Source organism: Arvicola amphibius, chromosome 5 (genome assembly GCF_903992535.2).
Source record: "Arvicola amphibius chromosome 5, mArvAmp1.2, whole genome shotgun sequence".
NCBI lineage: Eukaryota > Metazoa > Chordata > Mammalia > Rodentia > Cricetidae > Arvicola > Arvicola amphibius.
The window spans coordinates 147,541,278-147,683,874 of NC_052051.1; the positions used below are offsets into that span (position 1 = coordinate 147,541,278).

A 142,597-nucleotide genomic window follows, 5' to 3' on the forward strand; every position below is an offset into this window, starting at 1 on the left:
TATTGCTTCTTCCCATCTAATGTCTTGACTTTCCCTGGGCTCAGGGCCTCAGGCGTGGTGGAAGAGTATGGTCCAGACTCAAGTTTGTTAAACAAAGACCCTCATGTTTTTCCATAAGAAACTGGTTCTGTGAATTCATTTGGGGTTCGGTAACATGGGCATAACACAGGCTTTTGTGGCAAGTATTTTACCCACAGAAACATTTAGCCATGCCCAACTTTTTGTGAACCAACTTAGGTTCATATGCTTGAAGACAAGTATTTTTGAATGGCCAGAGGGTCTTTGAAGAAATCAAAGAGGCTCTCTTGAGTCAACCCCGTGCAGCTTAGACTTGGCATGCGAGTCGGACATGCTCCATGCTCACCCTGCTCTGTGCTACTACTTGGTTTTCCTGTCAAGATGCCTGAGGAAGTGCACCATGAAGAAGAAGAGGTGGAGACCTTTGCCTTTCAGGCAGAAATCACTCAGCTCATGTCCTTCATCATCAATACTTTCTATTCAAACAAGGAAATTTTCCTTCGAGAGCTGGTCTCCAACGCTTCTGAGGCCTTGGACAAGATTCGCTATGAGAGCCTGGCAGACCCTTCCAACTTGGACAGTGGTAACGAGCTGAAAATTGACATTGTCCCCAACCCTCAGGAGCGCACGCTGACTTTGGTGGACACAGGCATTGGCATGACCAAGGCTGACCTCATAAATAACCTGGGAACCATTGTTAAGGCTAAAGGCTTTCATGGGGTCTCTGCAGGCTGGTGCAGACATCTCCATGACTGGGCAGTTTGGAGTTGGGTTCTACTCAGCCTATCTGGTGGTAGAAAGTGATCGTGATCACAAACCACAATGACGACGAGCAGTATTCCTGGGAGTAAGCACCACTTTGTGTGTGGCTTGCTTTAGTCATAAAAATGAGAAGTGCTGTTTGCACTGCTCTCGCGCTCAAATTCTTCCTGCCCCATTACTCTGATCAGAACTTCCAGCATTTTCTTTATCTGTTGGGGCTTAGTCTTACTGTATGGGATGAGTTGATGCTCCTTTTCTCATTAACTGTCACATACATACATGCATGTACATATATACATATATATATATATACATACATATATATTACTATATATGTGCTCTTGATATCTTGACTATTTTGTGAAGACCTTCTTCTCTGGTTGCATCTATTCGGGCTTTACTACCACTTGTATTTGAATATTTATTCATTTTTTAGATTTGAGGATTTTTCTGCTGTAATTTCATTGAATAAATTTCCTTTGCCTTTAGTATTTATTTAAGTTCCTCTTCTACACCATGGATTCTTAGGCTTGTTCTCTTTATATCCTAGGATTTAATGTCCTAGAGTTTCTTAGATATTGATATGTCCAATATTATTGGATGATAATAACAAAAAATAGTTTGTGTTTTCTATTTGTTAAGATATGGTCTGTGGCCCTGGATATGGTCTCTCTTGTTGACTGAGGTTTCTGTCCTGCCCAGTTCCCACAGTCATTAAGTCTCAAAGAAATCACACAAAGGTCTACATTAGTTATAAACTGATAGGCTCAGTATCTCAGGCTCTTTTTATTAACTAATTCTTCTAACTTATATTAGCCCATAATTCTTGTCTATCTTGGCCACATGACTTGGTACCTTTTTCAGCAAGGCAGTCACATCTTGCTTCCTCTGCAGCTGGGTCACGACTGCAGAATGCACTTTCCTCTTCCCAGAATTCTCGTTGCCCTGCCTCTACTTCCTGCTTGGTCACCCCGCCTATACTTTCTGCCTGGCTACTGGCCAATCAGCATTTATTTAAAATATAAGTGACAGGGTATAGACTGTTGTCTCACAGCAGTCTCTTGGTTAGTATTCCATGTGTGTGTGAGAAGAATTTGTATGCTTTGCTGTTGAATAGGGTATTCGGTAAGTGACAGCTAAATCCAGTTGATTGGCAGTGCCGTTCAGTGCAACTCTGTCACATTGATTCTTCTGCTTGTGTATTGTCAATTACTGACTGAGGGCTGATGAAGTTGCTACAGTTATCAGTGAATGTGTTGATAGTTTATTGCAGTATTTTACCAGCCTTGATCTTCATACCTTCTAGTCTTTTGCTTGGTCACATGTGTGGGTCATAGAAACCCATTTCTTAAATGAAGACAAACAGACTAAGAGGAAGGAGCAAAAGCATCATATACACCTTGCAAACACTAATCAGGAAAGAGAGCTGGAGGGATCACTCCTAAGTTGGGAAATGCGCTGCTGTTGACTGCGCTGCTGTTGACTACAGCTCAGTCCCAGGCACATCTGCCCCTTTATTCCTGCCTACCTCACCCTCTGCTTTAACTGATGTGATGCTCCCTAAATGAGTAAATTGTAAAATATTTAATCAGGCTCTCAAATTTGATTTATAAAACTGCTAACCTTGAATATGAGCAGGCTTGAAAAAAATGCCTTTGTATTCTGCCTTTGCAGTCTGCCAACTGGTGTTTCTCAATAAATAATAAGTAAGCTGAAATAATTAAATGACATTTAAACAAAGTAAACTTCAGAACAAGCAAAATTATCAAGAAGGCATTAGGGATAAAAGTGCCAATTCTCCAAGAAGACTCAAAAATCTTTAAGGTGTATATGCCTTGTGACAGAAGATCCAGACACACAAGGCAAAAAAAAAAAAAATGATCTCCAGAAACAGATAAACACACTCATACCATAGCCAACAGCACTCAGTCCGTAATCAACAGATGGAGAAAACTCAGTGTGGAGAGAGTTGAGCTGAACAAAACCATCAATCAATTGGATTTAAGTGGCATTTACAGGATACATCATCTAACAACAGGAGAATACAAATTCTTCTCAAGCACACATGGACTGCTAACCAAGAGACCATAACCAGGGTCATAAATCATATGTTGATAAATATAAAGCAGAAACCAAAGAACACTCTTAGGTCAACAAAGTATTAAACAGAAAAATCAACAACAGAATTATAGCTACAAACCTCAAACATTTGGAGACTAAATAACATGCTTCTCAATAACACATGTGTAAAAGAAAATCAAAGAGGGCTAGAGAGACGGCTCAGTGAATTGCTTCCAAGCAGGCCTAACAATCTGAATTTGACCCCCCAGAAAGGAAAAGAGGAAAAAGGGGAGAACTGACTCCCCTTCTAGTTGTTCCCTACATCCACATGCACAGAATAGGACATGCACCATGCACCTGCCCTGCACATACCTCTCTCTCTCTCTCTCTCTCTCTCTCTCTCTCTCTCTCTCTCTCTCTCTCATATATGTATACACACACAAATAAAGTTTAAAATCAAAAAGAAAATTAAAAATATTTCAAGGAAATGAATATAAAAACTTAACCTAACTAAACATATAGTTTATAACTCAACAGGAAATTTAAAATAACAAAGCTATGGGAAGTTAAAATTACCTGGTGTGAGTGAGAAGGAAACATGCAATAAACCTGCTTAGGAGTTTATTAGAGGCATGTACTGTACAGGCCTGGGGAAGTCAGTGTGGAGAGAGAGAGAGAGAGAGAGAGAGAGGAAGATGGCGTGTCCAGCTTTTAAAAGCTGCCTAGCTGGGGGATTGAGGTGGCAGATGACAGGGCTCACACAAGCGTCCAAGGGCTTAGCTGAGTCATACATGGATGATAAAATCCACACGTGGGTCATGCGGGGCCCTTTAACATCCCCAGGGCCATTAGGCACTTCTGCCTGAGGGCTTGTCTGCACACGCATGGCCCCTAGAACCCGGAACTTTATTGTGGCTGAAATCTTTACAGAAGTAATTTGGCAATTAAAAAACAAACAACAAACAAACAAAACCACATACAACTATGACAGTCCTCAAGAATAGCTCTCCTGAGAACTGCATGACCAGATAAGTGAAGGTTTATGTCCATGCAAAACCTGAACTTGAATGGAGCTTAATTCATAATAGATACAAACTGGACATCAAGATTTACTTTACTAGAGGGAATGATTAATGACTGGGGACACATGTGGTATGATGGAAGACTAGTCATCACTGAAAAGAAAAAGCTCACAGATGTATATACATTGTTATGGGTCTGGGGTTATTCTGAGGTTCACCAGTCTGATGATGAATAAATTTCAAACAAAGGTTTTATTCAGATAAGTGCCAGATCTACACCTGAGAGTCAAGATTCCCAAGGTGTAGCACCAAGTTACACTGGTGGGGGCGTAGAAAGGCAGCGCTCACAAAGCTGCGTACCTCCTTCCTATGTGCACTTAGAGGCAAGCAAGCTTGTGTACAGAAGTGAAAACACAGGGCTTGTCATCTCACCCAAACAATTACAAGAACAGCCCTCAGCATTCCCGGAAGCTGTCTGTCCTTGGGCAAGTGGTGCTGACAGGTTAGAGGCACTTTGCTTTATAGAGCTCTTAAGCACAGTAATTTAAACTTAAAACAGAATGTCAGTCATCAAAATAGCAACCAAATGAATCTGCAGAGTTGTAGTTGAGTGGAAAATGTCAATCTCAAAAGGCTTCATTGCAGCCAAGCATCATGACCACACCCTTAACCCCAGCACTCTCAAGAAGTAGACAGGCCATTATGTGCTCAAGGCCAGCCTGATGATATAGTGAGTTCCGGGAGACCCTAATCTTCAAAAAATAATAAGCAAGATAGATTAGAAAACTACAGACATCGCAGAAGGGCCCTTAGCCAATGAAACTTTGTTATAGCTGAATAACAACTTAGAATGTCAGTATTTCTTGAAACAATAGTTTAGATTCTTTGCTTAAAGGATGAATTTACATGTAATAATGAGATTTTAAAAACATTTTCATGATCTAATTGGAATATTCTTTAATTTTACAAATGCATCAAGTAAAGGAAAATAGTATCATAACACAATATTCAAAGTAGAGGATCCTTAAAAAATTTGTGCACATCCATTTCAACAAATAGAAGAGGAAACAGAGGCACAAAAAGGTGAGATCATTTGCCTCCATATCTATGAACTGGCTTAGTTACTGTGTTTCAATAAATACCCAGCGCCCTCTGCTGTGCAGACTGTTGCAGAGACTGTAAACAAAAGCACAAACCCACTGTTTGTATTTCCTAGGAGAGAGAAAGGTAAAGAAATTAAGTAAAAACCTATTGAGAGTCACTGATGCAGAAATACAGGGCCAGGGCCTACAGCCTCGTCTTGGTGTGTGGTACGCAGAAGGAAGGCAGACACTTTCTCTGGGGAAGGAAAGAGAAGTAAGAGGGAAGATGGGGGAGAAAACACAAAGTGACAAACACCTAGTCTGGCTGGGGCCCCACAAAACAGAGAGAGATAGCGGGCACTCAGCCACAGCGGGTGTTCCCAGGGAGATTAGAAAACAGACTCAAGTGGAGACAGGAGTTTATCTGCGGGCTCCATCTGCTCTCTCACTGGGGAGGGTACACCTGGTGGCCAAACCCTCCCAACGACTGGGAAAGACCAAGCCTTGTGACAGCTGCTTCTGTTAAGTTTGGAAGTGAACCACACTGCTATAGGTCCCCTGAATCGGGCCTGGGAACGGGCACCCCGTCCTGGGATAGAGGCAAGCCTGACACTCCCTCAGGAGAGAAGACAGACCTGTACCTCTCTAGGGGTAGATGTAAAGGTCTCCTTTACAATTCCCGAGTAGACCCTCAGACTCTGATCTCATCTAGTTGGGGAGGAAAGCGTTTACTTGGCTCACACTTCAGCATTGCTGTTTATCACTAAAGGAAGTCAGGACAAGAACTCACACAGGGCAGGATCCTGGAGGCAGGAGAAGGAGCGCTGCTTACTGACGTGCTCAATCCACCTTCTTATAGAACCCAGGACCCCCAGCCCAGGGATAGCGCCACCCACCCTGGGCTGGACCCTCCCCCATTGATCACTAGATGAGAAAAGGCCACATAGCTGGATCTCAAGAAGGCATTTCCTAAGCTGAGGCTCCTTCCTCTGGTGACTCTAGCTTGTGTCAAATTGACACGCAAAACCAACCAGTACAAGCAGGATAGCAGCTCCTTACGTTACCCTGCTCTAGTACAGCAGCATACCGGTTCTGACTCGTTACCCTGCTCTAGTACAGCGGCAGGCTGGTTCCGACTCCAGGAAGACAACCTTGGCGGAAGCCCTTACCTGAGTATAACGAGAGCAGTGGCCAGTCAAGGACCTGTATTTACCCCGTGCGCTGATGGAGTTGCGACAGCCACTTTACTGCAGCCCCCTTCCTGGTGGCTGCTGCTGTTTCCTGTTTTAATCAACAAGAGCAGGCCTCTGGACGCCATCTCACCGCTCTTGTTTCGGGTAAATAGAATACATGTCTCCCCAGGAGGTCATTCTCCTGTTGGCGCAAATCAATTTAAGAGATATTTATTAAAACAATCTTTCCTCATTTTACATACCAATCAATCCTAGTTCCTACTCCCTCCTCTCCTCCTGCCCCCCCCTTCCCCTGACCCCATTCCCTTCCACTCCTCAGAGAGGATAAGGCTTCCTATGGGGAGTTAGAGTCTAGTACTCCATCACTTTGATGCAGGACTGCGGCCCTCCCTCCCAAATCTAGGCTCACTGTTGTGTGTGTACACAGGTGTGGCCAAGCATGTGTGTGCAGTCAGAGGACAACCTGTGCGAGTCGGTTCTCCCCTCCCATTTTGTGAATGCCTAGGATGGCAGTCCAAATTCAGGCTTGGCAGCAAGCACCTTTACCCACTGAGCCGTCCTCTGCTCAAACTTTGTGTGACTCCCCCTTGCCTTTTAGGTTAACATCCCATAAATATTAATACCTCATAACTGAGAAGTTCTGGAAGCCCACCACCCATCCTGCCGGTGGTGGGGGTGAGATGAGTAAACCAGGCCCCGGGCTCTGCAGTGGGCTGCCAGAGATGCATAAACGCTGCAGGACTCGGCTCTCCAGCTGTGATACAGCTGTTAGCATCCTAATCAGAACAGCTGTGCTTACCGCAAGATCAGGCCAGCTGCCACTCCCTCCTAGGCACGGGGCTGGGTCACCAGACCCTCACCTAAGATGACAACCACTTACCCCTCCTGGCCCTGGCCCCAGTTGCATGTGGAGGTGCTGGGGACACAAGAGATGGATGGTCACTGCATTGATGCAGCCATTAAGTTAGCACTCAGGCCATGCTGGACACCCACGCTCCCGAAATAAAGCCCAGTAAACCACTGGTTCACCAAGCTGGACGTGGATGGAATGGTTACTCTGGTCCATTGTTGGTGCCCTATGGTGTCAAGAGACTATACACGTCTCCTCAAGAAAGGTTTACAGAATGCCATGAGCAAACAGGAAAAAAGGGCAAGAAATGAACTTGAAGGCAGAGCCAGGACAAAAATTTCTCTTAAAATTATAAAAAAAAAAAAAATGAGTAAGTAGTGTGCTGTTTTGCTTGACAATGAAGGCCGAGTGATGTTTTTCTCTCATCTTAGCAACTGCACGTGAATCTACTGATATTTTAATTATCATCTGTGACCTGCGGCCCCGGCTCTGCCACAGCCAGAATATGTAGGTTCAAATTAAGACTCTATTGTTCTATTTACCAGTAACACTCAGGAGTCAAACCTGCTAGCTCAGAGAGGTTGAGCAGCAACTAGCTGTCCTTGCTTTTTGGCAGGAGACGCTGCAAGAGACAAACTCTCCCCGTGTCCCAGAACCAAAAGGAAGCTCCAAACTCAAGTTCCTGCCCTTTCCTTCCTGTGAATCTTCTCTGTCCAAATTGCTGGCTTCTCTATGGCCAATCCCATTCAGCTGGTTGCTGGTTCTGTTCCCTGATTCAAGGCTTAGCTTTAGGGCAATCTCCGGATTGTCAGAGTACAATCAAAAGTGCCAAGATCGGTGGTTTTAAAATTAATACCTTCATTATTCTCTTTATCTGCTGCATACCTAAATGAACATCATTGGTAAAATAAATATAAAAATGAATAATGGCCCAAGGGTTTCTTGAAGTTGGCAGAGTGCCTGCTTCTCAAGTGTAAGGCCCTGGGGTTTGAAAAGGCTGGGGTGGGGGTGGGGGGCAGCAGAGCAGAACCCGACAGAGACCACACCTTAGTCTCACTTCACCAGAGTGGGACAGAGCTGAGCAAACAGGTCTCATGAAAACCACAATTTATGGGTGACCATCAGCAAGCACCCCCCAAAACTAAAGCCCTTCTGCTAGCTCAGCAGATGCCCCCCAGACTTCTGCAGGCTAAAAATAGCACCAATCAGCTCCCAAATTAATCTTTCCTCCACCCATCAACCCCAGATTAATCCCTCCTCTCTGGAATTCCCCTAATTCTGTTTAAAAGGAGCTTGTGACCTTCTTTGGAGCTCGCTATTTTGCCCTGCCAACGCTGGAATCAATAAAGCGCTCTTGTTGCATACGTGGTTGTTGGTTTTCTTTGGGGGCTTTTCTCAGACTTTTTAACAATTGGGGTGTGTTGTCCCGGAGGCCCTCCAGAGAGACACTCTCCCACCCCATGCTGAGCGTCTGATAACCTGGCTGGCCGGTAAGTGCAGTGAGCGCTCTTTCTTGTCTTGATCTGTCACCCTTCTCTGATTGTCACTATGCAGTGGGCTTTACCTGTTCTCTTTCTCTGGGAAGCTTGAGCTAACTGAATCTGGAGGCTGAGGTTTGCCTGGCAGACTCGCTAGAGGCACCTCCACCACGTGAGCTGGGACACCTGGGTCCCTTTGGTTGAATGGAGAACAGGTTGCGCCTGTTGCAAAACAGCTCCCCAAGGATACCTTCTCTCAGCCTGTGCTGATTCCTGGTTTCTTTCTCACGCGCCAAAACGGTACATTTCTGTCAATGCTATTTTTGTGTCTTATTGTCTGTAATGTTATCTCATTCCTTCTCTTAGGAGTGGGTCAGTCAAACTCAGCTTCCTACCTTGAGTCTTAGTTTGAACAGTTCCAAGGTCTTTCAAACCCAAGCCGCTGACTTGGAGCTCATAGCCTGGAGGGGGGGAGGTGTGTTTCTTGATAGGGACCTGGCAGGACTTCGGGAGCCTGACAGAGAATCTGCAATTGATCATGTGGTGGCCTGCACACAGGGAAGCTGACAATTTTTTTTTTTTTTTTTGCAGAATACTGACTGCCAGGCAGACACTGTGCCTGTAAGCCCACAGCGCTGCTGCACTCCTCTCTTCCTTCACTGTGGACCAAGGTCCTTGCAGCCAGTTACTTCCCCTTAACCCTTCTCTCTCTCTCTCTCTCTCTCTCTCTCTCTCTCTCTCTCTCTCTCTCTCACACACACACACACACTTGTGGTTTTGTTCATTCAGATAGAATGGGTTATAAATATCTGCCATCATTTAGAGGGGTGGGTTACAAATTATCACTGGTTAGAGTAAGAGGAAATAAAAACTCCTGCTAGCCTCAGATGTTTCTTGTTGGTGCAGGTTTTTATGTGATTTGTTATGGTATATGTATGTTTCTGTTCTTGTTGAAAGTATTATAGGTATACAATATTCTAGAGTACTAAAGGAAACCACCAGAAGGACTTTGATAAAAGTTTTCATGGTGTCTGAAAAAAAGGCAGAGACTAAAATAATAAAGAGAAGAGAGAAAAGAGAAGGCTGTCTGAAGTGAGAATGACTGGCTGGACCAGAGGGGCAGAGATAGGAACTGAGAAGTATAGCAAGTTGTAGAAGGACGGAGGAGACACAAGATTTGAGCATGTTATGTTAATTCTGGTGTGTTTTTTTCATTAAAAATAAAATAAAACAAAGCTGATTCACTACAAACACTGTTTGCGCTGGGAACGTGGTTATACTCTTTAAAGGAGAGGGGGAGAACAGACCACTGCCTACTGCACCCCTGTACCCTATCTTTCCTTCTCCAGGAGACTTGGAGGAGGAGTTCTTTTCTATCCCGCCACCTTACCCCCAGGCACCCCAGGATGAGAGGTCCTGGAGGGCAGAAGGGGGGATGGAGGAGCCCCCCAATACGTTTCTAACTGTTCCAATCCTCTTCACCACTGAGGAGGGGAACCGGATTATAACAGAGGCTCAGAAATTGGTTCCAGGCCCAGATGGAAGGCCTGCCACCAATGCAGACCTCATAAATGTTGGGTTTCCTGTGATGTGACCCAATTGGGATTTCAACACGGACAAAGGTAGGGAGAGGCTCAAACTCTACCTCCAGACTACAATGGAGGTGTGTCCGGGCAGCTGTGAGGTGGCCCACAAATTTGCCCAAAGTTAGTCAGGTACTCCAAGGGCCTGAAAGAAACACCAGGAACATTCCTAGAGAAGCTTGTAAGACCTATACACTCATGGATCCAGAAGCACCAGAGAATCGTCTCAGTCAGCCTGGCTTTTGTCAACCAGTCAGCACCAGATACCCACTGTAAATTGCAGAGACTTGAAGATTTTGAAGAGGTTGGCTGAACTTATCTCAGTTGCTGAGAAAGAATTCAGTAATAGGGAAACCCCAGAAGAAAGACAAAAGGGTTCACAAAAGCTTTAGAAAGACAGATGCAGGGGCTCACCAAGATCCTTCTAGCTGCATCAAGCAGCCCAGCGGTTAGGAGACAGACAAGGGCCATGGGAGACTCACTGCATAAAGGAAAGGGCCAGAAGCAGGGGCTGCACAATAGGCCTAGTCTGCAGAAAGACCGATCTGCCTACTGCAGGAAGCTGGGTCACTGGAGGAATGAACGCCTGGAATGACAGGGCTCAAGCGAAGGTATTGGAACTGGAAGAAATGAGAGACTGAAGGAGACAGGGCTTGGAGCCCCTCTCCAGGAGCCTTGGGTAGCCCTAAAGGTGGAGAAACCCATAGATTTTCTGATAGATACCAGAGCACAACACTCCATTCTAAAACAACCCCTAGGCAAAATATCACCAGAACAATCCTGGGTGCAAGGGGCTACAGAGATGAACCAGCACTCATGCACTACTTGAAGCTCAATAGACACAGAAAAAGGGCCGAGTGACCCACTCTTTTATGGTCATCCCTGAGTGCCCATACCCACTACTGGGAAGAGACAATAGAGACCTGCTCCAGAACTGACCCAAACAGAAACTGGGGGACCTGGGCTGGCAGCCCACCGCATCCCCTCAGCCCCCCCCCCCAATAAAACAGCTGAAAGCTGGGGCAATGCCAATGTGTGTCAAACAATACCCAATGCCCAGAGAGACCAAGCAGGGGATCACTCCCCATATTAGGTGCCTCAGAGGTCCCTTGCCAGTTAGCCTGGAATACACTCCTACTGCCAGTTAAAAAGCCCAATTCCAATTACTACAGACCAGTGCAACACCTGCCACTGGGTCCAGCCAGTCAGCCTAGGTCTGCTTTCCAATGGGCGGATCCAGAGGATTCAATAGACAGCTGGCCTGTGCAGCACACAACGCCCGTCTGCGCTCTAGCTCTATGCGCTACCATACAGCTCGTGAGCTTTGGGCAAGGGGCTGGAGGTTGAAACACACAAAGACTCTCACAGAGACAGAGAGACAGGGACATGGACCTCTAGTCACTGCTAAGAAGCCCCTTATTCAACAGCACCACAGAGGCTTATATACCCAACACAGTCAGATGGACCAACAGGTGAAAACCTTATCCTCTAATCCTCAAGGCCAAGGCAACATGTGCTCGAGAAGCAGAGCTGGTAAACAACTTTGACACAGCCTTCAGTAACTCAAATCAGAAGGAAAGTAAAGATCTCTAGCAGGGAAGAGCAGCTGGAGGCCAGGACTCCAAATGGTCCCAACAGACCTGGACACGGCTACCCCAAGGGTTCAAGAACTCTCCTACCATTTGATGAAGCACTTCACGAGGACTTGGTAAATACCAACAAGCCCACCCCAACATCAGTATGTGGATGACCTCCTGATGGCAGCGGACACCTTACAAGCCTGCAAAGCTGCCACTGATTAATCCCTCCTCTCTGGAATCCCCCTTACTTTGCTTGAAAGACGCTTGTAACCTTCTTGGGGGGACGTTCTTTTGCCACCCCAACACTGGAATCAATAAAGTGCTCTTGTTATTGCATTCGTGGTTGTTGATCTTCTTTGGGGTTTTTTCGAACCCTAAAAGTTTGACCTCTAGAACCACAAAACAAAAAATAAAAACATGACTGCATTTGAATTAAAGAAGACAGCTAATAATGAATATGCAGGGCCTGCAATTCACTGTGGCAATTGCAGTATGATACACATTTTTTCTCTACTACAGGGATGAGCCTGGCAAGCAGATGGCACAGCTATTAATAGATCAGACAGTCTCCCCAGGTGCAGAAGAGGAACATGGCAAAGTTCTTAGAATCCAATTACCATTTTCTCCTGACCCCTTTCAACTTGTTCACAGCTCATCATATGCATCTCGCTAGGAAAAAAAAAAAAAAAAAAAAAAAGCTGTTTCTTCTATTATATCCCCACATACTGATCCCAAAGTGCAGGGCTTTCCCCCCAACAGCTATCCACTCTTCAAGAATCTGGATAGCGATAGCAATGCTAACACTAGAGTTAGTGTAGCCTACTGGTTAAGGGAAAAGTCCCACAAGACCACCCACTTCAGATTACATCACAACCAGTGGGTCCCCAGACTACCCACACTTGCAGCCTTCTTGGCTACAAATCAAAGTTTCTATAACCTATCAAGGTTGGCTTTAATAGCCAGTTGCCAGACTAGAATCACCTTTAAAACTGTCCTGATCGCCTTGGCTGATGTGGGAAGGCCCATCCTGACTGTAGGCTGCACCTTCTGCGGGCAGCCCAGGTATAAAGTGGATGTCAGCAGCAAGACCACCTTGCCTCCTGCTCAGTTGGCCTTCCCAACAGATTTGCTCTGCTGCTGCTGCTGCTGCTGGTCACCAGCCATTTCCAAGCTGTCATCATGGACTAGGAACCAGTTCTCCACAGATCGGACTACTGAGGCCCCCTACCTTGTGGACTAAGTAACTGTTGCCCCTCCAGTTAGAATTACCATAGGACCACTGGGATTATTGCAGCATCTAGTCTCAAGAACAAAGTAACTACTGGGTTCACAGATTCTCCAGTGTGATCTTGTTGTTCTTCCTATTCTAAAGCCTACTTAAACTCATAAATGTATTTTTTTATCCCACTGAATCTGCCCTTTTAGAGAATTCTGACTAATACAAGCCCATTATTAGGAGTTTGGTAATTTTGCTAGGACAACTTAAAAAAATGCAGGAAAGCACTGGATTTGGCTTTAAGAGTGTATACAAATCAGCAGCTGGATAAAGATGTTACCTCAAAGGTCTCAGGCACAGGAACGTCTGTCTACATAGAATTGGGGTGCATCACTTTCCTAGCATATCAATGTTTTCCAACCAGGAAGCTCTCCAAACTTCACAGGTAAAGGATATAACACAGACGCAGCCCATCAGTGTGATCAACAATCTCCAGCCCCAAGCCAATCCCTGGGATCAGCTGGAAATTGCAACTTTCTAGTCATGGCTTTGTCTTCCTGGCAACCAGCTCTCACCTTGAAGACATCCAAGAATCACCTCACTATAATCAGAACAAAAGATGTTCTGATCGAGAGGAAATTCAAAGGCACTTGAGAACTACAGTCAGGAGCCAGGTCCAACACAAGATGCACCTATCACTTAGGACACTACAAGGGTCTTAGAAACTCAATGGAGAACTGGGAGGGAAGATAAGGCAGACAGGCTGGCTGTTGCCGAATGCGTTTTCGGCAAGCTGTTCCCTAAGGACACATGGAATATGAGTAGGCAGATGTTACATCCCAGAGGGCTTGGGTTTCCTCATCTTTCCCAACATCAAATCTGTGCACACGGAACCTGCTGTCCACCCCACACAACTAGACGTACTTTTCATTGCACACCCCATACAGAGGCTGGACATGGCAGGGTTTTTTTTAAATTAATTTTTAAGTTAGCACACGAAGAGATGAGTCCCATGACTACATCTTCACACCCTGTGTGACATTATACTTTATTCCCACCCTTTCCTGTGCTTGCTGCCCGCTCCCCTTGGGGGTTCCCAGATAACCCTCCCTTCTGGTCTCCTATCCCACCATCCCATTATCTTCTGTTTCTCCCTCCCCTCACTTCTCAAGATCTCCTTTCTGTCATGATCTGCACTTCACACATGTAATTTCAACCTAGGTTCCACATATGAGATCAGATATATTGTTCTGATCTTTGGCTTAGGCACTTGCTGTGAGTCCCAGCTTTATCCCCGTCCTTACAGGCAGCAGACTTCGAAAATACATAAGCTTTATTCAAATAAATTTTTGTTTCTGTAACAGAAACAAGACCAGAAAATGGAAGCTTAAAGACATTACACATGAAATGTCAAGACTATTCTCTATACCCTACTGCCACTCAGTCCCGAGCTTGCAAACGCCTCAGGTTAGGACATAGCGGGTGAGTCCCCCTCCTCGAACCTCTGATAGTCTCTGGCAATGCCGCAAGATGTTCAAGATCGCGTACAGCCTCTTGTCGGTTTTCAAATTCGTGAAGTCCTTTAAGTCAGCTTCCACGAAGAAAAAACGACCTGGAAAGAGAAACACCGGGTTCTAACTTCCACGAGTCCCATTCTCACAGACGTTTGTATGGAAGCACCTTGGGAATGGCTGAGTCCTTCTTACTGTCCCTATCCAAATGCTAAATAGCGGAAAAGGGTATTCCTGCTAAAACAATGCCCCAGCGACTTTTCTTTAGGGGAGCCCTGCTGTCAAGGGCAGTGCTGGTGAGCCTTAACAGCTCCAGAGACAGTCTGTGGAGATGGTAAGCAGAAAGGAGCCCACAGCAAGTCCATCATTTTACTAGAAGACCTTGGGTGAGCTGAGAACTCTTTGTCTAGTCTGCAAAACGGGTCAAGAAGACTAAAGAGGACTAAAGCTAAGAGCTGTCCAGCACCAGTGATGTGTCAGCATGGCTGGGGACGAACAACTCTCTAGATGCATCACTTCCTAGAATCCCAGGCTTGTCCTCCTCCAAGCGCTGACATGCCCTCCCTCATAGATTCCACTTTACCTTTTGTGTCCTTCGTTTCTTCATTAATAAATCTTTGGTAGTGATTTCTCTTCACGGAAGTCATAGATGCTTTTGGTTGATGTATAATCTTGTATTTACTAACCACTGCCTTATTAATTTCTTTAATAACATCATTAATTTGACAATATGTCAAACGGGATTTCATGTACCTGGTTTTTTAAAAAAGTATATGATTATTCTTTTTATATTTTATATTTATATTTTCTTTATCATATATTTAAATATTTCTACTTTTTTAAAAAATAAAATAAGGTAAAACAAAAACTTAGCACATTGGAATTGGACAGAAACAGGAGGAAAAGAAAAGGCACAAGAATCAGAGATCTACTCGTTCGCACACTCAGGGATCCCATAAAACACTAAACTGGATAATTTATACACAGAGGACCTGGTGAAGACCCATGCAGGCCCTGTGCGTGCTGCTTCAGTTTGTGAGTTCAATGTGCTTTCAGCATGCTGATTTAGAGGCCTTGATTCCTTTAGAGCCATCCCCTCTGGCTCTCACACTCTTTCTACCTCCTCTTCAGTAAGGTTCCCTGAGCCCCCAGGAGAGGGATCTGACTGAGATATCCTGTTGGAGGCTGAGTGTTCCCATGTATGCAGTTATTCTTTAGAACTCATCACTCACACTTTTCCTTTGAGATGATAATGTGATTACATTTCTCCCTCCCCCCCCCCCCCCGATGATAGTATTCCTGCAGACAGTGAATGGTCCTAAAATGCTGGACTCTCTGCAAGAAAAGTGGCACAGTACAAGGGCGTAGTGGCACATGCCCTTAACCTCAGTGCTTAGGAGGAGAGGCGGTAGATCTCTGTGAGTTCAAGGCCAGCTTGGTCTATATAATGTGTTCTAAACCAGCCAGGGCTACACAGTAAGACCCTGTCACAAGCAAACACTTCCTGGCCCTTTTGTTGCAACATTACATGTTACAATTCATACAATCAAGCTTTATGACTTAAACAATCATGTATGTTGATTAATAGTAGTTGAACATTAGAATTTATGCTCAGTACTTACGCAGGAACACCACTGAATTCATCAGTCGTTACAAATTGCATTTCCTTAATTACTCTCTGTTCTTTGGGAGGCTTCTTTGCCGGGACAGGTTCCTCAACGTTGACTGGCTCTGTAGGATCCGGATCAGCTCTGTTAACCCTACATAGCACAGATGAAATAGATGACTATTTTCATTTATATACTCAAAACATGTCGTGCACAGAATAGACACACCAGTAGTCCCGTTTGCTTCTCACAGTCAGCATACGTAAAGCTGAGCTAACTCCCAACAGCTTCTCTCCCACCTCCCTAGCTGTGCACCGGGAAGCAGCAGCATCTCCCGTCCATCCCAGTGTCTTCTGTTAGTTCCATTAGTCACCACCACTGCAGCCCCGTTCTGGCAAATGGAGTCTAGAAATCGGCTGGGGTCAACTGCCAAGACGGAAGAGACAGCTGCTCCCACAATGGCCAAAATGTTCCAAGAAAGACACCAGATCAGAAATCTGTAGATCCAACACAGAAACAAGAAAAGGAATGCCCCAGAAAGACCACAGCCGGGGACCAGACCCAGAGCAAAAAAGCATGACTGGTTGTTGTGGGCTGTTCAAACTCTGAAATACCACCTTAGCTGTGTAGTAGAATTATGGTAGGAATTACAATAAATCCAACAGTGATGGCGCATTCTTTGGTAAATGCTAACATGACCTCCACCATTAAACTGGCTGACCTGTCCCTGTACCTGATTCTTTCCTTGACTTTCTCCTCCTGATCATGTGCTAAGAATGTGTCTGATGACTCCTGCAGGCCCAGCTCACCGTATCCACTGAAAACATCTTCAACCTTTCAAAACTGCTTTGACCTGACCTGGGTAGCAGAAGTTGGGCTACAGTTCTGTTCTGCTAGCCACATTCCTCTGGATAGCCAGTGTCCAGCCCACTCTACATCCCTGACAAATAACCACGAGGCCTCTTTTCCCTAATATTCACTCATGACTTTCCCAGGCAGTCTCCTCTTCTTGCAGGGAAATCCTAAGCATTTTCAAGGCTAGAATAGCCATTACCTCTACAGAGGGAGAGTCTGCATTGGAGGTGTTTTGCAGTATTGGTAATATACTGTTCTGAATTTAGCTCGCACATACATGGATACTGACTATTCTTCAATTTTTACATATACTATTATAATCACTTTTCTATATATGATACACTTCAAAAATTAAATTAACCATAGAATGTTTGCACACATTGAAAGCACCTTTTAGAAACACAATTTTGGTGTCAGGCTTGGAGAGATGGGGGTCAGCCATGACACAGAAACTCTTACATACAAAGACAAAAAAATGACAGAGGATCTTATTCAGAGCCAGGCAATAGGAACAAGGAAGACACAAAAACCTGAGACATACTGGACAGCTGGGAGCTAAGAGAACAAGAAACAGTGAAGACAGAAGGCCCTGCTGAGGCCAAAAAAGCAAAGGGTTGGATACATGGGTAACAAAAGAATCACTGAGTTCAGCCTTGGATGCACAAAGTCTGAGAGAGCAGATGTCCAGCAGGCCACTAGAGCAGCAGAACTAGGCATCAACAGCACTGACAGCTGGAGTCAGGCAAGCACACAGGAGCTACCGCTTATGGAAGGGAGGAGGGAAAGGAGACAGTCACAGCTGAGGATGCCAGCCAAGGATGCACAGGGCAGCAGGGACACAGCACCTAGAAACAGACTGGGTGAGTGAGGAACAGACACGGAGCTGAAGACAAACTTATCTCCCTGCAACCTTCAAGCCGTTGTTTTCATGAGAACAGGGCAGTGGTAGCTAAAAGCCAGGCATGAGGGCCTCTGGGAAAATGGCAGTGTAAAGCTGACAGCTTCTCCAGGTGTTTTTCAGGATTCCCTGAGCTTAGCTTACCTTAAAGGTAGAGGTTTCCCTGGTTATAAGGGTCAATGGAGATACTACACAGAGGTCAAAACCTGTCCACCTGGTCAGAGGCGTGAGACTGGTATCTGGTAGAAGGAGATAGTGATGCTACTAATCACCCTACTCTCACAGCAAAGAACATTCTGGTCAAAGCTTAAAAGTCTAAGAATGGGGGAGGGAGGTGGAAGAGTATACAAGGGAGCCTTGCCTTGGGAAAGGGGCCGTTTCCTCAGAGGTGCAGAATGAGGAAACTGGAGGAGACAGGAGAAGTGTATGGTTTCTATTGCCAGAGACAAGAAACTGAATGAGCACTGACAAAATATTCAAGTATGTGGCAGAAAAAAACTGAGGTATTTGTTTCCATGAATACCTCAAGACAGCAAGAGTCAGAATATACTTACAAGCTCTCGGCGGCTGTCACTTGTGGCAGATAGGAAGGAATGTGTTCTCTGAGATGCTCCACAGCTTTGAAATCGCTTTCAAGAGATTCACAGAGCTCCTAAGTGTTAAAAACACTTGTGAACAAGACTTCCTCCTCTACATGTGTGATGTGTGTACAGTCAGAAGACTGTGATACTCACAGTCCTGGTAAGGGCTGAAGACACAGAATGCAATGAGAAAGCACAAATCCAGCAACTCAGACGAACAACAAAATAACAATGATGAGCTCAAGGGCCGGGTGTAGCTAGTGCACTTGCCTACCCAGTACAAGGCCCTGGGCTGGATCCCAACACAGGAAAAAAGGGGGGGGGGGGGTGGGAGAGGGGAAACCTGTAACTTTTAGTGCTGTTTCTAGATGATAGTTTTCCCTATTGGATTTTTTTTCTTTTTTCAGAGAACAAGAACTGTAATCAATCACATTATAATCATAAGATCGAGTTGAAGTTTGTCTTTCCCAAACACTTTAACCTTGGGAAGCAACCAAGAAATAGATGAAATATTGATGTTTCTCAACCTAGCAAATTGCTCTTATTGAGTTAGCACACGTTCCCAGTGCTGCCTATGAAACAGCACCAGAGGGACCACGGTCAACACAGATGGGAGGCGTTCATGTGCTTTTAGTTTCTGAGTTTTAAGTTTAGGGTTTTTGTTTGGTGTGAGTGTTTCAGCGTGTATGTGTAAGTGTGTGTATAGTATGTGGGAATATATACACACACACTGTACACACACACAAATAGTATACACTCGGCATGCTCCTGGACAGGTGGACACTGACAGACCAACACTGTTTTCCATGTTGAGTCTATGGCATTTTCTTTCCAAGAACTAAATTATGCTCACGGCCATGTTTTACTTTCGACTGGGGATTAGCAGAAGCATAAGTGTGCCCATGCCTGGAGCTGACGAGTCTTCTCAGACCACGAAGACTGCAGGCTCACGCTCCCTGGCACTACAGTAGTGCCAGCACAACACGGTGAGGGCGCCGGCTGTTTTCCTCATCAGGAAAGTCCACAAACACTCTGCGCGGCTGAAGTCAGCTAGAAGTCTCACTTATCACAAAAGTGCACGTGAGGTCAAGCTTTCCTTTAATGAGCAGACCTTGTACTTTATAGAAACCAACATCAGAAAGCAGCTAAGAACCAGTCTTCCTTTATCCTTTAAATGAGGATACTGAGACCTCAACAGGTGCAGTGGTTTTCCAGCGTGGCAGAGTACCAAGGTAAGGACCTTTCTCTCTCCGGGCAGGTCTTCTCCGCTCAGCATTCTAGGGCATCATCTGTCTACATTAAACCTACCTACAAATATTCTTCAGAAACATTTTTTTAGTAAGTTTATGCTATTGGCCATAAAGAAAGAGTTTCCACTCTGAAACTCCTTTATACTGAGAACACAAATGTTACTTTATAGACTAATTTACAAAGCCAAGAACTTTACAAACAAAGGATCCTTAAAAATGACCTGGTCAGGCGGAGGTGGTGCACCCCTTTAATTCCAGCACTCAAGAGACAGACAGGCAGGTCTCTGTGAGTTCGAGGACAGTCTGCAGCTATGGGGAAACTCTGACTCAAACAAACAAACAAACAAACAAACACCCAAAAAAAACAACAACAAACAAAAACACTGGTGACTAAGCAGTTTGTGTCTATGCTTTCTGTTTTCCAGTTAGGAAGGCATTACCTTAAGTGACCTGTTGGTTTGTTCTTGATACTGAATTTCCAATTCAAATTTATTTAGAAGTTCATTTATTGTAATGATCTCATCTCCTATTTTACCTAAGGTGGTCTTCAAGGCAGGTTCTTGGCCTGTTATAAAGAAAGAGAAAATGGAAAACAAAGTGTATATAAAACCAAAACAGGCAAGTACCAAGTAAACTTGGAATCGACAGCTATGCTTTAGAAGAACATTTGCATTGGGAAGGACAAGTTCTTCATCCTGAGACCTGTCTCCATAGATAACTTTTGGGGGGGGGGGGGGGGGAGGGTTCAAGATAGGGTTTCTCTGTGTTGCTTTGGAGCCTGTCCTGGAACTAGCTATTGTAGACCAGGCTGGCCTCAAACTCAAAGATCCGCCTGCCTCTGCCTCCCAAGTGCTGGGATTAAGGCATGCGCCACCACCGCCCAGCTCTCCATAGATAACTTTAAACCTCCTCTGTCTTGTTTTGTTGTTAAATGACAGGTTCTTGCTATGCAGTAACCCAGTCTGACCTCAAACTTAAATCCTCCTGCCTCAGCTTGTTCAGTGCAGGGCTTACAGGTGTATGCCACCAGGCCTGGTCTAACTTTATTTCAAAGTAGTAAGGAAGAGGAGGAGGAGAGAGGCAAGTACAACGTGCTTCCTGCTGCTTTTATTTCTGGCTAATCCGCTCAATATAACAAAACATCTGGAAATAATGAACACCTGTATATAAGCATTCACGAGGGAGAGGTCATTCTTCCTGGGCTGACATGAGGTAGGACTCACAGACACCAAGTAGGGTGTGTGAGCAGAGGGGATAACAATCCCAGTCATTACATGTGGAGGAATGTTAGAGAGGAGGCTTCTGGTCTCAGTGACCACCCACCCTTGACTTTACTATGGATAAGAGCCAATGACTCAAACCACAGGGTGTTAGAAATGAAAAATCTCAAGTGAGGCAGTCACCCTGCTTCAGAGGACATATGATTAAAGTGTAACCCGAAAAACTTAAAGTGACAGGAAGAAAAACTGGCCTTCCAGTGCGTTTATTATATAAAGGGGCAGAGTCTCTGGGAATCTGTTATATAAGTTTGGAATTCATATTCACACCATCCCCGGGACTCAAAACCTTCAATCAGAGATAGAAACAACAACAAAAGCACAGACTGGGTGCCTGGGAGAAACAAAGACAAGACATTCTTATAAACAGGGTGTTTACACTTCGTGTACCTAGCACCTCTCTGGACTCGGATTTGAAAGGGATTGAAAAACCTGAAGTTCCTTCTTCCCTACAATTGGAAGTGATGTAGAATAAGCAAGATTACTCAGCCGGTAACGTAATCTACTGCCAAGCCTAACTAACAACCTGGTTTTGATCACAGTGGAAGCAGAAAAGCAACTCCTGCAAACAAAGACAAAATGTTATTTTAAGAGTAACTAAAAGCTGTAATGCCAGTCTGGTATGATTGGGCACTCCTTTACTCCCAGCACTCAGGAGGCAGAGGCAGAGGCAGAGGCAGGAGGATGACTGTGAATTCAAGGCCAGCCTGGTCTAGAGTTCCTGGACTACATAGACACTATCACAAAAAAAAAAAAAAAAAAAGGAATTTTTATATGTGCTTCAAACAACCAGATGCTCCTGGCCTGAAGCCCGAGAGAGCAACAACTGTTGCGGAGTTGCTGCAAAGACAACGACATGAGAGGACAAGGAAGACTTAACACTGCGTCTGGGAATTAGCAAAACTCTTGTCAAATGCCACCTACTAATCTCTGCGGACCAGCGCCATTCTAGCTTTGCAGTGCAGACACTATCTGGCACTCACTTCATAACCACCAAAATAAGCTAAGTTAACTTCAGGGTTTTTTTTTTTTTTTTTTTTTTTTTTTTTTTTTTTTTTTTTTGAGACGAGGCCTCACTACACAGCCTTGGCTGTCCTGAAATTCGGTCTGTAGACCAGGTTGGCCTTGAACTCAGAGATCTGCCTGCCTCTGCCTCTCAAGGGCTGTGATTGACGACCTGGGTCTGATAAGTTAATGTTAAAAGGATACTGATGTTTGTACTAAGAATAATTTTAGAAAGATGAGTTAACCAGCTGGATATAGTATCTGTCCTGACCACCGCTATCTCAAAGGAAAAAAAAAAAATTAGACATTTACACTTTAGTAACACAAGCAGCTCAGCAAGTTCATACTTGATGTTAGGTATCTGCTAAGTTATGGCAGTCAGTGGGAGGAGCTACTAGACTTTATTAAACAGGCGGTGGAAACAAATATTCTTCTCATTTACTAATGACAACGGTCTAGTAGTCTCCCCTACTCCAGCCAGACTTTGGTGGGGTTGTTTGAATCCAACTTTAGACCCCCAAATTATGTTTATCCAACCATAATCCAGCCCTCATAAAGAGAACCTAAAGAAAGCTAACCTTAAAAATCCAATTTCTTTCTTTTCTTTTTGTTTTGAGCAATGTTTCACTGTGTAGCGCTGGCTGTCCTGGAGCTCATTAGATAGACCAAGCTGGCCTCAAATTCACAGACATCACCTGTGCTTGTCTCTGACTCCCAAGTGTTGGAATCAAAGGTGTGTGCTGCAATGACTGACCAAATTTTTTTCAATAAATGTGGAAAAGAGGTTATACAGGTGGAAAGACATACAGTGGGAATTCAGACTGAGAACCATCATTCCCCCTCCCCCGAGTGTTCAGAAAATAAATGACTTGGGCAAGCCTCTTCTGAGTCTTGGTCTCCTTGAGTATAAAATGAGGACTTGCTTTGTTGAGTTCAGATGTTTTTGATTTAACTTTCTATAGAATGTAAACCATGAACCACAAAATAAACTGGTTCCTTTGTTAGAAGTTCTCAAATAAGTACTGAAAACACCAAATATCTAGGAGGGATATTCAAAAGAATTTCATTATTTCAAAGAAAATTAAAACCTTAAACTATCAATCCACATCACAAACTACAGCAGAAGCTCCAGAGTCTTTCCAGAAGACAGAGCACTAATTTGGTTGGTTGGTTTGTTTTATTTTTGTCTCTCTCTTGGGGTAGTAGGTAGGTCCTTTCAGCTCTAGAACCAAAGATGCTTCAAATCTTATTATTGGACCTATATTTAAGAAAAACGTTAGTAAAGTTAAATATTCCCCATTACTTAATGTCGCCTCTGCATTATTTGGCATTTTGAAAAATCACTATTGGAAATCTAAAATTACCTTACTAAGAGACACTCATGACAGGACAATAATCAAGATGCACTGTGTGTTCCCCAAAGCAGTGAGCTGATTTTGCTTACCAAGATTTCTTATCAACAGAATTTTCTTAATATTGTCAATCTTCTCATTAACGTAAGAGCATAGCTGTTCTAGATCTGAGGCCATCCTCCAAGCAGCTGAATAAAACATACAGAAACGTTTTTTAGAAGAAAGTTACGTAAAGCCAAATTTCCGTTCACTTTTAAAACCTAAAATTAGTAAACATTGCTTTGAAAGCTCACAATTTGAGGGCTTTTTTCCCCCTCAATTCTACAAACATTCAGTGTCTAACACACAATGGTAACATGTCTTGAAGGCTCCTGCTGGATATCTAGACACATTAAACCAGAGCTACCATCTTTTTCGGGGAATCGAGGCCTCATATTTTGGGTGTAAGATGGAGCGAAAAGTCCTTGCAAGGATAGGTGAAAAGATGCCGGTCTGAGCAGGCGTGTCCAGTCTTTGAACACACGACACGACATCGTCAAGTTTATGTTGGAGAACCGTGCAAGGCAGTTACCACGCACAAAATCCTAAGAGAAATCTCATACCGTTTACGATTTTGCGCAGATCCCGGATGGCCGCGCCTGGCTGGAAACCGAAGTCGGAGAAGCGGAAAGCCTTCTCTCCGCGCCGTCCGGTCCCCGCACCTGCTAAGCGATGCCTTCGGCGGCTTCGAAGCCAGGGACCTCGCGGGGTCTGGAACCAAAGACGCTTCGCGGCGGCTGGGGCGTGAATGCACCGGACTACTGACAAAACGCCGAACCCTGAACTCTGATTACAGAACTAAAATTCAAACTGTCTTTGCCTTGGCGCCCCGCAAGAGCGCAAGCGCGTTCCTCAACTGCGCAGACTCTGTTAGCAAACGAGTTTCCGCCCAACACCGCAGCGTCAGGGCCTGGAGGCGGGGTCAAGAGGCGGGGTCCGGGGCGGGGTTGGGAGGGAGGCGGGGCTCGGAGGCGGAGCTGGGATTGGATTGGCTCACTTCTAGCGCGGAAAGGTCGCTTTTTGAGCCTTGGCGCTCACAGGTGAATTTATTCATCATCCTCCACGACCACAGCACAGCCAATTGCCTAGCGCTTGGTATAAAACGAGTAGCTAAGTGGGTCTCGGAAATCTGCTGCAGAGTTCGTTAGGGGACGCTTCTACTAACACCAGTGACCGTACGGAAATTCTGAGTTCAGGCACTTAGAGCATGTTTTTAAAATATTCCTGTATGATTCCAAAAAGCAGCCAGGTTGGTGAACTAAAAGATTCTGCCTTTATGGGGATTAGCTACTCTATAAAGGGGAATGCAAACGCCGTATTAAAAATTGCATTTATGATATGAAAGTGAAAAGGGTTGAGTTGGGGGTGGGGAGTGAGAAGGGTCAATGGAAACCCAGTAAGCATACATGAAACGGCATAAGGAACTGTGCTACTTCATATTTTAAAAGTTTCTTCTTCCCTGATGAGAAAAGGAAGAAAGCGTCCCAGGGCCGGGATACTAGCGCCACAGTCATCAAATGCCCAAGTTCTTACCACCCTTGCAAGACAACCGCTTGTCTGTCATCAAGCCTTTGTCCCACGCAATGGGAAGGAGGATGAGTCGAGGGTGAGAGACTCGCCTCAAGCACCTTTAAGGAACTTTCCTGGAAGCTGCAGCTGGAAGAAAGGATGGGGATCTTGAAAACGGCAATGAGTATACTATCCAACAGTCAAATGTATACCATGTGGGAGTCAGGAGAACGGGGACATCAGGCTGGCTGGACAGTCACCCAAAGTTACTCTGTAATGTTGGGGCATCCAACTCTGGCCTACAAGCCTAGCATATCTGACAGACATTCCTGTGAAGCAGAGAGAACAACAGCCCAGAAGAGGGAAAACAAGTGGGTTTTATAGTGTCTCTTATAACTGAAGAGCAGGTCCCTCCTCTCAGGAGATTTTTCCTGTCTTGGTTAGATCAGGGTCCCTGAGCTGAGCCTGCTGGGTCTCTGCCTGACCCAACCAAGCCAGGTTATGGGTAGTAGATATCCTTTGGCCTGTGGCAGAATGCCCTTTAGGGAGGAATGAGAAAACATCAGTTATCCAATAAATAAGATCCCTGAGACCCAGGGTGTCCTGAGAAGTTTTATGACAACTTGACACAAGGTATAGTCATCTGATAGAAGGGGAACTTAATTGAGAAAATGCCTCTCTAAGACCCAGCTGTACAGCATTGTTGAGGATATTCAGTCACACCATGAACTCTGTTTTTGCATTTGTGTTAATTAAATAAAATTAACATTTGGTCAGGAGGCTGAGTTAGCAACTAGTTGGCAGAAAGTAATCATAGAGCATCAGAGGGCATCCATGAGATAGACACAGGAAGTAGTAGGGAAGGATTTGTAGAGGCATGACTTTTTTGTTTGGCAGATCAGAAGGACACTTTCTTTTGGAGACACCAGCAAGGAGACAAAGTTAGTTAGTTGCTACTCAAACTCTCTGGAGCTAACAGGTTGTCACACCAGCCTTTGAATATCAAGTCTTATTTATAAATATAATGATCTAAGTTTAGTTAAAGTTATGTTTAGCAGAAGTAGCAGAACCGGTGCCTGCAGCAACAGGAGTCCCACCAGACTGCGACCCGAGTGGCCAGGCTGCTGTCAAAGAAGCAGGCCGGTAACTGCAGAGTTACAATTGTTGGCTGAAATAGCAGTAGGTTAAGGTGCAGCCACTGAGCCAAAGATAAAACAACGAGGCAGTTTCTTAATTAATGATTGATGGGAGAGGACCCATTCCGTGGTAGGTGGTGCTGCCCTGGGCTGGTGGTCTGGAGTTCTATAAAAAGTGGCTGAGTAAGCCATGAGGACAGTGCCAGTAGGCAGCATTCTTCCATGACCTCTACATGAGCTCCTGCCTCCAGGCTCCTGCCCTGAATTCCTTTAGTGATGGACTACAGTATGGAAGTGAAAGCCCAATAAACCCTTTCCTCCCCAACTTGCTTTTTGACTGTGGTATTATGTTGCAGCAATAAAAACCCTAACTAAATAAGACTTGGGGTTTCCAAGGAATGCTGGGTGTTAGGTTTCTGTTTCCTCATGGCCATCAGCCCTGGCTAAGGCTGGGTAGCCATTCTAGGGTGCCATCTTAGGGCTGGCTTTGTGACCTACGGGGTGCTGGAAGTACAACTGGAGTCCTCTGTAAGAACAAGAAGCCGTCATGACTGCTGACCCAGCTCTCCCACAATTAAACGTGTGAAAGAGAATCTCGGAAGGAAGGAAGGAAAGAAAGAAAGAAAGCAGGAAAGCTGGGATGCTTCAGAGGTAATCCAGCATTTTACTTGCCATTAGAATAGTCCTTCAGGGGGCTGGAGAGATGGCTCAGCCGTTAAGAGCATTGCCTGCTCCTCCAAAGGTCCTGAGTTCAATTCCCAGCAACCACATGGTGGCTCACAACCACCTGTAATGAGGTCTGGTGCCCTCTTCTGGCCTTCAGGCATACATGCAGAGAGAATATTGTATACATAATAAATAAATAAATATTAAAAAAAAAAAAAAGAATAGTCCTTCAGGGAATGTTTTCTTACTTGGAGTTAAACATCTTTAAATACCTTCTCAACTTTCAACATATTTAAAACTAATTTAAAGGATGTTAATTTCTATAGTTTTCTTTACTTATCTTTTGGGATTTGTCTTTGAATTACTGGACAAGGAAGATGAGTCTGGACAACTTGCAATTCTCAAGATTGAAATAAATGTTTATAGTGGAAAACAAATAGAGCTCACAAATTGCATTGAATTTATAGTTATAGAAGCATTTTGATTTGCCCTTTTTCGTGTTTTGTTTCAAAATGGTGTATTTCAATAAAATTGGGACTACTACTATTTTGATCTGACCTGGATACAGACTTGAAGTATTTAGCAGAACAGCTGAAATCTTACTAGGTCTTATGTGGGGTAGCCCTCATGTAGGCTGCATTAAAATCTCATACTGCTAAAGTGGCATTTAAAACAAAACAATAATAACAACAATACCATTGGAGTGGAGTTGAATTATCTAGCCCATTAGTGTTTCAAATAAATGTTTCATAACCTTTCCACAGAAGAAAAGAGCACTTATCTTTTTATATTTCTGTCAAAGATTGCCTTTCCTTTTAGAAAATGACCCTGCTTTCTGCTTTCATACTTCACTTAATCTTGAGTTAAAGATAGCAAATGTTCAATAGAGTCCCCTGTTGTGGGATATTTCTACACTGTGTGAAGGTGTAATGTTGTGGAATCATTCTTCTGTATACTGTGAAGTGTTGCTCTCACAGTTAGTAAAAAGCTGATTGGCCGATGGCTAGGCAGGATAAGGTTAAGTGGGAGAATCAGACTAGAAGTGCTGGGGAGAAGAAGAGCGGAGTCCCTGGAGACGCCATGACATAGAGTGCGCAGCTTAGGAAGTTTGTACAGGAGGTAAACAAGTCTCAGGGCAGCACACAGATTAATAGAAATGGATTAATTTAAGTTATAAGAGATAGCTAAAAACAAGCCTTAAAAACAAGCCTAAGCTATTGGCTAAGCATTTATAATTAATATTAAGTCTCTGCATGGTTATTTGGGGGAGTGGATGGTAGGGCAGAGCTGATCTGCAGTCTTAGACAGAAAAGTTCACCAACAGCATATTGCTGTGATTGGTGTGATAAAAAGCTAAATGGCCAACAGCCAGGTCGCAGGTATAGGCAGGACTGCTAGGTAGAGAGAGGAAGTAGGAGGAGGAATCTAGGCATGTGGGAGAGACTAGAGGAGACACGGAGGAAACAGGATGGGTGGTGTGTGAGAGAACATAGATTAATATAAATGGGTTAATTTGTTATAAGAGCTACTTAAAAACAAGCCTAAGCATTAGGCCTAGCTTTCATAATTAATAATTCTTCATGTCATATTTGTAAGCTGGCAGCTGAAAGAAAAATCAGACTACAATCGTCAGTGATACTACCCACAGAATAAATGTGGAAACATCTTTACTGACAGATTTAATTTAGTTGTAATTGTAGGGTAACACCCACAACAGTTGTCATAGCTGTAAGGGAGGGCACAGTGAAGCTCCCTTACTCAACCACTCCATGGGTCAGTCAGGAATAAGCATGAACCCATGCTAACATTTGTTGCGGTTCTATTTAGAATATCATTTGAAAATTTTCTGTCACCTTAAAACTCAGAGTCTCACACGATGGTGTGCATAAAAGAGTTTATTCAAGCCCACATGTTGTGAGATGTTTGATTACACTGTGTAAAGACATGTCACTGTGATTGATTTAATAAAAAGCTGAAAAGCCAATAGCTAGGCAGGATTTCCAGGCAGAGAGGAGACTGGGAAGAAGAAGAACAAAGATACCATAAGACACAGACCAAGCAAGATGGGAAGTACGTAGATGAGGTAAACAAGCCTTGGGGCAGCACATGAATTAATAAAAATGGGCAAATTTAAGTTGTAAGAGCTAATTAGTAATAGGCCTGAGCTATCAGCCAATCTTTCACAATCGATAAGAAGCCCCGGTGTAGTGATTTGGGACTGGTATGATGAACAGAAAAATCCACCTATGCACAGTAAGGAGAGTGACCCAGAAAACATCAATTTAATTGACCAGATTGTTGGGGGCCAGCTGACATGTGGTATAATACCTGAATAGGGAAGGGAGGATTAAGAAAGGAAGAGACAGAAGACAGAATTAGGAGGGCTCTCAGTGAATACTGCCACAGCCCCGAGCTTATTTCTCATACCCAAAGCAGAAAGGGGAGGGCAAATAACGTCTTTACAACGGTTTGAGGTGATTACATGCACAATCACCTCCTTAGTTCTCAGAACCTCTTGTCACCATGTCTTTGGCCTAACATCCTGCTATTTGGCCTTGAAGAACAAGATATCTAGAGATCATACCTTTGGCCAAACATCCAGTCAATTGGCCTTGAGGAGCAAAAACAAGCTTAGACTTTCTGACTTTAAGTCAAGTTGGAATTGAGTCAGTGTGAGGCACCCACACTAGATTAAGTACTGAAAAATAGCCACAAAGATTCTAGTTTTACACACACACACACACACACACATGCATGACGCAGGCACAGCAAATTTGTTGTTCCAATTTGACTGGTCATCAAGAACAGACTGGGTTTTTTTGTTTTTTCCTTTTTTTTTCTTTCTTTTTTTTTTTTTTTCGAGACAGGGTTTCTCTGTAGTTTCTAGAGTCTGTCCTGGAACTAGCTCTTGTAGACCAGGCTGGCCTCGAACTCAGCAGACTGGGTTCTTAACTGGTCCTTGTTCAATAAACATTCTATGATCAGCAAGAAGGAGACATTCTCTGGGTTATTGATTAATAGTTTCAAAGCTATTCAAAATTAAAATTAACTAGCCGGTAAGTGTAGAATTCCAAAGGACCTGAATTTGCCCAACAACCAACGTAGTCCAGATCTGATGGGAAGTTACAGATGGTTTTCCTCTAGTTTTATCTAGTTCTAAATGTTCAACAGAAAAGATATAAAGGAGCTGAGGACACAGTTCAGTTGGTAGGCTGCTGTCTGGAATGTGAAGCCAAAACCCTAGTTCCAGTTCTCAGTTCCCCAGCACACGCTTCTTATTCTAGAACTCTGGGGGTGTAACAAGCCCCAGACCTTAGTACAACTGACACCAAGGTAAAAGCACCATTCAGGCCTTGGAACTCAGCTTGCCTATGGTAGGCAATGCTTTACCAAAACAGAAACAAAGGCAAAGTCAGTGGTTCCAGGATGTGGCTGGGAAAGTCCGTGAATGGACTGACCTTGCTTTTGGCCTCTGTAGTTGTGCTTCTTGCTATCTGGGTGTGATGGTGTATGACTTTAATCCCAGCACCTGAGAGACAACGGCAGGTGGTTATCTTTGAGTTCGAGGCCAGCCGGGTCTACACAGCGAGTTGAAGGAACTGCCAGGGTTAGAGAGACCCTGTCTCAAAAGTAAGTAAAATAAAATAAAAATAAAAACAAAAGGATATTTTCCTTCAGATCTGACTGAAAAACATGAGGGGCAAGACGGGTAAAAAGTGGATAAGCAACTGGGCAGGTACGATACGACTCTTATTTCTTCTGTGGAGCTCTGGGTGGAGCCCTGGCATCCCATTGATAAACGTCGAAGGGTAAAATGATTGGATGGAGGAATGAATGAGACAGATCTAGGCAGTGACAGAATCATCCAGTCTGCGGCAGCAGGCTTGTACGGAGTCAACGATCAAGATGGCCACGCCCTTTGGCAGGCGTGATCCGGAAGCTACTGCCCGTTACCTAGGAACGCACGGAGTCCGCCTGCGGAGGCGCAAACAGCTGACGACGTGTGCGTCGCAAACTCGAAGCAGGCGCGGCCATATTGCCCTCTGGCGGCCACCGTACGGACTCGACTGACAAGGTGGCGGCGCACTCGGAGGCGCCGCGTTCTAGGCGCGGCCATCGCTCCCGGAACGTACGGTGGCCGCTACCTTACGGACTCGATGGTTAAGATGGCGGCGCCTGGGCGACAGCGGCGGATCTAGGTGGGCGACCCTATTTGTTCCCTGCTCAGCGGTCTTCCCGGGCGTGAGGAACCAGAGTGCGGTGCCGCGGAGGCGGGCCCGGGAGCGGAAGTGGTTGTGGGCGCCTCTGCCACCGCCGCGGACGCTGCCCGGGGGCTCGCTCGGGTCCGCGGGTCGCTGCCCGGGGTCCGGAGCGGGTACGCCGTGAGCGCAGACATGGTGAGTCTCCGGTCGGGACGCGGATCCCAGGCGGAGGTCGCTGGGGGTGGCGGCGGCTGCCTGGTGGCAGGCGTCCGGGGCTGCTGGGGAGCTCTATGCCGAGTCTGGGGGCCGACGGGCGAAGGTGTGCCGTGGGATTTGGGGTGAAGCGGCTTCGGGTTCCGGGATGAACCGTTGTGGGGGGTCCGTAGTGGAACTTGAGCAGAGACTCCTCCAGATGGCAGCTTTGTGGGAAACCTTCTCGTGAGGTTCCTTGGCCAGAGAGATAAGCACTTGGCCATGAGTATTTCTCTGGAGAACCGTCAGGCGGGGTTGGGGTCCAGGAGCTAAGTTGTAGCTACTTGTGGGAAGCCTGTTTGGGGCGACGGCAGAATAAATTAAGTGGTACCCGAGTAGAACTCTCGAAGGGGACAGTGTGATAAGTGTCTGTGACGAGCGGTGAGAGTGACAGACAGGATGCTGCTTGTCAGCGGGGTGCGCGATGGGAGGGCTGGAGCAGAGTGATGGAGAGAACTAAGCAAAGTCGTGAGGCCCAGGGTTGAGTGATGAGGGGTGGGCGAGCTATGAGGGGAAGCCGCGAGGGGCAGGAAGGCCAAAGACCCGGTGTGGGAGTTTGCCGGGAGCCGTGGTGGAGTTGTAAGGAGTGACTAAGGAGTCATCGTTGTGGGGTGGGTCTCACAGGAAGGAGATGGTTCCGACCTGGAGCCCCCAGATGCTGGGGAGGACAGCAAGTCTGAGAATGGGGAGAACGCTCCCATCTACTGCATCTGCCGCAAACCGGACATCAACTGCTTCATGATGTGAGCGAGGGAGCAGCGGGTGGGCCGATGCCCGGCAGGGTTGGGGGACACTGAGGAAGCACACCCCTCACGTCTCTACCACTTGCTTCGTTACATGCAGTGGCTGTGATAACTGCAATGAGTGGTTCCATGGGGACTGCATCCGGATCACTGAGAAAATGGCCAAGGCCATCCGCGAATGGTACTGTAGGGAGTGCCGAGGTGAGGCCTGGGTGTGGGCAGGGGAGGCAGGTGGGTTCCAAGAGATGAAGAAGAGCCGGAATAGGAGGGATCGTGGGTAGGCATGGTGTCCTCTGTGGACAGAGTGATTGCGTTGTTCGCTGGTGGATTGGAACGCCAGCTCCAATGCGAGCAATAATGAATGATCCTAAAGGAAGGGGCAGCTCTCTCCTATAGCTTGAGCCAGACAAGTAGGTGGGAGCAGAGAAAGAGGTTCTGGGATCCTTGAGATCCCTCCTGCAAAGCCACTTTGGTCCCACTCCTTGCCACACAGAGAAGGACCCGAAGTTGGAGATTCGTTATCGGCACAAAAAGTCCCGGGAGCGTGATGGCAGTGAGCGGGACGGCAGTGAGCCCCGGGATGAGGGAGGAGGGCGCAAGAGGCCTGCTTCAGATCCAGACCTGCAGCGCCGGGCAGGGTCAGGGACAGGGGTTGGGACCATGCTTGCTCGGGGCTCTGCTTCGCCCCACAAATCTTCTCCACAGCCCTTGGTGGCCACACCTAGCCAGGTAAGTGGCTGCAGTGGTTGGGGTGGGTAAAGTGGGTAAAGGACCATTCGTGGTCCTGAGCTCTACCCCGGGCATTGTCTCCTACCATCACCATCACCAGCAACAGCAGCAACAGATCAAACGGTCAGCCCGAATGTGTGGTGAGTGTGAGGCATGCCGGCGCACCGAGGACTGTGGCCACTGCGACTTCTGCCGTGACATGAAGAAGTTTGGGGGCCCCAACAAGATCCGGCAGAAGTGCCGGCTTCGCCAGTGTCAGCTGCGGGCACGGGTGAGCATGGACAGAGCTGGGCAGGATGCAGTGGGAGAGCATGGCTGGGAGGCCCAAGTAGGGCTGTGTTAGCTACAAATGAGCAAGTGTAGGTGGGATGGAGCCTGATTGTGTCCAGTCGAGTGGGAGGGCCCAGCATGTTCAGGTGACCTAAGTAGCTGACAGGGCCCATATATTTTTAGGTGGTCAGGCATGGCAGGGCACAAGGAGTAGGCCTGAGCGCATCTTTGCGGTGAGGGGAGGGCTAAAACTGCATTTGGTGAGACCAGGCCAGGATGAATAGCTGGGGCTAGGACCGGGTGACCCTCCATTTTCCTGGGGCTGACCTAGGCCTTCCTCCTGCGCACAGGAATCGTACAAGTACTTCCCTTCCTCGGTGAGTCCAGCCCCCCAGGGCGGGGCGGGGCATGCGGGCAGGGCGGTCAGGGCCAGTCCTGAGATTCTGCCCCGCAGCTCTCGCCGGTGACGCCCTCAGAGGCCCTGCCAAGGCCCCGCCGGCCACCACCCACTCAACAACAGCCGCAGCCGTCGCAGAAGCTGGGGCGTATCCGTGAAGATGAGGGGACAGTGTTGTCATCAGTGGTTAAGGAGCTACCAGAGGCTACAGCCACACCGGAGCCACTTTCAGATGAGGACCTGGCACTGGACCCTGATCTGTACCAGGACTTCTGTTCGGGGGCCTTGGATGACCACGGCCTAGTGAGTAGCCGCAGCATCCTGTGGTAGGGGAGGAAGGGAGAAGAGGAGGCAGAGGGCACACAAGGCTGCTTGGGGAAATGGGTGTGGTGTCATGAGTTGGTCAGGTGGTCAGAGCATGCCCTACTTGCAGCCCTGGATGAGTGACGCAGAAGAGTCCCCCTTCATGGACCCTGCCCTGAGGAAACGAGCAGTCAAAGTGAAGCACGTGAAGCGTCGCGAGAAGAAGTCTGAAAAGAAGGTGATGGAGAGGGTAAACCTGGTGTGACCGGGAGAAGATGGGGCAGGGAGGGAGCTGGGGAAGTCAGGGGCCGGACAGGGAAAGAGCCAGAAAGCTGGAGTACAGCGGCAGACAAGGCCTGAGGCTGACCTCCGAAGCACCTTGACATGACACATCTTGCCCCTTAGAAGGAGGAGAGATATAAACGGCATCGACAGAAGCAGAAGCATAAAGACAAGTGGAAACACCCAGAAAGGGCTGATGCCAAGGACCCTGCATCACTACCGCAGTGCCTGGGGCCTGGCTGTGTGCGTGCTGCCCAGCCTGGTTCCAAGTATTGTTCAGATGACTGTGGCATGAAGCTGGCAGCCAAGTGAGTCTTTCCTGGGCCCTGAAGGGAATCAGGAAGTGAAGAGTAGGCATGACCAGAGCTTTCTGTCCAAATATCTACAGTTCAGTCAAACCCCCATAGCCACGCTAACCCGCTACTCAGTCCCCATCAGCCTCCCCCACCATTCAGTCTCTCATCCTTGCACCTCTTCATCGTCTCTTTGCTCACTGTCCCCTGATCACCCCACTTACTGCCTTTGGTGCTTCTCTGCCTGTACTTCACTGCCTCCCTGTAGCCGAATCTATGAGATCCTCCCCCAGCGCATCCAGCAGTGGCAGCAAAGCCCCTGCATTGCTGAAGAGCATGGCAAGAAGCTCCTTGAACGCATCCGCCGTGAGCAGCAGAGTGCCCGCACCCGTCTCCAGGAGATGGAGCGCAGGTTCCACGAGCTTGAGGCCATCATTCTTCGAGCTAAGCAGCAGGCTGTGCGCGAGGACGAGGAGGTAAAGAGCGTACAGCTGGGCAGGACACCGGACCTTGTCCTGCCTGGCCTCCTCATTCCTCTCGTCCTGTACAGAACAACGAGAACGACAGTGACGACACAGACCTGCAGATCTTCTGCGTCTCCTGTGGGCATCCCATCAACCCACGTGTTGCCTTGCGCCACATGGAGCGTTGCTATGCCAAGGTCAGGGGCCATTCTAAGGGAGTGGGTGGTATGGGGATGTCCGTGGGCCAACATGGCCCATAGATTTGTTGCCTGGGTGCTATCTTGAGAGGGCACCCAAAGTCCTTTTATATGTGTTCATCTTTCCAGTATGAGAGCCAGACATCCTTTGGGTCCATGTACCCCACACGCATTGAAGGGTGAGTAAGAGTACCATGTGGAGTTAAGGGTAGTTACGGCTGGGGTTAGAAATGGGATAATGCGTGGAATTGGGGCTGGAAATGGGTGTGGGCCTTTGAAGTAGTTAAGGAGTTACTCAAGGCTACCCTCCTGTTAACTCTCCCAGGGCAACCCGACTCTTCTGTGATGTCTACAATCCCCAGAGCAAAACATACTGTAAGCGGCTCCAGGTGCTATGTCCTGAGCACTCACGGGACCCCAAAGTAAGGTTTTCTTTCAGTTACCTGTGCCCTGCCCTGCCCTGCCCTGGCCTGCCCTGCCTTGTGTCTCACAGCCCTTTGTTCTTTTTCCCTCCCTCCCCTTTTTTCCTGTCAGCTTCTATTTCCTCCCTTCCTTGTCAATCATCTCCAGTTCCTCCCCTTTTGCTTCCTTTTCACTCTCCAGATTCTCCATCCCTCTTCTCACATCTGCCCTTGGTGTCCCTGCAGGTGCCAGCTGATGAGGTCTGTGGGTGTCCACTTGTACGTGATGTCTTTGAGCTCACGGGTGACTTCTGTCGCCTGCCCAAGCGCCAGTGCAATCGCCATTATTGCTGGGAGAAGCTTCGGCGTGCAGAAGTGGACTTGGAGCGTGTTCGGGTGGTAGGTTTTCATACTGGGTGTGACCTCAGTCGGCCTGGGCTCCAGGGGCTGCTTCTCATGCTTCCTTCCACTTCTTTGGCAGTGGTACAAGCTGGACGAGCTATTTGAGCAGGAACGGAATGTTCGCACAGCCATGACCAACCGAGCAGGATTACTTGCCCTGATGCTGCACCAAACAATCCAACATGACCCACTCACTACCGACCTTCGATCTAGTGCTGACCGCTGAGCTTCACCAGCCCAGAGCCCCTCAACCCTGCCTTCCAGTTAGGGGAGTGGCCCTGCATCGCCAGCTTTCTGTTCCTCCGTTCATCTGTTATTCCACCACTCCTTAGTTTTTTCCCTGTGCCCATCTCCTTTCCGGCTTCCATTTGCCCTTATTAAAGGGCCTCTGATGTCCCTTGTCTGTCTGTCCCTCTCCATATTCAGTGCTGGGGTGAGACCGTAGAGTTTACTCACCTTCGCCTATTCCCATCCCCTAAACAAACCGGTTTTGTTAATAAAATTTTGAACAACCAACAGGAATATCTCTTGATAGTCTCCATTCTTCTATTTTCAGTTGTGGTCCCGACCCCTGGACAAGATAGAGGTGGCATATCTGTACTCAGGAGGGACCTGGAAATGTGCGGGCTGGGATATTCAGTGGACTCATCGTGTGCTCCCTTAGACTGTACTCAGGCCCGCATCGTGGTATAGTGGTATCCTTTCTGCTTTAAATGTGAGCGCGTGCGTGCGTGCGTGCGTGCGTGCGTGCGTGCGTGCGTGCGTGTGTGTGTGTGTGTGTGTGTGAATGAACCTGGACGTGTGTGTGTGGCAGATAGACCCGGACCGCCTTTGGGCCAGGACACACTGTCTTTAGACCAGAGGTCACTCAGGTCGCCTTCTCCCAAAGACTAGGGGGATGTGTCTTCACCAAGAGCCCTACTCAATCTGTACTGCCCAAAAAGACTTCAACCCCAGAGAGAAATGGGATCGGGCTTACAAAGCCTGAACTACAGTTACAATATACCAGGGACAGGTAGTGGCAGAAGTTTCAACAGTTTCTGTTAAAAGATTTCAAATGCTCTAGTTGATTAAAACAATGAACTCCCTAAAACTACAGGCATGGCTAGATTAGAATGTTCTAAGGAGGATGTGGTTAGCCGGAGAAGGGAGTCAACTAAAGTAAAATGTTCCCTAAGTTAGCTATAGGGACAATTGGTTTTGGTGGCATCCACCAGTTAATGGAGGAGCAAAGCTCCTCCATTATATTCTATAACATACAACCAGGGCTCCCCTGAAATAGTTAAGGAGCTGTTGTACCCAGATGAAGAAAACTATGCTGAATAGTTTTATTGTTGCACCCAAAGTCCAGTTCCCCAAAATATCACCACAAGACTGAATCTGATTCAAAAGCTTAGAGTCTATTAACTCGGGTCAACAGCAGCAGCAGCAGAGCAGGAGAGACCCAAGTGCTGCCTGGAGGTGGGGTTTATAGACAAGAAGGCTTGCAGAATTCCAAGCTTACAGGCTTGGGATTGGCTGCCCCCTATGGGGTGGGGGGGGGAGGGAGAGGTGGGAGGTGGGGGGGTGGTCAGAGAAAGGTCATGTTTCTAGACTAGATGGTACTACTTTCCTACTCAGGGATTGGTTGGTTTTTCCTGCTCAGGTATTGGTTAGTTTCATGTCAAGGGCAGAGATGGCTCTGATTTCAGGGCCAAACTGTGTTTCTTTCTCTGATCATTTTTATCTTTTAGGCTCTAATTTTAGAGCCGGGACGAATTTCTTTAACAGGTTCTGTTTCTAGGGGCACAGTGTGTTCCTTTGGCTCTGGCCTCAGGGTCAGGGTATTTTCTCTGGCTCTGGGTTCGGGGATAAAGTGTTTCTTTTGATGGCTCAGGTCCCAGATCCAGTGTGTGTTTCTTCCACTGGCTCTGGGTTCAGAGTCAGGGTACTCAGGGATTATGCTATGGATAAATGGCTACAGATCTACTGGGGCCTGGGCCTCTCATTATGTCAACTTGACATGGACTAGAGTTATTTGAGAGAAGAGAGGTTGAGTTGAGAAAATTTGTCCATAGGATAGGGCTGTAGGCAAGTGTGTAGGGAATTTTCTTAATTGTTGATTGATGGGGAAGGGTCCAGCCCATTGTGGGTGAGGCCATCCCTGGCCAGGTGGTCATGGATTCTATAAGAACTCAGGCTGAACAAGCCAGGAATCCAAGCAATACTCATCCATGGCCCCTGCACCAGCTCCTGCTTATAGGTTGCTGCTCTGCTTGAGTTCCTGTCCTGACTTCCTTCAACATGGACAGCAATATGGAACTGTAAGTCAAATAAACCCTTTCCTTCCCAAGTTGCTTTTTGGTCATGGTATTTTATCACAGCGATAGAAATCTTAACTAAGACAACCATTACTGCCCACCTTGATGGGTGCCACATCCAGTGGAGCAATTGCTACAACGTGGAGATCCTGGAAGAGAGGAGCAATGACCTCATGGGCAGAGACTCAAATGGACTCTCTGAGTTCCTCATATAGACAGAGGAAAACAACTTTATTTTTATAGTCTGGTATATTTAAAAGACAAGGCATAAGGCTTATCTAGGGTTTTAGAGGTCATAAGGGCTCAGAGCTACCTCCAGACAGTTTTCCCCAAAAAACTCACCCAAAGGTATTTTCCTTTTGACTATCAGATTGCCCTGCAGTTTTCCCACAGAGACATATGAACATGAAGGGTATGATTAACGGAATCACAGGCTGCCCTCGAATTTAGGTTTGCCTTTTATGAAAGCTTTATAGGCTGTTTTCATAGCAACAGATGCAGCTTACAAACTGAGAGGAGGTATGACCATTTGGTTCCCCCTAATACCACCACTTAGGTTGCTTCAGTGACATAGGGCCAGTAGGAGCAGAATTCAATTGAATCTTCACACCTGATGTCTATAAGTCTGCCTGATATCAATAAAAATCTGCTTTTCCTAATTTCCAGTGTGCTCCTCTAGCATTTCCTGTTATACTTAAAAGGAGAAGAAACTTGAGGCTGACTTTGAGTAAGACTGTGCTCTTGGGAGGATAGATTCAGTTGAGGCTGGAAAGTCCTCCAGTCCTTACCAGGGGTGAAAGAGGTGAGTCAGAGGGGTGAGTGTGTGCCTGCCTGGCAGGACATCCAGGAATGGAGCACAGGCCCTCTCCAATTCCCTAAACGTTTCTGTCCATTCAGCAGGGCGACTCCCCGGCTACTGGCTTCTATATTTACCCCATTCCATCTTGCCCCCAAGCACTCCTTTCCATCTGCAGGGTCTGGGGAGCCAGTGGTGAGTGCTTCTGCCACAGAGGCTTCTTTGTTCCACCCTGACCCTACTCCTGCAAGCTCGCCCTTTTGCCTTCAAGGTCCTTGGCCCAGCAAGAGGCCCTGCTCCTGTACTGAGGAGATCTATTTGGAGGGGTAAGTGTGTGCCCGCCTGCCTGGATGGATGCCCCAGGAACGGAGTACAGGCCTCCCATTCCCTAAACATTCCTGGCCATTCAGCTGTGCTTCTCCCTGGCTACTGGCTTTCTCTATTTACCCCATCCCATCTTGCCCCCAAGCATTCCTTTCCTTCTGCGGGGTCCTTAGATCCACCAGCATAGCCTGCTTCAGGGTGGAGGGGATCTGGGAGCCAGCTCCAGTGCTGAGGGGACCTAAGAGGGGGCAGACCAAGAAAAACCCCCAAGTACACAGTCAGCCACAGCAAAGATTGGACCAAGATGCCAAGACTCTCCTGGCTGCATTTGAAGGAAGAGATGGGCAGGCGCCAATGCAAGAATTCCTCCAACAACCTGAAAAACAACATGATAACACCAGAATCCAGCAAACATGCAACAGGAAGATTTGAACACCCTAATCCAGAAGAAGTAGAAGAAATCTACTTTAAACATAACATTATGAAAATGATAGAGACCCTTAAACAGGATGTGAAAGACTCCCTTAAAGAAATGGAAGAGAAGACTAACAAAAAGTTAGAAGAAATTAATAAATCCCTCAAAGATACCCAAGAAAAAGCAATCAAACAGGTAAAGGAAACAGTTCAAGACTTGAAGACCGAAATGGAGGTAAAAAAGAAAACAAACCAAGGGATGGCTGGATACGGAAAATCTGGGTAAACGAACAGGAACTACAGAGACAAGTATAACCAACAGAATACAAGAGAAAGAAGAAAGAATCTCAGGTGCTGAAGATATTATAGAGGAAATAAACTCGTTGATCAAAGAAAACAGCAAATCTAGCAAATTCTTAACACAAAACATCCAGGAAATCTGGAACAGTCAACTACTGAATCACCCCTGGGTCAAGGAAGAAATAAAGAAAGAAATTAAAGTCTTCCTTGAATTCAACGAAAATAAAGACACAACATACCCAAACCTGTGGGACACTATGAAAGCAGTGCTAAGAGGAAAGTTCATAGCACTAAAAGAAATTAAAGTCTTCCTTGAATTCAACGAAAATAGACACAACATACCCAAACCTGTGGGACACTATGAAAGCAGTGCTAAGTGGAAAGTTCATAGCACTAAGTGCCCAAAGAAAACTGAGAAAGCTCACATTAGAGACTAAACACCTGAAAGATCTAGAAAATAAGAAGCAGACTCACCCAGGAAGAGTAGAAGACTGGAAATAATCAAACTGAGGGCTGAAATTAACAAAATAAAAACACAGAAAACAATCCAAAAAAATCAATGAAACAAAGAGATGGTTCTTTGAGAAAAATCAACAAGATTGACAAACCCCTATCCAAACTAATCAAAAGGCAGAGAGAGAACACACAAATTAAGATCAGAAATGAAATGGGGAACATAACAGACACTGAGGAAATTCAGAGAATCATTAGGTCTTACTACAAAAGCCTGTATGCAACAAAATTGGAAAATGTAAAAGAAATGGACTTTTTTTTAGATAAGCACCATATACCAAAATTAAATCAAGACCAGGTGCACAATTTAAATAGACCTATAAGTCGCAAGGAAATAGAAGCTGTCACCAAAAACCACTCAACCAAAAAAAGCCCAGGACCAGATGGTTTTAATGCAGAATTCTACCAGAACTTCCAAGAAGAGCTGATACCTCTACTCCTTAATGTGTTTCACATAATAGAAACAGAAGAGTCATTGTCAAACTCTTTTTATGAAGCTACAGTTATCCTGATACCAAAACCACAGAAAGACTCAACCAAGAAATAGAATTACAGACCAATTTCACTCATGAACATCAGTGCAAAAATTCTCAATAAAATATTGGCAAACCGAATCCAAGAACACATCAAAAAATTATCCATTATGATCGAATAGGCTTCATTCCAGAGATGCAGGGCTGGTTCAACATACGAAAATCTATCAAGGTAATCCATCATATAAATAAATTGAAAAAAAAATCATATGATCATTTCATTAGATGCTAAAAAAGCGTTTGACAAAATTCAACACCCCTTTATGATAAAGGTCTTGGAGATATTATAGATACAAGGATCATACCTAAATATAATAAAAGTAATATACAGCAAGCTGACAGCTAACATCAAATTAAATGGAGAGAAACTCAAAGCCATTCCACTAAAATCAGGAACAAGACAAGGCTGTCCATTCTTTCCATATCTCTTCAATATAGTGCTTGAAGTTCTAGCATAAGCAATAAGACAACATAAGGAGATCAAGGGGATTCGAATTGGAAAGGAAGAAGTCAAACCTATGTTATTTGCAGATAATATGATAGTGTACATAAGTGACCCCAAAAACTCTACCAAAGAACTCCTACAGCTGATATACCTTCAGTGATGTGGCAGGATACAAGATCAACTCAAAAAAATCAGAAGCCCTCCTATACACAAAGAATAAAAAAGCGGAGAGGTAAATCAGAGAAACATCACCTTTCATGATAGTCACAAATAGCATAAAGTATCTTGGGGTAGCTCTAACCAAGGAAGTGAAAGATCTATTTGACAAGAACTTTAAGGCTTTGAAGAACAAAATTGAAGAGGATACCAGAAAATGAAAGGATCTCCCATTCTCTTATATTGGTAGGATCAACATAGTAAAAATGGCAATCTATAGATTCAATGCAATCCCCATCAAAATCCCAACAAAATTCTTCACAGACCCGAGAGAACATAATCACCTTTATATGGAAAAACAAAAAACCCAGGATAGCCAAAACAATACTATACAATAAAGGTACTTCCAGAGGCATTACCATCCCTGACTTCAAACTCTATTACAGAGCTACAGTAATGAAAACAGCTTGGTATTGGCACAAAAACAGAGACGCTGACCAATGGAATCGAATCAAAAACCTGGATATCAATCCACAAATGTATGAACACCTGATTTTTGACAAAGGAGCTAAAATTATACAATGGAAAGAAAGCATCTTTAACAAATGGTGCTGGCATAACTGTATGTCAACCTATAGAAGAATGAAAATAGATCCATATCTATCACCATGCACAAAACTCAAGTCCAAATGGATTAAAGACCTCAATATAAATCTGACCACACTGAACCTGATAGAAAAAGTGGGAAGTAGACTGCAATGCATGGGCACAGGAGACCACTTCCTACATATAACCCCAGTAGCACAGACAATAAGAGCAACAATGAATAAATGGGACCTCCTGAAACTGAGAAGCTTCTGTAAAGCAAAGGACACTGTCATTAAATCAAAAAGGCAATATACTGAATGGGAGAGGATCTTCACCAATTCCACATCAGACAAAGGTCTGATCTCCAAAATATATAAAGAACTCAAGAAACTAGACATTAAAATTCTAAATAACTCAATTTAAAAATGGGGTACTGAACTGAACAGAGAATTCTCAACAGAAGTTGTTCAAATGGCCAAAAGATACTTAAGGTCACGTTCAACTTCCTTAGATATCAGAGAAATGCAAATCAAAACAACTGTGAGATTCCATCTTACACCTGTAAGAATGGCCAAAATAAAAAACACTGATGACAACTTATGCTGGAGAGGTTGTGGGGAAAAGGGAACACTCCTGCATTGCTGGTGGGAATGCAAGCTGGTAAACCCCTTTGGATGTCAGTGTGGCGATTTCTCAGAAAATTAGGAAACAACCTTCCTCAATACCCAGTAATACTACTTTTGGGTATATATCCAAAGGATGCTCAATCGTGCCACAAGGACATGTGCTCAACTATGTTCATAGCAGCTTTGTTTATCATAGCCAGAACCTGGAAACAACCTAAATGCCCCTCAATCAAAGAATGGTAAGGTATATTTACACAATGGAGTACTACACAGCTAATAATAATAATAATAATAATAATAATGACCGCTTGAATTTTGCAGGAAAATGGATGGAGATAGAAAACAATGAGTGAGGTAATCCAGACACAGAAAGACAATTATCACATGCACTCATTCATAAGTGGTTTTTAAACATAAAGCAAAGAAAGCCAACCTACAAACCACAATCCCAGAAAACTTAGACAACAATGTGGATACTAATAGAGACTTACATAGATATAATTTACATGGGAAGTAGAAAGTAGAAAAAGACAAGATCTCCTGAGTAAATTGGGAGCATGGGGATCTTGGGGGAGGATTGAAAGGGGGAAGGAAGAGGCAGGGATGGGAGCAGAGAAAAATAAATGTCAATAAAAATGTATAAAAAAGCTCAATAAATGTCAATAAAAATGTATAAAAAAGAGTATGTGATCTGTTTTTCAATTTTGATTTTCCAGGGGATTACAATCAAGAGACGGAATGAATCTCAGATGAGCCTTTAAACTTTAAACTTAAATAAGTTTGAGACTGATGGAGGAGAGTTATCTGTCTATGTTTCTTTCATTGGTTAATTAATAAAGAAAACTGCCTTGGCCCTTTAAGAGACAGAGAGTTAGGTAGGTAGAGTAGACAGAACAGAATTGTGGGAACAAGGAAGTAGAGTTGGGGAGCCGCTTCAGGCAGTCGCGTGGTGAGTCTCCATGCTGCTCCTCTCCGAGATGGACGCAGGTTAAGATCTCTCCTGGTAAGCCACAACTCGTGGTGCTACCCAGATTACTAAATATGGGTTAAAGGAAGATGTGAGAATTAACTAATAAGAGGCTGAAACTATGGGCCAGGCAGTGTTTTAAAAGAATACAGTTTCCGTGTAATTATTTCGGATAAAGCTAGCCGGTTGCTGGGAACTGGGCGGCGGGAACGCAGCCCGCCGCTTCTCACTACAGATTGGCGCTCCAACGTGGTCACTAAATCCACTTAAAAACCTTGCCCGCTTGGTATCGGAAAGAAAGTTCTCTGAGACCATGCCAATGGCTCACTGCTCCCTGCCTGCACCTGGGCAGATGGCGGAATCAGGCTTAGGCGAGCGGGACAGCGTTTGCGGATTCCTGCCGCCGCCATAGAGAGAGAGGTGTTTTCAGTCTGCGCAGTGCTCTGCGCATCTGATTTGGCTGTAACTTGGATTAAAAGAGTTTTTGTGCTGCACGCTCAGTCTCAGAGTTAAAGTGCTGAGTGCGGCTCCTACCTGGCGGCCCCAGAGCTAGTAGAAAATGGTACATCCTCCATTTTGAAATTGGAGAGAGGTGGAGCCAACATCCAGAGCAGCCCGCAGCTCTGCAGCTCAGAGCTGCAACCAATTCAGAGTCACAAGCGGCTCAGCTATGTTGGACTGGGCGTGGCAAGCTCACAGTACCTGTTTTTTGACCTAGGAATGTCACAGCTTAGAGTCTTAAGCGCTTAGCAATGTAAAGGCTCAAATCAAACAAGTTTCTCGACAGTAAAAAAATTACAGATTCACAATAGGACAGATTCAGACATAAAAGACTTTTAAATGAGTCACAGTGTTGGATGAATGTATGTAGGCTTGAGAGAGAGAAGAAGAAAATATAAAAAAATAAAGTTAATGCCTAAAAAAAGGCTAAAGTCTTTAAAGAGACAGAATAAAGTAAAGTGATAAAATGAAAATAAGCCGCATAAAAATGGAAAATTCACAGAGAGTCTGGATTATGTATTTTATTGTGTTTTCTTTGATTTTTTTGACTGTAAAGGAGCTAAGTACAGAGAGACATTTCATTATATGGGCTGCCAGGCTAGACCAGAATGGACATCTTAACGGTATGACTTCAGGATTTGGATCTAAGAACATGATGCTTTGGAAAAGAGTTTCTTCTTTTGTTTTCACAGAGGATGAGACTCTGTGGATTGCTTCTATCCCAATATGGTATGATAGACCACGCCCTCCTGAAAGGTTGCTGTGAACATCTTCAAAAAATTACTTCACTCAACTGCCAACTGAGAGGAACCTAGCACACAGGTTACACCATGAAAGACCTAAATAACAGCGCCCCCATTCAGCAGGAAGCAGTTTGGAGAGAAAAAACTGCGCCCATTTTCCCAAATATTGTTTATAAATGTTCTTTTACATTTAAAGGGGGAGATGATATAGATATGAATTTGCATTGGTATGGATTTTAAGGTCAATTTGTTATATGTATATGTATTTCTGATTTTGATTAAGCTATTGTGATTGTAGTTCATTTTAAAGAATGTAATGTATAATTAGGAAATATAGGTTGTTAATGGATAATCATCGATTAATAGTCAAGCTTGTAGTCATGTTAGTCATTTTCTAGATGTGCATAGATATATTTCAGATAGGCATTCTTCATATCTTTCAAAGACTGCAGAATATGGCATTTAATGTTTTAATAACTTAGGGTTTTTCATGACAATGAGACACGTCTGCTCCTGGCAGCACCAATCTACTTCAAGAGGAAGATGGCATCGAAGAGGCTACTTATGGAGTTTGTTAGCCATTTGGGCAAGAAACTGCTCTTGGCTGGACTGTTCCATAAACTGGACACAAAGAACCCGCAGAGAGAGGACTGCTGAACTTGCCTAAAGGTGAGATGGTCTTTTGGGGTTCCTGATTCATTAAAGAGTCTGCGAGACGTTCTGCAGGACACAGCAGAAAGTGACTGAACTGTCTTTGGAATTTCCTGCTTCATGAAAATGTCTGCTGGATACTTATGGGCCTGTAGGCTGAAGATGGATGCCCCAACGGTACAGAGGAACTTTGGGTGACTGTCCAGGCAGCGAGTTGTCTCTGTCATTTCTAGAGTTTTATAAGTTACTTATTTCTTGTTTACTTAGGTAGCATTATATCCTTCTGGAGTCTTTGATGGAGTTGAAGAATAAATAGATAGTTATAGCTTTCCTTAGTTATGATAAAAGATAAAATAGATTTAAATATTGTAACTGTAATACTTGCTTGATAACTGTTTTGTTATATGTAATTTTGCTATGTTAAAGTTGAAGCCTTTCTTTTTTGTTTAAACAGAAAAAGGGGAAATGATGGAGGAGAGTTATCTGTCTATGTTTCTTTCATTGGTTAATTAATAAAGAAAACTGCCTTGGCCCTTTAAGAGACAGAGAGTTAGGTAGGTGGAGTAGACAGAACAGAATTGTGGGAACAAGGAAGTAGAGTTGGGGAGACGCTTCAGGCAGTCGCGTGGTGAGTCTCCATGCTGCTCCTCTCCGAGATGGACGCAGGTTAAGATCTCTCCTGGTAAGCCACAACTCGTGGTGCTACCCAGATTACTAAATATGGGTTAAAGGAAGATGTGAGAATTAACTAATAAGAGGCTGAAACTATGGGCCAGGCAGTGTTTTAAAAGAATACAGTTTCCGTGAAATTATTTCGGATAAAGCTAGCCGGTTGCTGGGAACTGGGCGGCGGGAACGCAGCCCGCCGCTTCTCACTACATGAGACTGTTAAGGAATATGGAGACTTTTGAAGTTGGGCTGAATCATTTTGCATTATGATATGGCTATAAGTCTTTGGGGTTCAGGAAGTGTAAATAATTGGAAGGAAAATATACTCCAAAGGGAGTGTCACTATTGGGAGGTGTGGCTTTTTGGAGCTGATATGGTCATGTTGGAGGAAATGTGTCACTGTGAAAGCAGCCCTGAGGTCATATATGCTCAAGCCACACCCAGTATTTCAGACCATTTCCTGTTGCCTGCAGGTCAAAATGTAGGACACTCAGCTACTTCTCCAGCACCACATCTGCTTGTATGCCACCATGTCACACCATGATGATAATGGACTAAACCTCTGAAACTATAAACTAGCTGCAATTAAATATTTTCATTTATAAGAGTTGCTGTGATCATAGCATCTCTTCACAGCAATAGAAACCCTACGACAACTAAGAAAACTCCCATCTTGGATAACCACATGGCATAAACCAAGCAATGACAAAAACAATTTCTCTGTAGCACAATTAATAAAAATCCAAAGACATTTAAAAAAAAAACCCTGCTTAGCTCAGCTGGGAGAGCATGGGACTCTTAATCCCAGGGCCATGGTTTTGAGTCCCATGTTGGGTGCCAATGCAGCACAATTAATAAAAATCCAGTGACAGATATTGGGGTTCAACCTGTAGCAAAACAGTCAGTCACTGGCTCCTACCTCTACCTCAGTCTGAAATGACAATCCTTTCTCCAGAAATCCTCAGAATAAGACTGAGAGCTGTCTCCTATCTTATATTCCTCTCTGGTACTGGATTAAAGGCATGCACTACTATCATTTGGTTTCTATGGCAAACTAGTGTGGCTACTGGGGTTAAAGGTATGTGTCACCACTGCACAGTCTGAAAGATTGACTAGAGTAGCTGTTTTACTCTCTAATATTCAGGCAAACATTATTTATTAAAATACATATGAAATATTGCTACGCTTCTCCTAACTTTGAAATCCAAACCAGGTGATTCCTCCACTTTTTTCACCATCCTAATGAGCCTCCCCCTTATTGGTCAAACTATAGTCCCTTCTTTCCCTCTCTGACCTCTTTGGTCTCTCTTTTTCATTTCTCAGCAATAGACTGTCCAAATCAACCATTTCGGGTGCTTACTTTCAGTCCACATCTTGACTTGCAGGCAACAGGAAGTGGTCTGAAATACTGGGTATGGCTTGAGCATATATGAACATATAAGCTTGAGCATATAAGCCCTTAGTCTGCCTGCTACTCACTCCACTCTCCCATGGGACCCCCTTTAGCTACCTGGCTTGAACTGACCATAGTTCTCCCTCTGCAGGAGGTAGCTGGGGTGGATGGCTTGGTCAGGGTAGGCACATGTCCCCTTCTCATTAAGCAAACTCTCTCCAATAGAAAAGAGATTGGGATCCTATGCTGCTAATTCTTTCATTTTTTAAAGAATTTCAGTATATTATCCAATCTTACAACCTCATCTTCCATGTTATTTATATGATTCTCAGCAACAATGTTCCACCCAAGGAGAGCAAGTGAGTCTGGAAACAGACTAGGAAACATGCAGATGAAATCCACCAAACTTATGTCAACCACTCAACAGGGGTTGAGACAGTCCCTGACTGGGACCCTAAATGGAATTATAATATCCCAGAGGTCATCCTTGCTAGGGATCAATCTGTAACTTGCATCCTGGCAAGTCTCCACAAAGGTTACTTTTAAAGTGGCAACTTATCAAAAAATCTAAGAGATCATCCAGGAGAAAACCCATTTCAATTCCTAGGCTGCCTAACAGGCACTTGTGGGATATTTGAACATTGTGAAGATTTATTGCTGTGATTGGTATAATAAAACGCTAAATGGCCAATAGCTAAACATGAGAGATAGGCAGGACTTCTGGGCAGAGAAAGGAAGAGGAGATAATTGAGGTGTGCAAGGGATGCTGGTGAAACTCTGAAGAAGGAGGATATGCAGGAGGAGAGGTAACAGCCATGTGCAGGACTGAGATGAGTAGAAATGGGTTAACTTATTTTAAGTTATAGGAGCTAGGGGCTGGAGAGAAGGCTCAGAGGTTAAGAGCACTGGCTGATCTTCCAGAGGTCCTGAGTTCAATTCCCAGCAACCACATGGTGGCTCACAACCATCTGTAATATGATCTGGTGCCCTCTTCAGGCCTGCATGCATACAAGGAGGCTTAACATTGTGTATACAATAAATAAATAAATAAATCTTTTTAAAAAGTTATAAAAGGTAGTTATAACCAAGGCTGAGCTTTCATAATTAATAATGTCTCTGTGTCATGATTTGGGAGCTGGCTGGTATGACAGAAAAAGACTCATTACATATCATGCCTGCAGGGAGCCGATTTGCCGGCCACCATCACAAGATGGCGCTGAGCCCCTGCAGCGCCGAGTAAACAACTCCATATTAGGCAAGGCTCTAGACAGAACCTCCCGCAGGCACGACCCGTGTCCACTCTCCCTATATAAGCGGCTGCCGTTTAGTGCTCGGGGCCCCTCGCTTCCAGCTCTCCCCTTAACCAAGAGGCTCCAATAAAGCGTGATTTGAGAAGAATCCTCGACTCGGTGGTTGTTCTTCCCTGCTGGCCAGGGGGGTTCGCCGCACATGCCAACATCAGAGACCTGACCCCCCTTCATAAAGAGCTGCCCAAATGTGGGGGTCCATGAGGATGCAACTTGCCACATGGGTCATATCACCAGCATCCATGCTGCTCCGATGTTCTAAGGAGAGCAGTCGTAAGGGACACTGACTTTTATGTATGTCTGGAAGCAAACGTACTACCACAGACATTTCCAACTGTGGTGGGGCAGAGACCTATTATTGTGCCCAATGGGGATGTAAAGTGACAGGGACAGGCTCCTGGATCAAACATAAGGGGCCCATTGTTGTTCAACGGATCCCGTTTCCCAAACTTGCTACAAATCCCCTGTATGGTCAGTGTTCTTCATATCTATGCAACCCTGTTAAAGTGACTTTTACAGAGTAGGGAAGGATAACCAATTGAGAGGTCGGCAAGATGTGGGGGCTTTGGTTATATCAAAAAAAAAAAAAAATACGACCAGAAACTGCTCTTTTGTATCTGGAGGTCAATCCAGCTGATACAGGGTCCACAGCTTGTAGGGCCCCTACAACCAAGATTGCCCACTACCACCTCCCACTCAAGGGTTCCTTTTCCCCTTTCCTCTTGGGGGTGGGCAGAAGCTCCTCACTCTACTATAAAGGTCAGTGTCTAGGACTACTGACAGGCTTGTCAGTAGGGCCAGGATCATAGGCTTCATTTGGAGGACCCCAAGCCTTGTGCTTCTAGGGTTCCCAAATTCTGTGAGATTGGGGAAGCAGGTTTAGATCAGCTTCCTCGTTTGGAGGATATTAAGTCCTCAGTTGCCCAGAGCCCCCACTGGGAGCCTGGGTTCCCTACAAACTCTGGAATTGTGGATGCACCCCAGGCCATGGAATGTAAAGAATCTCAGACCTTTAACTGAGTTTCTGAGGCCTTGCTGTTTTCTTCCTGTAGCTTTTATTTGTTGTCTTATGGTTGTCTCTTTGTTTATTGTGTTTGAGACTGGACTGATGAGGACAGAGAAAATAGGACAGACACCTTCCAACCCCATAGAGCTCAACACTTGAGGTTAAAAGAGGAAAATTTAACATCTTTTGCAACTCCAAATGGCCATCCTTTAAGTTTTGGTGCTCTGTGGAAGGATCCTTTGATGCCAATCTCATAGGTTCTATGGAAAACATCGTGTTTCTCCCTAGGACAGGGCATTTGGGCCAGATACCATACACTGTCATCTGGCAAGGGCTGATAGAAAAATCCCCCATCCTGGCTAAAACATTTCTTGCCTCCACAGGTTAAAGTTCTAGCAGTCCAAATGAGACCCTCTCACAGACCCCCTCAGTCCTAATATGTAGGAGGAGATGCTTGTTCATCCCGGTTGCCCAGAACCGAAATAATCATACAGAAATTGTATTAATTAAAATAATTGTTTTTAATTAATTTTAATTAATTAAGTTAGAGCCCATTAGCTCTAGCTTCTTATTGGCTAACTCTTACATCTTAATTTAACCCATTTCTATTAATCTATATATCACCACGAGGTCGTGGCCTTCCAGAAAAGTTTCAGCACGTCTATCTCTGGCAGCAGATCCATGGAATCCCTCTCTTGCCTCTTTTTCCCGGAATTCTGTTTAGTTTTACCCACCTATCTCTGTTCCCCTAAAGCTCTGCTATAGGCCCAAAGCAGTTCTTTTATTAAGCAATGAAAGCAACACATACACAGAAGGGCCTCCTACACCACTAATATTCTAGAAGCGGTCACAAGAGGAAGATATTTTCCCCTGCCCTATGAGCCCCGAAGGGCTGCTGCTGGGGCTATTGCTAGGAACCCAGCTCCTGAGGAGGCAATGAGCCCTGCTCATGCAACCCACAGCAGGCAAGGAAACAGACCCCAACCACAGATGGTCTTGCCTCTGAGGCCCACCGGGCTGCCAGATGAAGATGGGTATCAACCACACCATTCCTGGCCTTTTGTCACTAGTGATCTATATAAGTGGCATTTCTGATTAACATTTTAGAAACAGTGCTTTTCACCCATCGGCCCACCTGGGATGACGGCAGATAGTTGCACCAGGTTCTTTTCACCACAGAGGAAAGAAAGTGAATAATCACAGAAGCATGCATACTGATTCCTGGCTTGATACAGGGGAGCCGACCACAGACCTTACCCTCATAGATGCTGGCTTTCCCACCATCCGGCCAGAAAGAAATATAATTCGGCTCAAGGTAAGAAGAGGCTCAAAGTCTATTGCCAGACTCCCTTGGCAGGTCCCAAAGCAGCCGCCTGATGTAGGAGTGTTTCTATCTATCTGCTGTTTCATTGGTTAATTAATAAAGAAATTGCTTGGCCTGATAGGTTAGAACATAGGTGTGTGGAGTAGACAGAACAGAATGCTGGGAAGAAGAAAGTGAGGCAGATGGCTCAGGCAGTCGCCATAGTCAGTTGCCATGCCTCTCCTCTCCGTGATGGATGCAGGTTAAGATCTCTCCTGGTAAGCCACCCCTCGTGGTGCTACACAGATTACTAAATATGGGTTAAAGGAAGATGTGAAAATTAACCAATAAGAGGCTGAAACTAATGGGCCAAGCAGTGTTTAAATGAATACAATTTGTGTGTTGTTATTTCGGGTGTAAAGTTAGCCGGGTGGCGGGAGGCAGCCCGCTGCTCCTTCTACAGCCGCCAGATGGCCTGCTAACGTAAGGTTTATTATGTTAGACAGCGGCCAAAGGAGAGCCCAGTAGCCTATATTGGATGGTTATAGGAAGCCTTCCGATGTTATACCCAAGATAATCCAGAAACACCAGGGATGGAGGGAACTCTGATCTTTGAATTTGTGAACCAGGTAGCTCCCGCTATCAAGAATAAGCTCCAAAAGTTAGACAGGTTAGGAGAAAAAAAATATTAGAGATTTAATGATGGTGGCTGAAAGAGATTTTTATACAATAGAAAGTGCTGAGGAGGAGATTAAAGAGGAAAAAAGACAAGAAAAAAGCCTCGCTCGAGTGTTGGAGGTGCAACAAGAGTGTCATCACCAAAAATTGACTAAGATCCTCGCTGCTATGAACAGGAACCAGGCCAATCAGATAGGACAATGAAATAAACTCCCTCCAAAGCGAAAGGTGCAGAGAGGAGGGTCATTAGGTCAAAGACTGCTCTAAAAGGTGACGATGATGCACTTACTGCAAGGGAGAAGGCCACTGGGCCAAGCAATGCCCTAAAAAAAACTTTAAAAAGTGACCGGTCAAGGTCCTACAATTGGATGTGGGTAGTGATTAGGGAGGTCAGGGTTCAGCCCCCCTCCCCAAGCCCAGGGTAACCCTAAGAGTGGAGGGGAAAAATATTAACTTCATGGTTGACACTAGAGCAGAAAATTCTGTATTATTAAAGCCTGAAGAACCTTTGTCTGATAAGCAAACCTGGGTACAGAGGCCACTGGGCCTAAACCATACTCATGGACTATGTTATTCTTTTGGCTGTCACTTTAAGAGGCAAGGCACGCCAATTCCCACTACCTCTGACCTTCCGTTGCCATCTTGAATTTCTTCTTACTGTCCCCCTCACGTGTACAGGTGTCTCTGTCTATCCCTGTCTCCTCCCCCCCCACCCCGTCTCCCTCTCCCTCTCTCCTTTAATAAATGTTTAGCTTTATGCCTATTTTCTGTGTCTATGTGCCTTTTACCTTCCGCCTGTTTACACAAGCCTGCCTGCTATTGGGAACCCGCTGCTGCTGCTTGGCTCTACCCGCCGCATGGCCCACCATCACTGCTCAGGCCACCACTCTGGGACCGGCAGCCGTCTCTGCCTTGGGACTGGCTGCTTGCAGAGTCTGCAACCTGGGACTTTATAGCATTTGCTGCCTGCCTACAGCTGCTGCCTGGGACTCCATAACATTTTTTTTTTTTTAGAAAGAGAAGAACAGACTACCCAAAGAACAGCAGATTGGGGAATGGGATGGGTTACCCATTCATTTCTAGTAATACCAGAATGTCCCTATCCCCTCCTGCGCTGAGATTTACTTACAAAAAATGAAAGTTCAAATACATTTTTCAGACAAAGGGGCCAAGTTACTTCAAGATGGGAAACCAGTCCAGATTTTGGTTACTTAACTGAGGAATACAGGCTCCCCCGAAATCCAATGGAACCTGACCCCACCATAGAGAACTGGCTTCACAAGTTTCCCCTAGCATGGTCAGAAACAGGAGGAATGGGACTGGCCCTCCACCGACCCCCGGTTTATGTTGAAATCAAATCAGGAGGAGACCCAGTCAAAGTTCACCAGTATCCAATGTCCCTTAAAGCAAGAAGGAGGATTTTGCCCCACATAAAGAGGCTGCTTAAACTTGGGAGTTCTAAGGCCCAATCAGTCAGCCTGGAATACTCCTTCACTGCCAGTAAGGTAACCACACACCAATGATTACTGGCCTGTACAGGATTTGAGAGAGGTAAACAAAAGGGTGACAGATACATACCCCACATTACCTAACCTTCTCTTCTCAGCATGCTGCCCCCGGTACACAGGCTTGCCCCTGTGTAAACCGCAAGGTAATAGCTGATCCACAGGGCTTCTGTGTAATGGCCAGAGTGATTCCTCGAGGGATCTATCATATCATACAAACTCAGACTTTTTAACTTTGACAAAAAGCGACAGACAGACCCACAGGAAGCCAAAGAGGGAACTGGTCACTGCCGTAACTCTTAGAGTTCTTTTGGGAACAATCTTGGCAGGTTTTGGAATGGGAGTAACTTCCCTGGTAATCCAGAAAGGAAACTATTCAAAGTTGCGAGCTTCCATTGGCCATTGATAAGGATATAGACCACTTAGAAACCTTCATTACCATTTGGAGGATTCTTTAACATCACTAGCAAAAGTGATTTTGCAGAACAAAAGAGGACTACATTTAATCTTTCTACAATAAGGAGGACTCTGTGCAGCTTTAGAAGAATGCTGTTTTTAACACTAACCACCCAGGGATTATAAGAGATAATTTGGGGCTGGAGAGATAGCTCAGTGGTTAAGAGCACCGCCTGCTCTTCCAAAGGTTCTGAGTTCAATTCCCAGCAACCACATGGTGGTTCACAACCATCTGTAATGAGATCTAGTGCCCTCTTCTGGCCTGCAGGCAGAGTACCGAGAATACTGTATACATAATAAATAAATAAATCTTAAAAAAAAAAGGAGAGATAATTTGGCTACGGTTTGGGAAGATTGGCCAAGTGGAAAAAAAAGAATTGGACTCTTCACAGGGATGGTTCGAATCCTGGTTTAATAGCTCTCCTTGGCTAACAACCCTTGTTTCTGCCATTATTATAGGACTCCTATTGGTTTTCTTACTAATTTTGACTATTGGCTCATGTATAGTTAATAGGCTGGTACAGTTTGTAAGACAAAGAAAGGCTTGACACCATTGAACTTATGGTTCAGTGTACTAATGCTAATGCATTATTATTCTACTTATTATCCCCTCCCAGGAGAGGATGAAATAGAACTTGCAAGTTATTCCCATCATATTGAGGAACCTAGAGTTCAGGATTGAACTCCATCTAGAACTCCTAGGGGGGTATGTGAGACCAGAAAAACTGAGGCTGGAAAAGATTCCATTTTTGTGCTGGGACATTTTGGGACTTCGAACTTCATCCCAAACCCTGAGAAAAGTAGGGGTTGCAAGGCCCCTCCTAAGGGAAGTATTAGTTAATGGAAAAACCCAAATTACCCAAAAGTGCTGACTGCCACCCAGCTGTGGGTTACTCAAAAGATGTTGACCACCTGTGGTTAGGTACCACCTGGTGACCCTTTGGAAACTTATCCTATTGGTCCGTTGTTACTCAACCGTGCAGGAAGTGGGGCTTGTTCACCCATGCCAACTGTGCCCTAGACAACAGCCTATTAGAAAATAACAACGAAGTTTTACCTAACCTTTAGTCAATTGTGATATAGGATAAGTAATTTTGTACTTTGAAACTGTAATCTTGTTACTGCTTTGAGGTTTTTGTCTTTATAAACCCCTTATAATAATAGATGGGGTCCTTCTCCCTCCATCTGCTGTGTCAGGCTGCGAGGTAGAGGACCCGTACTAGCCTGTATACAATAAATGAAACCTTGGTTTTTCGAAAGAGTGTGGCTCCGTGGTGGTCTTCTTGGGGGGGGGGGGGGAGGGGTTCTCAGGACTTAGACACAACAGTCTGCAACCCCCTAACATCATAACACAGCAGGGCCGAGGAGTCGTTGTGTCGAGCACACAAATGGAGTCAGCTGAAAGCAAAACAGGGAACCTTGGTCAGTTCACCATCTCCTCCCGTCGGGCCTTTGAGGGATGGGTAAGCTCTCACTAGGTACCTTCGTTACCTGCTTGCACATCAAGCCTCCTCCCCTGTTCCCAAGGAAGGAACCTGGCTAGGGTGCAGTGACCCTGGAAGTTCCAGAAAGTAGTATGTACCAATACTGAAGAAGGTAATCCCAGGAACAAAGCGGGAGTTATCCCAGAAAAGCAAATGGACAGAGACAAGTTCGGCGATCAAGTGCCTGCTTATTTGTGGAGACAAAAACTAAGAGCGGGCCGAGCTGTCCACGCCCCCTTGTGTTGGGACAGGGCTGTGCCTACGCTCTAGGCACAAGTGTGGTGGGAAGGATGCACTGACTCGGGAAGATGGTTGCGCAGGCGCACAGGCAAGGCAAGACCGCGCGGGCTGCGGATGTTGTCAGCGCGCAGGCGCAGCAGATCCCTGGCAATCCGCGCGCGACCCCCACCAACCCCCGCCCGGTGAAGCCGCAGTACGCAGGCGCTGGAGCCTCCCCACTGAGGGCAGGCGTGTCAAGGCTGCACACGGGTGCGTGTCCTGGTGGGCGCCCCAAAGGCAGCTCGTGGGTTTCCGGTTCCGGGAGTAACCAACCGCCGCAGAGTCGGCAACTAGTGCTTTGGAGGATCCTGCGGTGGAGGAAGAAGAAGACTGGACCGGGCGGGACGCGCGGGGCGGGATCCTCCCCATGGGTCCACGGGCCTAGCGCAGTGGACGCCCAGGGCCTCGTGTCCAGCTGGTGAGACAGCCGTGGGCGTGCAAGTGGAGAGAGCGTGCGGGGAGGCTGGGGAGGAATCGAGGTTCCGGACACTTAGCAGGGAGACGCGAAGGGCCCTGAGCCCAGGAGGAGGAATGGCGTCTTGTGCTGCGTGTTGCAGAGAGGACTGGGGAAACTGGGCAGAAGACGGGGAGGAAAGGAAGGAATGTGGTTCAGGGCGATGACAGCAATGTCCAGACTCTGGGAAGAGGATGGAGAGGAGTGGGAGAGATCCGAACGTTCAGAGAGGCGTTAGGTCTCCATGTTAACAAGCTAAGAATGGGGACTGAAAGCTAATAGTGAGGAGAGGGGGCCTGAGACGGGTGACAGAAGAAATAGCAGGGTTAGGCTTAGGAGAGACTCGTGGAGCACGAAAAGAAGTAGCATGTCAGAAGACTGACGGGTGGTGTCGTCCTGGAACACAGACAGAAATTGAGAGACAGGTCACTGTGTGAAGGGACAGGGAAGTTTCACAGGATAAGAGAAATGACCAAGGAGAAGAGTGGCTATAAGGGTTAGGGTTGAGAGGGAAGAGAAATCGTGGGTCAGAAATGAGGGGAAATAAGTATTGGGAAGAGCTCTTGGACTTAAGAAGGGGGGACACCAGAGCCTTCCAGGCTGGGGAATGTTTGATGTACAGAGAAGTTGGGGGCTCTCATTCATATAAATGCAGCTAGACCACTGAATGACATTGGAAGCCCAGGTCAAGCAAGGGAAGTTTAAGTGAAGTTAAACTGAAGTAGGGAACTGAGGAGAAGAGACCTAGGGACCTCATACTCAGAATAGGAGGAACGAGGCTTCTCAGACTGGAAGAGTACTCTTCATGTGTGGAGGATGACGAAGAGGAGGGATGGAGTATTTCCTGCGCCGAGAAAACACATTTTCAGGTCTTGGGCGCATATTAAAGGAAACACATGACGTTGGTGGCCTGGAAACAGGTGGCCACTTTGTAGACCCTCAGTGTCTTCCAGACTCTACCTGTTTCCAATCCTGCAGGCTTCTCTTCTTTCCTGAAGCATCTATGGCTGAGGACTGGCAGGACTGCCCAGCCCTGGGCCCTGGCTGGAAGCGTCGTGAGTCCTTTCGAAAGTCAGGGGCCTCTTGTGGACGCTCAGACATCTATTATCAGAGGTAATTGGTGGGCTGCGGACAGTGTTAAGTGGAGTCGAACCTAGTTAGTAGTTAAGCCATATACAGTATACAGGTGTGTTTAAATTTACACACACCTGGTACTGTTTCACTACTAAATTAGGTTAAACAGTATGGGTGGAGTTAAAATCGTGCATGTGAAGACCCCCAGAGTTGGGGGCTCTCACTCAAGTCTCGGGATAACATGACCCCCCAAGAACTCATGAGAGACCATTCTTGCTGCAGTCACACGAGGTTTATTGACAGGAACCAGCGTGCTGGGGCCGAGACTCATATCCCACACAGGGGTAGAGGAGTTCGACCCCGAGTAGCTGGGAGAAGGGGTATTTAAAAGAAGAAACCACAACCCAAAGGGGGTAGGGAGGGCATCATTGGAAGATTCGGAAAATACCAGCGATAATCATAAGGGGGTAACTCCCCGTTTCTCAAGATTGTTCTCAAGATTATAATCTAACTTTGTGGTCAGCCAGTTCCTGGAACAAAGTCACTGAACCGGCTAACCTAGATTTTTGGCTCTACTCTTCCTGCTAGGGGGTCTGGATTGATCCTGGTCTTTCACATGTAGTCAGTCCTTATTAAAAAAGATTTTGTGTTTTCATAATCACCTATCCCTAATAAAGTTTATTTGACCAAAGCCAATATTCACAGTGCATTTGTGATTATTCATAGATATGCATGGGACAGCTAAAAATTTGAGTTGTGCTTGCCTTCCCAGTAAGTTGAACAAGAACTTTTTGTTTCCTTTGTACTGCAAATCAAGCATCCTTTCTGTGATCTATTTAGTGCCATATTTTTGTTGCCAAATTTATTGTTTAAAATGAGTCCCAAATAAAGTGCTAAAGTGTTTGCTAGTGTTCTGAGTGCAAGAGGCAGGTCATGTGCCTTGTCTCCCTGTCAGATAAGCTTCTTCCATGAATCGCGTGTGCTGTCCGCTTGACTTACAGTGTTAAGAATCAGAAATGGTCCATCCCGAAAGAGAAGAGGAAACCCGCTGAGATGTGTGAGGCTTCTCTGGGAAGAACAAAAATTAACATCTAGAGTACTTGCCAAAGCTTCAGGGAAGATGGGAAAGCAGCTAAATGTGTAGATCCGTGAACTGCTGGCCATCAAAGCACGGCGACTGGCAGACTATTAGCCAGCGCTAGGAAATGTGAACCTTGTTAGCTGCTTCTGGCTCACTCGCGTGTTTCAGGAAGTGACGTGTAAAAACAGTAAACTTGGGGTACAGGTTCTGTGCATCAGGTGTCTTCAGAAGAACAAAACCAAAACACTGGCAGACTAACCTAGACAAAACATCCTCAGAAGCCAGTGGCCCTTAATCATTAACTGGTTCCGGAATTGTTTGTAAGAAAGAAACGTTGCAGTGTCTTTAAGCAGAAGCACATAAATAATGTTCAGCTGCTGAAAACATGACAGATTTGCTAGAATCTACCCGTGTATTTCCAGTAGGAGCAGTGGCTCTTGCTTCCTGAATTAAGGGTTTATAGCAGCTTCATAACTGCTACATGTAGGGGCTGGACAGATGGCTCTGAGGTTAAGAGCACTGGCTGCTCTTCCGAGGTCCTGAGTTCAATTCCCAGCAACCACATGGTGGCTCACAACCATCTAGGATCAGATGCCCTCTTCTGGCATGCAGGCATAAGTGTGAACAGAGCACTCGTACCTAAAAATATATATATATATATATATATATATATATATATATATATATATATATATATATATAAAAGAAAAAGATAATTACTACATCTAATGAGAATTGATTGTCGGTACCTCAACATTAAAGTTCATAAGCATAAGTTTGTGCTATAGCTGTTAACATTTCTATACCCTTCCTGGTTATCTAAGTTGCCATTTCCCTGGAATGTAATAAAATTTCAGAAATTTTCATTGTGTCTATAACTTTTTTCACATATGAAATTCTATGAAAAATTTTTAAATTTACAAGTAATTGTCAAAAGGTATATATTTATCAGAATAGTAATTTGGTTTGTTAGTTTGATGGATGCTGGTAGGAGGTAAAAAAGTTTCTCACCGTAGGATCATCTGTTTTTGCCATGGCCCAGAGTCCTAATTCCCATAGGATAACATGAAGAACATGTGCTGCACTCTGTGTTGGAAAGGCAGCCTGTCTGTCTGAACTTAGGTAATCATGTATCAGTGTAATAGTGTGCTGCCCTTTTTCCTGGAAGGGTACCTTTTTTAAAGTTTCTTGTTTTTACAATGATAAGGTAGTTTGGTTCAAGAGATAATGAACGCCTCTTACAATTCTTGTAGACATGAAAAGACCTGGAGTGTCATCAACATTAATTACTTATACTTTGTATTAAATATAGTTTCATTTTCGTGTTTTTTTTTTAAATTTATTTATTATGTATACAACATTCTGCCTCCATGTATGCCCACACGCCAGAGGAGGGCACCAGATCTCATTACTGATGGTTGTGAGCCACCATGTGGTTGCTGGGAATTGAACTCAGGACCTCTGGAAGAGTAGCCGGTGCTCTTAACCACTGAAGCATCTCTCCAGCCCCCTCATTTTCATGTTTTAGAAAATAATTCTGTTACAGGCTTTAATGTTTAATTCTTTTGGTATGTGATACATAATGTATTAAGTACTGGGTATTTGTCTTGTGTTCATGGAGCCCTGGTTTAATTCCCAGCAAAGCATGAACTAAGTGTGGTGGTACATTTTGAAATCCTAGCACTGGGGTGGAAGAGGCAGGAGGATCAGAAGTTCTAGGTCATCTTTACATGTGAGTTTCAAAACCCTCATGGTGAAAATAATATCCCCATTTCGAGCAAAACAACACAAAATACGTATTTACATGTTACTTAATATGTATTGTGTTGATTTTTATTCATACTTTCAACACTAATAGTGTTATATTTTGTAAGTATGTTTTTGTGTCTTTATTTTTTATTTATTTTGAGACAGGGTCTCTTTCTCCATAGGGTCCCTGGCTATACTGGAACTCATTGTGTAGACAGGCTGGCCTTAAACTCACAGAGATCCATCCACCTGCCTTTGCCTCCCAAGTGCTGGGATTAAAGGAATGTGCCACCACTTCCCTGCCTGTTCTATGTCTTTATATATTTACCAATAGCAATACAGTCTGAGAAACATAAAGTGAATATAGTCACACAGACTCAGGTGGTTTAATACACCATACTATACACCTAAGCTGCATATTCATAGAGTCATGCATTGCTTACTGGTACTGGTGCATTCTGTGAAGCATGTTATTTAGTGATTTTTCATGTGAAAATAATAGATTATAAAACTAGGGCATGTGGTGTCATTAGACACTATATAGGAGACTACCATGTATACGCAGTTGATTTTTGATGAGAACATGAGTAAATCAAGCTCCAGAGAAATCTGAAGTCGAGAGATGTGGTAACCATTTAACTCCATTAGTTACTACTCGTCTAACATTGCAGTTTCACAGTATATCAGTTTTTTATAAGAACTCTAATGATGAAAAAATCGCACTAAGTTCATAATCGAAGAATTGTAATTAATAATTATGTACTGTACATCAGTGTGTTACATGTATTACACTAGGCTTGTTTATACTGACACCACTAAAGATGCTTGAATAATGTTTTGTGTTACGATATTAAAATTATTGCAGTATTGCCAGATAATAGAATTTTCCCCTGTATTATAATTTTGGGGGATTACCTTAGAATCTGGGATGTCATGGATCAAAATGAGTTTCATACTTGTATTATTAACATTTGTATGCACGCTTGTATTTATATTCTGTATTCCTGTTACTTATTTTAAGATGGGTCTGAGGCCGGGCGGTGGTGGCGCACGCCTTTAATCCCAGCACTCGGGAGGCAGAGGCAGGCGGATCTCTGAGTTCGAGGCCAGCCTGGTCTACAAGAGCTAGTTCCAGGACAGGCTCTAAAGCTACAGAGAAACCCTGTCTCGAAAAACCAAAAAAAAAAAAAAAAAAAAAAAAAAAAAAAAAAAAAAAAGATGGGTCTGAGGTGGAGGTCACAGGCTGAATCCAGACTTTCTTGCATCTCACCTGATCTGTGGAGCTGTTGTGTGGGTGGCATGACATTAGTTCCATCATGGTGCCAACTCATTCTGGTTCATTCTCAGTCCCACAGGCGACAAGATTCGAAGCAAGGTTGAGCTGACTCGATACCTAGGCCCTGCATGTGATCTCACCCTCTTTGACTTCAGACAAGGCATCTTGTGCTACCCGGCTCCCAAGGTACTTCCCAATGCCGGTGTCCATACACAGCCATGCCGGTGTCCATACATGGGCAACTCTCACCCATGTACCCACATTCTTCCTGTCTTCTTCTCCAGACCCATCCCTTGCCTGTCCCCAGCAAGAAGAAAAAGAAGCCACCAGCCAAGGTTAAGAAGCATCAGGGTGGGCTGCAGAAGAGTGATGTCCGGAAGGCGGCCCCGCGGGCTGAGAATGCGGCTGGCACTGGCACAGCTCCAGCTTCGTTACCTGTACCTGGGTGAGTGTCAGCTTACGGTGAGCCAGGTAGGAGGTGAGGCTTGGGATTGGGAGTAATTACCTCTGCTCTTTTCATTTTAGTCGCTGTGAGAATTGTGGAATCCACTTCCCATGGGATGGTATCAGAAGGCAGAGGCTCAAGACATTATGCGAAGACTGCCGAGGTAAGTAAGTTCCTAGGGATTAGGAAACAGGACACATAGTAGACCCAGTGCCAGGCTAAGCTGGAGGCTCCATGGTTCATGTCGGGATGGAGGCTTTGGGCATACATGGAATTGGCCTATGACCTCACTATTGGCATAGGTAGAATGGTGAAATGTCAGTCAGTCTCTTTCTTGACCTCAGTCCGAAATGACGGTCCTGCCTCCAGGAATCTCAGAATAAGACTGTGTCTGAGAGCTGTCCCCTCCTATTTTATATTCCTCTCTCAAGCTGGGATTAAAGGCATGCACTGGCCGGTTTCTATGGCAACTAGTGTGGCTACTGGGATTAAAGGTGTGTGTTACCACTGCAGTGGCTGACCAGTGGGGCTGTTTTACTCTGATCTTCAGGCAAGTCTTATTTATTAAAATACAAATGAAATGCCACCACAGTGAAAGTCAGGGTTAAGGTAGTAGCTGAAGCCATGTGTCTGTGTCTGTTGCTTTGTTGCCATTTCTCTCATTCTCCTTCTCCCGCCAGCACAGAGAATTGCCTTCAACCGAGAACAGAGAATGTTTAAGGTGAGAATATGTATTGTTGGACCCTAAAGCCCACTTACCGAGGAGGCGTCGCCTCAAGAGACCACTCTCACACCGCAGTTGTTGCAAAAGCAACAGGAATTTTATTAACTGGCACGCCAGGGTCCCTCAGCCTCGGGAGGAGAAGGACCTCGAGTGGCTGTTACAGGCTACTTTTAAAGAAAAAAAACGCAGAAGCAAAGGGGAAGTCCAGGAGCCGCTTGTCAACTATTATGACTGGCTCGTTTAATGATACAACTAACTATAATTGGTCGATGCCATGGTGGGACAGGCAGTTGCTGGGTTGGTTGAGCAAGGAGGAACATCTGTGGGTCGTTTTACCCCAGTTCCAGGAACTGGGTCTATTCGGAGAAAAACCACAGAGGGATGGGAAGTACCTGGGAAAGTACCCAAAGCTCGAGTGCACACGTGGGTGGTTATCAGGTCCCTAGTTCCCAGGGGAGGAGGGGCAGTAATGCTGAGATGCCCCAGAGTCTTTCAGTATCATCACAGTCTACAAGAGAACAGAATGGGACAGGACCGATGGAGGGCTTAGCATTGATGACAGGTCAGCCAGGCGTTATAGATCGTTTCTTAAATAGATACCTGGATGTTGGTTTGTTTGCAGATGCAATAATGGGAATGAGGGGTATCAGTAGACATAGGGAAGTGTAGCATGAATAATAAAAACCCAGGGAAAGATATTAGATTCAACCTGAAGATCAGAAAAGCAAACCAGCCGAGTCACTAGAGAGCTCTTACCTCTATGAAATCTTCAGACTAAAAGGGTGAGTTCCTGTCTCATCCCGCTTTATATTTCCTCTCTAGCGCTGGGACTAAAGGTGTGCACCACCATTGCCAGGCCTTTATGGCTAACTAATGTGGCTTCTGGGATTAAAGGATTGTGCCACCACTGCCTGGCCTGTATGGCTGACTAGTATGGCTCGTTTGCATTCTGATCTTCAGGCAAGTTTTATTTATTAAAATACAAATGAAATATCACTACAGGAATGAATTTAACAGCACTAGTAGAAGGCATAGTAGTAGCCTTGGTGCTGGCAAGCTAATCAGTAGTTTATTAGCTATAGTAAGGGGGCTAATGGAAGACTAGTAAGTACGGCAAACATTTGGAAGGGCAGTGACCCTGGAGCCCTCTCCCTAGGCCTCTAATCTTACCCCTTCCATTTCTGACAGAGAGTTGGCTGTGGAGAGTGTACAGCTTGCCTGGTGAAAGAAGACTGTGGGGCTTGCTCCATCTGCCGCCTGCAGCTGCCCCATGATGTGGCCTCAGGGCTCTACTGCAAGTGTGAGCGCAGACGCTGCCTCCGGATTGTGGAGAAGGTGAGGCAGTCAGATGAAGTGGGCCAAGGTTCTCCTGGCCTTCAAGGCCCTGACCCCCACTTCACAACTCCTGCCCCCCCACAGAGCCGAGGGTGTGGAGTATGTCGGGGTTGTCAGAACCAAGAGGACTGTGGCCGTTGCCGATTCTGCCTTCGCCCTCCCCGCCCTGGTCTCAAGCGCCAGTGGAGATGTTTGCAGCGGCGATGCTTGTGGGTGAGTCAGGCTAGAGGGACTGGTGCTGGTGGAGTCAAGGCTGGGGAAGAGCTCATTCCGCTGTTAAATTTACCACCACTGCTGCTGTTTCTTCCTCCCAATCCGGCTTTGCCTGCTTCATGTCTTATTTTCTTTTCTGCCCCATGTTCACCTCCTTGGTTCTGCCTACCTGCCTTTCTCTGCCAGCACTTTGCTCATCGCTTCCGTGGCCACCCTCAAGGATGTCACCAGTGCCCTCCCCAGGTTGTGGTTCCCCCTATTGTGAGTGCCTGACTGCATACTCTGCCTGATCAGTCAATGCATGCTTTTTGTACTCCCTGGGGCTCCTGTGTCTCTCTGGTACCACCATGCCTTAACTGTCCTTCGGCCTCTAGGGTAAACGTGACCATCGTAAGAGTAGCTCGCAGGTTGCTGCCCAACGTCACTCCCAAGCTCAGCCAGTGCCTCCACTTCCCGCACTGCAGCACCCAGAGCCCACAGAGCTGGTAAGGCCCTGGTGGGCAGGGGGAAGGCACGACCCTAAACTTACTCAGGACCTGCCCTGACCCTAGCACATTTGCCTCTGCAGCACATCAGCGACCTAGCGCCCTCATCACCTGCTGAGTTCATCTATTACTGTGTAGACGAGGACGAGCTAGTGAGTGGCCCCACCTTACCTGGATAAACCTAGATGCTCCTGATGCTTATTTAACCCAAGGAAGTAGATGCTGTAATGGGACTAGTAGGGAGTAATAGTGAGTGCTGGGAAGGAAGAGGGGCTAGCAGTACGGTGCTTACTGTCAGATGAACCAGCATCAATGGCTGGCGCAGGACAAAGAGGCTGAATGGAGACATTCACAAGGGTGCAGGTAAACACGTTTGTGTAGAGTAAGTCAACGTCGCTGGCAGTGGTGAGGACCAATGGAAGGTCAGCCGAGTCCTGATGAAGTGAGGGCCAAAGACACTGTCCTGATTGCAGGTGCTCTACTGATAAAGTAATGGAGCAGCCTCAGTCCTAATGGGCGTGGAGGCCAGCTGGCACAGTGGTTGCGGCATATTTTGAGGCCACAGATGCCTGGGAGAGTTACAGGCTGAGCCTTGTGTGTAGCTAGCTCCTCCATGGGGCTAGAGGAGCACCAGCACAATACTGAGATTGGTGTTGAGGACGGCCTCTCCTAGTCCTAGTGACAGTAGCACCATTCCCCTCCACCCCAGCAGCCCTACACGAATCACCGGCAGAACCGCAAGTGCGGGGCCTGTGCAGCCTGCCTACGGCGGATGGACTGTGGCCACTGCGACTTCTGCTGCGACAAGCCCAAATTCGGGGGCAGCAACCAGAAGCGCCAGAAGTGTCGTTGGCGCCAATGCCTGCAATTTGCCATGGTGGGTGGGGCAGGGAGGGTTAGGTGGATGGGCTAGGTTGGGCCCTGCCCACCCCCTTGTTTGGGAGTGGTGGGCAGGCCTGGTAGATGGGTGGGTGGTGTAGTGAGTATCGTTGAGGATTAGCAGACAGTGTGCTGGGGTAATGAGTTCAGCTGTGCTGCCATTGCAGACAGGAGATTGACTAGCAGGCTTAGTGATGACAGCTCACGGAAGCAGCAGATTCTGTGTGTGCTCTGATGGGATGTTAGCAGCCACATTGAGTAGGGCAGGGTGGGTATGGTCAAATGGCAGCGGGATGACCACAGCACCCAACGTTGTTCTCACAGAAGCGACTGCTGCCCAGTACTGGGTCAGAGTCTGAGGAGGGAGCAGGATCGCCTCCATGTCACCCTTGTCGAAAGAGGCCTGGTTCTCCTCGCCAGCTCCATCCAAGCCCTTCTTCAAAGGCCCCTTTGGCTGTGCACACAACCCCACCATGCCCTGCCCAGGCTTCAGCGAAGCAGCAAACAGGTAGAGGCTTTATGCCGACCCCACCTGACACAGACCTTGTGTTTTTACGAGAGGGCGCCAGCAGTCCTCTGCAGGTGCCTGGTCCTGCTGCAGCTTCCTCAAAAGCCCCGTTACAGGTAAGGATCTCCTCCCACTCTTCCAAGCTCCACCCAGCCTTATGCCATGGAACTGAGACCAAGTCTGCTGCCATCCTCCCTTATGCAGGAGGCCCAATGCTCTGCCCAGAGTTGGGTTGTGACCTTGCCACAGGTGAAGCAAGAGAAGGCGGATGCCCCAGAGGAGTGGACAGCAGGCACAGCCTTCCTGACTTCTCCCACGTTGCAGCCTGGCTGCCCTAGCAAGGTTAGGGAGGTAATGGGTGCGTACAGGTGGCCTGTAAGCGAAGTGGTAGTGAGCTGTGGTGAGGGGCTGCGGGTGGTGATGGTGCGCATTCTGTTGAATTGTCCAGCATAGCCAGCAGGCGCCTCACCTGCTCTGCTGCTCGGCTCCCAGGGGACTGAAAATCATTGAGGAATTGGAACGGTTCACAGGCAGAGAGGTGGCATTTCTCAATGATAAAAGGGAGGTCTGTCTGCAACAATAATAATAATAACAACAATAATAACAATAATAATATAAAAATCCTTAGCTTGGCCCTGTCCTAATTGCTGCCCTTCCTCATTCTCGTAGGCAGTAGACCCAGACCTTCAACCTGTGAAACAAGAGCCCCCTGGCCCTGAGGAGGACAGAGAAGAAAACAGAGAAGATTATGTTTCTGCATCAGCCCCAGAGGAGGAGGCAGGAGGGGTTGGCACACCAGTGGTCAGTGCTGGGGATGTTCCCACCCTACCCTGACCTTACCTTCTCTCCTCCTGTCATACTGATCCATGATGTTAATTCTTTCCTAGATCACGGAGATTTTCAGCCTGGGTGGAACCCGCCTACGGGACATAGCAGCCTGGTGGCCAAGGTGTGCCCCATACAGTTAGGTGTGGGGATGGGGTAGGTGCCGGCCAGATATGGGCCCTGAGTTTTAAACCTAGGGTCAGCAATTTGATTGGGTGCAAAGGGACATAAGGACTGTAAGCATTACACTGCACAACTAGTAAGGGTGTGTGTGTGTACGTGTGCATGTGTGTGCGCGCGCGCAAGTCTATAAAGATGGCCCCTGAGACCCAGCCTACTGGTACTCCAGGGCTCTCTTGGGGAAGGAACAGAAGGACTGATGCTCCATGATGAGATTTCAAAGAAAAAAGTGAGGTTGATCCCCACCTATGTAAGGAAATCCTTCTAAGGGTCAGACTTGGTGTACACATTCTTACTCAGAAGATCACCATGTGTGGTCTTGAAGGCCTTTGATGTCTCCAGAGCCCTTTATTGGGTGAGCTGTCCCTGATGGGAAGAATGTGTGTCATACAGATGACACTGGACTTGCCTAGGCAGTGGAGTTGGTTTGGGGATTGGGCTTTAAGTGGCTCTGCAAGCTAAGCCTGTGTAGCTGTGTGATTTCAAGTATATCCCCCCCCACTTCCTAGAGTAGCGTCTGTGGGTAGATTTGGGCTGTGCGTCCCAAACATTTCCTGTTGTTTACTGTTTTGAATACTGTGTAGATCTGTCCCTGTAAGTCTAGTAACAGAAGTGAGGAGAGATGCCATTGTAGTAGTGGGAGGAGGACTACACCAAAGTTAAAAAAACAAAACAAAACTATTGGGCCAAGCACCTGGATTCCTTTGTTCCCACACACCAGGTTTAACTGCTAGAAAACCTGCTAGTGTACCTTGTAGATGGCAGGTGGGGATGACCGACACCCTGCCTGCGCACAGCTGTTGGGGCTTCCACTGGTGATGCTACTGCAGCATGTAAGGCTTTACCCCGAGAAGATACAGCATCCCTGGCTTCCGGGAGCTTAGGATTTTATGGAAGATGAAATTTTTCCCCTCATAACAGAGAAATGCTGTACTGTTTGCCTTTCTAGTCTATAGAAGAAAGAAAAGTGGCTATAGGCGAATAAGGAGAAGTGGATGCAGACGCAGAATAGGAGGAAATGGTTTGTGATGCTCTGTTTTCTACATGGCAAACCTCATTCAACAGACAGACCTGCTCCCTCTTCTCTAGGTCCAAGGACCTTAAAAAACCTGAAGCTAAAATGCAGTAGACTGGAGACTTCTGCTGCCTATAGGACTGAAGGTGATATCTGCACACCGGCTCTATGAGAAACAACCCTGATCTACCAGGGGCTGGGCCCAGGCCTGGTTGCAGGGCTTGTTTGTGAATCAACTCTAGGAGAAAGACCTGCAAGCACAATCGAGGAACAGGCCTGCCCAGGCCTTGAAGCTTAGAGGAAAGAAGCTGGAGAGGAAGAGAAGAGTAGAAGGCTAGGAGAACGTCCGCTCCTCCAAGGATCTCAGTGTGATGAGAAGGTGGATGGAGGGGAGGGGAGGATATGATCGGAGCCACTACCAACAACTCAAACAAGCCATCTTCATAACTGTTGGTGGCTTCCGGATGAGACCTGGCAGTGTGTCTGCACATTTTCTCAGGGAAACAGCAGTTGAAATGCTACAGAATAAAGGAGGAAAAGGCATTGTTTGGTGAGCTCCTCCCGTGGAGCCACTTACTGAACCCTCACAGTAGTCCTTAGGAAGACAGTGAGTGATATTGAGCACTTCTGCAGGTAGGTAAACAGACTCAGAAGAGACATATGTACCAGTGTCAAACAGCTAGTGTTGGTAGAGTCTAGAAATCCACCAGGCTATACAAACTTTGTTCTTTAATCCACTAAACTGTTAACTGCAATCTTTTGTGCAATAATGTATATTACAATAACAGTTTTAGTGACTTTGAAAGTAGCAGTAGATCACTATGAAGAGTATAAAATATCCTTTACACCTTTGCCTCAGTTGATGTTAGGGAATGCCTAGACTGTGGGTGGATGGGGTCACCTTCTCGTCAGAGCATTGGTTCATGTAGAATCTAGGTTCCCTGAAGGCCCCAGATGCTGCATAGGATCCCTCAGCCCCCAAAGTGTGTTCTTCCTCACTGCTGGCTGACAATTTGCTTGAGCCCAGATGGTCTCACTTTAGCCAGAACAGTGCTTGAAACTAAAGCTGTCAGCCTGGGCCGTCTTTTCCAGGCAGTATCTTCTCTCTGATGACCTTTGTGCATGTTTCCTGCCCTCAGCCCAAATGTTTGTTAGGAGGCTGAATGAGCTTATGCACTGAGTCCCGCCAAGGGCCAGTCTTGGCACAGCCTTACCTCACTTTCCATCCTTAAAATGCCAAAAAGATATAGAACTGGTTACTTAGCCAGGTTTACAGGGCCAGGACTGAGTGCCTCGACATACTTTGTGTCCTATGTGCCCCCCTTGCTTTAGCCTAGTCCCAAGTCCTGCTGCTTTAGGTAATTCAGATGTGGATTACTCATTTCTTATTTCTAACTCACAAGGCACAGCTCTCTGCCACCGTCTACTCTTCCTTTGCCTTGCTTTGCCTGGTTCTATCCTGGAGTCATACTGCTTTTTAAGCCCTAGAGCACACCACTTGTCCCTAGCATTCTGATAATTCTGACAGTGATGTTCTAAGGGTAATGTCTTTGGTTGGCATTTGACTTGTGAACAGAGATTCTGATTACTATGTGTATTGACTAGGGTATAGTCAAAAAAGGTCAGAACCACTACAACAAAGACCAATGTATGTGTTTTAAGGGAGTTTTGGGAGACATTTTACATTATGTAATTTTGGGAGATAGTTTAGTAGCCCCTAAGACTGTCAGTTGTTTGTAATACTGGAGCTCAAAGTATTCAGGACAGGCAGTGAGGAAGGGGAGGTGGATGGACCCATGGGAGCCCATGAACAAGAGTTGGAATTCAAGATGGCCTGAAATCCATGTTAGTGTCTCACCGTCTCCCACTTTGATGATGTTTGTGTCCTGAAGAAGAAGCTAGTGGAAGTAGCATCTGGCCTAGGACTAGAGAAGCTGAAGGAAGATCCCAGGGAAGTTGTAGCAGCTGGAGGCCTGGCTGTAGGATTTGCTGTTTCCCCATAGCAAGGTGAGACAGCAGATTAATGACCGCTTGTATGAACTGCAGTATTCTTGGTATTCGTGTACCAACTTCACAACAGCCTGCTGCTGTTTCACTTCCGCTAACCACAACTATGGGGAAGGATTCTGGGAAGCATAGTCTAGTCCAGGTGACATGTTAGAAAACCACCCGCCATGACTCAGCTCCCAAAGGTCTTACCACTTACCCGAGGATAAGCTGAAGACCATGGATTTCATGGTGGTCCCAGCAAAGAGAGAAACCCTGTCAAGCTCCTCCATGACAGTCTTGCTGGTCTCAGCTGTATTTTTGTCATTCATCCAAGTGTGGAAAACTTGGCCCAGAGTTATTACTGTACATGATACTGAGATCCAAAAATGCAATTTTATAAAATGCATCAATGTATGTTACAAATGATAAAAAGATCTCCAGATGAGCCGGGCGGTGGTGGCGCACGCCTTTAATCCCAGCACTCGGGAGGCAGAGGCAGGCGGATCTCTGTGAGTTCGAGGCCAGCCTGGTCTACAAGAGCTAGTTCCAGGACAGGCTCTAAAAAAGCTGCAGAGAAACCCTGTCTCGATAAACAAAACAAAACAAAAAAAAAAAAAAACAAAAAAAAAGGAAAAAAAGATCTCCAGATTTTTATGGACTTTGATGCTCAAAATATAAAATCTAGTATGCTATGGAGAAGCCAGTCCTTTTTTGGGATGTGAGAGATGTTGGAAACAATCATTTCTATTTCTAAACTGTTCTATTTTAAAATTATTTTAAAACAATTTTCTTGTTCTATTTATTGTTTTTTATGTTAGTGATTCTTTGAGTATTGTTTGGTGGTGGGAACAGTGTTGGCCGCTGTGGAAGAATTGGGATAGTGGGTGGCAAGATGAAGATCAGTTCTGTCATTTCCCTAGGCTTCATTCAGATTGGGGGCTGCAGGTTGAGGCACTGTGCTGCTCCTTATCCACCTTACAGTCCATAAGGCTCCTCCAGGTCTAGGCTGGGTGAGACGACCATTGGAAAGATTCCAAAGCTGGTGCCAGGCACCCTGGGGCAGAACCTGCACCAGCTGTACTTCCTGACATGGGAGAAGCCACTTCCATTCCTCAGAGGATGGTGGAGCAGTCTAAGCTGAGTCTCCTGACCAGGATCATCACCTGACTGCTCTGCCATTGGAGCGCAGAATGGCATTGAGATGCTGCAAGCAGCTGGCTACCTCTAAGGCTCAGGTTCCGCAAATTCACAAACAGGACTTCTGTGGCCACACAAATCTCAAGGGTGTGGACCAGGCAGCCCCAATTCTTGGGGTCTTTCACAAACCCTGCTCAAAGGTTTCTTCACTTCTGCAGAAGGTGTGTGTGCTGGGGGCAAGGGGAGAGCCACCTAAAAGGCCAACACGTAGAGCCACTCAGATGAAGGAGGTACCTCTTTGGACATTGTTGGGGAATCCTGACAGCCTCTTAATTTTTTTCTTTTTTGTTTGTTTCAGGCTACATAAGCTGTTAGCAGTAAATGAAAATGAGTATTTTACTGAGCTGCAGTTGAAAGAAGAAATATTGTAGGCGAGAAAACAATTATTAAGAGAAGAAAGACATTCTTTTATGGCTGAAAAGCTGAACCCAGAATTCAGGAAATGGACCCCAAGTCTAGAGATGTACCGTATAGAAAATCTGAAGTGGCGGGGTTACAAATAATTAAGCATGCTAATTTGAAAAAACCGACCTTAAGAGGGCATATCCATAGTCGCACTAAAACTAGTAGTGTCCACCAGTAACCTTGTCACTGCCCCCTCTCCCCCGTCTGCTTTTCTTATCTCCCCCCTCTTAAGAACAGGGGTACCAAAGTAGCATTCATAATTGGCTCTTGAAAATTATAACTCCATCTTACTATTAGTGAGAACTACAGCTCCGGTCCCCATGTGTGCTGAGGACCATCCAGTTCCTTGGACTGTGTTGCCAGTTTTGCCTGGGATCCTAAATCTCAAGAATTCAGTAGCTGAACTTGTGAGCCACAGTTCAGATCCATTCTGATTGCTCCTTTGGGAGATTTTGTGTTCAACCCAGTAAGATTACTGCCCCACCAGTATATCTGAGCTGCCTGCTTCCTGTGTTCACCCGAAGTGTAAGCCGTTTTCTCTTGAGTACAGTAGAAGACTTTGCAGTACTGGTTGCGTGGCTCTATATAAAACACTTAGGCTCTTGGAGCCCTGATCGACTTCACTGTAAAATAATGCTAATGATACCTTCAGTTCTTTCAACCCTGTAAGATTCTTGTCAATCTCAAAGGTTGTTTTTGAAAATACTTTGCAAATTGTAAAAAAGAAAAAAAAAACCTACTCAAGCATAAGGTTGCCATGTGATTATTACTTAAAGGTGGTAGAAAGTTTAACCTTTCTCCTGCTCTTAGATCGATTATAGGTAGGCGATAACTAGCAAATCCACTGAATTGTGTTTTGATTCTTAAGTTAGGGTTTTTTTTTTTTTTTTTTTCTTTCTTTGTTTTTCTCCGACTCTGGCGAGCCCCGGAGGAAGAGAAGGAGGTGGGGCGGAGGTGTTCCTGCCAGGGCGGGGTGATAACAGCAGAGTGACCAGGGACAACTTCCGCTTGACCCGCCCACCCTCACTCGCGGAGAGGGGGTGCCTCACCATGGCAACTGGCCTCTGTTGTGGAAGTAGACTACCCTGGGCTTGGCGGTTCCCGGTAGCCAACATCCAAAGGAGACTTGAAGATGTACAGCCAGCGGTTTGGCACTATCCCAAGGGAATTTAAGGGTCCCACTCCCAAGGCGGTGATCATTGTAAGTACAGGATATTTGTGCCGGAAACCTAAGACCTTTTCCGTCTCCTAGTGGAGCCCGACCAGTCTGAGTTCTTTCACCTGGGAAGCAGGTTCCCGAAGCAGCGGGCTTTGAGGAAGAAAAGGTTGTTGCTTGCCGATCTGTCATTCCGCCCACACCCACCCCATCCTTTTCCACTCCAGCCTCCAACTACAATCTCCACTTGGGATCTTTGTGGTTTTTGTTTTTCCTTCAGTATCCCCTAAATGCTGTGAGCTTGGGTGTGGGAGCATTGTGGAAGGGCACTGGGCCAGGAGGCTGATTCTGGATCTGAACTGGCTATGGTTCAACGGGACAACTTTGGGATGGTCTTGTGACCCTATGAAAATAGTCTATAGAAAGGGAATTAGGCCTTGAATGTTGTGTGTGATAATGGGATGTTCCCTGTGCCGGCTAAATAAGTGGCTGGTGTTGGACAGCAATGCTCCTACAGGCTGAAAATAAAGCCAGTTAGTTTCCTCCTACATGGACTGGTACCGGTTGCCCATAAGAAAGGAATTTAAAATGAATTTTGCTAGCAATACAGATACTTCTCTTCCGTGCATATGTTTTTTTTTAAATTCCTGAATACTTGTTTCTACAGATTAAAAAATCAGTCATATGTAATCAGAGTTATGATTGGAACCACTACTGGGTGTATAGTATTAATGGGGGTAAATCCAGTGACCCCCTTCATTAAACGCCCCATCCACATGGTGAAGAAACAGCCTCCTCCTAAATAAGCCATTAAAAGAAGGTAATAGGTTATGTTCACTGTGGTGGCAACTTGTGGAAGAAAGTAAAATTTGGGCTAATCAAGAATACAGTTGTAGGCACGTTCCATATTTCCTCTTACAGAATTCCCTCTTCTCTAGGTCTCAGGACTATAGAATCTGAACCTGGAAAAAAGTAGTCTGGAAACTGCTATGGGCTTTAAAAGCTCAAGATAACTTCATGGACAACAGAATCAAACACTTGTGGGTCTTGTTGCAGCATTTGGGATCCAGGCCATTTGTTGGCGACTATTATTTATGTTCATAACCAACAAGGAACAGGGAGAAGAAAAACAGACTGCTATAGCAGAAGCAGGCCACTAAATACTGTGTGCTTACAGAAAAAAGGAGGAGGCAAAAGAACCAGAGTTGTTCTTCTCTGGTGTCTAAGTGGGTGACAAGAAATGAGAGGTAATCGATGAAGCTTGGACCCTCAGAAATTCTGTAGGAAAAGGAAATTTTTTTAAAAGGTGATGTAATCAGCCACTAGCACATTTCTTTTTCTCATTTAACAGATGAGAAACCCTAGACTTGAAATCCAGAAACCCTAGAGTATAGGTCAGAATCAGGCCTGGATGGGGGTATTGTTCTTTAAAATAGGAGCCTGAGATGCTGTCATAGCAAAGTCCTTCCTTGCTCTTCTTTTGGTGCCCTTGGAGCGTTATTGTCATTGTAGCTGCTAGCCACAGATGACTTTTCCCTTCTGGAAATGTGTTAGTTGAAAATGCTCAGAGTCACATATTGAAAAGATAATATTCTGAATATACTGGATAAATTATATTATCAAAATTAATATTCTATCTTAATCAATTCAATGGCAAGAAAAACTTAAGTTGTGCGTCTGTTTTGTATTATATTTCTATTGAAGTGTGGGTTTTGGTCAGTGACAAGCCTGTTCCTTGACTGGCATCACCTTTTTCTGTTTTAGACAACTCAAGGTCCCACCTTCATCCAGAGACTGGGAACTCAGCTAGGTATGGTGGCACAGCCTATAACGACAACATTTGGGGGGCAGAGGTGGATGATCAGTTAAGTGAGAACTTGAGCCAGCCTGAGCTACATGACACCATGTCTCAGTGCCCCAAGCCTTCCAGGGCTTCCAGGTCTAGCTACCACTCATGCTGTTTCTCACCAACCCTTCTTTTTTTTTTTTTTTTTTGGTTTTTCGAGACAGGGTTTCTCTGCAGCTTTTTTAGAGCCTGGCCTGGAACTAGCTCTTGTAGACCAGGCTGGCCTCGAACTCACAGAGATCCGCCTGCCTCTGCCTCCCGAGTGCTGGGATTAAAGGCGTGCGCCACCACCGCCCGGCTCACCAACCCTTCTTGCCCGCTTTAGTCAAAGTGTACCTCAGGTCTTGATTCCTGCCCTGACCGTTGGCAACCACTGCGTCTAGCTGGCCTGGGTAGTGTTCTCAGCCCACACGTCTACCCGAAGCCTAAGTTCTTTCTGTGTCTCCTGCCCAGTGACCCTGCACTACCTCACTATCACAGAATCCGCACACATAAAATACCAGGAATGTTAGAGAATAGTAGTTTAATTAGTTGACTCTAGACTCCAAATCATTTTGATGTGGATTTGCTCCTTGTGATACACTTTCTACTCTCATCTTGCGCTGTTTCCCGTTTCATCCTGTCAGCTGTGCCTAGGTGCCTCTTTGTGTACCTGAAGCATTTCATCAGTTTATCTTTGCCTGGATGCTGTGTTTGTTTCCTTTGAATGCTTTACCACAATGGCCAAACCCCAGTATTTCGTCATTCTGGCACTTATAGTCTAAATATAACTCAGCAGAATGGATCTGCCTTGTGCTTTCTGGGTTTATTCCTATGAATGAGCACCCATGTGCTACAACTCACCAAAGATGACTGGATAAAACCGCTGCTGAAAGCTCAAGACCATTGATTCCTTGATGGCACCAGGAGGTACAGACACTGCATCGGGACCACCCAGAAACACTTGTTCACTCATTCATATTGAGAGGCTAATACCGGATGAGTGGGCTCAAGGCCAGCAAAACAGAAATGATAAAGATATAGCTAAGGAGATTTTATTCGGTGTGTTACTATATAGTCAAACTGCATGCACACCTCCAACTTCTGAGTTGACCATTGTGCAAAGAGAATACATTTAAAGAAACCGAACTATCTCCAAAATATAACTGTCGGAGACCAGCTTCGACAAGGATACCACTTACCAGGGTAGCAGCATGGGGATTAGAAAAATAAAGAAAATGAAGACTCTCGTGAAAATAATAAACAGAAGCATAGGCTAGGGAGGGAGTTCCAGTGAATACTGAAAATTGCCCACATTTAATTTCCATTTGCTTAAATACCCTGACCCCAAAAGGTAGGAATAAGATAAAACTGCATTAACATGATAGAAGGAATGACCTCACCAGCTGAAGGGTTAATGGCTACATTCTTAGTGAAAATTCTGTTGCCAGAACAAGAGAAATGCTCATACCCTAGACCAAAACATTCTGTAAGCAAATCACTTTTTGGGTGAAATTCATGGTTATCTCCCTAAGGGAGTAGGAACCTAGTTGGAGCCTTAGACTTCTGTTTGAGATAGGTACAGATCTTATACCTGAAATACCAAGTCTGGATGTTAGCCATACCTGTTATTTGAACTGTAGACAATAACCTTGAAGGAACAGAAGTAAGTTTCAATTCTCTGGCCTTTAGTCAAAGTAGAATGGACTCATACCTATGGGTCCTGTCATGTAGCATAGGCCTTTCATTCAAACTTTCAAAAACAAACCAAGTCAGAGTCAATTTCTAGTGTCGATCCCCTCTTCCCCCCTCTCCCCTTTCTTCATTTTTTTCCTTTTTTGTACTTCACTTTCACAATTTAGTGCATGTATAGTTAAACGCTACATGTACGGTTAAATTTAACATGTGTACTTTATCCATCGAAAGTATTTTGATGCTAATAACTGATTAGAAAAAAATGTGTGCACAGTGAGTCACAATAGCAGGTTTGAGAAAACCCCTAATTCTTATTTATTTATTTATTTATTTATTTATTATGTATACAATATTCTGTCTGTGTGTATGCCTGCAGGCCAGAAGAGGTCACCAGACCTCATTACAGATGGTTGTGAGCCACCATGTGGTTGCTGGGAATTGAACTCAGGACCTTTGGAAGAGCAGGCAATGCTCTTAACCTCTAAGCCATCTCTTCAGCCCCAAAACCCCTAATTCTTACTATCCAGGTCTATACTATTCGAAGCACTTTGAACATAGAACTCTGAACATAGTACTCACATCTCTGGTTGATTAAATATTTCTAGAACCTGGTCTGTTAAATTTTTATCTATCTATCTATCTATCTATCTATCTATCTATATCATATCTATCATCATCATCTATTTCTATGTATGTATGTATCTATCTATCTATCTATCTATCTATCTATCTATCTATCTATCTATCTATCTATCTATCTATGTTCTTTGAGAGTTTCTAGTTCCATGCCTGTTTTGCTTGTATTTTACCCCAACTCTTCCCATATCCACCCCTCCTTCCATACCCACCCAACTTGTATCCTCTTTCTTTTTGTTGGGACACACTCAGACATGAGCCTGTTCCACCTTGTCTAGAGGTCAGAGAGTCTGAGCTTATTTTTGCTCTTTCAAAGTTGTTGACAATGAGTATGGCTATATACCCTGACTTAGGGTGTGGTTACTTGGTGTTTTGGACATTAAGATGATCCATAGAGGTGGATCTGCTCCACACTGACCAAAGGTCAGAGAATTCAATCATAGTCCTGTGCTCATTCATTTAAAATAGGAAATTTGACGTAGGGATACTTGGCCTAGGGTGTGTTCACTGAACATTCCTGCCCAAGCATCAAATGCCTTACTCAGGAAATAATGGCTTGATGTCTCAAGTATTGAAGCAAGTAATTGATTTGGTTGTTCTTTGTGTCATGTTAAAACAGTCTTTTTCCTTCTTCCCTCCTTTTGTATTGGGGTATAAAAGCATATGAAAAACAAATGCAGGCAAATTCAGTATCCACTGATTTTCCCTTCCAGTACTATCCTGTGTCTCTGTTTTTTCTTATCTCTGTTCCACCTACCTAACATTTCTAATCCATACACTCTTCTTCTGGAGCAGACGAACCTTCTATGACTGAACCGAGGCAGAAATTACCTCAAAAAGGTGGCTTTTGACACTTTTTTAACCCTTTATTGAGGCGCATGGAACCACGGACACAAGAGCCTGGGGATTAAAGAACACACAGAGTCGCCAGTCACTCTTGAAACAAGAACGCCCATTTTATTGTGTTCCCAGACAGCGTATATAGGGCTCTCCTTGACTAATGTCCAAGTCCTAGCTCTGGGGATTTTCCACTGCAAGCCCACCAGAAATCATTTCCTTGTTATCAGGAACTCGTGAGGGTTCTGTGCTCAGAGCAGCTGGAAGCATAGAAAAACAAGTTATTTACTCGACCAGGCAAGAGGTCATAGAAAGTTCAGGGTCTGAGGGTCTGCAGCTCCCCAAAACTCCCCCTTTTCTATGTAATCAGACCAGGCCTGTCTTAGGTTGCAGAAGTGCAAATTCACGTTTTACCAGTCATCAAGATCACTGGCCTCAGCACACAAGGCCTCTGTCTTAGGTTGATTGTGACAGGCTCCTGTCTTACCCATCTCTGGCTCACTGGCCTTCTTGTAGCACGTAGACCCATACTGTGCTCGGAGGAAGCCCGCTTACTTGGGCAAGCATCAGCTGCTTAGCGATATTAAGGCACTGCTGCTGTTGCACGGACGCCTGTTATAAAGGCAGAGCAATGAAAACCCTCCAGCTATGAGCATTCCTCGGGAAACAGTCCCAGACCAGCTTTCCAGCAAGCCTGTGCCATAAAGAATGCCCTTAGTTAAAGAATCTATAAGTGTGAGGAGCATGAGTCTCATTAATCTTAAGAATATCTCTAGCAAAGGATGCAGTAAAATTAAGAAATTGTGTGTTCCATTGTCCCTTAAGAATTCAACTGGCTGACGGTGGCACTAAGGTTCTTGACTGGCCTGGGCATGGTACAAATATGATGGAAGAAAGGGGATCAACTAACCATACGCAAATCCCATAAGACACCTAACTGCGCTTGTCAAGGGCAGTCTGCGGGTTACGTTGGAAAATGCCCTGGCGAATATGCTCATTAATGGAATTTTGGGTCTCTAAGGCAGTGGCAACCTGTCAGCTAGGGAATCAACAGCAGCAATCTGGCTGATGGCAATTCCGGCTGCCACGGTGGAGGCCACAGAGGTGACAATAGCGGCTACTGTAGCCGCAGTGATCCTGAAGTCTCGATGGGGGCTACTCAGCACTAGCTGATCATCATAGGTGACGTTCACTGGCACGGGCACCAGGCCTGGCACATGGACCACAACAGCTACCTAATGACATGAAACTTGAGAGCAGTCAAGGGCAGAATCATTCAAGGTATGGTTAGTTAAAAGAAAGAAAAATGGTCCTGACATACAGATACCTGCAGGAAAAGTCTTATTTTGGCTCTGGTTTAACTGCAAGGTATCTTCAAAGGTATTTATGGCATTCCATTTTGCTGTGCCTTTAAACAAGATAGAATCCTGCAAAGCCAAGGGTCCAAAATTTAGACAGGCATGAGGTCCACAGAGATACCATCCCATGAAGGTAGACACTATACCATATTGGGCTGGATTCCGGAAATAAAACTCCTGAGAATCACACTTAATCCCTTACAAGCAATGCTACTTTTACCCAACACCAAACCTACCGATCCAGTAGGGATGGGACCACACGCTCCTATGGAAGGGCTTGAACACCCATTTGTGATGTTAAAACTGCTCAGGCGGCAGTACAGAGGTCCAATACTGCGCGCTCCCTCTGGTTCCCGGGACCAGATTGTCAATGGTACCCTTTTCTGAGGAATGAATGTCATGGAAGAAGCCTCTAGTGCCCCATAAACTTGCTGTGGGGCCCGGGGTGGACCTCTCCTCCCGTTTCCCAACTGACCAGAGAACAGATGACCATCAGCGTCCATTTTAGGCTGACATTCATTAGACCAATGATGTCCTTTCCTACAACGGGGGCACAAGCCAGGTTGCTTCTTACCTGAGGCTCCATCTGGTTGTCATGGGTTACCTGAAGACAGGTCTCCGGGGCAGTTGGGACATTGTTTTTTAAAATGCTCAGCTTGTCAACAGTTAAGCATGCCCCAAGACCACGACACTGCAGAGCAGTGGCCATCACAGCCCTGGTGATATGGGCTTGGTCATTGTCCTTACACAGTCTGATGTAATCATTCAACCCTCCTTATTGCCAGTGGGGATGAATATCCTCCTGACAATACTTGCTGGCATTCTCATAAGCTAGTTGTTTGGTAACTGGCATGGCAGCATCAACATCAGGGAAAATCCTCCTGCTAACTGTGAGAGCCAATTCACAGAACCTGAATAAGGCTCAGACAGCCCCGCAGCACCTTAGGTAACTGACCCCCTGCAGCCTTGTTAGACAAGGCTTTCCAGGCTCTTAAGGCAGCAGTGGCAATTTGAGCATACACCCCTGGGTCGTACATGACTTGCTGATTAAGCTGGGCACGCGGGCCAGCCCGTGAGCATGTCCACACTTCTATTCGGGTGCCCTGCAGCAGCGTTCCTTCTGGCTGTCTCCACACAATTGTCTTGATAATCTGACCTCCAAATCAAATAATCCCCTCCACTAAGTACTGCCCTGCAAAGCTGCATCCAATCACTAGGAGTCAAATTTTGATCCATGAAGGATTCCACCAAAGCAGCGGTAAAGGGAACATGTGGCCCATAAGCGGTTACGGCCTCTTTAAGCTGTCTTACATCCTTAAACTGAAACTGCTTATGTAGTCTCTGCCTATCCCCTGAGGATCTGCAGTTTCAATAACAGGGAACGCCTGGATATTTCTGGACTTAAATTCTGCCAATTGTCTCCTCAAATCTTCTACCTCCCTCTCACTAGCCAGAGAGGCAGCTGCTTTGTCTTTCTCCTGGGGCGAGGCAAGAGAACAGACCCAGTCCCGAGAGATGACTCGGAATCACTACTGTCTGAGCTCTGAGCCTCCTCAGGCTCCTTCAGCTCTTCTCCCTCTGGATCTCCTTTGCATGACGCCAGGGATTCTCTGTCTTGGACATCCTCCAGTATCCTAACAGCTTCCTTAAGATGTTCATTGATCCTACAATTTTTAGTAACTATAGACTTTTTAACCAGCCTCCAAAGGAAAAACGTGGCAATGGGAAAGGACTCTGGTCCCTTTTTTCTCCGTTCCTTTTGTAGGTCTTCCTTAACATGTTCCCAGTCATGGCTGTTCAAGTTGCCTGCCTGTAGAAACCACGGACTAACCCAACCTAGGGTTTCCATGAATTCTTCAGCTGTTTTTCTTTTAATCCCGGTACCCTGCTTTTTCAGTAGTACCTGCAATTCCTTTACGAGAGCAGACTTGGAAGAATCCACCCCCATCCTTACAATTCACCCTCTCACCTCTTTGCTTGTTACCTGCTAGCCAGCCTTATGGAGGGTGTCCCTCAGAGGTGTCCCTAGTTCCCAATCCCAGCGGGGCCTTCACCTTTGCTGCCTGCACCACCTGTAACCACGGTTGGGCAAGGGCATGGGGAGTAAAGAACACACAGAGACAGGAGTCACTCTTGGAGCAAGAATGCCCATTTTATTGTGTTCCCAGACAGCTTATATAGGGCTCTCCTTGACTAATGTCCAAGACTTAGCTCTGGGGATTTTCCACGGCAAGCCCACCAGAAATCATTTCCTTGTTATCAGGAACTCATGAGGGTTTCATGCTCAGAGCAGCTACAAGCATAGAAAATCAAGTTGTTTACTCCAGCAGGCAAGAGGTCATTGAAAGTTTAGGGTCTGAGGGTCTGCAGCTCCCAACACCCCCATTTTACCCCCAATAAATACTCTGCCCCACTACTGCTTGAGGTGTCCTCTGCTCCATCGATGCCTCAGATGGATGAGAGACCTGAATTCAAACTCACAATTGAAGGACTCTGCTTTTGCATGATCTGGTCTCTTGGTGGTCTTTGGGGATCTGGACTTTGGACACAAGAGGGATACACTCTCAGAGAAAAGTCTTTTTCTCTCTCTCCCAGCAGCTAAACGTTGTTGCCATTCACTCGCAGCTAGTGAGGGGGTTGTATGCCCAGTTTCCTTTCTGTGCTGGAATGTGGTCTGGCTTGGGCTCACACGTGTTCTGTGCGGTTATGATCACTGTGTAGCTGTCCTCCTGTGTCCAGAAGGCATTTGCTTGCCATTCATTGCCTCTGGCTCTTACTCTTTCTTCCCTCTCTTCTGAAATTATCCATGAGCCTTGGAAGTGGGGGGGGGGGGCGTGGGTGCAGCATACATGTTTCCTTTTGGACCGAACATTCTACAGTTTTTCATTCTATATACTTTGGCCAGTTGTGGGTGTCGGGTGTTTGTGTTAATCACCATCCACTACAAATAGAAGCTTCTGGGGAGGGTTGACTTGGTAGAAGTATGCAGAAAGGGGTGCAAAATGATTCTCGAATTTCTTCTTTTTTTAAAAAATTTTGTTTTTTGAGGCAGGGTTTCATATCTCCAGCTGTCCTGGAACTCACTCTGTAGACCAGGCTGGACTTGAACTCACAGAGATCCCCCTACCTCTGTCTGCTAGGATTAAAGGTGTGTACCATTACCACATAGCTAAGTATATCTACTTTTAGTCAAAGGATTTTTAAGAAAAATAGATGATCTGTAACTCATGATTCAACTTACTTTTTTTTTTTTTTTTGTTTTTCGAGACAGGGTTTTTCTGTAGCTTTTTTAGAGCCTGTCCTGGAACTAGCTCTTGTAGACCAGGCTGGCCTCGAACTCACAGAGATCCGCCTGCCTCTGCCTCCCGAGTGCTGGGATTAAAGGCGTGCGCCACCACCACCCGGCTCAACTTACTTTTTTATGATGGTGCAAAACTGATAGACATTTAGTAGGTTGTGCTTTAAAATGTGAATTTGGATCATTTTGTGGACTAGTAATATACAGTAATGTTACTCTCAAGGTCTTGGCAGGACATTGAGATGAAGCCTACACCAGGCTCAAGAGAGATCCTGAGGCTGAATAACAGATACTCTACAGTGTTTGTTATGTTTGGTAGATTACGCGTGTAAAATGCATCATTACTAACAGTATCTCCTGTTTACAATTGGGTAATCAGAGTACACCCTATTGAAAACCAGAGACTTTCCATACTTGAGGCTGATTAGATGAATAGCAAACACAGGGAACCAAACAAGTTATCCCTTAGATGCTTAAGCTGTTTTTGGCTGTAAGAGCAAGATGTATGTGTGTGTTGCCCTCTTTTGAAATTGTTGCTGTTTTAAAACACGGCTGTCGTTAGGCTGCAAGAGCAGCAGCCCGAGGGAATTTTGTTCCCTCAGTCTTTCAAGGACTCTTTCAAAGCTCCAAGGGAACTTATCTAAATCTCTGTCCCTCTAAAGAACCCAAGATTCAAAGGTTGTGGAATTCTGCTCCTCAGAGAGGCTGAATAGCAGGTAGCTCACTTCCTTTCCTGGCATCTCTCCAGAAGCCCTCGTGGGCCTCCTAACAACCCTTCTCCACCTGGCTCCTCTCTGACACTTCCTGTCAGCTAGTAGCTGACTCAGCTTCCTGACCTCAGGCGAATTTTATTTAATCAAACACATCTTTTGCATCATTAAACACATGTTCTGGAGCATAAATAAAAGTAACATGCCTTAAAATATTCTACAGCACACAAATTTTTTCTATCCACAGCCGAGCTCTTGATTTTTGCCTACTGTAAGTGACAGCTGTCATTTGTTTTCAGAGGGCCAAGCCTCCCAAAGCTCAAAGGGCTGAACAACATCTGAAAAGAATCCAGCGCAGCTATCACAAGTATCACACTACTTTGGCTTCCATTAAGTCAAATGAGCAGGATCGCCTGAGAGTTGACTGGATCCAGCACAATGACCGCAAGTACTTTAACAGTCTTGTGCAATCAAGAGTCAAGGATGCCATGCAAGGCTTTATCATCAACACGGAAGAGCGGCGGAATAAGTAAGGCTCACAAGCCTGGTAGCCCAGGCTCTGAAGCACACCAGAAGCACTCGCTTTCATTTCCTTTGAACACTGGGGATCAAACCCTGGGTCTCTTCTGTGTTGGGCAAGTTTGTTGTGTCTCAGCTCACAGATGTTTAAGATGGTGCATGAAACAATCAAGTCAAATGAAGGTCATGGCTAATTTTTTTATAGTAAAACCAGTAACTATTGTTTTCTATTATTTTTACTTATTCACTTTTTTATTATTTACTACATTTTGATGGAAAAAAGAATATACTGTTTTAGGGTTTGTTTCTTTCACTAAAATCTGTCCACTGTGCTACTTTTGAAGATAAGCATTTCATATTTTATCTGTATATTCTCAAATAAAATATGACACAGATTTAGGTCTTATTTCGTGGAGAACCACAGTGTGACCTTTTTAAAAAAAACATTATTTATTGGAGGGAGTGAATGTCATTGTGCATATGGAGGTCAGGGGACAACTTTGGGGAGTTGGTTCTTTTCTTCCACTATGTGGGTCTCAGGGTCAAACTCGGATCACCAGGCAATTCTTTTTTTATTTTTTCAAAGTGGTTTCTGGGGACAAAACTCATGCTCACAAGGCAAGTGTTTTCCTGAGTTATTTCCTCACCCTTAGTGATCATTTATTTCTTAAAAAATTCATAGACAATACCTCAGAAGAATGAAAGTCAATTGGAATGATGATTTTATGAATAAATTACTTAGTTTTTTTGTTTGTTTCAGGCTACGTGAACTTTTAGCATCAGAAGAAAGCAATTATTTTGCTGAAATGCAATCAAAAGGAGAAACCATTGAAGAGAAAAAAGACAGAATGAGAGAGAGAACCAAGTTGTTAAGAGAGAAGAAGGAAAAGGAGAGGCAGGAGTATGTAGCTGAAAAATTAGAGCAGCAATTCAGGTAATAAATTGGAAGAGCAGACAAGCAGAATGTGAACGTGGGGTGGTTAAGTTAAGGAAATAATGCCAGAGCTGCTGCTGCCAGTCCAGGAAAGGAAGTGCAGGCATACACAGTGCCCTTCAACAGTGGTGCTTCTTAGAAAAGAGCTTCAAGACCATGGTGGACCCTTGAGGTGGGAGGAGAACTTTAGCCAGAAAATAGTGCAGTGTGTGGGACTACACTACGGGGGCCTCACAGGAGATGGGTGACGGGAAGTAGAGGGAGAGGGAACGAGGAGAGGAGAGGGAGTAGAGGAAGAGTGGGTAGCGGTTGGTCACAGAGGATCCTCTTCAGAGAAAGTCCCCAGAGCAACCTCAAGAACAGAGGAAATACCAGATTTTGTAACTTTTGGTGGAAGTTTCACATCAGTGATTTAGTTCAACATTACCTTCATGACAAAGGGCATGGAGGAGCCAGACTATATTAAGAACCATCCGAGCACAGGCTGCTTTTTAATTCTCTGTGCACTGGAGGTAGCTGTGGGTAGCAGGGCTCGACTTCTTTAGGTTGTATAATCTGCCTTCTTTTAAGAGTGACCACTGTCTTAAAGGGACAGTCACACATTCTCACTGGTATATTAAAAAATGATTTAACTTAGGGTAAGTTGTAACCTTAGAAGAGTGTACACAGTTGTTGAAAGAGGTTTTCTGTCCTGCCTAATTCCGCAGCTGTTCAGTTCCAAAGAAACACACAGAGGTTTACATTAATCATAAACTGGTTGGCCTATTAGCTCAGGCTTCTTATTAACTCTTACACCCTACATTAACCCACAATTCTTTTCTGTGTCAGCTACATGGCTTGGTACCTTTTATCAGCGAAGCAGTCTTATCTTGCTTCCTCTGCATCTGGATGATGACTGCAGACTCAGCCTTTCCTCTTCCCAGAATCTTCCTGTTCTGGTTGCCCCGCCAATACTTCCTTCCTGGCTACTGACCAATCAGTGTCTTATTAAAGCGATACAAGCAACAAATCTTTACAGGGTAGAAGAACATTATCCCACATCACATAGTAATCATACTTTAAATCTTGGTAATCACTTAAATACATAGATTGGTTATGTAGATCACTTAAGACACAAGTGCTCAGTTCATCTTAAAATCCTGCTCTAGTGCTCTGTGCTTGCTTCCCAACAATGAAAGTGCCAAGCAAGGGTCCTTTCCACTTCTGCCAAATACATGGCAGGGCCTCTTTTACCATTGTCTGATTATTGCCTGGCACCATGATCATGTCTGATTATCTAGACTTGTGATCCACAGAGACCCTTCATTTTCAGATCCCTGGTCTTCCCTGTAGTCAGTCTGATCTCATGATTGTCTCTAGTGTCCCTTCTCATTTTGCCTTCCTACCTTAAGATATCCTGAATCTGTTCCAATTTCATGGAATGCTTTGAAGGAAGTACTCCTTCTCTGAAATGACCTATTGCATTACATCATCAAGAGTATGGCAGATGCTTTTAATTTTACAAACTAAGACACACTCCTTACCTTTAAAAGGTGTTTTTGCATGCATATGCATGCATGCATGCATGTGTGCATGTATGTCCGCCCTAGGTAGCTTCAGCTATCAACTTGACACAGCCTAGAGATTTCTGAGAGAAACCTTAATTGATGGATTGCCAGATCAGATTGACTTGTAGTCATGTCTGGGAGGAATTGTCTTGAATGGTGGTTGATATAAGAGGTCCTAGTCCACTGTGGGTAGCACCATCCCTAGGCAAGTGGCCTGGGCTATATAAGGAAGCTAGCAGAACTGTGGAAGGTGACTGTCTCACACAGTACCGCATCTAGGCAAATAATTATGGGCAACTGGGGAATGTTGAAAGTAGGAGAATTAGTCTTGCAGGGATGAACTTCTTCGTTAGTTTTACAGTGCTATGCAGTCAGCTCTGAAATCATATACATAAAACAACATTGGACAGACTCAGCAGGTTGTATATTTATGCATTTATATAGCCCCAATCCTAAAACAAAATATTTGGAAAGGTCCCTGAAAAGTTTCTGCACCCAAATAAGCCTCTCTGCTGATGTAGCAATCCAAATCACATCAAATCAAACCAAATTAGAAAAAGCCCGGGTTTAATGGATACAGCGCTCCCAGATGATTTTTCTAGACCCTTAGAGAGATGGGGAAAAGAGACCAGAAAACCACATGTCTGTTTTCTGGGGGGCAGTTTAAATACCCTGTGGGAGTGGTCTTGAGCATCTCTTGGGGAGGGGGCATCCTTTGGCCGGTTTTCTGAGATGTGGCAGGGTTTGGAGAGAGATGAGGGAGGGGGCTTGAGATGGAGCTTCCACCAGAACATCCCAGACTCTTTGAGTATATGGATGCCAGTTCATATCTGGCTGCTTCCTGCAGGCATGGAACCATGTGGAAAGGAGGGGTTGGGAGTTGGTGGGCGCACACTCAGCAGGTGTGAGTGGAAAAGCATTTAGTTAGCTGCCATCCTGGAGATGGCAGGCACTTGTTTCTTGAGGAAGCAAAAAAGGCGAGTTGCTAGGAAAAAAAATAATTAGCACCTGTCGTAGCTGTACTGACAAAGATGAGCGTGCCAGGAAGATCAGACAGGCCCTTCATTGGGACATCTTGGAAAACCGGAGGATGGAGGGTCCCAGCTGTTGGACAGACCAAGTATCCGGAATAGATGTCTGCTTGAGCCTGGAGAAATGGTACCAGCATGGATGTGCCAGGAGCTTATCAGCGGAAGGGGTGGTGAGGATCACAGTGGAAGGTCTTGCCCATATGGTCTCAGGAGTCCTAGGAACTAGCTGCTTGATGAGTACTCTGCCCCCAGGGAGAGCAGGGAGGCAGGTATGATCAGGACAAAGAAGAATTGCCCTGCAAGAATAAAGGGAAGAGACAGGGTCTTAAGAGGGAAGGAAAGGGTCCTGTCTACCGCATGACAGAAACTGGTGAGAGGGTATTGTAGGACCCGAGTGTGATGCTAAAACAGAGTAAGGAGCTCCAGTGGAAAGTCAGTGGACCTACCCACTGCCTGCAGCATCTCCCTAGGCTCGGAGAGGGCAGTGGGAGTCACCAAGTCTGGGCTGCATCAGTCCTCCACCAGGCTGGCAGCATCTTGGATGCCGGTGTTGGTGAGGCTGGACCTCTGTAGTATGTCATAGAGGTCGAGCCTGCACGGGAGCATTCTGATTTCCGGTGTCTAGGCTGTGGGTAGACAGGGCATGGCCTTGCTGGGTCAGTGGCCTCAGGTCGCATTTGAAACAGACTCCTGGAAATTAACTTGGTCTGAGCTCTGAAGGGATGGAGCTTTGTGGTCAAATTTTTTGTGGTCAAACCTTTGTGGGGTTCCTGGTGACCTCGGGGGGACTGGTGAAGCTTGGACTTGGAACGTAGCCTTCCCCTGCAACGTTGTCTGTCCCTCTTCTTGGGCCTCAAAAACTTTAAAAGCCATTTTTGTCAACTGCTGTATGGGAGTTTGAGGACCTTCCTCAGCTTTTTAAATTTCTTTCTAATACCTGGCACTGACTGAGAAATGAAATGAGTGGCCAGGACTGTGGCTCCTGTGGGGAGGCTGGGTCAAGATGAGCATACTCAACTGTGATCTGGTCTTCATACTTACTGTGTTGTTGCTGCCTGAACTCGACTTCGCTCTTCGGGAGTGAGCTTGGAGGCCTGGATTGACTTAGAGGCCATGCCAGGTCAAATAGTAGACCTGGGACAGATAAGGAAACTCCTTGATAGAAACAGAAGGATTAGCAGAGAAGGAATCCAACTGCTTTTCTATGTGTGAAAGGTCCTGAAGGGAGGAGGGAGGGAGCTCCAGTTACCTCTCTGAGCGGGCAGAGGAGAGCAGGGATTTGGCGAGACAAGTATGAAAAGAGACTGGGGAGGATTCCGGGAATTAGGCCAGTGTTTACAAGGGGTCCAGGCCTTGGGTTGTGGCAGGGAAGGGTAAGGAGGGGCAGTAGGAAGAAGTGGAGGAGAGGAAGGTGAGTGAGGAGGAGGAAGTTGCTCCTTGACTTTTGTCCTGGGGAAGGGGTAGGTAGGAGGGGTGGACAGGGGGAGGAATGTGAGGAATGTTGGCCTCTGAATGGAACAGGTGACCTGTAGGAGGGGGTTGGGGGGGTGGGGGAGGGGCAAGTGTCTCCAGCAGAATGGTCAGGGCAGAATTTTCAGGGTCCCAGTTCCCAGACAGGCAGGAATCTGGAGGTGCCGTGACCCTAGCTAACAAGACCAGTGCTGTGAGACACTATATCCTGAGGGAAGGACAGAAGTGCATTACCCGGAAACCGTGGACACATAACCGTTCTGTCCACTCGGCTCCAAGCTGAGTTTCCAAGCAAAAGTTTTCAAGGTCACGGAGGCTGAAAAATTCAAAAGTTCCCTCCAATGGCCACCTGGTCCCATTGTCAAGGACATACTGAGACCAGGCCTTAGTGCACAGAGAAATCAGATGTTCAGGACAAGCGGTATCAGATAGCCCCAATTTAAAAAGATCTTGGAAAAGGCAGCCCAAGGGCATTTGGGGATCTGACTTCCCATTGCAGGTACCTATTTCTGAAGTCTATGCTAGGACCCAAGCCTAGTGCAATGAGTCCTCTGTGGTAGGAAAAAAAAAAAAAAGAGGGGGTATGGGATTTTCTCCTAAATGGAACATCTTCTGAAGAAGGGTTCCCATGGAACAAGGTAGGTCCTTATTCCACTAACTGGTCAGGGACCTGGCATGGCTGTGTCTTTGGCAGGACACCCCCAAAATCGCAGGAGGCCCTGGGCCACTAAGGAAATGACTCGGAAAGCTGATCTTAGCTGGGCAGAGTGCAGGTGCGGTGTTTTCCTATTATGCCCTGTCCGTGGGAACCCCAAAAGACCACCAGAGAGACCGACTCATGGAAATACAAGATTTATTGTGTGCACAATACAAGCCATCAGTGCAGCAGTGAGAGGAGGTACCCTGTAACAGTTCAGATAAAATGCTACGTTCCCAGTGGGGCGGCAGTGGGCAGCTGACCACGAAGGGCAGGTCCCACCTTCTGAGGCCTCTGTGGGTTTCAGGTGGGTGGCAGGTGGCAGGTAAGAGAACATGGCAGATCGGCAGGGCAGCTGGTCCCACAAGGAGTGCACAGGTGAGAGACAGAGACGGATAGGCATGCCTTGTGGAGAGAGGGTTTGGGTATAGTTTATTCAGTAAAAGGGGAGAGGGGGGCAGAGGGGGAGGGGAGGGGAGGAGGAGAGAAGCAGCAGTCACCTCTTCCAAAGAGAGAAGGGGGAGAAGAGGGGAGAGAGAGGGGAAGAGAGCAGAAGTTACCTCTTCAGGAAAGATATGGAAAAGAGAGAGATCAGGCTGGAAGCGGGGAGGAAAATTGGCTTGCTTGGTGGAAGGGCATAGTGGGTGGGGATTGTCTCTTAAAGGGACAGGATAGACTATTACAGTACCCCACCCTTCTAGAGGGCACTATTTAAGGCAAAACCCAGAAAAGTTATATTAGCAGAGTGTGGGGTGACAGTCTAGGGACTTTTTATTTATTTTATTTTCGAACCTCACCTGTTGCTTGTCCAGTTTACTTATTGGCTGACTTTTTGGTGGGGACATTCTACAGTTATCTGTACTTTCCAGATGGCTACCCTTTTACTTTTGCCTCTAGCCATTTCTGAGGACTGGAATTTTTATGGGGAAATAGCTTATATAAGACACAAGATGGAGGCAGAGGACAAAATGGAGGAATGTTGAGTCTTTGTTCCCACTGCATGTCGCTGGGCTGGTGGGGGGAAACATCCCCTTGGTGGAATCTCCAGAAAAGTTTCTGCATCCAATAAGTTTCTCCACTGATGCAGCAATCCAAATCAGACCAAACGAAACCAAATTAGAAAAAGCCCAGGTCTATTGGATAAAATGCTCCTGAATGATTTTCCAGGCTCCCAGAGAGGAGACAGGAAAGAGAGACCGAAAAACCACGTCTTGATGTGGGATTCCCCTCTGTGTGTTATGAATACAATTGGTCAATAAAGAATCTGCCTTGGGCCTATTGCAGTGCAGAGTAGGGCAAGGCAGGAATTCCAAGCAGATAGAGGAGAGAGTAGGTTGTAGAACTCTAGGATAACTCTAAAGCCATTTCTGACAACTCTGAGGCCATTCCCAAGGCCTCTCAGCCTTAGTGCTCCCCTCCCCTGGGAACCAAGAACATAACTACACATGCATGTACTGAGATGTTGGGAACTTTCCATCTCCCTGAGTCCTTGTCAGTGTTCTCCAAATAGAGCTCCGTCCCTGGAATTGGTGACTCAGTTCCTGATGTGTTGACTCAGTCCCTGAAACAGGGTCACAATGACCCACAGATGTTCCCTCTTACCCCGCCTGATCTGGCAACCACTCTCCTGCCCTGGGTCAGTCCAGTAGCCCTTTGAATAAGCCAATCATAATAGTTGAAAAATAACCCCCAGGTTCCCCCCCCCCTTATTTCCCCTTCTATTTCTATAAAAATAGCCTATACCAGCTATTTGAGGTCTTTTGGCTTCTCAAATGCTGAAAGACCCTGTCGTGACAGAATTAAATCCTCTTGCTTTTACATTAACTGTGGTGTGAGAGTGGTCACTTGGGGCGACTCCTCCTCAGTGATTGGACTTCAGGGTCCAACAGGTGGAGTCAGGGAGAAGCCATGTAGCTGCTGAAAGAGAAAGACTGGTAAACCATAAGCCTCATGGAAAAATATAGAATAATGGAAATGGGCTAATTTAAGATATAAGAGCTAGCTAGCAATTCACCTAAGTGATTGGCCAAGCAGTGTTTTAATTAATACAGTTTCTGTGTGATTATTTTGGGTCTGGGTGTCAGATAACAAACGAGCAGCCTCTACCAACAATGTCTGTTTTCTGGGGACAGTTTCAGTACCCTGTGGGAGTAGTCTTTAGCATCTCTCAGGGAGGGGGGGTCATCATTTGGCAGACTTTCTGAGATCTGGCAGGGTTTGGAGAGAGATGAGGGAGGGGGCACAGGCAAAGCTTCCACCAGAACAGTGCCCATAATTTCTCTTCCTAGGGCAGGTAGGGCTATATACTGTAGTTATAGTTTCACTGCCTCCTATGCGCCTAAGAGACAGGCATTAGGGCATTGCTATCATGGGGTTGAGAACTATATACTGCTTTTGCAGAAGCCCCATGTTCTCTTTGCAGTGCACTGATCTGGTGGCTCACACCATCTGTAAGTCCCACTCCAGAGGACCCCAATGGCACCTGTACTCACATCACATATATAAGATTTTAAAAAAAAATAATACAGATATTTTTAAAATGCTATCATAGTTCTCATTCTTTTCTCTTTCTTTCTTTCTTTCTTTTTGGTTTTTCATGACAGGGTAGCTTTAGAGCCTATCCTGGAACTCACTCTGTAGACCAGGCTGGCCTCTAACTCACAGAGACCCACCTACCTCTGCCTCTTGAGTGCTGGGCGTGTGTCACCACTGCCTGGCCGCTATTATATTTCACAGGTTGTTTTTTTTTTTCATTTTGGTCTTTTTTTTTTATTCGAGTCCTTTATTGGTGTAGTGATTGTCACATAATATGATTATCAGTTTCATATGTCTTTTAATTTTAAGCTCTTAATCTCAGAAGGGATTTGAAAAGTTCAATTTTTTCCTGGAAGGGTTTATTTTATTTTATTTTTTTTTCTTTTTTCTTTTTTTGGTTTTTTGAGACAGGGTTTCTCTGCAGCTTTTTTAGAGCCTGTCCTGGAACTAGCTCTTGTAGACCAGGCTGGCCTCGAACTCACAGAGATCCGCCTGCCTCTGCCTCCCGAGTGCTGGGATTAAAGGCGTGCGCCACCACCGCCCGGCTCCTGGAAGGGTTTAAAACATAGCTATTAGCCTTTTAAAAATTTATTTAATAAATACACTAATTATTTTTGTTTATGATCATTTTTGCCTACATGGTTGTAAATGTGTGCCTAGTTCCCAAGAAGGCCTTGGATCTGGAGTTACAGACAGCTGTGAGCAGCCATGTGGGTGCCAGAATCAAACCAGGGTCCTCTGCAAGAACAACCATTGCTTTAACTGCTGAGCCATCTCTCCAGCTCAAATTCATTCATTTTTCAGAAAAGGTCTAACTTTGTAATCTAGGCTAGCTCAGAACTCACAGTGTAGCCCAGGCTGGCCTTGAATTCAAGATATTTCTACCTCAGCCTCCCAAGTGCTAGGACTGCCACACACCTGCCTTCAATAAATATTTTTGAGACTTATGTCGAACTCCTTGATAAGATACTATGTTGATTGACTTAAGCAAAGTGAATGTCAGTTAGGTTCTCAAGTCTCTGAGCATGAATAAACAAAAGGATATCTCTTGTTAAGCCGCATTCAGGACCAGATGGTCTAGGAGTAAATTCTCACTTAACTGGTAGAATACAAATGTAATACAAGAGTTCATTTTTACTGCACTTACAAAGCAGGATGAGAAAAAAACAGCAAAATCAGATCAAGATGTAGTTCAGAGAACCATGAAAACTCTGCCTCTGACAAAGGTTCTATAGAATTTCCATTAACAATACACTCTGCCGTCATCCTTCCTACTGAGCAATGGTTCTCAACCTGTGGGTCTCAACCCCTCTGGGGGTCAAACAACCCTTTCATAGGGGTTGAATATCAGATATCCTGCATATCATATATTCACATTACAATTTCTAACAGTAGCAAAATTACTGTTATGAAGTAGCAACAAAAATAACTTTATGGTTGGGGGTCACTACAGTATGAGGAACTGTATTAAAAAGGGTCACAGAACTAGGAAGGTTGTGAAACACGGCTCTAAAGGCCAATAGGAAGAGTAAACTGTTCTAGTGAGCAAGGAGCACAGGATGCAGGAACAGCTGGTAGGGCTAAATTCAGACTGAGGAGCAGAGACCAGGTGTCTTACAGGTGAGGCAGCTGGCCCGCATACGTTCATTCTTTTTGTTTTGCTTTCTTTTTGAGGCAGGGTCTCACTATGTAGCTCTGGCTGTCCCAGAACTCACTATGTAGGCCAGGCTGTCCTCGAACTCACAGAGATCTGCCTGCCTCTGCCTTCTGGTACTAAAGGCATGCACCACTACACCTGGCTAGATAAATGTTTGATCCAAAGTCACACAGGAAATGGCAGAGCAAGGATTCAAGCTGACTCTGGCTAATGGCAGCACCTGTATCTTAGTGGCCTTCTCTTGAACCTGTCTCCCTCCCCATGGTTTCCTCACGTCTCCCCTGTCCAGGTGGCCTGCATCTGGGTTGTTTTGACTTCTCTTGATCCTGTGCATTGCTGTGTAAATGTATGCCTAGACACAGCACTGTGAAATGCTGGGTTTTGCCTTTTTAAATTTCCCTTCCAGGGAACGCTGTGAGGAGCTCCGCAGTAAACTGGTCAGTATCCACGAGAAAAAGGTGATCGAGGAACGGGAGGCACAGATAGCATTCAACAAGGAGCTGAAGAGGCAGAAGCTGGTGGAAGAGCAGATGTATGCAAGGCTCTGGGAGGAAGACAGACTAGCCAAGGAAAAGCGAGAGGCTCAAGAAGAGAGGAGACAGAGGGAGCTGGTGGAAAACACACGCCTGGGGCTGGATGCTCAGGTCACTAGCCTGCAGGCACAAAGGCAGGCAGCCAAGCAGATGAAGGAGGAGGAGGCCCGCTTCCTGGTGAGCCCTTTCATATGCTTGTGATGTAGTGATGGATTCCATGGATGTAGCAGTTTCCAACTGGTTAATACAGTTTTCTGACTTGGAGCTAGGGGCTGGTCCATTAAGCATATTTCCACTTTGAAGTATCATTGTTTCTTAGCAGTATACTCAAGTCTAGATATACAGGTGTGCATAGAACCATAAGGCCTGGAAGAGTGGGGCTGGCATGTTGAGCACAGTGGTGAGTGATGAGTACTTCGGGTCAAAGGTCATTTACATTTACATTTTTGGTCATTTTTGGAAACACACCTACTTATCACTTACTTTATAATCGCACATACAACAATTCCTGTAAAGCCTTATTTCTGGTTCAGCTTTATTAAAAAGCAAGCTCCATTTCTATAACCCCTCTAGATGCAGCTGTGTGTATATATTTCTAAGAAATGTAGAGAAAATGCATGAACTCACTGCTTTGTATAGTAAGTAGGGCGCTTGTTGGTTCCTGAATGCTTAGCCCCGAAATAATCACACAGAAACCATATTATTTAAATCACTGCCTGGCCCATTAGCTTTAGCTTCTTATTGGCTAACTCTTACATCTTAATTTAATCCATCTCCATTAATCTGTGCATACCACCAGGTTGTGGCCTAACAGCAAAGTTTCAGCACATCTGTCTCTGACAGTGGCTCCATGGCCTTTTTCTAACTCCCATGTGGCCAACTAAAATCCACTTAAAACATGAGAGGACTTGAAAAGGAATTCTAGACACAAAAATACAGAGTTTAATGCATCTTCTTGCTGTTTGCATGCTGCAGCTCCTTTAAGAGAGGTTGCCCCAACTCAGCATTAGCAGGAAAAAAGCTGTGCCATTTTGAAATGCCAGCTTTCTGGCCCTGCTGCCAGTGCAACCTCTGGCTCTTTCAGGAAGCCAAGCATTTGGATGGGGTTTTTGAGCAACGTGTTATGGCTTGCTTGGTGGCAACATGGATCGGTTATGTGCCTAGAGATGGGGCATTTTGTGCATGGCTCTCAGAGGCAGCAAGCAGCTCTGCCATGCTGAACTGTGTGGGGCAAGCAGGTAGTGCCGTATTTCCCCAGCAATGGCACAGCTTAATTTTTTAAGGAGCTCTTAGCATTTTAAGAAGCACTCCTAGATAGTAAAGAATTACAGATTCACAATAGGACAGATTCAGACATAAAAGACCTCTAAATGGGTCACAGTGTTGGATAAATGTAAATAGGCTTGGGAGAGAGAAGAAAAGGAGTATAGAGAGTTATAAAAGGAAGTAAAATAGAGTAAAAACAAATAACCCACATAAAAATGGAACATTCACAGAGAGTCTGGATTATGTATATTGTGTCTTCTTTGAATTTTTTGACTGTGAATGAGCTAAGTACAGAAAGACATTTTATTGTACAGGCTGCTAAGCTAAACCAATGTAAAGGTATCTTTTCTTTTCTTTCTTTTTTTTTTTTTTTGGTTTTTCAAGACAGGGTTTCTCTGCAGCATTTTAGAGCCTGTCCTGGACCTAGCTCTTGTAGACCAGGCTGGCCTCGAACTCACAGAGATCCGCCTGCCTCTGCCTCCTGAGTGCTGGGATTAAAGGCGTGCGCCACCACCGCCCGGCAAATGTAAAGGTATCTTGACTTTAAAATTTGAGTCTAAGGATATGTTGCTTTGGAAAAAGATGTTCTTTTTTGTTTCCACAGAGGATGAGAACCTATGGAATCCTTCTAGACTAATGTGGCTTGATGGACCAAGACCCCATGGAAGGTTGCCTTGAATAACCCCCCAAAATTATTTCACCCAATAAACAACAAAAAGTAGTGTGGAGAGTACTACACCCACATTCCTAAATATTGTTTTAAATGTTTCTTTACATTTAAAAGGGCATATGCTATAGAGATTTGAATTGGCATGGATCTTGGTTTATTGATGCAAATTTAAAGTTAATCTTTTATGTGTATATTTCTGCTCTTGAATAAGGTATTATAATTATTTAGTTCATTTGAAAATGTAATGTATAATTAAGAACATACATTTTATATATATTATATATAAATATAATAGAGATATATTTCAGTTAGGTATTCTTCAAATCATTCAGAGACCTTCAGAATATGGCATTTAAATGTTTTAAGAATTTAGAACTTTTCATGACAATGAGACATAGTTGCTGCTGGCAGCACCAATCTACTTCAAGAAGAAGATGGACAGGCATTGAAGAGGCTCCTTATGGAGTTGGTTAGCCATTTGGGCAAGAAACTGCTCTTGCCTGAACTGCTTGATGAACTGGACATGCAAGACCTGCAGAGAAATAACTTCTGAACTTGACTAAAGATGAGATGGGCCTTCAGGGTTCCTGCTTCCTGAAAAGGTCTGCCAGACATTCTGCAGAACACAGAAAAATGTGACTGAATACTGCCAATATAGGTAGAACTGTCTTTGAAACTTTTTGCTTCGTGGAAAAGTCTACTAAGATGCTATGGAACTATAGGCTGAAGATGGATGCCCCAACAGTACAGAACTTTGGGTGACTGTCCAGGCAGCAAGATGTCTCTGTTAATTCTAGAGTTTAGGAAGTTGCTTACAATGCACATCCTGTTTACTTAGGTAATGTTATATCCTTCTGGAGTCTTTGATGGAGTTGAAGAATTTATAGTTATAGTTTTCCTTAGTTATGATAAAAGATAAAGTATATGTAATTTTACTATGTCACAGTTTAAACAGAAAAGGGGAGGTGACGTGGGATTTCCCCCTGTATGCTGTGAATATCATTGGTTAATAAAGAAACTGCTTTGGGCCTATAGCAACCTATAGGGGAACAGAGCTAGGCCAGGAAAACTGAACTGAATGCTGGGAGAAAGAAGGGCAGAGTTAGAGAGAAGCCATGTAGCCCCACCAGAGCTGTGTGGAACTTTAGCTGGTAAGCCACAGCCATGTAGCAATACACAGATTAATAGAAATTGGTTAAATTAATATGTAAGAGTCAGCCAATAAGAAGCTAGAGCTAATGGGCCAAGCAGTGATTTAATTAATTTGGTTTCTGTGTGATTATTTTGGTTCTGGGTGGCCAGGACAAACAAGCAGCCTCCTTACTACAGCTTGCTTAACTATGCTGATTCATCTTTATTATTCCTCCTTAGGAGCAGAACAATGCACAAGTTAAGCTAGAGAATGAACAAGAGAAGCTCCAGAAACGGAAGACAAAATTGGAAACTAGGAACATCTTGAAAAAAGCCTTGCAAGACAAGATAGAGTCCATGCGGCAGGAGTACAAAGAAGAGCAGGACTTGAACATGAAACTTGTAGGAAGGGCCCTTCGAGACTTGCAAGAGGAGGCAGATAAGAATAAACAGAAGAAAGTAAGACATTTGTTTAGTGCCTACTAAATGCCAGTCAGGATTAACTGTTGAGTTGGCAGTCTATGGGCAGTTACTTTCTTTGTGCTTTGTGGTGCAAAGCCCTGAGCTCAGTTTCCAGCAGAGAAATGAAGGAAGGGAAGGGAGGAAGGGAGGTAAGACTATAAACGATAGCTTTAGTCCCCCCAGTAATGCAGGAACACTCCAGTTTCTCCACATTCTCTTTAGCATTTGCTATTGTCATTCTTTTCATTTTATTATGGTACGTAGTGCCAAATAGCTCATATGACTTTAATTTGTATTTCCCTAATAGTTAATGATGTTGAACGATATTTTACATTCTTATTTGCCCTCTCTTAGTCTCTTAGGTGAAATGTTTCTTTCTGGGTTACTTAGGTCATTCCTGTTGATATTCCAGTCAGCTCCATTGTAAAGTAGCAGTGTTCCCATTGAAAGTGTGTTGGTAACTGCCTTAGGAAACTCTTTGAGAAAGAATTTGTATCAATTTACTCAAAAATATGCTGTCAAACGTTTAAAAAAGATTCAGAGAATGTCTGAGCCCCCTCGTGTCCTTAACAAGCTTTAACAAATTTCATTGAAAGTCCATTTTTGTCTTGTCTATACCTGTATACAATGTACTTCTGAGTCCTTTGAAGTAAATCTCAGACATAATAGTGTATCAGTGAATGCTTACGTATATAGCACCACAAGATTAGGATGGGACCTTTTAGAAGACTGCCTTTTAGGCTGCCCTTGGGGTTAACAAGATGGCTCAGCAGGTAAAGTAGCCTAATAACAAGCCTGTTGATTTGAGTTCTATCCCCAGGTATAAAGACAGAGCCTGTTATTGAAAGTTGTCATTTGACACCACCCCCAACACAAGGGTGCACACACATACACCATGGCACATATGTGTCCACTCAAACACATTACACATTCACATAACAAATAAATTACCACGTGTGGTAGTTGGAATATAATCTCATAGGGAGTGGCTTTCTTGGAGTGGATATGACATTGTTCTAGGAGGTGTGTCACTGCAGGGTGATGTGGGATGTCCTTCTGTATATGTGCTGCTTTTATTGGTTAATGAATAAAGCTACTTTGGCCTACAGTCAAGCAGAATATAGTGAGACTGAAAGAGATATAAAGAGAGAGTAGGCAGAGTCAAAGAGACACCTTGTAGCTACCGAAGGAGACAGACGCTGGAGAGCCTTACCGGTGAACCAGAAGCCTCGTGGTAAAATACAAAATAATAGGAATGGATTAATTTAGATGTAAGAGTTAGTTAATAAGAAACCTGAGCTAATAGGCTGTGCAGTGTTTTAATTAATATAGTTTCTGTGTGGTTATTTTGGGTCTGGGTGGCCAGGAACAAACAAGTAGCCTCTGCCTACAGTTTTTTTTTTTTAAAGATTTATTTATTATGTATACAGTGTTCTGTCTGCATGTATGCCACCAGACCAGAAGAGGGCACCAGATCTCATTATAGATGGTTGTGAGCCACCATGTGGTTGCTGGGAATTGAACTCAGGACCTCTGGAAGAGCAGGCAATGCTCTTAACCTCTGAGCCATCTCTCCAGCCCCTGCTGCCTACAGTTTTGAAGGACTTTGAGATTTCCTATGCTCAGGATACTTCCTGGTGTGTTAGTTGACTGCTTGTTGCCTGCAAGATGTAGGATTCTTAGCTCCAGCTACCGCACCACATCTGCCTACACACTGCCATGCTCCCATTCATGATAATGGGCTGAACCTCTGAAACTGTAAGCCACCACCTCAATTACATGTTTTCTTCATAAGAGTTTCCATGGTCATGATGTCTCTTCACAGCCATAAAAACCCTAAGATACGAAGTATTAAAAATATAAACTTGCTGTTGTTGCTGTGTTCTAATAACATGAATTAAATTTTATGCTATGTAGGAAGACATGGGAAGAGAACAAAAGATATACAATGACTATCTAATACAGCTACGAATGGAAGAAAAAGCCCAAGAGAAAGAACTAGACAGGTTACTAGAGGACATAAAGGCAAAGAAGTTGGCTGAGAAGGATCGGGAGCTGGCCCTTGAAAGGGAAGCAAGGAAGCAACTCATGAATGAAGTCATGTGTACTAGAAAACTCCAAGTTCAAGAAAAATGTAAGGAACCATTTTATATCTTCTTATCTTTTGCCTTTCCTTTTTATAAGTTAATTGTTTAGTTAGCATTTAATTCAAAATGATGGCTTTCACTGTGACATCTTAATAGACACATAGCATCATATTGTGCTCTCATTTACCCTCTTCCCACCGTCCCCCTGTACCCTCCTCTCCCATGCTCTTATTTTAACAACCAAAATATTTAAAGTATGTATCCGTGAAATGCCATGAATGTTGCAAGTGCTAAGACCCCTGCTTTTTCAATTCTTCTCTAATTAGAACTGGAGACATAAATGAATGAGAAACTTTACATCTTAGCACGTCCACATGCCCAGTTCCAGGGGAGGTGTTCTCAAGGTTGAAGACCCATGTGTACGCTGAGTGCTGTTCACCTTGATAATTATAAAAGATGGTGGAAGGCAGAATCCCGCCTCTTCCTCTGCCCTTTCATCTGTCCCTGTTTTCTTTCTGAAGATGTTTCTGTTCCTCCATAACTTTGCACAGGTCATTTTTTTTAACAGCCTGTAATGTACTGAACCCTGAGAAATTCTGGGTGTCTGTTAAAGTCAGCTCAAATGGCTCATTCACTCAAGGCTATTTGTGTTCCCATTTAAAGTATATCCTCCTCTCCAAGGCTTTAATTGACTTTTTGGCATTTCTGATGACTGATGGACCAGAAGGTTCTCCATTCAGAGCCCATTCTCAAAGTTTGGGGAGGTTTTCTTCCTTTTTTTCTTTTAGCAGTTCATAAAACTTCATAAAAACTTCAATTATTCTTTTTTTTTTTTTTTTTTTTTTTTTTTTTTTTTTTTTTTTGGTTTTTTCGAGACAGGGTTTCCCTGTAGTTACTAGAGCCTGTCCTGGAACTAGCTCTTGTAGACCAGGCTGGCCTCGAACTCAGAGATCCGCCTGCCTCTGCCTCCCGAGTGCTGGGATTAAAGGCGTGCGCCACCACCGCCCGGCAAAAACTTCAATTATTCTTAACTCTAGTTTAAGACTTCTGGAATTACATGTGGGCTGAGTTTCCCCTGTCTCATGGATCTCCCTGGACCAAGTTGTCCCCTACTACTAAGTAACAGATTCTGTTAACTTGTGTTACAATCCAGACCATACACTTTTCAGATCATGCCTATCTGTAGCTGCGTCTCCTTTCTCCCTCCAGCTGATTCTACATACTGTCCCTAGGCTATCACACTCTCAACTGAATGACAGATACACACCAACTAAATGGGCCTGTGTAGAGGCCCAAAAATGTGAGTAGAGCTTTCTTTTTCCCTTCCCATAGGCTGCTTAGAGCAGGTTTAGGAGCACAGGGAATATACACCTTGGGGAACTGTTTCACGCTCCCTGTGTGCATTCTCCTTAAATGTCAGGGGAAATCTACCAGAACGTCAAAGAAGAGCTAATACCTATACTTCTCAAATTGTTTCACATAGTAGAAACAGAAGGAACATCGCCAAACTCTTTCTATGGGGCCACAGTTACCCTGATACTGAAACCACATAAAGACTCAGCACGAAAGAGAATTATAGACCAATCTCCCTCATGAACATTGATGGAAAAATACTCAATAAAATACTGGCAAATCAAATCCAAGAACACATAAAAAAATCATCCACCATGATCAAGGGAGTACCTTGTCTGTTCCCTGATCAGCAGGTCTGGCCAAGATAGATTTTAATCTCTTGTAAAAAGGCCACTCAAAGATTTTCAGTGCAAAATGATGAGAAGAAATCCGTGTGGATCACAGTGGATAAGAAGCTTTATTCCTGGAGAGAAGTGCCTCTACCTTCTGTTTTTGAGACAGGGTCAGACTATGTTACCTAGCTGGCCTCAATGTCCTGAGCTCAAATGATACTCTTCCATCTGTTTCCCTGTACCTGGGACTGCAGGTGTACAGCCGCATATCTGGATTGTGCTTCTCTTTTCCTTTGGTTTTAAAAAATTATTTTAATTGTATGTATGTATGTGTGTATGTATGTATTGTGTGTATGTGTGTATGTATTGTGTGTATGTGTGTGCACACACGTATGCACCATGGCACATGTGGAAGGCAGAAGACAACTTGTTGGAGTCAGTTTTCTCCTTCTACCATGTTTTTTCCCAGGGATACCAAACAATTCCTAAGACAATATGTCTTTAGTGCCCAGAAAAATATCAGCAAGTTTTGCTTGAAAAAAAATTGTCAAGTAATTCCTCTTGCCTTTCTTAGTGCAACGAAAAGCCAAAGAACAAGAAGAACTGGCTATGCAGCAAGCGCGTATAAATGAAGGCCTGAAAGAACTTAACTGTGAAGAGAGGGAGAATTTTGCCAGGTATGATCTTGTTCATTCTCTTTCTTATCACTTCTTATGTAGAAAAATATTATCTTTAACACAAGGATATTGCACCATTAATCCATGTTACTGATGCTATTTTATATTAATGCTTCACTGGTGCTTTTAGAACCTCAGAGCAATTAATACAATTTCATATAAAAATAGGCACAAATTGTGCTGGTAAAATTAAATTCGACTGTCATTGTGGGACTGAATATACACATTGGTTATTAAGACAGATAAGCATCTTTTTTCCCCTCAAGACAGGGTTTCTCTGTAGTTTTGGAGCCTGTCTTGGAACTAGCTTTTGTAGACCAGGTTGACCTTGAATTCACAGAGATCTGACTGCCTCTGCCTCCTGAGTGCTGGGATTAAGAGTGTGCGCCACTACTGCCCAGCCAGATGAGCATCTTGACTAATAACATTAATTTACAAAAACTTAAAAAAGAAACAAAGCTAGTAGTGTGAGTTGTATTTCCAGTTTTGTAACACATGGGAGGCAAGATGGCAGTGTGGTTCAGCATGACTCAGGAGCCGCTGTTGGTTCAAACTTTGAGAGTCTGACCCCAAGTAGTATATTTTAGACATATTTAAACACAGTATGATTTGTGAAAATTTTGCTGGTGATACTTCACGAATTCCATGTGCACAATAAAGCTTAAGACATCAAAATTCTTTGTATAGTACAAGTGACATCTTCAATAAAGTTTGGTTCTATAGATTGACTGAGACAAACAAGCTCATAATCAGGATCTGGGGGAGGATCCAGTGTGGTCTCAGCCATACAGATAGCTCACCAGACTATTAACCACATCAACCCCTGGGAAGAAAACTGATCATACATCTCTCCCTTTGAAGAGACAGCCCTATGTTTAATATTCCTGATTCCTCTAGTGTTTATCTGTGAGTATAAGAGCCTCCATGCCTCTCACACAAGGGGAAATGCTTCTTTTCTTCCTCCCTCCCTTTCTTCCTTCCTTCCTTTCTTTTTTTTTGGACAGTATCTCTGTTTACAGGAGTTTCTGTCCTGCCCAGTACCGCAGCCATTCAGTCCCAAAGAAACACACAGAGGCCTACATAATTATAAACTGGTTGGCCTATTAGCTCAGGGTTTTTTATTAACTAATTCTTAATTTTTACATCTTACATTAACTCATAATTCTTGTCTGTGTTAGCTATGTGGCTTGGTACCTTTATCAGTAAGGCATTCTCATCTGCTTCTTCTGAGTCTGGGTCATGACTGCAGACTGAGCCTTTCTTTTTCCCAGAATTCTCCTATTTTGGTTGCTCCACCTATACTTCCTGCCTGGTGACCCTGCCTATACTTCCTGTCTGGCTACTGACCAATCAGTGTTTTATTAAACCAATACAAGCGACAAATCTTTACACGGTACAGATCATTGTCCCCTAGCATTTCTCCGTGTAGCTTCCTGGAACTTGTTCTGTAGATCAGGTCGAACTCACAGAGATCCATTCTCTGCCTCCTGAGTGCTAGAATTAAAGGCATCTATAATGAGATCTGGTGCCCCCCTCTCCCTCCCTTCCTTTCCATTTTGGAGGTTATCTTTTTTTAAAATATTTATTTATTATGTATACAATATTCTGTCTGCTTATATGCCTGAAGGCCAGAAGAGGGCACCAGACCTCATTACAGATGGTTGTGAGCCACCACGTGGTTGTTGGGAATTGAACTCAGGACCTTTGGAAGAGCAGGCAATGCTCTTAACCGCTGAGCCATCTCTCCAGCCCCCCTTTGTCTGTATTCTTACCCTCTATCAGGAAGCTTGTTCCCTCTCTCCCTCCCTCCCTCCCTACCTCCTTCCCTTCCTCCCTCCCTCTTTCTTTCTTTCTTTCTTTCTTTCTTTCTTTCTTTCTTTCTTTCTTTCTTTCTTTTCTTTCTTACGAGGTGAGGGTTGGTTTTTCAAGACAGGGTTTCTCTATGTTTTTCTGGCTGTCTTGGACCTCACTTGTTGAGCAGACTGTCCTTGAGCTCACAGACATCTTGCTGCCTCACTTCCTGAGTGCTGTGATTAAAGGTGTGCACCACCACCACCTGGCCCAAGCTGGCCTCTAACTCAGTTTTGCCTTGGTCTTCTGAGTGCTGGGATTACAGTGTGTACCACCACACCTGGCAAGTTCAAGCCTTTTTTGTTTGTTCGTTTGTTTGAGATTTTTTTTCCTTGTTTTCCTTTTTGTTTTTGTTTTGAGACAGTTTTGCTATAACCTTAGATAGTCTGGAGTTTCTATAGAGACAGGCTAACCTCAAACCTGTGAGGTTCTCCTGCCTCTGACTTTTAAGTGCTAGGATGTAAGTGTAAAGTGTAGGTGTAAATGAACACCTGGTAAGATTCAAATTTTTAACCTTTACGTGTGATGTATATGTGTGTCCATGTGTGAGCGTGGTATGTATAGGCTGTTGTGGACATGTGGAGGTCAGTTCTGCCCTTTCACGTAGTTTGAGGCAGTTTCTTGTTCGCTGCATAGACCAGGTAGCTGTCTCATGAGCTTCAGGTGTGTGTATATGTGTGGGTGTGTGGGTTTGTATTGTGTATACATGTGAATGTATGTGAGAGCATGTGCTCATGTTCATGTGTCAGTACTCAGTATGTGGATGCCTCCTCTATCTCTTTCCACTTTATTGCCTTAAGGCAGTGTTTCTTGCTGAACCAGAGGCTAGCTGTTTCACTAGGCTGACTGCAGGCATGTGTAACCATGTGCAGCTTCTATGTGGTTGCTGCGGAACTGAACTCAAGGACTCATGCTTGCATGGCTGGCACTCTTTTCCACCGAGGTATCTCCCATCTCATCTGATTGTTACCAGATTTGGGGTCACAGCTTTTGCCCCAACAATCTAGGTTTGGCCATTTAGCCTGTATGAGACAATTTACAAAGTCAAATTAATAGTTAAAAGCAGGAAAACAAAAGAGGTTCATAGAATGAGGGCCACATTGGGAAAAGGGGCACAGAGACCCAGCCACCCCTCAAGTCCATCTTCAGGAGTTTGGACATGAGGGTAAGGTTTAATTGAAGGGAAGGTCTCTCCTGAAAATCTTCCTAACACGTTGTGTGTCTTTCTCTGGGAGACTAATTTCTCCTCTGCTGCTCCAAGAGCTTTGGCCAGGAGGACATTCCTGGGCTGTTAGATTTTGACCAAAGTACAGAGTAAAGAGACAAGAATCTGACCTCAGCAGGTGAGCTGGGTTTATTAGCTCACGCAGCAAGGCCCAGCCTCTTTCCTAAGGGAATGGAAGGGCTGCCTGGAGGTGGGGGATGGGGAGGTTAGAGCTGGCTGGGATCTTTTATAGGGGCAGGTGATGGGCTTGGGGGTGAGGAAGTAGGAACTGTGATGAAGGTACATACAGGTTGCCATGGTCCCTTCTTCCTGGAACTGTTTGTTCAAGCAAGACTATCTTGAGAAATAGACTGTGTTGGCAAAGGCCAGTTGTGATCTCAGAAATCTGGTTTTTCCTGTTTTTGCAACCAAGGAATTCAAGACAGATTAAGAGGTGTGGCCATCTTGGAGTAGGCATGGTCTTGTTTGGAGGAAGTGTGTCACTAGGAGTAGGCTTTGGGGTTTCAGACACCCAACCCAGGCCCGGTAACTCTGTTTCTGCTGCCTTTGCATCTGGATGTAGATGCAAAGATCTCTACATGGATCCAGATGTAGAACTCTCCACCATCATGTTCCCCATCATGAGGATAATAGACTAAACCTCTGAAGATATGAGACTGCCCCAATTAAATGTTTTCCTTTATAAGAATTGCCGTGGTCATGATATCTCTTCACAGCAATAAGATATTGATCAAGACATGTGTGTTGGTGGCTAGGATCAGCGCTGTAATGAGAGCAGTGAGTTTTGCCTGCTGAAAGGTGGTCTTGGGAAGGAGGGGGTGGCCTCCATAGTCTGAGGTGGTAGGGAGTGATTTGACCGCCCCTGGGTGATGGCATAGCCAGCTATATTTAAGGCACTAGTATCTGTCATGCAGTCACGGGTCTCTGGGGCAGGGAAATTAGTGAGGTAGGCTACTCTAAGAGTGCTATCCATAACTTCAGAACAGGAGTGCATGAGATCTGTGTGGAAGATGTTCGGTAAGGTATCCCCATTTAGGAGAGGGGAGGTCATGAATACAGGGAGATGGGAGGATGAAGGAGGGCCGAGTGCAGGGATTGGAGGCATGAAGGGTAGGTGGGTGTGATGGGTAACTGGTGGCATGAAGGGTAGGCGGGTGTGATGGGGAACTGGTGGCATGAAGGGTAGGCGGGTGTGATGGGGAACTGGTGGCATGAAGGGTAGGCGGGTGTGATGGGGAACTGGTGGCATGAAGGGTAGGCGGGTGTGATGGGGAACTGGTGGCATGAAGCTACAGGGAAAGCTTGATTGAAAGTAAGTTTTAGGGTTTCAGGGATAAAGAAGAAGTTTGTGGTTATGACCTTTAGGGAAAGGGGCCATCCTCAAAGAGAGGACCACTGTAGAGGTATCAGTGAAAGAAATGAGATTAGCCTGGCATAGGCTAGAGCCTTGACTATGGTGTTTCCCTGAAGGCCTTTTGCCACAGTAATTCCCATAGTGGCTGTACAAATTCACAGTCCCAACAACAATGGATGAGTGTTCCCCTTACTCCACATCCTCACCAACATAAGCTGTCACTTGTTTTATTGATCTTAGCCATTCTAATAGGTATAAGATGAAATCACAAAGTAGTTTTGACTGTATTTTCCTGATAACAAGGAATGTTGAACATTTTAAAAAAGTATTTCTCATTATTTAAATTTACTCTTGAGAATTCTGTTTAGATCTGTACCTCACTTTTTAAATTGGGTTGTTTTCCTTGATATCAAGTTTTTGAGTTTTTGATATCTTTATATATTTGGGGCATTAGACCTCTATCAGATGTCTAGTTGGTAAAAGTCTTTCCCATTCTATGGACTGCCAGTGTTACTGGATGATAGTGAAATTTGCTGTATAGAAGCTTTTCAGTTTTATTAAGGTCCTATTTGTTAATTGTTGATTCTAGTTCCCGTGCTAATACTGTTCTGTTCAGAAAGTCTTCCCCTGTGCCAATGAGTTCCAGGCCATTCCTTACTTTCTTTTCTATCAGGCTTAGTGTATCTGGTTTTATGTTGAGGTCTTTGATCCATTTGGAATTTAGTTTTCTGCAGCATGATATGTATGGATCTATTTTGATTCTTCTTCATGCAACTCTCCAATTGATTAGCACCATTTGTGGAAGATGCTGTCTTTTGTTCAGTGTGTATTTTTTCTTCTTCTTCTCCTTCTCCTTCTCCTTCTCCTTTTCCTTTTCCTTCTTCTTCTTCTTCTTCTTCTTCTTCTTCTTCTTCTTCTTCTTATTATTATTATTATTATTATTATTATTATTATTATTATTATTATTATTATCAAAAACCAAGTGTCCATAGGTGTATGGATTTTTATCTGGGCTTCAATTTGATTCCATTGATTATCATGTTTGTTTTTGTGCCAGTACCATGCTGTTATGTTTATCACTATAGCTCTGCAGTACAACTTAAAATTGGGGATGGTGATACTTCCAAAAGCTCTTTGATTATTCAGGATGTTTAAGTCATTTTGAGTTTTTTTTGTGTGTGTGTTTATGAGCCTGAAAATTATCCTTTCAGGATTTGTGAAGAATTGTGTTGGAATTTTGGTGGGGATTGCATTGACTCTGTAGATTGTTTTTGGTAGAATAGCCATTTTACTATATTAACCCTGCTGATCCATGAGCATGGGAGATCTTTCCATCTTCTTATATATTCTTTAGTTTTTTTCTTCAGTGTCTTAAATTTTTTATCATATAAGTCTTTCACTTGCTTGGTTAGGGTAACCCAAGATATGGTAAAAGATATTATTCCCCTGATTTCTTTCTCAGTCCGTTTGTCATTTGTATATAGGAGGGCTACTGATTTTTGTGAGTTAACTCTCTATCTAGCTACTTCGGTGAAAGTGTTTATCAGCTGCAGGAGTTTCTTATGTATACTACCATATCATCTACAAATAGGGCTATTTTGATTTTTCTTTTCCAGTTGGTATCCCCTTGATCTCCTTCAGTTTCCTATTGCTCTAGTTAAGACTCCAAGTACTATATTGAATAGGTGTGGAGAGAGTGGACAGCCTTGTCTTGTTCCCGAATTTAATGTGATTGCTTTGAGTTTCTCTCTGTCTGAGTAGATGTTTGCTCTGAGACTACTGTAAACTGCCTCTATTATGTTGAGATGTGTTCCTTTTATCTCTGATCTCTCCAGGACTTTTACCATGAAAAGGTGTTGGATTTTCTCAAAGGCATTTTCTTCATCTAATAAATTGATCATGTGATTGTTGTCTTTTAGTTTGTTTTGTATGGTGGATTAAATTTATTGTTTTGTGTTTAACCATCCCTGCACTTGATCCCACTTGATCATGATGGATGATCTTATTGGATTCCATTTGCAAATATTTTATTGAGAATTTTGCATCTATGTTCACAAGGGAAATTAGCCTGTAATTCTCTTTCTTTGTTGGGTCTTTTATGTGGTTTGAGTATTAAGGTTACTGTGGCCTGGAAAATGAATTGGGCAATGTTCCTTCTGTTTGAATTTTGTGGGATAGTTTTAGGAGTATTGGTATTAACTCTTTTTTGAAAATCTGGTATAATTCTTTGATAAAACCATCTGGCCTGCGGCTCTTTTGGTTGTTAGAATTTTAATTACTGCTTTTACTTCACTGAGGTTTATAGGTCTGTTTAAATTGCTTATCAGATCTTGACTTAATTTTGGTGATATGTATCAAGAAAATTATTCATTTCTTTTATATTTTCCAATTTGGTGGGATACAGATTTCTAAAGTATGTCCTTATGATTCTCTGGATTTCCTTGATGTCTGTTATACCCCCTTTCATCTCTAATTTGTTCAATTTGTATATTCTTTCTCTTGTCTTTTAGTTAATTTGGATAAGACTGTTAATCTTACTCATTTTCTCAAAGAGTCAATTCTTTGTTTTATTGATTCTTTGTATTTCATTGTTATTTGTTTGTATGCTATATATTTCAGCCCTGAATTTGATTATATATTGCCTGCTGCTACTCCTTTTGGGTGTCATTTTTTCTTTTTGTTCTAGAGCTGTCAGGTGTGCTGTTAAGTTACTAGTATGCAGTCTCTCAGATTTTTAAAACGTAGACACTTAGTGCTGTGAGTCTCCTTCTCAGAGCTGCCTACATTGTTTCCCGTGCATTTTTCATGTAGAGTATTTCTAGAAAGTCTTTCATTTCTTTTTGGATGCACTTTTCATTCTGTAGAGGATTCCTCAGTTTCCACGGGTTCATAAGCTTTCTGGTGTTTCTGTTGTTGTAGATATCTGTCTTTAATCTATGGTGGTCAGATTTGATGCAGGGTGTTTTTTTCTATATTCTTTAATCTGTTGGAACTTGCTCTGTGTCTGAGTATGTGGTCAGTTTTGGAGAAACTGCCATGAGGTTCTGTGAAGGCATATTCATTCATTCATTCATTCATTATCTCCTATATAATATCTCAACCATAGCTTCCCCTCTCTCCTCTCCTCCCAGTTCTTTCTCTGCACTTCTCCTGGCTCTTAGATTCCCTATTCCTCCATTTCCCTTTAGAAAAGGGTAGGCCTTCCAGGGATATCAATCAAACATGACAATCAAGTTACAGTAAGACTAGGCACATCCCCTTACGTTAAAGATGGACAAGGCAACCCAGCAGGAGGAAAAGGCTTGCTCCCAAAAGCAGGCAAAAGAGTGTTAGACAGCCCATGCTCTCATTGTTAGGAATCTCACAAAGAGGGCCAAACTACACAACTGTCACATATATGCAGAGGACCTCAGTTGGTCCCATTCAGGCTCCCTGGTTGTGAGTTCAGTCCCTGTGGGGCCCTTTGAGCCCAGATTATTTTCATTGACTTTTTTTGGTCAGTCAAGTTTGATTCTATCCTAGGTTTCTGGGCTGTTCAGCCTCTGGGTCCTGGCTCTCCAAGCAGTGTCAGGAGTGGGCTCCCTCTTGTGGCATGAACCAGTCATCACTGGCCACTCCTACAAGTTCGGTGCCACCTTTATTGAAGCACATCTGGCAGGCAGAGCAAATTGTGAGCTGGCGGGTCTGTGGCTGGGTTGGTGTCCCATACCCTCCACTGTAAGTCCTGCCTGGTTATAGAAGACAGCCAGTACAGGCTCTGTGTCCCCCATTACTAGGAGTCTTAGCTAAGGTCACCCTCACAGATTCCTGGGAGTTTCCATTGCATTTCCAATGCCCCCCAATTCCAGTCATCTCTCTATGTACTCTCTCCCTTCATTCTCTCCCAGCTGGTCCCTCCTGTGCCTGTCCCATTTCCCCCCAGTCTACCCACAATATAGATTTTGTTCCCAAAGGTATATTCGTTTGTGTGTGGGTGAAATATTCTGTAGATATCTTTTAGGTATATTTGGTTCATAATGTCAGTTAGCTCCAGCATTTCTGCTTAGTTTGTCTGAATGACCTGTCTGTTGGCAAGGGTGGAGTATTGAAGTCTCCCACTATAGTGAGTGAGGGTAAACATATGATTCAAGCTGTGGTAGTGTTTACATGAGTATTCAGTAATTTCCTCACCTACCAAATCAATTTTCTTTTAGCTACAGCTGATAATTCTCTTAGACTATTTAAGTCCTTGTCCCCTTCTAGAGTACTGAACAAATTACTCATTTCATAAGGTTCTATTCCAATAGTGGTCCATAAACTGGAAATGCCTTCTAGCAATTTTTGAAAGTCATTAAAAGTCTGCAATTAATCTCTTCTGATTTGTATCTTTTGTGGTCTAATTTTTAAAAATATTTATTTATTTATTTATTTATTTATTTATTATGTATACAATATTCTGTCTGTGTGTTTGCCAGCAGGCCAGAAGAGGGCACCAGACCTCATTACAGATGGTTGTGAGCCACCATGTGGTTGCTGGGAATTGAACTCAGGACCTTTGGAAGAGCAGGCAATGCTCTTAAACTCTGAGCCATCTCTCCAGCCCCGGTCTAACTTTTTGTAGATTTATTTTATACCCTAAGTAATTAATAGAATCTTTTCTTTGTATTTTGTCAGAAATAATTTATAATTCTCAGTGAGGCAAAACTTTCTTTACTTTTCAAACTTTTTTAAAAAAGTATCTACCTTTTATTTAGCTTACAAGATATTGCCCATTTAATGGTATTATTATAAATTGTGGAAACTGAACAGAAATTATTTCCAATGGATTTTGCACAAATATTGGCACAGGATGGGACTATTTAACATTCCCTGTGGGAGGACCTACTATTGATAGCTCTTAACTGGCTGAGAGTTGTTATAGGTAGGCACCATGAAGACATATTGTTTCCTATCTTTTTCTTGTAAAGGTATAGTGAAGAAACAGTCTTTTAAGTCAATAACTGTAACAGGCCATTCTTTAGGTAACAGAGAAGTCTAAGACATTTCAGGCAGTAGAGAATTTATTGGCTGAATTACTATATTTATAACTCTTAGGTCTGTCAGCATTCTCCACATTTCAGATATTTTTTTTTAATAACAAATACCGGAGATTTCCAAGGGCTGCTAGATTCTTCAATATGTTGAGCATTTAGTTTCTCCTAAACCAGTTGTTTTAAGACCTGTAATTTCTCTGTCATAGGCTATTGTCCAACCCAGACAGATTTATCAGTTAACCATTTTAAGGGTAGGGCTATTGGCATCTCTGAGAGTTTGACAGCTGTTGTTTTCTATTTTTGTACAGCCTGAATGGTCACTGACTGTTTTTTTATAGTGCCTTATATATTCTTCCCAGAAACATGAGTTGGTTTATGGTCCATTTCTGAGACTGGAGGAGTGTTAATCTGGGTATTCCATTTCTTTAACAGATCATGACCCTATAGATTCACTGCTATATTAGCCACATATGATTTCAATTTTCATCTCTGTCCTTCCTTCCCTATACATTCAACCCATCTCATACTTTATTGTACCTGAGCTAGGGCTCCAATCTCTAGGAACTGAACATCTGCCTCTCAAAGGGGCCAATTTGAATGGCATGATTCTGGTGTAATTATAGTTACATCCAACCCTGTGTTCAATAAATCTTCAAGCACAGCGTTATTTATTCATACCCTAAGAGTTTGTCTTTGATTATTTATGCAAGTCTGTCAAAATATTTGTTTTATGATTCCTCCTGGAATTTTTATTCATCTTCCAAAGCTGTTCTATCATCCAGAGCAGTGTGGTTGATTACAGTAGGCACTGGGAGGAGTTTCCTCCACAGTGACTAAAAATGACTGGATCACGTTTGACTTGGGGACCTGCAAGAGTTTCCCCCCAGGCATTTCCTGGTGGTAAAGGGTTACCTTTTTTGTCTCATGTTGATCTGCATTTATTGGTCCAATGTTGGCCTTTGTCTCATTTTCTGCATAATCCAGAAGTTTGGGGCCTTCTATTTGGGTCATGCCTAGAAGAAACATTATTTCTAGGAACTCCCTCTCTATAATGTCTTTTCAGATAGCCTATTCTACCACAATTAAAACATTTGGCATTTTGATGTCTCTTCAGGCCTTTGGAGATTGCCTCTCCTATCCAGGCCTCATCAATATAGTTAAGAGACTCAACATTGGCTGTATGTAAGATTTATTCATCTATGGGTGCTAATCTGACCTTTAAAGATGTAATTATATTTTTGCATTCTAAATTAGCATTTTCAAAAGCCAAAGATTCAGTTAATACTTGTTTAGCTTCTTCATCTGATACCCCTATATTTACAGCTTTCGTTAATCTTTGTAAAAAGTCACTGAAGGGTTCTTTTGAACCCTGTATAACTTTAGTGGAAGACACAATTATTTTTCCTAGTTCTTGAATCCTCTTATAAGCATTCAAGGCTGTTGTATGGCATAGGGTCAAGGTGTGTTCACTGTATGTAACCTGACTATTTACATCAGCATAATGGTTCTCACCAAGAATTTGATCTTGGGAGACCTCATAACCTCTAATTTTACCTTGTTGTTGAAGGGCCTTAGCTTCTTCTCTCTAATAGCTTTTCCATTTTAACTGAAGACCATATTCTAATACTTCTAAGACTAATTGACCAGTCATTTGGAGTAATCCTATGCCTAGAAGACCATGTATTTAACAACTACCTCATATATGCTGAATGCATACCATAAGAAACTCTTGCTTCCTTAATATCCTTTAATTATTTCATATGTGTTGGTTCCCATTAAGAGTCTGTATATTTGCTAAGAAGTATTTGAGAGAGTCACTCTCACCCTGACAGAGGAGCAGTGGTGGGATTTGGAGTCATGCTTCTGGTTGACAGTTCAGTTGTAGGAAAGGAGAGACACACAAAACAGTAACTGACAGGCAATTTGGGCTACATGGAGCAGCTGATTGTGGACAGGGGTCAATAAGCTAGCCCTGCATGACTGTGTGGGACAATGTACCCCAACAGGGTCATTTGGGGCCTGACCACATGGGTGCCACTTGTAACTTGAACCACAAAGAGATACATATATATATATATATATATATATATATATATATATATATATATATCTCAATGTATTTAGGGATACTATGGGGAGAACAGACTCACAAATCTGGGATCAAGGGAGCTTGGAATTGGCCATACACTACTTCACCCCAAAGTTATTGGCAGAACGAATTCCTACAACATTCCTCTATTTCTATTAACTACTCTTTGATTTTGTCTTTTCATAGCATCTCAGATTTCCTGGGTGTTTTGTACCAGGAGGGATATTTCAAAAATATTTATTTATTCATTTTATGTATATGAGAGCTCTCTCTGCATGCACACTTTTATGCCAGAACAGGGCAACAGAACCCACTATAGATGGTTGTGAGCCATTATATGGCAGCTGAGAATTGAGCTCAGAACCTCTGAAAGAACACTTGTCTTTAATGCCTGAGAGTCTCTCTTCCATCATGTGGATTCTATTACTGAGCCTTGCCTTTGTGGTTCCTGTTCAAGTTCTTAAGTTTTTCATTTCCAGATTTTTCTCAATTTGGGTTTTCTTTATTGATTGATTTCCACTTTGATGTTTTGAACTATTTTATTATTTTTCTTTTGCTATTTGTTTGTGTTTTTATGGATTTCATTAATGTAGTTATTCACTTCCTCCTTAAGGAGATCCATTATATCCATAATGGATGTGTTAAGTTCCTTGTTTTATGTTTCAGCTATTTTGCATTTCTCAAGGCCTATTGTAGTAGTTTTTGTGTTCTAGTGGGGACATATTTTCCTGACTGTAGTTGTGTTTTTATGCTAACAGATGGGCATCTGTGTTTAGAAAGGTTGTAATTTTGGGTACAGATATGTCTGCATTCCAAAGGAGATGGGGCAGAGATGAATGGGGTTGCAGTAGATGTTCTGCCACAGAGCTGGGGGTGAGGGAGGGAGAGGCAAAAATCTGAAGTTAGCTTACCTGTTTCCCTGGGTGGTGTGGCAAGCATGTTCCCAGGGAATGAATGGGAGGAAGGAAGGTTGGAGGAGAAGGCCTCCACGCTCTATTAGAGATGGGAGTCTGAGAGGAAAGGGAGACTGCGACAGGTGTTCTGCTGCAGAACTGTGGGTGAAACTGTTAAGGATGTCTGGAAGATGTGTCTATGCTGGTTCTTAGGACCGGGGGTTTCAGTTGAAGGTAGTGTCACAGTTGTACCATCAATAGCTATTATGGAACAATTAACTAAAGTTTCCTTCTTTATTAAAAAAGGTATTTATTTCTTTTTATTGTATGTGTGTGCATGTTTTGCCAGCATCACACATGTGCGTGGTGAGCCCAGAGCCAGAAGAGGATACTGGAACCCTTGGAACTGGAGTAACAGATGGTAGTGACCTCTAATATGGGTACTGAGAACTGAACTTGGGTCCTCTGGAAGAGCAGTCAGAGCTCTTAACCTCTGAGCCATCTCTCCAGCATTGGAGTTTTTTTTTTGTTGTTGTTGTGTTGGTTTTTTGTTGTTGTTGTTATTGTTTGTTTTTTTGAGACAGGATTTCTCTGTAGTTTTGGAGTCTGTGCTGGAACTAGCTCTTGTAGACCAGGCTGGCCTCAAGCTCACAGAGATCTGCCTGCCTCTGCCTCCTGAGTGCTGGGATTAAAGGTGTGCACCACCACTGCCCGGCAAGGTTTTTTTAAATACTAAAACCAGAACTGTCATATGATCTAGCAATCCCATTTCTCGGTCTCTAAGTGATATTGTCGTGTTCCTATTCATGGAAGCATTGTATTTAATGATAATGCTATAAATAAACCCAAATGGTAACTTTTAATGTTCTCCTTTGTTATCTTTAAAACCTTAGGCGCCGTGGTTTGGCTAAGGAGTATAAGGATCAACTTCGGATGCAAATTGCCTACCAGAAGCAGGCTCTGGAAGCAGAGAAGGAAGAGGAACGCCTGGAATATGAAGCAGGGTTGGCAGCAAACCAAGTCTGTCTGGACAAGATCAAGGGGATCCTCTCGGAACATCAAGCTCTGTCTCAGAAAATTCACCCCATGCGCAGGGCTTGCCCTGACAAGCGTCCACTATAGTTTATTAAACATCAATGTATGTTTTCTGGGTCTTTTGGTATTTTTTAACTACACCTTTTAACTAAAGGATAAACTCTTATTCTCTGAGTTTATATTCTTTATTAGACATAATTTCATTCCTTCAAATAAATTTGTTCTTTGTTTGGATATGAGTCAATTCTTCGTTGCTATGGCATGATAGCTGACATTACCAACTTAAAAAGAGTAAAGATTTATTTTAGCTTTTTGGCACAGAGATTTTGGCACAGCTTAACTGGTTTTACAGGATGTGAAGTCCCTGTGTAGTATGTTACCAAAACCCTGGAGACAAGAATTAGTAAAGGAAATGGGTTTCTTATAGTTTGGGCCATGTTCCTACTGTGATGGAACACGGATTCAATGCTGGCTCACTTTCTGGCTCACTCACCAGTCCATGATTAGCCTTAGTTCCTTATACAGCCTAGGAAAGGTGCTGCCCACAGTGGGCTGGGCCCTTCAGCATCAACTGATGATGATCAGACAATCCCACAAAGACATGCCCATAGGCCAATCTGATCTAGGCAATCCCTGGTTGAGGCCTCTTCTCTCATACACCCTAGGCTGTGTCAAGGTAACAATTAAAGTCAACAGGACAGAACTTAATGCTTTAATTCTTTTCAGTTTCTCTCTTTAAGAATGAAAGACTTGAATCCAGACCAGACTGCTGCTCAGGCCACAATCTCTGCAGCAACTTTTCCCTTTTCATAGACACTGGCAGGTGCCTACTGAGACATTGTCTGTAACTCTCTAGCTAACAGACTTCCAGGTGCCCAGATTTCTCACCTGGGGAAATGAGTTTACAGTAAAAAAGGTATTGTGGGGGGGATGAGGAGAGAACACATTCTGCTCCCCACTTCTTTCCTGTCTCCAACCTGAGAATTGGAGAGCCTGGCTTCAGGGTTGTCCTATAAAACCACTCCCATCTTCAGAAAGCTGTAAAAAAAGAATCCCTTATTTAGCATGTGGGCCTGTTTTTTTCTTCAGAATCCCCACCATACTGTTGTCTGTCTATTCATCCATGGCATTAGCAACTTTTGTAATAAACTTCTTATGGCAAACAGTCCACTTCAGCATCCTTCTTGAACCTACATCTGAGATCTTTCATTTCCCTATATCGGCATTACAATAGATTGACCAGACAAAGCAATAGACAGGGCATACAAGTATGCACTTTAGCTTCACGATGTCATCAGTACCTTCCCAGGTCTCCTCTGACCACTATGCCTCAGGCTATTCTCATTCTCAACACAAAATTTCCTTGAGGAATTTTATTTCTTATTGTTTGGGAGGTTGGCCCTAGGGTCTTGAAAATGCTGGGCAAAGGCTCTACTACTTGACTGAATCCACAACCCTGTATTTACTTTAAAAAAACCCAAAAAACAAACTACACTATCATCTGAGTTATCCAAGCTGGCCTTGAACATGTGATCTTACCTCAGTCTCCAGAGTAGACAGGAATATAGGCCTGGTCACTAGACCAGATGACAATTTAATTCCTTAAGGTCTCTGTTGTAGTGTCCTCTGACTCTGTTCCAGAGTCTATGACAAGGCAGTACTGTCACAGCCAAACCTCAGATTCCTCACTCCAGTGAGTTCCGATCTCTTCCCCTTTATATTTCTCTCTCTACCCAACCATATCATTCCTGTCTCCACCTTCCTAGTGCTGAGATTAAAGGTGTGTGGCTCCCAAACTGAGATTAAAGGTGTGAGTCACCATCACATGGACCTGTTTCTGGATTAATATTGGGTAGCCAGGGTAGCCTTGAATTTACAGAGATCAGTTTGCCTTTTTCTCCTGATTTTTGGGATTAAAGGTGTGTGCCACCCCTCCCTGGCCTTTAGTGGCTTAGCTTTGCCCTCTGATCTTTAGGTAAGCTTTATTCATTAAAATACAAATAAAATATCACTGCACTAGTTTATATACAGGGGTATAAACAAATGCTACATGTATACCAATACCCTCGGGGTAGGGGTGACTGATGAGAGTTGTCTAAGTTAAGAGCATTTGAAGACCTTGAGAAAACATTTATTTTTTGATTTGACAAATAGGCAGTTTTGTCTAAGGGGTAGTTATATGAGCAGAAGCAGGTGGCATCCCCCTCAAATGTCTTCCAGGAAGAGAGGGGTCTCCCAGGGACAAGCAGTTCTGTTGGTTAGGGACACAGTCCTTCTTGTTACAGCCGTGTAACAAGAAGGCCTAATTTTTGTTCTTAAAAACTTAGCTGGGCAGCTGCACGTAGCTGCGCGGAAACTCGCGGAACACGTGTGACCAGGGCGGCGGGTGAACAGGCAGTGCAGTGGCAGGTTAACGGCACAGATACAGAAAATAGACATAAAGCTTTATTAAAGGAGAGAGGGAGAGGGAGAGCCTTCTTTAAGGCTTTTGAGGCTTCTTTTTGAGTCTCAATCCAGAAGAAGGACTCCTCAGTCCCATAAGTGGCCTCATATAGGGGTTTGGCTATTACAGCAAATCTTGGTATCCAGAGTTGGCAGAATCCAGCTGAGCTTAGAAATTCCCAGATTTGTCTCCAGGTTTTAGGGGCTGGGATATTCAGAATAGTCTGTTTCTGGGAAGGTGATAAACATCTCTTACCTTCTTTTAGTCTGTATCCCAGGTACATGAGATGCAGATCTGGGCCATTTTAGCTGACACCTTATATCCCAGCTGACCTAAGGCACGTAGGAAGTCTCTGATTGCCTGTAAGCAAGAGTCATGGTCCTTGGAAGTAATTAAGGGATCATCTATATATCAAAGGAGGTTTACCTCAGGGTGTGAGGTCCTATTGTCCCTCAAGTCTTGATAGAGAACTTCATCAAAGATGGTTGGGGAATTCTTGAATTCCTTTGGCAGGCAGGTTTAGGTGAGTTGCCTACTGAAGCCCTGGTCTGGGTCATGCCATTAGAAGGCAAAGATGGGCTGTTTTGTGTCCCCCAGGGTTAGGCTGAAGAATGCATCTTTAAGGTCTAAAACAGTAAAGTTGGAGCTTTAGGGAGAGGGAACATGGAAGCATTTAAAGGTTGGGAACAGTTGGAATTAATATCCTCAACCTGTTTGTTAACTTCCCTAAGGTTCTTGGCTGGCTGATAATCACTGGTCCCTAACTTTTTGACTGACAGAACCAGGGTGTTCCACGGAGACTGGCAAGGCACCAGAATCCCATACTCCAGGAGCTGTTTGATATGTTTAGTGATGTCTAATTTGACTTCCAGAATCATGGGGCATTGCCTTACCTGGACTGGTTAGGCATTTGCTTTTAAGGCAACCATGACTGGAGCTGCTGGATTGATAGCCACCATACTCCTGGGATAGAATTTTGGAGTCCAGGAGTTAAAGGAGACACTTTTGAAGTGTCTGTGGGCAAAGCCTGTATTCTTCTAGATCCAGCTACAACTACATTAAAGATCTTGTAGGCATTTTGTGTTTGTAGACTAAAACACATCATGACTGTGAAGATATGAAAATATTGTAGGTCAAGAGATAATTTTCTCATGCTATGTTGGTCCATGAGAGTGAGTGAGTACTGAGAGCCTTTATCATTTAAAACAGGACATAACAATTGATATTCAGGTGTCAACTCACCAGAAAGTAATTCTGATGGAGAGAAACTCATTTTGCAAAGTTTATGAGATTTTTCAGATCCAGAATATCTGTTGACTTCTGCCTGCAATTTTACACATGTACTAATTTGTATCCCTTCCCCACAGCCTGTATATATTGTGTGTGTATTTCATGGATACATTCCCAATCTACTGGGCATTTTTATCTGTGGATTGTCAAGAAGATGGCTCTTCCTTAGCTGTATTGCCAATTACTATTAATATTGTTAGCTTATACAGACTTTCGATGAATAAAATAAAAATAAAGGGATAGTGTCCAGGTCAGGAGTTGTAAATTTCCATTGAAAGCTGTCTTAGAACACAGCTTAAGCAAACAGCTGTAATTTCCCCAGCTGCTAAGAGAGCTGTATACTATCAACTATTATAAAAATTAATGATCCAACTATCAGAGGAGAGGTCGAGGCATCCCTCATTCCCCTTTGGCTCAGACTGCATCCACCTGTTCTCCATTGAGCCCCAGCTTATCCAGACACCAGATACAAAAACTAGAGAAAACTTACCAGTTGGCCAAAATCAGTAGAATAAAGTTGCCAGAGACTAGGGTATCCCCCCAGAAATGCACAGTCCCAGGTTTCAGCACCAAAATGCTAGGTCCCGTGTATGTGCAGATAATGGGGAACAGACTATTGAAATCTATTAACCAGAAGCAAACTTTATTCCAGACACCATGGGGTAAAAAAACTTCTAACTAGCCAGGGCCATGGTTAGAGTTCGGGCTTTACTATAAGAAGAGGTTTCAAGTCTTCTTATAGTAAAAACAGGTGGTAGGTCAAAGAGATTTTACAGTCTTGAGGTTAAACCTTGGGGAGAGTTAAAGGAATTTTTACAATCTCAAGTTTAGGCCAGAGTCACATTATATTTTAAGATTTACAACTTTTGATTATAGAGTGTTAGTTTAAGATATTTGTGAAAGTCTGTGGCTATCTTGACATAGCTGCTTTTCCTGTAGCTGAAAGAACCATAAGGCAGAGGGTCACATAAAGGCAACACCTAAGGTTAAAGCAATGTAGGGCAGGGTATCACACACAAGCAACTGCTAAAGGTTAACCTTTGTCCATAGTAGCTGCTGGCTGTAAGGTAGAGAAAAATTATTCAAAGTTAGCCTTTCTCTACAGTAGCTGTCCGCTCCAATTTCCCCAGAATATGTGTATAGGCTTACAATTTTTATATTTCAGGGCTCCTCAGTTACTGAGACTCTTAAGCCTGTATGTGACAAAAATGTAAGGCTTTTATCATCCACTCTATGGACAATGTTCTAATCAGCCGTCTTGACTCTTCTGAATTGGCAATGATCTCTGTTGACTCCTAAAACAGCTTTCAAGCATGGGAGCTTCATATTTCTCTAGAAAAGGTTCAAAAAATTCTATATCCAAACCCAGGAAAAGTTCTAGAAGAGTGTACTGTATACCCTTAGAAGCTAGAAATTTATAAGAATTGTCTGAAAACTCTTTATGATTTTCAAAAAACTGTTGAGAGTTATTAATCAGCATACACCCTCACCTAAGCTTAATAGTAACTTTTTCAGTTTTCCAGAACTTCTAAAGGGGCGCCAATCCCGGTTCAGACTAGGGTGACTCTAGCTGCAGAGGAGCCAGCTATGTCCAATAGTACAGAGATGGGACGTCGCCACTCCACCTTCACTATCAGTCCTGTGTTTGGCCATGACCCCTACTGGGGAACTCTGGCAACTGCAGGGTGTTTCCTCATGGTTGTGTTTAGAACACCTCCCTCCAAAGTTTTGAACCATTTCTATGATTTGGTGTCAAAATTAACCTCAAAAGTGCACAAGGCACAGTATAAAATATAGGTAAAGATAGGAGACAATCATTATCCCATATAAAGAATACCAACAACATAGGCTCTGGCAACAGTCCACCGCCTGGCACAGTTCTTTGGCTAATTACGCTCTCCTGCTTGATCCTTACCTTTTGCTATCTAAGAGATTACACTGAACATCTACTCATGAGTTTATTTTCCCCAAGATTACAGTCTCTGTCTTTTTGCAGAGCTTAGCAGTATTTTAAAGAGAAAACACAGCAGGCAATTATTTTTGATTTACAATTCCTCTTGTTATTTTAGTTTTATGTTTTAGCTTGCACAAACATCGATTATTTTGGTTAATACATCTGGATGATGGCCAGGGTCACAGTTCCAAAAGCATTGTCAATGCAGATGTGGTGTTGTGGAACCATCCTTTTCTACAAAATGAATATATATTACTCTTACTGGTTAATCAAAAGCTTATAGGCTGGTAGCTGAGCAGGAAAGTCAAACAGAATAATGGGAAGAAGGAGGGTAGAGTCAAGAGAAGTCAGCCAATGGCTGAGAAAACAGGATGTATAGAAAATTAGGTAACAAGCCATGAGCCAAATGGCAAAGCATAAATAGAAATAAGGGTTAATTTTAGTGTAAGACTTACCTAGTAATAAACCTGAGCTATTGGCTGATTACTTATAAGTACTATTAAGCCTCCGAGTCAGCTATTTGGGAGTCAGTGGTCAGGACAGGAAATGTTGGCCGAAATTTCCACATAAAACCTGACAAAAGAGTCTAGACACACAGGAAATGGATTTAAGCACAGCTTCTTGGTAGCTGCCTTTTCTCCACTGGGTTCTGTTTGCTGTTGGTGATCAGAGGCATGGCTCCTTTAAGAGATTGTTTTCTGCTTGGTGCTAGCAGCAAAAATGGGTGGATCTTTTAAGAGCTCCTATTACCAAATACTTACTTGGTGTTTATGAGCAATTGGAGGCAGCATGGACCTAGAAACTTCCCAAAGTTGGGGTGGTAAACATAGTTCCCAGAGCCGGTGGGAAATATGTCTCTGCCATAGAATCTCAAGCAATTGAGTGGGAGGAGCCAGCACCAGCATGCCATGATCTAAGTTACATAGCAGATTTTTACTCATGTAGACAGAAAAGGTTACAGATACACAGTAAAGACAGATTCGGACAAAAAAAAGCCTCTAAATGGGTCATCATGTGTTTAAAAATATATGTAGGCTTGGGAGAGAGAAAAAATAGTAGACAGTCTTAGATTTAAAATATAGTTTTAAAATAAAGTCCTTAAAAAGTAATAGAGTAGTAAAAAATATAATAAGCTACACATAGAAAATACATAGTTTGGATACTTTATGTTACTGTGTTGTTTTTAAAGTTTTTGACTACTAATGAACAAATGGTAACTGCTAAGAGACATTTGATTATGAAAGCTGCTAGATTAAACCAACCTATATATTTTTAAATTATCTTGATTTCAAAATTTAGGTTAAAAGCCATGAGGTTTGGGAGAGGGCTTATGCTTTTGTTTCCTATAGATGGAAGTTTCTGTTCTGCCCAGTCCTGCAGCCGCTCAGTCCCAAAGAAACACAAATGTTTATATTAATTATAGGCTGTTTGGTCTATTAGCCCAAGATTATTATTAACTACCTCTTACAACTTAAGTAAACCTATAATTCTTGTCTATATTTATTCACATGGTTTGGTACCTTTTCTCAGTGAGACATTCTCATCTTACTTCCTCTATGTCTGGATGATTACTGTGTCTCTGCCTTTCCTGCTCTTCCCCAAATTCTCCTTGTCTGGTTGCCCTGCCTGTACTTCCTGCCTGGCTACTGGCCAGTCAGTACTTTATTAAACCAATACAAGTGACAAATCTTTACAGTGTATAGGAGCATCATCACACAGCATTTCCCCTTTTATCTTTTCAAAAGAAGATCCTAAATCTAATCTTGTTTGTTTAGTTTTTTCCTGACCATTATCCATAATGACTTGTAACCAACACTCTAAACAAAGACAAATATAATCCACTTTTGGGGAATGTGGGCACAGTTTTTTTTCTTTTAGGTTAGTTACTTCTTGTTGTTTGGGGACACTGACAATCTTATGACCCAAAGAAAATTTAGGATTGTGGTCAGTCCTGACTTGAGCATTTTGTGAGGCTAGATCATCTCAACCAGCAGAGATATTCCATTTTTATGTGTTTTTTTTCTTACTCTATTTCGTTTTTTATGGACTTTCTCTAACCATTTGCTTTTCTTTTCCAAGACCATGTATATTTTTAAACACACTGTAAATCATTTAGAGTTTTTTTCTCATCTGAATCTGTTTTTACTGTATATCTCTATCTTTTTCTGACCACATGAGTATTTAATCTGCTAAATGGCATAGCTAGGTTTAAAGCTGTAGATTTGGTGGCTGACTCTGCACATTTCATAGCTTTTTGAGAGTCTAGCTAGCTTCAAGGCAGAGGTACTGGTGGGAGCTACATTTATTTTATGACTCTGTGGGATTTCTAAGTCCATGTCACCACTAAGAAGCCCGATGCTAGCTGTTCATGAACACCATTTAAGTATTTGGTGGCAGGGCCTCTTAAGAGAGCCTCCATGTGGTTTTTGCTGCTAATGTTGAGTCAGGGAGCCTCTCATGTCTCTGCTTGCCTCTAGGAAACAGAGGCTATTTATTGGAGTAAAGACGGTTATCAAGAAGCTGTACTTGACTCTGTTCTTGTCTGTCTAGACTTCTTTGTAAAAAAAAATTCTCAGGTTTTATGTGGAAATCCTTGCCAAACATTTGGGAGCCATTTGGCTAGAGTAGTCTGTTAATGAGAAGCTTGGATTCATTCCAGATTTTAAAAATTTAGGTTTAATTAAGGAAAAACCCATGAGAACTCTCTCATTGGAGCAGATGGCCCAGATAACCCAATGTTTCAGAGCACCTCTGCTGCAGTTTCCTCTGAGTTCTACATCCAAAAAAACTTCAAGACTGCTGGCTGAGATGATCCAGCCTCACAAAATACTCCAGTCAGGACTTGACCATAATCCCAAATTTTTTCAGGGTCCCCCAAAGTTACCCAAATTACCAGTGCCACCAATCAATGGGAAGTTCTCTAGAGAACTACGCCCACACTCCCATAAATAAATTATAAATGCTTGTCATCATATAGGGGGATTAGTTACACATTGTTTTGGATATTGGTCAGGAATAAAGCTAAATAAAGGAGATTAAATTTAGGTGTCTTGTTCTGAAAAGAAAAAGTGGGGATAAAGAAATGATAGGATAAAGGGTAGATTATTGAATTTACTTTAATTTAAAAAACAGCTATGAATCTTACATATTTTACATTGGTATGATGTTGATTTATTGATACAAATTTAAAGTTAATTTTGTTATACTGTATGTGTCTTTATACTTTTTTAGGGTGTTATGTTCATACAGATCATTTTAAAATGTAATATATAATAAAGAAATAAAGAATAATAGTCATCTATAATAGCCAACTTATAGTTATGTTAGGTATGTTTTCATATAGAGATATATTTCAGATAGATAGGCAATATTCAAACATTTCAAAGGCCTACAGAATATGGCATTTGAAATGTTTTAAGAATTTAGACTTTCCTCAACAGTGGGACACATCTGCTCCTAGCAGTACCAATTACTTCAAAGAGGATGATGGGCATTGAAGAAACTCCATATGGAGTTTGTTTTCTTTATGGCAAAAGTTATCCATGTGGGCAAATAAACTATCTTTTCGTTCTGTAAATATGAATTACTCTCATTGGTTAAAAAAGAACTGACTGGGCAGGTAGAGGTTAGGCAGGACTTGCAGACAAAAAGAGAACACAAAAAAGGAAGAAGTCTCAAGAGCTGTGAAGAAACTCGGAGAGAAGCAAGATGAACTTGCTGTGCTGAAAATAGGTACTGCCTCACGGCAGAGCATAGGTAAGAAATACAGGTTAATTTAAAATGTAAGAGCTAGTTAGTAACAAGCCTGGGCTATTAGCTGAGCATTTTTAATTAATAGCAAGTCTCTGTGTGGTTATTTGGGAATTGGCTGGCAGGACAGAAAAGTTCACCTACAGTTCGGTCCATTCAGATAACTCTAGTTTATGTGTCACGTTGCTGTAAGACTGATCAGTACAGATTGTTTCCCTGGATATTATTGCCCAAATGGTCTTCATTGTGCTTTTAAGGTTTCAATCCCTTTAACTTGGTAAAACACTCCTTTTGTTTCTGTTGCTCACAGCAGCTATTATGTTATTTCTTTGTATCCTCTTTACAGTCTGGTGCTGAGCATCGTCACAAACCTCCTCTGCAACAAGTGTGAAGATTCATCATGAACATCTGAAAAGACAAGAAAGGGGGAATATGTGGAGAGTGACACTACAGGGTTAGGGACAATGGCATGGCCACACCTCCAAATAGACTCCATTATGAAGAAGAGGCACGACACTTCCCCCAAAGAGACAAACATGTTTATGAGAACATGGCCTTCAGCTCAGAACAGTAGAAGGCAATAGGCTGCTCATAATTTTCCTGAACCTTCTCCCTCCCCTACCTACAAGCTTATTGATTTCACTGTTGATACCCTCCTGCAGATAAACAGCCACACCCGCGTCCCGCTTTTAAGAGTATATAACACATGTGCTGAAGACCATGGGTGTCGTCCCCACGCCTCCAGCCCAGCCTGCTTCCCATCTGATCCCATCTTCTGTATGTGTGTCTGTTGCTTCGTTCTTCCCTGACTACCCAGTCATGAGACAGGGAAGTGCAAGTCCAAATCTGTGCAGGTCACAGCATGTTGGGGGTTACCTTTGGAATGAAAGCAGGTCCCTTGTTAGAGTGTGGTGAAGGGGGTAGGCTGAAACAAGGAATGGTTGGAGATGAAAGGGAGTTAGCTGTTTCTTGTGGCCTCAGACATATGGAAAAGCTTCTAACCCGACCAGTGTCCACCATAGTGAGGAAATAGAGGAGTCTCCTGAATAGATGATCAGAAAGGAAGAGTTCCTGAAAGAGAGAGAAGAAAATCTCAAAACTCACCCAAGGGCAATCTTATTTACAAGGACATAAAGCCTGCTGTACGATTTGTTGAGTCAAGATTAATATTGTCAAGTAACCTGATTGCAGTGCCAGGGACAGTAATTAACTCTTTGCACAGGTTCCGAACCTCAGTTTTATGGCTTTTATTCAGACACCTTGGGATAAGATTTCCTGACTGGCCAGGGCTAGCTACAAAATATAAACTAACTTCATAGTCCCAAAAAGGAGTTACAAACTTCTTTATAGTCAAGGGTTACACGCATGGCAGAAAAATATATCTTAAGATTTAAAATGCTTTTAATGTCAATGTGCCTTGGATAGTGCTGAGTTGGCTCCTCTGTTGTGACCCTGTTCCTTGCCCTGCAGCTTGTGCTGATCTCTCTCTAAGGATACATAGCTCTTTGCAAACAAACAAGTCTCCAGTCCTAGAAAGTCCGGCCCTTACAACCACTAACCACAAAATGTTTTAAGATATTTTGTACATTCAAAAGTATAGGATATAACACACAACTTGTTATTTCTCTCAGGAGTTTAGTTTTCTAAGACTATCTCTATACATTAGGTAGCAGAAGGAGACTCCTCTTTTTGCAGCTGTGGTTTGCAGCCTACTAATTAGGGAGTTAACTGAAAAAAAAAGTGCTCCTTTTTGCTATATGACAATTAATCTGGATTTATTACTTTGAACTGTCGAGAGGACTCTGTTTCTTATCATTTGTTTAAGAAATGGCATGTGACCTTCAGATGTAATACCTCAAGATTTTGCGGGTCTTGATAAGCTGTGTAGAGCAAAGAGAGCTGAAATTATGGCATCATAAAGAGGAGAAGAAGAAACTAGCAGGATGCCATTATGGTAGAACAGCAGAGAAATCGGCAGACTTCAGTACGGCACAAGCAGCAGAAACCGGCAGAATCCATTATGAGAAAATAAAGCGTGTTACGATCAGCAAAAGTGTATGCTTGACCCTTCTTTCCTCTGAAATCCCTCAGATTAAAAGTCCTAAATTTGCTAGGCTGTGAAGTTTTTTTCTCTGAGCCCTGCTAGAAGCCCAGAAACTGTTCTCCTGGGCTGTGGTGTGTGTGTGTGCGCGCGCGTGTGTGTGTTGGAGCCAGAGGTTGGTGTCTTCCTAGATCACTCACCACCTTTTATCTCTCACTGAACCTGGATTTGATTGGGCTAATCAGCTAGCCTCAGAGTTTATACTGCTTCTGTCCCTTTAGCAACAGGATTATAGGGATGCACCACTGTGCCTTTTCATGGATGACAGAGATAAAAATTCGACCTTCATGTTAGCAAAGCTAGCACTTTACCAAATGAGCCCTCCCCTGAGCCCCAAGCCTACTCTTTTTTTAATTGATTTTATTGAGCTATACATTTTTCTCTGCTTCCTCCCTTCCTCTCCCCTCCCCTTCAACCTTCTCCCATGGCCCCCATGCTCCCAATTTACTCAGGAGATCTTGTCTTTTTCTACTTCTCATGTAGATTAGATCCATGTATGTCTCTCTTAGGGTTCTCATTGTTGTCTAAGTTCTCTGGGGTTGTGATTTGTAGGCTGGGTTTTCTTTGCTTTATGTTTAAAATCACTTATGGGTGAGTACATGTGATCATTGTCTTTCTGGGTCTGGGTTCCCTCACTCAATATAATGTTTTCTAGATCCATCCATTTGCCTGCAAATTTCAAGATATCCTACTCTTTTTAATGATCATGTTTTTAATGATCTTTGTACCTCAAACACATTATCATGACTAACAGGTAAAGTCTTGCAATGTATCATTAAGCTCAACAGATGTCTAGCCGCCCCAATCCTAACGAGAAAAACTGTAAGATTACCTCTTAATACCTTATGCATCTCCCTGCTTCTCTATAGCCCTGATGTCTTTATCAATATGTTTGGTGAATATATTGTTTTTGTAGACAAGGTCTTGTTGTGTAGACCTTCCTGGCTGGGTACTGTCTATGTAACCTAGGCTGGTCTCATCATAGGGATTCCACTGTCTCTACTTCCTCCCTATGCACCACTATGGCATCAAAAAGCTTGCTCTTTAAGCCATCAGTATTTAAGCCATAGGCACAACACTGTCCTCTTGCTATTTCTGTTGCTTTGGTCTCTTTTGAAGCCTTTACATTTGTTAGTGGAGTATTTTGGTATAAATCTACTGGGTACACAAGTAAAACTCATAGTCGATGAGTCAAATGTGAACATGAATATCTTTCTCCTAGAAACTGGCCTTATGATCTTTTGGTTATTGTATATAAAAAGAGCAAATAGCTTCTCAGAACACAGAAGAGACTTCCGCCTAGTAAAAGAGCAGCTTCCTATAGTGAGAAGCCACTGAGATAACTGAAAAGGAGTCTGGCATCGCGTTGAGTGTAGGGAACAATAAGAATTGTTGGGGTTCCATGTATGTGGCTTGTGAGAGTCTAACTACCCTCGAAATGTCAACGCTTCTCTATAAAGTTCTGAGACATATTATTGGAGAGAGTTTTGGGGCTTTGTGCTTCTAAGCACCATAATGGGGGACTTTTATTTGAAATGACTGTGGATAATAGCTCTGGGAAGGCGACATGGTGAGCCAGCTTCCAGCTGGTCTCTGGGTCTGCGTGCTAAAATCACCTCTGTGTAACTTTGGGCTGGAATCATTTCAGGAGTCTATTTATTTGTTTGTCTGTCTGCCTGCCTGTCTGTCTGTTTAGTGTGTGTGTGTATGTCCATGTTTACTCATGTGAGCTGGCATCTATGGAGGCCAGGAAAGGGCAGCTGGGAGCTGTATAACATGGGTGCGTGGAAATAAACTCAAGTCCCCTGCAATGGCATCAAGTGCACTTAACTGAGTCATCTGAACAACCTCTAGATTAATCTCCTTGCCTAAAACCTGGGGTGAATCTGGAGCTGGAAGGAACCTGAGAGCATGTGCGGTCCAAACCCTTCCCTGTATAGAGGGGGAATCTTGGGTTTGCTTCTACCTCAAGCAGAGCCCAGGTGAAGATGAGGTATAGTTAGGATGTTTGATTAGTGATCCACAGAGCTCAGGACAGTGGTAGAGAGGGCGAGGGACCAGAACAAGGTTGTTCTCTAGAGCTGGACCTCTGTAGGAGGCTGGGTCTCATTTCCCTTGGGACTCCTGAGAGACTGTATGGAAAACACTTTGGAGGTTGGATATGTAGCTCACTAGCCCAGCATCTGCCTGAAGACCTGGGCTCATGCCCAGCACCAGATAAAACTGGAAATGGTGGTTGATGCATGGCCACAGTCCCAGCACTTGTAGAGGAGGAGGTAGGAAGATGAGAAGTTCAAGGTCATTCTCAGTTTACACAGCAAACTTGAGTCCAGCCTGAACTATATGAGGCCTTGTCCAAACAAACAAACAACAAACAAAACGAGAGCGCAACAGCAAAAACTGTCAATTTTGTAATATAAAATATAGTTGCTGGGAGCATTTATCTCTTCCCTTGTCTCCTTTGGCTGGAGCTTGGCCTTAAGGTATTGTCTCCCTGCCTTCCAGGTTATAAGAAAAGAAGGTACAGGAAAGTATCAAGGGAGTAAGGCAGGGGGTGAATGACATATGCTTGAGGTGGCGCCCAGAATCTGTAAGTGGACTGTGGCAAGTTAGCAGCTAATGGGGAGCGTGGCTTCAAGGGCAAGACGGTTTTGTCATCTGTGTCCCTGGCCATCAAATCAAGGTTCCTTCTTAGGTTTCCTTCTGCCTCTCTGGGGTTGACACTTGGACACAAGAGAGAGGATATGACCACTAGGTGGCAGTAACCCACACACAGACTTCACTGGGATTTCTTTTGTACAGGGCTTAAGAGAAGTCTAATTGCAGGAGCCAGTTCACAGTCTTGGGGGGGAGGGGGTAAGTGACTGTTGGCAAAGGAAGGGGGACAAGGCAGCTACTTCCAGAGGACAGGCAGAGAGGAGCTTTCGTGTTTAGGTGATATCAGTTAGTATACAGGAGTCTCTGGGAAGGGCCCTATCAGCCTCTGGCCTTAGTGCTATAGGGCTCCAGCTTATCAGGAGGCAGCAGCTGGTAGGTGAGGCTTCACCCAGCATGATTCTAATGGTTAAAAATTTGCTTATTTTTTTAAAATTGGATTTGTACATATATGAGTCTACTACCAATATGCTTTGGTGCTTATAGGTCTTAGCCTGCAATAAGGAAAGAACCTGGGGACCAATATACATAGGCCACCTTTAGCGTGTTAATATTATACTCTTGGGGCATAATAGCTAACAGAATTGGTAGTCACTGGGCCCCAAGACAGACTGAGCTATTGTCCCTGGTTCTCACACTACTGCGTTGTTCTCAGCACTGCTCGAGGCCACTGTGTCTGTCTGGGAAGGCCGAGTCTATGAGAACTGGCCACCATAGCAGGCTGTACTGGCTAGTTTTTAATGTCAACCTGATACAGGTTGCAGACATCTGAGAAGAGGCAACTACAACTGAAACTGTCTCCATAAAACCAGTCTGTGGGCAAGCCTATTGGGCATTTTCTTGATTAATGATTGATGTGAAAGAACCCAGAACATGGTGGGTATCATCACTACTGCACAGGTAGTGCTGGCATGCATAACAAAGCAGGCTGAGCAAGCCATGGGGAGCAAGTCAGTAAGCAGCACCCCTCTGTGGCCTCTGCTCCACTTCCTGCCTCCAGTCTCCTCCCTGAGTTCTTGCTTTGACTTCCCTCCATGATGGAGCACTCCACCTGGAAGTGGAAGGTGACATAACCCCTTTCCTCCCCAGGTTGTTTATGGTGATATGGTGATGGCGTTCTATCGCAGCTGTACAAACTTTAGCTGAGACAATGGGAAGTGCCACACCTCTGAAGAAATAGGGGAGCAACTCCAGGATGCCAGGTCAGTGCGACTTCTCAGGAACTGGAGAGTGCGTCTGAGCTGGCAGGAGAGGGGGGGATCTTTGTCCCCTGAATCAGGAAACGTTACATGTTGAGTTAGACAAAGGTGGTCCTTAGGCAACCTAACAAGCCCGACCTTTCTCAAAAGCGAATAATATGTCTAGTCTCTGTGTCCATCTGGGTGTCAAGGGCCAGCTCAAAACTCAGCTGACTGTCTTAAAAGTTGTCTGATGTGGCCTGGAATGTACACCATGGTTACCTAGAGGGTAAATAGATGTTTGCCGTGGTGTGAATAGGAAAATATCCCCCATAGGCTCACGTCTTTGAAAACTTAGAACCTCCCTGGATCAGGAAGCATATGGAACCTTTAGAAGGTACAACCTCACTTCCTGTTTGAGCTCTCTGCTTCCGGCGTGCAGTTAAGACGTCATTGTCTCTCAACTTTCTGTTCCGGCCACCAGCTGCCACGCCTCCCCTGCCGTTATGCTACCCCTCTGGAACAGTAAGCCAAATTGTCTCAAGTATGGTGTTTATCACAGCAACTGAGGTTTTAGTCACTTCGCTCTGGATTCCTACAGTACCTGGCACTTCTGCACTCCCCCGTGGGCTGCTAGGCTTTCCTTTAGACTGAGCTGAACTCAATCTCCGCAGCGCCCCGCCCCTCCCTCTCAGTGCATGCGCAGCTCTTGCTCTCCTTTTCTTTTCTGTCAGATTAGCTGCGATCCCTGTCATCTGCTCAGCTACATGCAATTAGAGGCAAAGAGGCTGCTAAACCCTAAATTGGAATCCTAATCACAGGTCCTAGGGAGGCTGTGGCCCGAGATGGCTTCGGAAAAGTCACCGCAGTTTAAGAGACCAAAAGAACACTGTGTACGGAGGTCTGCAGAGATAACTTGCTTTGGAGATTTCAACAAAAGTGGGAGGGGGGAGATTGTGGAGAGACATGGAGACAGGGCAAGAAGGCTGGAGATCCATGAAAGGAACCAAACCTGCTGAAACTTGATCCTGGACTTCCAGAAAGAAGAGGAAATAAACATGATTTATGTCGCCTGGCTGTGGCATTTGCGATGACAGCTTAAGCTGGCGAATACAGAGCCTTCTCTGTTCTCCTTTACATCTCTCATGGCACCCAGAACGGGGTTGGCGTGCAGGACCCTGTCAACATGTCTGTGCTGGGTTGAGTTATTATAGTCCTTGATGAACAAAAGAAGAAAGACCGTGGTGGGGCCCGGGGCCAGGCCTCCTCCGTCCGCAACCCGGAAGATAGTCACCGGCCCTCTGGGCCTCGCCTCCAGCTGCAAATTTCAAGCTTCTGTGAGATCTACTCCACTCCTCATCAATACAGCTTGGCGGTTGGCATTCTTGGCGAGGAGAGCCTTTCCCAGCTGTGGCTGCATTAGAAGAGCTAAGCCTCGGCATCACGCTACATTTCTAAGATCCAGAAATTCAGAATTCTAACTGCATCTAGCCCGAAGGAATTTGGATAAAAAGTTGTGCACCTGTGCCCATTAGGATAATGCCAGACCCGCAACTGTCAACTCAAGGAAGACCATGGGAAGTGCCAATGATCTGGATTGCAAATAAACTCAGGTTGCTATTTGAGTGGATGGAAAGTAATTTAAGCTGGGGTGGTAATTGGAAATAAAGTTTGTCTATTGACATGCAAATGCCAGTGTTTTTCTTTGCTTTGTTTTGAGAAATTTATTTTATCAGCCACCAAAATGTGCTGAGTTTGGTGTTTAAGATGTAGAGGAAAAAATACAATATCACCTTGGGAAATAGCAATAGTGAGGTTAAAAGCCCAACTGGCATTTTATAAATTGTGTTTAATGGCTGTAAAAGTGAATAATAAATGCAATAGTAAAAAGAAAACTAATATATTCATCATGGTTACTGGCATGGCTACCACAAATAATATAAATACAAATAAAAGACTGTTTATGAGGCATGGAGTGTTTTAATAGAAAATCCCTAAAGTTATAAGGAACCAGTGCTATCTCAGCAGTGTGAAGTTCCCTGCTAGGCCCTAGGGAACATGTAGAATAGGAACAACATATGGAATATGGAATAGGAATCTGCCCTTTAGGAAATCAATCTTATTAAAGATCCAGACCTTGGGACAAGACAGATATTGCTGAGATTGATACAAAGCAACATTTAATGAAGTGTTGTGTTGAATATATTCTGTTGCATGGAACGGACAAACCTTTATGCTAAGAAGATTCCAGAATATGTCCATTCATCTGATGTGGCTCAGAAGAAGGTTCTGGTGACGTGGAGGAGAGTGGCACCATTCAATGGACACTTTGGAGCTATGCTGCTTCTGCTTGGGAGTTTTGGGAAAGAGGGAGGCTTATGATGGCTGGGGCCCTCAAAGAAGGTTCCAGAAAAGGTGGTACTTGAGCTAGACTCCTGGGTATTGGGTGTTGTAAATGGCTTAGAGGAAGAAGAGGACACTTTGAGTTGGGTCTCCTCCAGGAGGATCGTAGGGAAAAGTGGACTCCACTCAATGTGACAATCCATCTTAGCCATGGGAGGTCAGGGCTTTTAGCTGATCAAACAGACTCATTTGACAGACAAGCAAAGGGTGATCTTCTAAGTGCACTAGACACTGTCTTGCAGTTGTGGCCAAAATACCTGACAGAAACAACTACAGAGAGGAAAGGGTTATTTTGGGTTCATGGTTTCAGCAAAGTTCAGTCCATCACAGTAGGGAAAGTATAGCACAGTTTATGGCAGCAGAAGGGAGTGCTGGAGGCTCCTCCTGTTGCCCTGGACGGAAGCAGAGAGTGGCTGGAAGCAGGAGCTGGACTTCAACCACTGAAGATCTGTCTTAGTGACCTACTTCTGACAACCAGGCCTTACCTGCCCTGCCAGTTCCACAGCCTCCTGATAGAGTGTCACTATCTAGGGAACAAGCATTTACAGTGTAAACCTATGGGAGCATATCATAGTCAAACCATAAGGCCACAAGTCATGATCAGACTAGCTACTGCATTGGGTTTTCCTGGGAAAATGTAAAAAAAAAAGCTGGAGAGGGTACGAATGACAGACCAAAGTCACCTACAGCTGGGAGAGAGGAAACTGGGAGTGAATGAGTTGCTGGAAGCTAACTAGGTGAGGTCTGAACGACCTCACCTACTCCTAAGAGGGAATGCCAATGGACCTTATCTCATCAGGGTCTTGTTCAGGAGTCCCAGCTGTCTGACAGGATGGCAAGGGTCATAGCATGTCCAGAGGACAGCACCTCACAGTCCTAGCTCAGCTCCCTTTTCATTCCGGGCGTAGTCTTTAATATTTTTATTTTAATTTGAGTGTAGGAGTATTTGCTTGCCTTGCTTGCATGTATGAATGTGTGTCATGTGGTTGCCTGGTGTCCTTGGAACCTAGAAGGGGGTGTTAAATCCCTTGGGATGGAAGTTACAGGCAGTTGTGAACCTTCTGAGTGCTGGGACCGAAGCCCAGTCTTCTGCAAGAGCAGCAAGTGATTTTAGTGGCTGAGTCATCTCTTTAGCTCTTTAGCCACATTCTTGACTGTATTGTTTACATTACTGGACATAGTCAAATGAACTATAGACTAGACTCCAGGAAGAGGCCAGTGTACCACCAGCACAGGTGACAGGGGCCCGCAGTGTCTCAGCAACTTGGAGAGTTAGGGCCTGGCTGCTTTGGCCACTTCTAAGCAAGTCAAGGGTCAAGAAGTCAAAGACTTAAGGACCCTAGAGACAACCTAACCTTAATTTTTAGGAAATTCAATGAGGAAACATAGTCCAGAATCAGCCCTCAATACATGCTAAGTTCCATAGACCATAACATACATGCTATGTCTCAGCGGTGAAGCTGTGTAACTTCCTAGAGTGTTAAGTTTCTCTTCTTAATTTCCTTTTATCCAGGAAAAAGGACAACGAGGCTTTCAGGCTTGAGAATCTAATGTTTTTCTATCGCTATTATTATTACTTAGCAACATTGCACGTTTTTGGTGTTTATCAAGAATGTATAGCCGTGGAACTTTGACTTTTATTTTTAAAAAAAAATAACTGAGCTGTCTCTCTCTCTCTCTCTCTCTCTCTCTCTCTCTCTCTCTCTCTCTCTCTCTCTCACACACACACACACACACACACACAGAGCTCCGTTAAGTTTTCTACATACTTCCTCTGGATCATGACACTGAACATGCTGGGCATGGTGGCACACACTTTTAATCAAAGGCCTTGAGAGGCAGGTGGATCTCTGTGAGTTCAAGGCCAGCCAGGTCTACATAGTGAGTTCCAGGACATCCAGGGCTACATAAGACACTGACTAAAAATAAAACAAAACTGAAAAGATATAGAATGTTTCCAGCATCCCAAAGGATTTTCTCAACCCTCCCCACGATTGCACCCTCACCCAGAACCATCATCCATTGGGCTCCAACACCATTCACTCACGTGCCTGCTCTTGAAATCTGAAATGGAATCACACAGGACGTTGTCTTCTGTGTCTGTTTCCTTCCATTCCACCCCTGCTGGGGTAGGTGTCACTGGACTTTTGCTGTTCTCAGACAGTATTTCATGATGTGCATGATGCTTATTCCCCACCCCCTCTCATTCATTTGTATTTACACAGAGTCTTGTTTTAGACCCCAGGCTGGCCTCAGATTCTCAGTTTTCCCACCTCTGCCTCCCTGATGCTGGGGTCACTGGCATGCGTCACTCTTATGCATGTCCATTCTCTTGTAGGTGGGGAATGCGGCATAAAATTTATGGAGGAGAAAACTGAGGTGATGTGGGAAGTCCTGTGTATGTGTTTCTTTTATTGGTTAATGAATAAAGCTGTTTTGGCGAATGACTTAGCAGAGTAAATCCAGGCAGGAAATCTGAGCAGAGATACAGAGAAAAAGAGGGTGGAGTAAGGGAAGATGCCAGTCAGCTGCTGAAGAAACAAGACATGTAGAAAATGAGGTAACGCCATGGCCAGGTGGCAATTCATAGACTAATAGAAATGGGTTAACTTAAGATGTAAGAGCTAGCTAGAAATATGCCTGAGCCATTGACCAAACAGCATTGCAATTAATATAGTTTCTGTGTGATTATTCAGGTCTGGGTCGCCAGGAAACGAAAGTGCAGTCTCTGTTTACACTGAGGACCAGAATGATTGAGTCTCCAGCGTCGGTCATGCAGCTGGAATGATCAAGATTTGAACCTGGGCCATTCAGCCTTGTACCCAGTGTATTTTCTAAGACCCCACTGAAAAGTAGTACCCTGGGAAGACTTTTCTTTTAAACTGTAGGAGTTTGAACTATTTGGCTTATCTTTAGATCCCTTGAAAAGAATAAATAGGCTAGCAACAACAACAAAAAACAAAGGGAAAAATCCCATTTTACTGAAATTCTCAAGCAAAAAAAAAAGTGTAACTAAGTTAAAATAAACTCTAACATGTGGTAGGCTTCAAATAAATGCTTAAAGGCTGATGCACGTGTAAATTCCCAGTAAAAGTGGATTTCCCCCCACTTGCTTTTAATGTTGTCATTTAATAATTTATTCTTTTCAAAGGATTAAAAATAAGTCAAATAGTTCAAATGGAGGGAGAAGAAATGGGGAGGAGGGGGAGAAGGAAGAGTCTGGGGCAGTGGATTCAATCCTTCAACTCTGCAAAGACAGTGACGTTTAAGTGAAATTCAGGGGAAAGAACTGCCTCCTTTTAAAAACCTTTTATTTTATTTTAATTATTTTTTGCTAAAAATGGACTTAACATATAATATAGTCTGATCATGGTTTCTCTTCCTTCTACTCCAAACAGTTTTTCCCACCTCCTCTCCCATCTGGGGCTGCACTCTCTCTGGCTCTCATTAGAAAACAAGCAGACTTCTCAAGAGGATAACAAAATACAGCAAGATGAAACAAAAACAAATCAGAGTAGGTCAAAACAAACAAACAGCAGGAAAAGGAGCCAAGGAATGACTAGAAACAGAAAAAGATACAGAGACCCACTGTTCACACACTCAGAATCCCATAAAAAAAACCACAAAACTGGAAGCCTTAATATATATAAAACGAGTAGGGTAAAAAAGAAAACAAATAAGTAAGTAAAATAAAATAATAGTTTTTTTTAAAGCCCTGATATGATATTCTGAGACAAGGACCCTCCAAAGACGCCAGAGTTTGTTGTCTGTTGGCCATCTACTGCTGCACGTGTGGCCTACCCTTAAGAGTAATTTGTTTCCCCAGTGAGACTCCCTTGGAGAAAACTAATTTTTCATTTGCAAATGGTTGTCAATCAGAGATAGCTTCTGGTTTAGGGATGGAGGCATGTGTCCACCTCTGCTTTCAGCTCCATGATCCCATCTGGTGCAGACTGGGGGAGGCCTTGTGCACACTGCCTTTGTCTCTGTGAGTCCATACGTGTGTGCTCTTGTGTTATTTGGAAGGTATTCCTCCTGCCTCCTTTTCTGTGGGGTTCTCTGAGCCCTGAGGGAGGGATTTGATGGAGAAATAACAATAGGGTTGACTGTTTTAAGATTTCTCTTTATCTGCACAGTATCTTGCTGTAGGTCTCTGCATTTGTCCCATCTGCTGCAGGAGGAAGCGTCTCTGATGATGGCTGAGCAAGACACTGATCTAGGGTATAACAGAATGCCAAGGAGTTATTTTAATGCTACTTTTTTTTTTCCAGAGCAGTAGCATTTGGTTTTCTCCTAGGACTCTGGCCTATCTAGTCTTAGATTCTTGATCACCCACAGTGTCCAGTATGAGTTCCAACTTGTGGAACGGGCCTGAAAACAAATCAGACATTGGCTGGTGACTCCCACAAGCTGTGGCCCACCATTGCACGATCATACTTGCAGACAGGACACCAATGTAGATCAAAGGGTTTGTGGCTGGTTTGGTGTTTATAGTGATAAATAAGCAAGGCCTTTATATCTGGCTTTAAGTGAAACGCATAGTAAAACCTGGTGTCTGTCTTTGAGAGAAATGGTTCGGCAAAGCCTTTGCTATGCTTTGGTTGATCAGTAGATGCTGAGGCAGTGTTTTGATACTGGTTAAGCACTGAAGAGCAATTTCTTAGGACTTCTGGGAATTGGACTATAGCTATTTCCTTCTTTCATAATTCTGACTAATTCAATTCACTATTTTTCTTTCTTTTTTTTTTTCTTTCTTTTTTTTTTTTTTTGGTTTTTTGAGACAGGGTTTCCCTGTAGTTTCTAGAGCCTGTCCTGGACCTAGCTCTTGTAGACCAGGCTGGCCTCGAACTCAGAGATCCGCCTGCCTCTGCCTCCCGAGTGCTGGGATTAAAGGCGTGCGCCACCACCGCCCGGCCTGTTAATGTTTTTCTCTTTCATTTTCAATGTCTACCTTCTCACCCTACCCTGACCTATGACCTACATCTGTCCTCCTAGCCTAGAATCCAAAACTTGCTCCCAGCTGCCCTGTTGCTAGTGTGCCATTCCCTACAAACATATCAGTTTTTTTCTCCTGTGTTTTGGGGGGTTTTATTCTCACAAGGACACACTGCTACTGATCTTCCCCTACGGTCATTTCTACTTTCCCTCCATGCTCATTTGTCTTGGTCACATGTCTAGTGCTGGGACTTCCCCAGAAAATTTTCTGGCAAACTAACCCCTGGTGGCTTGGGACAATACCCAAAGAGACAGACACACAATGGGTGAGTGTCATGGATAAGTCCCTTTGGCTTTGTGTCACTGGGAGATTCCTGTAGGTCAGTGGTTCCTCACACTGCGACCCTCTAATACAGTTCCTCATGTTGTGGTGACCCCCAACCATAAAATTATTTCGTCGCTACTTGAGAACTGTAATTTTGCTACTGTTTTGAATCGTAGTGTAAATATCTGAGAAGTGACCCACGAAGGGACCATGGCCCACAGGTGGAGAACTGTTGTCCAGGTGAACATGTCTTCTGCTTCCCCAGTCTTCTGCTTCCGTGAATGATCCACACATTTGGCTGTCTACACTTATGAGTTTATCGAGAAAGCAGCTGCGCACCGCGCCCCCGTGTCTGCACTCGGTGCGCTTGAACCCAGTTCACGAGATTCGGGCAAGGGGCAGGGGGCTAAAAAACACAAAGACTCAGACAGACAGACAACGACAGCAGTCATCCTTGAATTCCCCAAGAGTGCCCCTTTATTGTGTTCAGGGGCAGATTATATAGAGATAGCCACGCCCCAGCCAAACCCACCAGAAACCACTCTCCTGCCATCAGGAACTCCTGAAGGTCTCATGCTCAGAGCAGCTGTAGGCACTCAAATCAGGGGATTACAAGAAATTCAGGATCTGGGGTCTCACTGCTCCCAACAGAAAGCAAGTTCCTAATGTGGATCAATTTCTGTATTTTTGCCAAGCGTCTGTCAATATCCTGGTACAGATACTGATTGACCTCAGAAGACACGAGGCTGATTAATAGCGCCAGGGGTCTGCTATGAGAGAGAAAACCAAGGGACTCGCATTAAGAGAACTCCTGACCCAAAGCCAAGCAAGAGTCTGAGAAGGTTCTAGCAGGAGCTAATAGGCATGTTGCAAATTATGCAAATCACACCATCAGGAATCTGGAAACGGGATAGTGGGAGGTCCAAGCACCAAGGAGAATCTACTGCGGATATTGGGGCCTTGGCTGTATAGGTCTTACGCCAAGGGAGGATTGTGGTTAGTAAAGCTGATCCCAGGGAAAATGGGCATGACACAGAGAATCAGATAAAAGTGAGGGTCCTGGGACAAGAGAAGAATTCAGCTACAGCCCACTAGAGGTTTTGTTGTTAGAAATGAAAGGACCACAGTGATTGGAATTGGAGGAAAGATGAGAATTAACACTGACTGCCCACTCCAACCATTTATTGACTTTGACCTGAAAGTTCATTGCATCCCCTGGGTGCGGGTTTGCCTGAGGCTGGTTATGGAGACTGAAGGAATGGGTGCCAGGAGCTAGACGGCAACTTCTTCCACCACTGTGGAATACGTGATTGGAAGCGTCACCTCAGTCCCTGGCATCCTTCCTAAGCCCCCTCCCCTGGGATATTGTCTCCCAGTCCCTGGCCTGGGAGTTGCCTTGGTCCGGACTCCGCCTCCGGAAAAGTCAAGCGCTTTCCCCTCCCCATGGAGGGTCAGGACCACTCCCACAGGCCACTTAGGCTAGCGCCAGAAAAAGGAACACGTGGCCTCGTGTCTTGCGTGGGTGTCCCCTTTCTGTCCTCCCCACATGCTCTCCCGGCCACCTGAGAGGCCTGCATTTATTAAATGTTGGCATCTTTTATTTGGTCTAATGTGGTCTGATTGAAATTATTTGCGTCGGCCGAGAGGCTCCTCTTAAGAATATACCTAATAATAAATTTTAAGGCCAATATGAGCAGGACCGGCAAAATGCTTCAGTCCAAAGGCAACTTTTGAGTGTGAGGATTTTACAGCCTAATTTGTGGAGTGACATGTGTTGAAATGGAAGCAGGCCGTAAGCTTTTTCCTAAAGCTTACAACTGAAATCTTAAACGACTTGTCTTCCTGTACAGAACTTGGAGGCTGCCAAAGCTGGGGTTTGCAGAGATCACTGAAGGCGCCACCATGTGGCTGCTGATAGATAGCCCCAGAGAGGAGGAGCCTCTCCTGGCACGGGCTTTTGTATGTGGTGTTATGGAGGTGATTCTCATTTTTTCTTTAATGCTTAGCAATTGCCTGGACTGTAAACATCTGGTGGATACGTGAGTGAAGGCTAGGAGATTGTTGTATACAGGGCAGCGGTTTTCAGTCCCGTGCAGTTTTTAAAGTTCCTGTCTTTTCTCTCCTCTCCCCTCTCATTTTCAGTTTCTCCCTGTCCAGCGAGGATGGAGGTCACTGTTGGAGGTGCTTCCAGCTCGTGGTTCCAGTGAGGAAACTCTAGCCGCCAGGCTTGGTGATAAGTCCCACCCATCCACGGGGCCAATCAGTCACTCGCCCAGGCCTTGGGTATTTCGTCTGGTTTTGCCAAACAGAACCAAACAGACAATAACCATTTTCAGGTGTGTCTGTTCTGAGTTGAATTGTGTCTCCCTTTAAAAAAAAAAAAAAGTACCCCATATGTGACTGTATTAGTATTTCACAATGGGATCTTATTTGGAAATAGGGCAATTACAGATATAGTTTAAATGGGGTCATATTGAGTGTGGGGGGTCCTTAATATAAAACAATAGATGTCTTTATTTTAAAAATAAAGAGAGGGGAGAGACCAAGGAAAAGAACAGCATGTGATAATAGAGACATAGCGTAGTGTTACCTCTACAAGCTGAAGACACCCAATGTTGTAGATAGACTTCCTGATCCCGGAAGAGGCGAGGAAGTAACCCCTAGAGACCGCTGGTGATGGTATACTCTCAAAACCCAAGCAGAACAGCCCAAAGGGAAGAAATACTTTTTCAATTCATGAGTTCAGATGTTTCAGGATATAGACACTTGTTGTGTCTGGCCTATGACAAGGTAGAACCTCACACAGGGAGAGCAAACACTGGAATGCAGCCAGGACCCAGATGGGGAGGGACACTGGGGACAGGTACATTCTTCAAAGACACTCCCTAGTGACTTCCCTCTTCCAGCTAGGACCCACCCTCCAATGAAATCCACCCATGGACTAATCTGCTGACGTCAGAGGTTTTTATAGTCCAGTCACCTCCCAAGGGCTCACCTCAAACACTGCAGCTTCGAGGACTGTCTTCAACACCTAAGCCCCTGGAGAGACATTTCAGATCACACAATCCCCTATGTGTTTCAGTGAGTTCACGGCTCGATTGACCCTGTGATTTTGGATTTCTAACTTCTAGGACCTTGAAACCATCCACTGCTGTGGTTGTAAGTCACCCAGTTTGAGGGTCTTTGTTATGACGGCTCTTGTGAGCCAAGATCACCCTTCTTGTTAGGAAGAATGAGGTTGAAGTTGAGAAAGTTCCTAAAAATTAGAGAATAAACTAGCTTCCATGATAAGAATGGGAGGTTAAAACAGATTAATAAATTACAGATTAATTAATAATTAATAAATAAATACATGCTAGACGGTGATAACAGCATTGAGGAAGTGAAGGGGACCCAGGATCTGGAGTGCCAAGGGAAGATGCAATTTTAAGTGAGGCAAGAAGGGAAGATGAGGAAGGGAAACCATGGGGATAGCAAGGAAGTCTCAGGGCTGAAGAGGAAGGGGACCGGGAGGATGCAAAGCCACAGGCCAAGACTTTCCTCTAGGACAGGACCTCTAAGACCATGTGTAAATTATGGGGACTGGAGAGTATGCTGGTTTATGACCTCATTTGGGGTGGCTATAAGAGAATCCTACATTCTGGGTGCTTTTATAAGAGGCTTATTTTGAAGGCTGAAATCCCTAAGTTGGGCAGCCCATCTATTTAGATGTTACCTGTTTGGCTTTTGATAAGGGTTACTTTACCTGTGTTATGATACAGTGGAGAAGCAGAGAGAACTGGCTATGGGCAGAAGGAGCCACGCAAGCCCATGGTGTAGCCTCTCTATATAATAACACACTGTATTATTCACTCACTCCATAAGAACAGCAAGGGCGGTGACCCCTCCCCATAGGATGGTTGTCGTCCTACCTTCTAAAGAGAAGACGTTGAGACTCGACACCACGAAGAGAACTTATAGAGGCTATTGGTGAAAGTACAGTCCAATTGCAGCAGAGATCCCAGAATTTCAGTGATGTCAGTACCGTGGGGTAACTACCTAGAACAGCAGCAGTGGAGTGAAGCCTTTCCAAGGTTAGAGGATAAGGTATGTGTGCTGCAGAGGGCAGAGCTGGAGAAGCGACCCAAGCCCCTTGGAGGAGCCTCAAAGATCATGAATGGATTCCAGAAGATCATGAATGGATTCCAGAAGATCATGAATGGATCCTAGACATTGGACACTGAGTAATTTACATGGCTGAGTTTGTCACAAACAAAGTTTGTTATTTTGTTCATATTGTGACTGTGCCCTGGTTCTTCCCTCTTGAAGTAAGAAAGTACTTAGTTTATTCGATTATTCAATTCATTTTATTAATTGATTTTACAAGCCCACAGTTGTAGATTTTAGATTTTAAAGGAGAAAGATATTTAATATTTAAAATGTTTAAAAGATATTGAATTTTCAAAGTGTTT

General features: G+C 44.3%; 4 protein-coding genes and 1 pseudogene across 24 annotated transcripts; 4 read left to right on the forward strand and 1 right to left on the reverse strand.

The window, feature by feature from the left end:
* Positions 1-399: 399 nt before the first annotated feature.
* On the forward strand, positions 400-869 carry LOC121677206 (annotated as a pseudogene).
* A 13,416-nt stretch (positions 870-14,285) lies between these two features.
* On the reverse strand, positions 14,286-24,010 carry Ska1 (spindle and kinetochore associated complex subunit 1). Its single transcript, XM_038331793.1, has 7 exons — positions 23,784-24,010; positions 23,274-23,369; positions 19,988-20,112; positions 18,271-18,368; positions 15,979-16,116; positions 14,940-15,109; positions 14,286-14,457 (listed from the first exon to the last, which is right to left on the reverse strand). Exons 2-7 carry the CDS (start codon positions 23,356-23,358, stop codon positions 14,309-14,311), a joined length of 765 nt encoding a protein of 254 aa, XP_038187721.1. The 5' UTR covers positions 23,359-23,369; positions 23,784-24,010; the 3' UTR covers positions 14,286-14,308.
* Positions 24,011-30,597: 6,587 nt separating this feature from the next.
* Positions 30,598-35,988, forward strand: Cxxc1 (CXXC finger protein 1). Its single transcript, XM_038330419.1, has 15 exons — positions 30,598-30,928; positions 31,610-31,728; positions 31,829-31,929; positions 32,222-32,457; positions 32,558-32,728; positions 33,078-33,104; positions 33,182-33,427; positions 33,558-33,665; positions 33,833-34,017; positions 34,271-34,478; positions 34,553-34,663; positions 34,793-34,842; positions 34,989-35,085; positions 35,311-35,463; positions 35,546-35,988. The coding sequence occupies exons 1-15, from the start codon at positions 30,926-30,928 to the stop codon at positions 35,690-35,692; spliced, it is 1,962 nt and encodes a 653-aa protein (XP_038186347.1). The 5' UTR covers positions 30,598-30,925; the 3' UTR covers positions 35,693-35,988.
* Positions 35,989-55,515: 19,527 nt separating this feature from the next.
* Mbd1 (methyl-CpG binding domain protein 1) lies at positions 55,516-71,984 on the forward strand. Of its 20 annotated transcripts, XR_005285418.1 has the most exons (17): positions 55,516-55,821; positions 56,836-56,970; positions 61,109-61,223; positions 61,322-61,482; positions 61,563-61,645; positions 62,163-62,203; positions 63,395-63,541; positions 63,626-63,754; positions 64,129-64,239; positions 64,323-64,391; positions 64,949-65,116; positions 65,443-65,742; positions 65,831-65,977; positions 66,296-66,427; positions 66,514-66,589; positions 67,721-69,653; positions 71,131-71,984. XR_005285418.1 is itself a non-coding variant. In XM_042055081.1 (16 exons), the coding sequence occupies exons 2-16, from the start codon at positions 56,861-56,863 to the stop codon at positions 71,201-71,203; spliced, it is 1,839 nt and encodes a 612-aa protein (XP_041911015.1). In that variant the 5' UTR covers positions 55,516-55,821; positions 56,836-56,860; the 3' UTR covers positions 71,204-71,984. The 20 variants fall into 20 exon arrangements, 18 of the variants coding, with proteins under 18 accessions (XP_041911015.1, XP_038186179.1, XP_038186174.1 ...); XR_005285419.1 differs by lacking the exon at positions 64,323-64,391 and having other exon boundaries at positions 66,514-66,575; XM_042055081.1 differs by lacking the exon at positions 67,721-69,653 and having other exon boundaries at positions 65,831-65,968; positions 66,514-66,575.
* Positions 71,985-72,238: 254 nt separating this feature from the next.
* Positions 72,239-115,213, forward strand: Cfap53 (cilia and flagella associated protein 53). 2 transcript variants are annotated; one of them, XM_038331538.1, is made up of 8 exons: positions 72,239-72,438; positions 83,052-83,281; positions 84,032-84,205; positions 93,549-93,852; positions 96,983-97,201; positions 99,122-99,338; positions 101,551-101,653; positions 114,971-115,213. In XM_038331538.1, exons 1-8 carry the CDS (start codon positions 72,370-72,372, stop codon positions 115,197-115,199), a joined length of 1,545 nt encoding a protein of 514 aa, XP_038187466.1. In that variant the 5' UTR covers positions 72,239-72,369; the 3' UTR covers positions 115,200-115,213. The 2 variants fall into 2 exon arrangements, with proteins under 2 accessions (XP_038187466.1, XP_038187467.1); XM_038331539.1 differs by lacking the exon at positions 84,032-84,205.
* Positions 115,214-142,597: the final 27,384 nt, after the last annotated feature.

What these genes read in the sequence shown, in the direction of transcription:
- Ska1 (XM_038331793.1), bottom strand. Translation starts at nt 23,358, where the DNA reads ATGGCCTCAGATCTAGAACAGCTATGCTCTTACGTTAATGAGAAGATT. An exon ending in GTGACAGCCGCCGAGAGCTT is followed by an intron (nt 16,117 to 18,270) that starts GTAAGTATATTC and finishes TGTGCTATGTAG; the next exon opens with GGTTAACAGAGCTGATCCGG. An exon ending in AGAAACGAAGGACACAAAAG is followed by an intron (nt 14,458 to 14,939) that starts GTAAAGTGGAAT and finishes TTCTCTTTCCAG; the next exon opens with GTCGTTTTTTCTTCGTGGAA.
- Cfap53 (XM_038331538.1), top strand. Translation starts at nt 72,370, where the DNA reads ATGTACAGCCAGCGGTTTGGCACTATCCCAAGGGAATTTAAGGGTCCC. An exon ending in ACTCCAAGTTCAAGAAAAAT is followed by an intron (nt 99,339 to 101,550) that starts GTAAGGAACCAT and finishes TGCCTTTCTTAG; the next exon opens with TGCAACGAAAAGCCAAAGAA. An exon ending in GAGAGGGAGAATTTTGCCAG is followed by an intron (nt 101,654 to 114,970) that starts GTATGATCTTGT and finishes TTAAAACCTTAG; the next exon opens with GCGCCGTGGTTTGGCTAAGG.
- Cxxc1 (XM_038330419.1), top strand. An exon ending in GGCATGAAGCTGGCAGCCAA is followed by an intron (nt 34,018 to 34,270) that starts GTGAGTCTTTCC and finishes GCCTCCCTGTAG; the next exon opens with CCGAATCTATGAGATCCTCC. An exon ending in TACCCCACACGCATTGAAGG is followed by an intron (nt 34,843 to 34,988) that starts GTGAGTAAGAGT and finishes TAACTCTCCCAG; the next exon opens with GGCAACCCGACTCTTCTGTG.
- Mbd1 (XM_038330242.1), top strand. Translation starts at nt 56,861, where the DNA reads ATGGCTGAGGACTGGCAGGACTGCCCAGCCCTGGGCCCTGGCTGGAAG. An exon ending in ATTATGCGAAGACTGCCGAG is followed by an intron (nt 61,646 to 62,162) that starts GTAAGTAAGTTC and finishes TTCTCCCGCCAG; the next exon opens with CACAGAGAATTGCCTTCAAC. An exon ending in GAGAACAGAGAATGTTTAAG is followed by an intron (nt 62,204 to 63,394) that starts GTGAGAATATGT and finishes CATTTCTGACAG; the next exon opens with AGAGTTGGCTGTGGAGAGTG.